At 52.4% G+C, this 137530-nt stretch overlaps 7 protein-coding genes across 23 annotated transcripts in view; 4 read left to right on the top strand and 3 right to left on the bottom strand.

Moving 5' to 3' along the window:
• The window catches only part of PRR19 (proline rich 19), a 5115-nt gene extending 64 nt beyond the window's left edge, over positions 1–5051 (bottom strand). Inside the window, exons 1-6 of one of the 11 annotated variants that reach the window (XM_066271970.1) lie at positions 4433–4563; positions 3242–3502; positions 2077–2307; positions 742–1143; positions 519–642; positions 1–435 (exon numbers count right to left, since the gene is read on the bottom strand). The exon at positions 1–435 is cut by the window's left edge and continues 64 nt beyond it. In XM_066271970.1, coding sequence (XP_066128067.1) covers positions 1–435; positions 519–642; positions 742–1137 — 955 coding nt within the window. In that variant the 5' untranslated portion in view covers positions 1138–1143; positions 2077–2307; positions 3242–3502; positions 4433–4563. The other 10 variants (XM_066271967.1, XM_066271966.1, XM_066271962.1 and 7 more) reach the window with 10 other exon arrangements.
• Positions 4714–7377, top strand: PAFAH1B3 (platelet activating factor acetylhydrolase 1b catalytic subunit 3). Its single transcript, XM_066271971.1, has 6 exons — positions 4714–4760; positions 4934–5027; positions 5216–5305; positions 6250–6366; positions 6445–6567; positions 7046–7377. Exons 2-6 carry the CDS (start codon positions 4950–4952, stop codon positions 7331–7333), a joined length of 696 nt encoding a protein of 231 aa, XP_066128068.1. The 5' UTR covers positions 4714–4760; positions 4934–4949; the 3' UTR covers positions 7334–7377.
• A 774-nt stretch (positions 7378–8151) lies between these two features.
• Positions 8152–35037, bottom strand: CIC (capicua transcriptional repressor). 5 transcript variants are annotated; one of them, XM_066271956.1, is made up of 21 exons: positions 34915–35037; positions 29739–32540; positions 17664–17813; positions 17349–17583; positions 17140–17269; positions 16862–17044; positions 16620–16785; positions 14952–15151; positions 14631–14856; positions 14106–14209; positions 12654–13878; positions 12384–12571; positions 11759–11880; positions 11477–11643; positions 11073–11375; positions 10652–10977; positions 10134–10399; positions 9880–10034; positions 9673–9804; positions 9244–9375; positions 8152–9141 (listed from the first exon to the last, which is right to left on the bottom strand). In XM_066271956.1, exons 2-21 carry the CDS (start codon positions 32527–32529, stop codon positions 8774–8776), a joined length of 7569 nt encoding a protein of 2522 aa, XP_066128053.1. In that variant the 5' UTR covers positions 32530–32540; positions 34915–35037; the 3' UTR covers positions 8152–8773. The 5 variants fall into 5 exon arrangements, with proteins under 5 accessions (XP_066128053.1, XP_066128056.1, XP_066128054.1 ...); XM_066271959.1 differs by having other exon boundaries at positions 9880–10031; XM_066271957.1 differs by having other exon boundaries at positions 10652–10974.
• An 18054-nt stretch (positions 35038–53091) lies between these two features.
• ERF (ETS2 repressor factor) lies at positions 53092–60687 on the top strand. Of its 2 annotated transcripts, none has more exons than XM_066271954.1 (4): positions 53092–53255; positions 57769–58003; positions 58385–58500; positions 58606–60687. In XM_066271954.1, the coding sequence occupies exons 1-4, from the start codon at positions 53234–53236 to the stop codon at positions 59889–59891; spliced, it is 1659 nt and encodes a 552-aa protein (XP_066128051.1). In that variant the 5' UTR covers positions 53092–53233; the 3' UTR covers positions 59892–60687. The 2 variants fall into 2 exon arrangements, with proteins under 2 accessions (XP_066128051.1, XP_066128052.1); XM_066271955.1 differs by lacking the exon at positions 53092–53255 and adding an exon at positions 54502–54730.
• A 4184-nt stretch (positions 60688–64871) lies between these two features.
• GSK3A (glycogen synthase kinase 3 alpha) lies at positions 64872–75340 on the top strand. Its single transcript, XM_066271953.1, has 11 exons — positions 64872–65653; positions 67297–67484; positions 69506–69589; positions 69748–69858; positions 71422–71552; positions 71644–71750; positions 72495–72592; positions 72669–72764; positions 73179–73365; positions 74023–74115; positions 74662–75340. The coding sequence occupies exons 1-11, from the start codon at positions 65353–65355 to the stop codon at positions 74733–74735; spliced, it is 1470 nt and encodes a 489-aa protein (XP_066128050.1). The 5' UTR covers positions 64872–65352; the 3' UTR covers positions 74736–75340.
• Positions 75341–78093: 2753 nt separating this feature from the next.
• On the bottom strand, positions 78094–84128 carry ZNF526 (zinc finger protein 526). 2 transcript variants are annotated; one of them, XM_066271952.1, is made up of 3 exons: positions 84036–84106; positions 83023–83182; positions 78094–80697 (listed from the first exon to the last, which is right to left on the bottom strand). In XM_066271952.1, the coding sequence occupies exon 3, from the start codon at positions 80678–80680 to the stop codon at positions 78677–78679; it is 2004 nt and encodes a 667-aa protein (XP_066128049.1). In that variant the 5' UTR covers positions 80681–80697; positions 83023–83182; positions 84036–84106; the 3' UTR covers positions 78094–78676. The 2 variants fall into 2 exon arrangements, with proteins under 2 accessions (XP_066128049.1, XP_066128048.1); XM_066271951.1 differs by lacking the exon at positions 83023–83182 and having other exon boundaries at positions 84036–84128.
• Positions 84129–85747: 1619 nt separating this feature from the next.
• On the top strand, positions 85748–111484 carry DEDD2 (death effector domain containing 2). Its single transcript, XM_066271950.1, has 5 exons — positions 85748–85886; positions 86476–86841; positions 88562–88684; positions 94349–94489; positions 107885–111484. Exons 2-5 carry the CDS (start codon positions 86514–86516, stop codon positions 108274–108276), a joined length of 984 nt encoding a protein of 327 aa, XP_066128047.1. The 5' UTR covers positions 85748–85886; positions 86476–86513; the 3' UTR covers positions 108277–111484.
• The last annotated feature ends 26046 nt before the right edge of the window (positions 111485–137530 follow it).

Raw genomic sequence — 137530 nt, 5'->3', positions numbered from 1 at the left:
GAAAAGACCAGGACTCTGGGCTGCTCTGGGCCACAGTCCAGGAGAGGCTGTGCTGTGGGACAGAGGGGCTGGGACTCCAGTCCAGGGCAGAGGTTTGGGGCAACAAGTGGGATGGTGGCTGAGGCAGGGGCTGTGGTGGGCCAACCCCACAGGACTGGGAGGGTGGTGGTGTGGCTACCAGCCAGATGCTTTTCAGCAGGTCAAATGCTGTTGGGGGACCCCAGGCCACTGCAGACGGGGAAGGCAACGAGGGCAATGTAAGTGGCCAAGGACCTTTTGGTGCCAAGCTCTCTCTGTGTGCAGTGGGAGTGTTGGAGGTGTCAGGCATGGCAAAGGCGAATTCCTTTGTTCCCCATATCCTCCTCTGCCTTCCTTCTTCTGGAGCCTGCTCAGGTATATTGATCCTTCGTCTCTCAGGGTCCCCAGGCTTGATCCCTGGCACCGAGGAAAAAAGCATAGAGGACAACTGAGCTAAAACAGACGAGAAGGGGAGCATAGTGGGCAGGAAGTGGGCTCACCTGATAAGGGTGGCTGGCAGTCCCGGAGCACCAGGGTAAGGTCAGGTACACAGCCATGGCAGGCCTGTAAGGTACCCACAATGGCATCCCTGGCCTCTTGCACTAGATTCCTCCTGGGGAAGGCCTGTGGCAGAATCAGGTGGCACTGCAGCTCCCCCAGCAGCTGCCCCAAGCCTGGGAGCTCTGGGGGACTAGATTGGCCTGCACCCAAGTCTCTAGGTACCTGATTCTCCTTGCCTCTTGTTTGTGGGGCTGGTTTATGAGCCCTGCCTGGGCTTGGGGCAGTCTTGGTGGGTAGTGTGGGGGTGCCTGGCTCCAGGGACCCATTGCTAAGCAGCCGTGCCACATCCAGAGATTTCACCTCATGGTTAAAGAGACCCCAGTGCTCTCGGCTTAGCCGACCCTGGGTTATGACCATGAACTTGGGGGCAGTAGAAGCTGCAGGATGCTGGAGGCCCATGGGTGAATTTCGACTGGCCACAGAAGAATCCTGATGGGCTAATTGCTGGCGGCTGCCCAACAAGGCCTTGTTACGCTCCCGCCTGGTCTTCCGACGGCGGACCCGACCAGGTTTCTCAGCTTTCTGGAAAGATTGGGGGGCTGGCCCCCGGGGGTCCATACTGTCCTGGAAAATAAAGATAGGATGATCAACAGCATGTAGATAAGTTAGGGAACTAAAGGTGAGTAGTGATGATGTGAGTAGTGAGAAGAGATGGTTTGGGGTGAGCTGGGAGGCAAAATGAGAGAGAAAGAATGCGAAGAGAAGGCCTGGGCACTTACTTTGGCAGCACATATACTAAAACTGGAAATGGCTCAGTCTAGCAAAGAGTCACAGGGATAGAGTGGAATCCAGAGTCATGGTGAATGGGAAGGTTTGTCAAGGAACACAGAAAGGGTTACAGGGAACAGGGACATGAAAAAATAGCTAAAAGATGGGGGACAGGTAAAGGATCATGAGACTGGAGGGGTCTGGAAAAAAAAAAGGGATTTTGGACATAAAATAAATACTGAGGTAGAGAAGGTACTGGAGATGTCAGAGAAGGTACTGGAGATGTCAGAGAAGGAAAGGCAGGAGAGACATCAGAAAAGAAGTTGTGCCTGACCAGGTGGTGGCACAGTGGAATAGAGCGTCGGCCTGGAATATTGAGGACCCAGGTTGGAAACCCAAGGTCTCCGGCTTGAGTGCAGGCTCACCAGCTTGTGCACAGGGTTGCTGGCTTGAGCAAGGGGTCACTGGCTCAACTGGAGCCCACCCCCTTCACGGCACATATGAGAAAGCAATCAATGAACTAAAGTGCTGCAACTATGAGTTGATGCTTCCCATCTCTCTCCCTTCCTGTCTCTCTCTCTAAAAATAAAAAATAAAAAAAAAAATGGAGAGAGAGAGAAGTTGTATAGAGAAAAACTGGAGGATACCGAGAAGGCGACAAGTAACTGGGATTGGGGTCTGGTCATGGGGGTTAGGAGAGTTGGGTTGGAAAGAATGCGAGGGTGGGGCAGTTGAGGAAGGAAAGCGGAATATGGTTGGCGGGGTATGGCGGGGGTAGGAACACCTCACCTTCTGCTCCAACGAACCAGGCCGCCTGCCTACTTCACCTGGCTGTGAGGCACAATGGCTTCTTTTGGTGACCTCGGCGCACTACGTCCTTGGCACTCTTCCGGGCTTTGGGCCTCCTGCGCATGTGCGTGTCCCTCCCGTGCCCTTTGACTTCTTACGTCTTAGAGGCACGAGGCTCAGAGGCACGTGCCAGGGGCCATGAATGCCAGTTATAGCCCCAGCCCTCTCAGCCTGTGGAAACGTCCCATTTGTCCTTAGGCACCTCCCAGCCACGAATTGGCTGTGAGGTCCCCTAGCCCCGCCCTCTTCCTGATTCTGATTGGTTAAGACGTCTCCAAGTGGATTGGCTATCTGGAGCACTCCGACACCAGCTAGCCCCCAGTGATCACGGATTTCATCCCTAGAGAATCGTTATAATATTAGCATTAAGAGCTAGGCTCTGGAGCTAGCTAGGTTCAAATTACCTGACTGGCACATTTGAGCTGTGTGAACTTGGAGAATTTTGTAACTGTTCAGAACCTGTTTTCTAATCTGTAAAATGGGGTTTGTAATAAATAGTACTTTCTTCATACAGTTGCTATGAGATGAGCCAACATCTAACTTAAAATAATGCTTGGTGAATGAATGCCTCGAAGCTTTGTTTCTCACTAAGCTTTGCTTCAGGAATTGCCTCTCTGCCTCTCCTATTTATTTATCTACATTTGTTCCCTCAAAATTTAAAATGAAATATCAATGAGCTGTATTACCTGTGTAGTGTTGCTTGGCTAGCTTCCATGACCTTTCAAATCCTAACTCAGAAATTATTCCTTCTAGGACACCCTTCAACATCAGAGTCCTCTGCCTCCTCCCCAGAGTTCCTCAGTTCCTCCCTTAATCACAACCTGATCCTTCCCTCAACTCTGTGTGTAGATCTGTCTCTCCCAACACACTGAGACAAGGCCAGGTTCTGATCCATTAATTTAATATACATTCAGCAAGTACTTATGAGCAGTCACAGTACTTGGTACTATGAGTCAGACCCTGTTCCAGGCAAGTGGATTGAGGCAAAACATAAACAATAGATTCATCTATTAGTATCAACCAGCCTAGAAGAAGTAAATAGATAAGAAGGTTCCATCTAGGAATATGGCCAGGACGTTTAGAGGGTGTGGAACTCCACACACACCTGGTGCCTGAGATCTGAGATGAAGTTGAGGTGGAGGAAGGATCGACATTAGGTGGCCTTGGCTGTGGAGGTAAGTTTCAGAGCCCAGACATACCCAGCTGAAGTTATTGGTTGGCAGTGGGTTTAGCGAGGGAAGCAGAGGCCACAGATCTGCAAGATGAGCTGCTGTGGGAGGTCTGCCAGACTGGACCTGGGCCTTGCAGCATCTCTAATTTCTTTTCTCTTTTGGCATTTTCTTCTATCCTTGCAGAGCCCATGATGCTATAATGCAAAGGCATGCAGTTTAGATTTTATGCTACAAAACTGCTGGCTTTTTTTTTTTTAAAAAAAAAGATTTTATCTATTGAGTTTACAGAAAGAGGAGAGGGATGGGGAGTGAGAGTGTCAACTCATAGTAGCTTCACTTTAGTTGTTGATTACTTTGTCCTATGTGACTTGACCTGGTTTCGAACCCAGGGACCTCAGAGTTACAGATGGACCAGACAAAACTGGTGTTTTTGAGCAGGGAAGGACCAATAGCGGATAGGCTCATTAAAGTCTGGCGCTGCCTTAGGCTGTCTCCTTACAACTGAGCCTTTAATTTTCATAGTTGGCCATTTATTTTTCGCTCTCCCACACAAGTAGAAAATGGGTTCCTCCTGCCTGACCAGGCGGTGGCGCAGTGAATAGAGCATGGGAGTGGGACGCGGAGGACCCAGGTTGGAGACCCCGAGGTCGCCAGCTTGAGCTCGGGCTCATCTAGTTTGAGCAAGGCTCACCAGCTTGAGCCCAAGGTCGCTGGCTCGAGCAAGGGATCACTGGGTCTGCTGTAAACACCCCCCTCCCACCCCGTCAAAGCACATATGAGAAATCAATCAACGAACAACTAAGGAGCTGCAACAAAGAACTGATGTTTCTCATCTCTCTCCCTTCCTGTCTATCTGTCCCTCTCTCTCATTCTGTCTCTGTCACACACAAAAAAGAAAAAATAAGAAAATGGGTTCTAGCCGGGTGCGTAGGAGCCACCCCTTCCAGGGATCCAAGAATGGACTCGTCCACTCACTCCCCTTCCCCCCACCATGTGAATGGGACACACATACAAGGAGGGGGAGATGGGGGGGGGGAGAAGAAGGGAAGGGGGGAGGGAGGGAAGGGGAGGGAGAGGAGAGAGAGACGGTGAGAGAAAGGAGAAAGAGACAGAGATTTCCTCACATTTCTCGCCCTACAGCAAATGGTTTCTTCCCCGAAGTCAGGGCGCTAGATTTTCCCTCGCTCACTCCCGGCCTTTCAGGTACTTCTCCCCTCCCTGTGACGCCGGTGGGGTGGTTTCTCCTTCCTCCCCCACGTGGTTTCTCCTTCCTCCCCCCACAGATGCTGGATGGTCTCGCCTATCCCCCATTCCTAGATGCTCGGGTACCGTAGCTGGGTCGCCGAGGCCAGAGAGTGGAGAGCGCTCGAGCGGGAAACGCCGGACAAGCTCACTGCGTGGCCGCCGTGGGGGAAGCAAGGGATCCCGATCCACCTCCCCTCCTAAGTGAAGGTTTCTGCCCCTGCAGAGGAGGCGGCGCCCGGGATCGGCCTTCGTCCACCACTGGAGTGCGGCCTTCCGGACCCGTCCATTGTTACCGGGAGGGGTAGGGGTGGGGGTAGGGGTGGGCGTGGTGGAGCCACCTCCTTGTTAGCCAGGGCCGACCTTGTTTGCTTATCCTGCAGAAGCTACGACGCCTAGATGAGTGGAGAGGAGAACCCAGCCAGCAAGCCCACACCGGTGCAGGACGTTCAGGGCGACGGACGCTGGATGTCCCTGGTGAGCGAGCCCGTCTGCGATCATCAGGACTCGGGGGTGGGGGCCGGAACTCAGGAGTTCAGCTGGTTCGCTCGGCTCTCACTACCTGATGGGAAACAGGGCAGATGGGTTGGTACTCCCTAAGGAACCAAGGGCTGAGCGGGCCCAAGAGCCAGCATACCATAACTCCCCCTTGTTTGTCCCTGAAGCACCATCGGTTCGTGGCTGACAGCAAAGATAAAGAACCCGAAGTCGTATTCATTGGGGACTCCTTGGTCCAGCTAATGCACCAGTGCGAGGTGAGGCCCATCTCCTTCCTCCTGCCCCACGCAGGCCTGCCCTCACTGACACGCCGGGACCAGACTGCGGGCCCCAGGTGGGATATGGGCAGAGGCGGATTAAGGTCGGTTAAGGCCCCTTAAAAAAAAAAGAGGGGAAATAAAAATACATGTTAACCATATTTTAAATAAATAAAAAACATTATGTACTATTAATGTTAAAACTGCACATATGAAACCAAACTTGGTGTTATTAGAAAAAAGTGTAAAGTTGAGGTCTTGCAGGGCCTTTCAGAAGTCGGGACCCAGGGCGCGCACCCAGTATGCCCGCCGTTAAATTCGTCTCTGGATATGGGCTACTTGAAATAGCTTCAGGTAGCACCCAGCACCCAGAATTTCAGTGTAAATTTTCCAGTAGAGCCAGAGCTCTACATCCATCAGGCATAAGGTACAACATTCTACTGAGAAGGAAGTGTATGTTCTAGCTTTGTCAGGCTGGAGTTGTATATAGTGAGATTTAAAATGAGGCTTTCCTGCAAGATTGCCTAAGGTGGTCTTTGTTTAATGGGTTTCCACAAAGCTATAATCTTTTCCACAAAGTGAAGGTTAACTGTAATAATAGCTCTTCACAAAGGGGGCTGGTGTATAATATCTTTCTGCTAAGCAATGTTAAACCTTAATGGCTTTTCTCAGTGTGAGGTTTAACTATTGTTTCAATGCATGGCTCAAGCAAAATGATTTCTAGAAAATATGTCTTGCTTCTATGGGGTTCTGAGTATATAATAGGTTTACATAAAGTGAAGTTTGACCATATTGGGGTTTGCTCAAGCAGAGATTTAACCAGACTGCTCCATGAAGAGAGGCTCTTCCATAATGACATTTAGTTAACATTTGGACCCAGAGTAATGTGATACACGCTAACAATGCCCACCCCTCCCCCTGCCCACACCACTTCTTGCCCACAGATCTGGCGGGAGCTCTTCTCTCCTCTCCATGCACTTAATTTTGGCATTGGTGGTGATGGCACGCAGCACGTGCTATGGCGGCTAGAGAATGGGGAGCTTGAACACATCCGACCCAAGGTGAGTAGGGCTCGGGTGGGCAGCTAAAGCCCCTTTAGCCTGTCCCCTCACCACTGCTCTGTGCCTCTTTTTCCACAGATTGTGGTGGTCTGGGTGGGTACGAACAACCATGGGCACACAGCAGAACAAGTGGCTGGCGGCATCAAGGCCATCGTGCAGCTGGTGAAGCAGCGGCAACCCCAGGCCCGGGTGGTGGTGCTGGTGAGTGGGGAAGGAAGGGCATGGTTCTGGGTAGCTTGACACAGAGCAGTGGCTTTCGGGCAAAATTTCACATTGAAAGTTGCTACGTCTGTCAGAGCAGCTGTAAATAAGGACATGTTCAGGACCAATTAGGCCCTTCTGCCCAGGGGACCCCAGAGATTCTGGGGTGTTAAAACTCAAAATACTTAAATAGCCAAGTTATCGGGCACTCCTGGGGTGAATCTAGGCTACATTACTTATAGCTGGGACATTTCCTCCTCTGAAAGAGGGATTCAGCTCTTGCCATTTTGTAAACACTTTTGTAGAGGCTGTTGTTGCTGAATGGGGTCTCAGACAAGGCAACAGAAACTACCTTTCCAATCCCCCCACTTCCCATCCCTTGTGTATTCCACATCTGGGAACTTCATGGTGGGGGCTGGAGAATAGTTTGATCCAGATGTTGATAGGACATTTCACAACTCTCGGTGCCCTTCCTCAGGGCCTGCTTCCAAGGGGCCAGCACCCTAACCCACTTCGTGAGAAAAACCAACGGGTGAATGAGCTGGTACGGGTGGCGTTGGCTGGCCATCCACGGGCCCACTTCCTGGATGCTGACCCTGGCTTTGTGCATTCCGATGGTACCATAAGCCACCATGACATGTATGATTACCTACACCTGAGCCGGCTGGGCTACACACCTGTCTGCCGGACCCTGCATTCCCTGCTTCTACGCCTGCTGGCCCAAGATCAGGGTCAAAGTGTCCTTCTGCCAGAGCCCACACTCTAAGCACACTTTCTTGCAACATTAAATTCTTGTTTTTCAGTCTCTCATCCCATTTTGTTTTATGTCCAACCCAGCTAATACCTCAACCTAAGCTCTTATTTCTGTGACCCTGCAACTCTGCCCAAGGAAGGTATCACGTTATCCATCAAGGTGGTCAGGTTCTTGTAGAGTAAGGCAGAGTTTTATCACAGTAGTACTCCAGGCATGTACTACCAATCAGTTATACTAGGTGAAGCCAGTTTGCCAACACTAGACTCAGTCAAGAAAGAATTCTGGGAACATAAAAGCAGTCCTTTAATCTTTGCACATGCTGTTCTCCTGGCTGGTGCTCTGAACACTTCCTGATATTCCAATCCCCAAGCAGTCATCCCTGCACACAGGGCACAGGTATCTCTGGGAACTATCCACCCACTGCAAGGGGTGTATAACCAAGGAGAGGCTCTTGGTCTGCCAGCAGTTCTGGCTCAGGCCACATGGGGGCAGCAAGGGCCACTGTAAGGACAGCACAGTACTTGGGAGGGGGATGAGACTCAGGTCCAACTTGAACTTTGAGGATCAACTGCTCTTGGAGCACAGGTACACCTTCCCCAAGCCTATGCACATTGGATAGCTAAGAGGCAGAGTAGGTGTCACAACTCCCTAAGCACCAGACCTAGAGATAATCACAATGGATCAGGGTCATGGGGTCCCCTCGAATCGAACGCTGGGAGGTGGTCCTAGCTCACCTTACCTAGTGAAAAAGTATATAGCTCCATGGCCATATGGGGACATGACTGGTAAACCAACACCCCTTCTCCCTTTCAAGTGCGCAGCTACACAGGTGTGTTAAACAGCTTTAATCGCGGTCATTGTGGCTTCTCAGCACAGTAAGAAATATTGCACATGATCAACATGTTTTGTTCTGGGGATGGGGACAAGGGTAAGGGGAAATCACCTTCTTAGAAAGTACAACCCAAGTTGGGAGGGCAGGGGGGTGGGGAGAGAACCATCCCCATGCCTGTGGCAAAGTGCAGGAGTCCCCATCCCCAAACTAACCTGAGTCCAGCCCCTCTGGGGAAAAAAGGGGTACATGAACTCCCCCTACTCCACAGGCACCTCCCTGTGGCCCAAAGCCCTCACTCCTCTGTTTGCAGCCCTCACATGAGCCATTTTGCATAAAGTACAAGTGAAAAGATCTGAAGGTAACACACTCCAGGTTATGATGTACAGGGCTCAGTGGAGGGAGATCCCTGCTTCCCCTCAGCCACCCGCCACAATCATCGGGAGGAAGCTGGGGGGCCAGGGATACACAGAGGAGCAGGTCTCATTCCGCCCCAAACTGGAAAGGACAAAATGGGTGTATTGGGGAGGAGGTAACCATTCTTCCCCCTCATTCCTGCCACCTACATATTGTCCATGTCCTGAGGGGGATACGGTGTATCCCTAAGGTCTTCCAGGGGCCCCTCACCTGCCTGTGGCAGCTGTGGAGGAACCAGGGGGTGGGGAGGAAGGCTGGGGGGGGCCATCCCAGGCAGGTTGTCCAGGCCCCGGCTCTGGGGGTGGAGGCAGTGGTGGGGCAGCCTGGGCCATACCCGAGTCCGAGCCAGGTGAGGTGGGGTCAGGGCCCCCAGCAGGGCTGGGAGTGGGAACAGATGCAGCAGTGGTGCCAGTGGGGTGTGGTCCGGGGAGGGGGGCCTCGGTGCCAGGGGGCTGCTCCGTGGGAGTGGCTGCCTGCATGATCTTCTGGCGCACCTCACGGATTTTCAACTGCAGACAGACCTTGGAGGGGAAGATGTCTGCGTAGCGGGCCTGGAAGGCTGCAGTAGCCTGGGCTGGGGACAGAAGGATGGTGGGTGCGGAGGGAAGGAGGGAAGGATGAGACAAGCAGGTAGGTTTCCTCCAAGTGCCCCCAAAGACTCCCAAGACATGCTCACCTGATGGGAAGAAGCCATGATCCTGGAAAAGCTGCATGACCAGGGCCCGGCGCTGGTCCAGGGTGCGCCGCAGTGACGAATATGGCACTTTCTCATATTCCAGCTCCCCGAGCACATCCTCGGCTTCTGTACCTGGGAGCAAGGCAGGGAGCGTGACCAAGGCTGCTACAGAAATCTGGCCACCTTACCCCCACACCACTCTCCTGAGTGTCCACCCAGCCCTCACTGAATTCTACTTCACACAGCATTCATAGAAAGAATCTGCCCAAGGTCACATGACAGTTTAGGGGCCTAGAACCCACCCTTGACCTTCTGTCCTTTCTATGACACCCACCCCACCTCTCCCATCTCTAACTGTTCCTGAGACCCCACTCACCCCTCTTGCAGGCCCTGGGTCCCCTACAGCTCCACCCGCCAAGGCGCCAGCACCTGTGCGGTCAAAGGTGAAGATGTCCCCCTCGCACTTGGCACTCTTCGGGGTATTGGGCTCTGAGCTACAACTGGAGCGTCTCCTCATCTTGCGCTTGGGCGAGGTGGGGTCCTCAGGGGCCGAGTCCAGGTCTGGTCAAAAGGAGCAAGCTCAGGGGAGGCACCCCAGTCTGTCTCCCACCTACCTCAGGGGTCTCCCTTGCCTACCAGTGGAGTTCTTCCTTTTCTTGCGGTAGGAGCCCAGGATGGCCCGGGGCGAGGTGGCCAGAGACTGCAAGGTGGGAGAAGGCAGTACCTCCTCAGGCCGAAACTCTGGCAGCTCAGCAAAGCGTTCTTCGAAGTCTACCTCTGAAAGGACCCTGCTGGAGAGCAGGCAGGGTCACCTTCCCTGTCCCACCTGCAGCCACCCACTCTCCCACCAACCCCACCGGCTCCACCACAGCACCCCAGCCCATGCTCACTTGTCCACAGAATCAAAGGTCTTCTTCAGGGGCGGGGGCCGCACTTTCACCTTCTTGCCAGAACCAGCCGTCTCCTTGCGCTCAGGCGTGTCCCCAGCTGCCCTGCTACTACTGCCTTCGCTGCTGCCACTGCTGCTACCAGGGGCCGGAGCTGGGGCTGGGGCTGGGGCTGGGGCCGGGCTGGGAGGGGTAGGAGCTTCCCCACGACTTTCCAGGCCCAGCCCAGGAACACGCCAGTCCGAAGATGAGCTGGGGAATTTGTTGGCCTGGGGTGGGGATGGCAGGGAGATGAAGGACAGTGGGTTCAGACTTGCTGGGGCAAAACCCAGAAAAACAAAGAAACATGCTGATTACCCAAGACAGAGTCTTGGAGAAGGCTATCATACAGTTAAGCAGGAGGAACAAAGGCATGGCTCAGACACACAGCTAGGGAAGAGGAGCACGACAAGAAGGCAGACAATGGGCCATGGGACAGAGTACAGTAGCAACAGGAACCCCCAGGTCTGCTGGGCACTCACCACAGTCTCAGGGACCTTGGTGCTGGTCCGCTCCTCAGCAGGTGGGGGTGGTGGAGGGCTACTCCGGGCAGTTGGAGCCCAGGTCTCTGAGGAAGGTGGAGGGGCTGGTGTTGTGGGCTGCCCCTCAAGCTCGGACTCAGGGGCAGCAGGCTCACGAGCTGAGCCAGGCTCCAAGGGCTGACGGGGTGAAGGACCAGGCCGTCCAGGGACACCTGCCTCAAAGGAGCCCACAGGAATGCTGGCAATGGCTGCTTTCACTTTCTGGGGAGTCTTCGGGGTGGGCCTCTGGACTTTGGGGGCCACTAAGCTATATGTCAAGGAGCCTGCTGGTGGGGAGAAGAGCGTAAGCTGAGCTGGGCCTGAATGGAGCCCTTCCCTGGGTCCCCCAACCCACCCAACCCTAGGTTGGCCCAATACCCACCTGTGGCACTAGGGAAAGGGCTGGTAGGGGCTGGGGTGGTGGTGGCAGTGGGGGTGGGAGGGGCTGTTGGGCCCTTGGGCAGGATCGTAGCAGTAGGGGGTGTGGTGCTGGTGGCCACAGTGTAGACTAGGCCTGCGGGGGCCTGGGATGGCTGAGCCAGTGGTGCTGACGACGTGGGTACAGGGCTGCCAGGGTAAAATGCTGTGATGACAGGAGCACCGGGAGCTGCACAAGTGGGAGGCAGCTGGGGGCTGGGCACTGGTGACACACCCACCTGGCCAGGAGCCAGCAGTGGGGCCTGGCCTATAAAGGAAAACAGAAAAGGAGAGGCAGGGGCCTGAGTTAGGGCCTGGACGGCCTCAGCTCCACCCTGGATTCCCCGCATTAGTCAGGTGGCTCCTCACCTGAAAGCAGGGGTTGCACAAAGGCAGGACCACTGGGCCCAAGTGAGGTGAAGCCTAGGGCTACTGAACTCGTGGGCCCATACGAGGTGACTGTTCCAGCCTGGCTGGATGCCGAACTGGTGCCCAGAGGCAGTGCGTGCCCTCCCGCTGACTGCACATAGGTGATTCTGCCATGGGAGAGGAAAGGGGAAGTAAGTGAAAAAGGGAAAAGAGTAAAGCGAACTGGTCCCATCCAGCCCCTCCCCTGAGCTGGGCTCCAGGCGAGAACTCAACTGCCATTACCTGGTGGAGGAGGGCAGCAGGACCTTCTGAGGCTGTGACGTGGGACCAGGGATCGTGACTGGGCTGAGGGGCGGCACCAGGCCGCTGGGTGTGCTCACAGGCACCGGAGTCAGCTGGATGATCTGTGGGCAAGAGCACCCACAGGCTGCAGTGAGCGGAGGACCCAGAGTGGAGCAGGAGAGAACCAAGACCTAGGAGGGTGGGTCTCAGCCAAGACAGAGAACACAAAACTTGGAATTGGAACAAAGGAAAAAAAGACAGTGAAAGGTGTGTGTGTGTGTGTGGGGGGGGGGGGGTTAAAATAATAAATGAAAAAGGTAAAAACCAATAAAAAATTTTAAAAGTAACAAATTTTAAAAAATATTTATCAATATCCCATTAAATTTAGTTTCTAAATCAAAAGACATATATTCCAAAGGGAAAGAAAAAAATAGGACACACAAAAAGGACCAAGTTGCAGACACTGAAGCCACAGAGATATTGAGATGGCACAACAGTCCCAGAGAGAGCGGAGTTGGAAAAGAAAGACCCAAAGAAAAGCAGACAAAAAACCCAGGACATGGAGACCAACACCCAGCAGGAGAGAAATGAAGGACATGCAGGGCCGCAGCTAGGATGTCCTTACCTTGCTGGGTGGCTGGGCACCATTCTGCACAGGTACTGAGAAGGGTGGGCTCACCAGAGGCAGTGGCTGGCCAGCCCCTCCACCCCGCACTGACATGCTAGGGTTGGCCAAGGGCACTAGAACTTTCCCAGGTAACAACTGGGCTGAACCACCCGGGGAAGGGGTCTGCACAGGAGAAACTGACTGGGCTGCAAGAGGCAAGAGAAGAGATTAAAAGGAGTTGAACAGGCCTGTGGCCCCTCTACTTGTGTTGTCTAGCCCGGGCCTCACCTTTGGGGGGTGGGGCAGAGGGTACAGACTGCAGGATGGGGATGCCAGGAGTGGGTGCAGTGGCAGCCAGGACTTTGCCGTTGGTGGAGGTGCCCGGCGGAAGGGTGAAACGGATGCTGGTGGTGGGTGCAGGGCCGCTGGGAGCCGCTGCCTTGGTCCCAGGGGTTGGTGCTGGGGCGTGCGCCACCTGAAGCTGCTGGGGCAGCGTGGGCAGGATATACTGCACCTGGGTGATGCCCCCAGCCTTGCTCAGGGCACCTGGCTGCAGAATACCCAGGGGCACTGGCCCATTGGGGCCATTCCCAGCACCTGCTCCTGAACCTGTGGTGGCCCCACTGCCAGGGGCCCCCTGGGCAATAAACTGGACAGCAGGGGGCGCAGGGGCCCCATAGCCTGGGGTACCTACCAGGAGGTTGGTGACAGTGGCAGGTGCCTTCCCCACAGCACCCAGTAGGGGCCCAGCCACCAGATGTGGGGCTGGTGAGGTGGCTGCTGCTGACTTCTTGTCTGAATACACTAAACTGACACCCAACTGAGAACCCCCAGGTGCCCGGGACCCAGTGACCATTTCAGTTCTGGCACCTGCTGTGTCATTTGGAGATGCTTCCACCCGGCTGGAGGTGGGGAAGGGCTTGGAGGCGATGGGCACAGGAGTGCTGCTGACAGGCCGCACCACATTGGTGACCATGGTGGCAGCTGGGCGGGACAAGGGGGCTGTTGGAGCCCCATAGGCCAGGGATGGGGCTGGCGCTGAGGGCATGCGGGCTCCACTACCCTCCCGTTCCTCCTTGTTTGGAGGCAAAACCAGTGCCTGCAGGACACTTCCTCCCCCTCCAGGAGGTGCTGCAATAACTGAGGGGCCAGGTGGCTCCAAGCCCCCCACACTTTCAGGCCTCTTGCGCCGGAAGGTGGTAGGATCCGTTGGGAGGAAGCGGGTGGCCTTGGTAGGTGTCGCTGGACCCCCAGTCCCAGGGGGTGGGGGCCGCAGTGGGCCTGCTGTGCTGCCCTGACCTGACTCCTGGGCCTTGAAGGTCCCTGAGCCCAAAGAAGAGGTGACTGCTGAGGCTGAGGAGAATGCAGGCGAGGAGGAGGATGGAGTGGGCCCGTAGCCTTTGCTGAAGGCTGCAGGTGGATCTGGGGGTCCTGGGGGCTCAGGGTCCAGCGACGGACGGCAATGGGCAAAAGAGGACCGGATCACAGGCGAGAACACCTTCCGGCCATAGCTCTGGGTGAAAAAAGAGACACAACCGTGTCAAGGAGCCTGGATACGCATACTCTGGTTCGTCTGTCCTGCTGGGCAGCCAGGCCACCTGAAGTCCTCAATTAATTCAGGCTGTGACACAATTCCTTATGGGGCAAATAGCTTCCCTTTCCAGGCCCTGGGTCAACATATACAGAAGATATCCCCACTCCTGGAGTGGGACCAGGGAACACCGGGTCCTAAGCCCTTACCTTGCTGCTTTCTGGGTCTTCCCCAGAGCTATCTCCACTCTCGCTGTCAGTTACCCGCTCCTTGCATTTGAGGTCAATGTCAGTGGTGCTGAAGCCATCGTCAGCTGAGAAGCAGAGGGAAGTGTTGGCAAAAGGATCAAGTACAGGACCAGAAAGACAGTCTGGAACCTGGACTCTGGCTCCAGCTGTGGCCTAAGCCAGCAGTGAGTACTGTCCAAGAAGACCACTCCTCAGCCTGAAGTGTGCCCACCTACCAAGCATGCAGGTAATAGCACCTAACACTGTGCCCAATGGCCTAGTCATGCCTGGGTCTTCCTGGTTGCCTGTCTTACCAGGGGTTTCCCAGGGTAGGACTGAGCTTGCTCAGTGGGACCTGAACTGAATTTGAACATGCCTGTGACCATAAACAAATGTGGAAAGAAAGGGAAAAGGGGGCCTGAGGACCTGGATCCAATCTCTGGCCCACCATCCAAACTTGAGCCTGCTGACCCCTGGACAGGATTCTGGGTCCCTGCAACTGCTCACCAATGACATCATCATCCCCTTCTTCCTCACAGATGACCATGCGTTCCTCATCACTGGTCATGTCCTCACTGGCCGCACGCTGGGAACGGGAGGCTCGGGTAGGCAGCAGCGGAGGCCTCCCACTGGCCGCGAGGGCACCTCCCTCTCCGGGGGCTGCAAAGGGGCCTGGAGCCCCATATTGTGTGGAAGGTTTTGGGCCAGAGTAAGACGCAGGGCCAGACACCATCTGCAGTGCAGGTGCAGGGAGAGTTCAGCCAGGTCTATCCCCTTGCACGGCCCTCCCTGCCCATCTCCCCCACTCCCATCGCCTGCACCCCAGACCTGAGTCAGTTCTTGTAGTGCCTGACTGTCTACTTCACCATCCAGGCTGTGGACCCCACTGTGGGAGAATGCTCGGGGTCGGGCTGAACCAGGTCCCCCAACTGTGTGCAAACATTCTGCCCCACAGGAGCTGCTCCCTGGAGCCTTGGAGTCCGAGCTCAAGAGTGTCTGGGCTGTGACAGACAGAAGCTCAGAGGACACTGTAGAGTGGAAGAGGAGGAAGTGCTGCAGCATCAGGAGGCCTCTTACACCTGAACTGGCCTAGCCACCCACAGTATTTCTGGATATTAGGGGAAAAAAAGGCCAGAATTCCTGGGCTACCGAGCAGAAGAGATGCCACCCACCAGCCCAGCATTTCCCTCCCATTGGTTTCTGCCCTCTGGGGCTGCAAGGAGCCAGCCCATTGTTCCCCAGGAGGCAGCCCTTCTGAGAGCAAGAAGCCTGGAGACAGGTTCCTGGCGTTGGCTAGCCTATTCCCACACTGCATCCCTGCCCTCAGAGTTGTGGGCCCAGACCCATAGGATTGCTCTAGAAAAGCACTTCAGCACAGGGCCAGGCACACCTGACACCTGTTGTGAGTTGAAACATCAATAAGGTGTGTCCAACCGCCCTGGCCGGTTGGCTCAGTGGTAGAGTGTCGGCCTGGCGTGCAGGAATCCCAGGTTTGATTCCCGGCCAGTGCACACAGGAGAAGCGCCCATCTGCTTCTTCACCCCTCCCCTCTCTTTCCTCTCTGTCTCTCTCTTCCCCTCCCGCAGCCAAGGCTCCACTGGAGCAAAGTTGGCCCGGGAGCTGAGGATGGCTCCATGGCCTCTGCGTCAGGTGCTAAAATGGCGCTGGTTGCGACAGAGCATCACCCCTGGTGGGCATGCCGGGTGGAACCCGATCGGGCGGGAGTCCGTCTGACTGCCTCCCTGTTTCCAGCTTCAGAAAAATACAAAAAAAAAAAAAAAAGGTGCATCCAACCATGGTCTTGGAAGCCAACCAAGCTAGGCTTTAATTTCTGGTTCTGCCAGTTATTGTTTTCTGTGACTTCAACAAGTGTTGCTGCCTCTCTGAGCCTCAATTTACTCATCTCTTAAATGGGGTATGATTTTTTTTTTTTTAACAGAGAGAGGGATAGACAGGGACAGACAGACAGGAACGGAGAAATGAGAAGCATCAATCATTAGTTTTTCGTTGCACATTGCGACACCTTAGTTGTTCACTGATTGCTTTCTCTTATGTGCCTTGACCACGGACCTTCAACAGACCGAGTGACCCCTTGCTGGAGCCAGCGACCTTGGGTCCAAGCTGGTGAGCTTTTGCTCAAACCAGATGAGCCCGTGCTCAAGCTGGCGACCTCGGGGTCTCGAACCTGGGTTCTCAGCATCCCAGTCCAATGCTCTATCCACTGTGCCACCACCTGGTCAGGCAAATGGGGTGTGATTTTGACTCCTAGAGATTATGGTGCCTAATATGTAGTAGATGCTCAGAGTAAATTGTATCTCTCTGGACCTTCCTAGATTGTTCTTATGAGACAAGTGCCAGTTCCTCTGTAGGTAAACGTCCTCTAATAAAACTGAGAAGACAGAGAGGAGTTTCTGGGGCAGGGAGTGAGCAAGCAAGGGTACCAGAGGTTCTCAGGAAGAGAAGTAGCAAGGCAGGACAGCCAAGGAGCTGACTAACCTCCAGGGGCAGCGGCAGTGCCTGTCTCTGACATGCTCCGCTCCCGTGTCTCCTTGTGCCCTCCTGCCAGCCCCAGGCTCGTGGGCTTGGCCTCGGAACTGGACTTCTTCCGGTCTTTGTTGCACCACTTCCAGTCTGGGTGGGCCTTAAAGTGGGCTTCTTTCACCTGGCAGGAGAGGTCAGGACCCTTCACTCACCCAACCACAAGAAGCCAGGGAAAAGCCAAGAGGAGGAGGCATTACCTGGAAGGCCAGGTCATGGTACTTCTGCTTCTCCTTGGGCCCCAGGGCATACCACCACTCGCCCAGGATCTTGCTGACAGTCCTGTTGTCCTGGTTGGGGTGACGCTGATGGACCAGGGCCCGGTGCCGCTTGCTGAAGATCATGAAGGCATTCATAGGCCGCCGGATGTGGTCCTTCTCCCGCTGCAGCAGACACAAGCCCAAGTGGAATAGTTAGAACAAAGGAGACAGGCTTGGACGGCCACAGGATAAGGTGAAGACAGGTGGGGATGGGGCACCTTGTTGGGGCTGCGTCCATCCTTCTCCGAAGATGAGTCTCGCTCCTTGGGGAGGGCACTGAGGGATTGGGTCCGGCGTTTTCCAGGTGGCAGAGGCAACTGGATCTCAGGAGACATGATGGAAAGGAAGCTGTGGTGGGAGCAGCAAGAACAATGAGGGCAGATCCCTAGCCATCCCATGTCCCAGTCCCAAGCTTCAAGGCACTCACGCATCATCATGGTCACTCTCTGTCTCGCTGTCCAGCCGGGGTTCTCCTGGAGGGCCAGGGGCCTCCTCCTCAGTGGTGGGAAGGGGACCCTTTCCAGGTTCTACCACCCCCAAAGTATGAGGGGGTCCAGGCACTGGGCTCTCGGGGCACGTGGCTCCAGGGAGCCGCCCAGGATCAGCATTCCCTGTCCCGCCTGGAGGCTGCTCATGGGCAACAGCTGCCGACTCAGCAGGTTCTGGAGACAGAGAGGCAGATCAGAGGGCTCTTGGGCCACCTCACTGTCCCCATGCCTTCCCATAGCACCCCACCCCTCACCTTTGCTCTGGTTGGAGGCCACTGGGTGGCTGGCAGGTTGCTGGGCCTCACTTGGCTGCACGGAGGGGTCTGGTTGGCTGGGGGCCAGGAAGGGGACTAAGGAGTGCCAGGGGAACACGGCAACAGAGCGAGGTTCCACGTTCGTCCACACTGTGGGAAGGAGCCAGCTGAGCTGTGCAGCAGGAGAGCCTGGCCCTGACCCTAAATCCAAGCCTTGTCCCACCCTGGACAACAAGGTAGCTCCACCTCTCCTTTACATCCTCTTCTCCTGGCCCTGAACCTCTTGACATCATGTATGCAACATCACCCAGAAACCACTCCTGCCTGAAAGGTTTCTAGGTTTATAAAAACGAATACAAAAGCAGGGAAGAGAAAGAGTCCTTATGCCTCACTCACTCCCTAATCTACACCAGCATACCAGCCCTGCCATCAGGGACCAGGCCAGAGAAATGACTGGCTCCTGTCACAAACCAGGCCATGTTCACCTGCCACCCTACACTCAAGGGCCCAAAGCCTCAGAAGGCCTGGAAACCCTCCCCTAGCACCCCTCTTACCATCTGACATAGCTTCACACTCCCTTTCTTTCCTGAAGCAGATGGCCCTGTCTCCCCTCCCCTCCTCCATTACCCACAGGGTGTGTGGGGTCTTGAGTCTGTCTCTCTGCCTCCCTCTTCTTACTACAGGCCTCCAAAGAACCACACCTGCCCTTCCTTGGCTGGGCACAGGTGGCTACATCTCTCCTTACACCCAAAGAGAATCTACTGCCTGTAAATAGGCCTCCCAGCTTCCCTCCCTCTAAAACCCCAAGCTCATTTTTAGGGCATGGCCCAGCCCCCAAGCCCAGAAAGAGAGGAGGGTGTGGTAAACTCCACGGAAGAAAAGGCACAGACAATAGAGCAGATGAGAAAACTGTTACAAGTCTCTACTCAAGGAAGGCAGGAGTGCCAGGTGTTTCCTTGAGGATATACACAGGAAGACACTTCCCTTACCAGCGGCTGGTCCCAGAGGTACCACCGTCAGCCCCAGGAGCTGGGTGACTGGCCAGACTCCTGGGGCAGGCGGAGACTAGGAGTGGGTTTCCCTCTCCCTGTCGGCTCTCTGGGGGAAGTGGAACCAGCAGCGGAGGCCCCTACTAGGGGAAGACGATGTAGAAAGGAGGGGAACGCCCTAACCCTGGTCTCCATCATTCCAGGTTTCCTCCAGACCCAGACCACTCTGACCCCCATGACATCAGAAACCTGGTCCAAGGAAGCCCCTGCCTCGACACCTGTCTCTATGAAGGGCTGACAAAAGAAAAAATAGACATCAAGGAAACCAGAGAAAAACAAGGAAGCCAGCACTGGAAACAACTCAAGACACTATGAGGACCCTATCCCCTAACCCTAAGGACACAAAAACCTTCTTGGCCCTCCAGTCCCATAACAGCCCAAGGGACCTGAACCATTTCTCTCTTCACAAAGATCTTTCTCACCAGGGCCTCTGCATCTGCTGGGTGGAGAAGAAGGGGCCCAGCAGACAATAGGGGAACAGTCCTTTGGTCCTGCCTCTCCTGAACTCCTCCCAAGTGCACTACTCTCCAGGGTCTTTGGGTCTCTCCCTCTCCACAAAGCTCACCATAAACACTTCCACCCTGAACTGTTTTGAATAAACAGTGCCTCACACAATTCCCAAAACCCGTCCTACACGACTCAATCACAACCCCTTGCCTCTGTCTAGTCCACACCTAGGGCCAGGTCTCAGGTTGCTCCGATTCTAATCCATCCATGCTCCCAAACCAGTTAGTTACTCTGCACCCCTCACGAACCTGTCTTACCCCATCACCTATCCTAAACCATCACGGTTGCCCAGCGACTCCCCACTTCCATAACTCGGCTACAGTCCCACCTGCAGTCATTACCTCTTGACCTGCTTAAGCACTACAACCAAGGTCTGTAACTTTCCCGTCACTCCTGTAGTCTTGCCTCCACCACTCTCCTGCTATATCCCCATCATCGCTGCTCCGCACTTACACCCCGACACCCTGACCCCTACAATCCCAGGGCCCAGCACTACTGACCAAACATTCCGAGGCCACGAGAGGCCGCGCCGGACGCGGGCACCAGTGGCCTGTGGGCTGAGTACATGGTCCGGCGAGGGGGGGGCCCAGCCGGGGCTCGCGCCTCCACAGCGGCCGCCGCCGCTCCGCCCGCCGCCTCCTCGGCCGCCGCCGCCGCTCGGGCCCGGGGGCAGAGGAAGGCCGCCGCCGCATGCCCCCCCCCACGGCCGGCCGACCCCCTCCGGCCGCCCCACGCGGGGGTCTATGCCGGGCGCGCCTGTGCAGAACGCCGCCTGCCTCCCGCCGCCCGGGGGGCGAGGGAGGTCAGAACGCTCCGACCCCGCCCCGCCCCCCGGCGCGCGCGGGGGCCGTCACGGGCCGCGCGGCTCGGGGGCCATCGGCACCGCCCCCTCCCTCCTCCCGCACCGAACCCGGCGGGCGGGGCGCGGGTGCGCGTGCGCGGCCCCCTCCCTTCCCTGCTCCCTGCCTCGCTCGCTCCCTCCCTCCCTCCTTCGCAGCCCTGGCGGGTAACGGCTCTGGCCCCGCGCGCCCCAGTTGCCGGCGCCGCCGCCCCGCCTTTCTGGAGCCCCGGCCCACGGCTCAGCACTGGCTCGACCTCCGGCCTCGAGCGGACAAACGGACCAGCGTGCGTGCGCCCGTGCGCTCGCAGCGAGCCCCGCGCCGAACCACCACCACCTCCCTACCCCGCCACTACTACGCGATCCCCTCCCCCGCCGTGCCTCCCCCCGCCCTTTCCCCGCTTCCCCCGCGGCCTTCCGCGCAAGCCCGGCCCCCCGTGCGTGAGCCCATTGGCTGCCGCCGCCGCGCGCGGGTCAGGCCCCGCCGCGCCCGCCCCCATTGGCCGCCCTGGGGGAACGTCAGTCATATGCAAATTAGGTGAGGGCGGGGCGGGCCCCGGTTGGCCCCAAGCAACCCGGGGGCGGAACCGAGGGAGGCAAGACGAGCGCACTGCAGTAAAGGCACCGAGCCAGGGGGGCGGTTCTGGGCGTCGCGCTGCGGAGGCCCCGGGATTGTGTGTGGTAGTGTGTGTATGTCCAGTCCGCGCTCGGAACACGCTTACGCGCGCTCGGCCCACCTTCGCGCGCGTGGCTCAGCAGGTCAGACGAACTGCGCGTAGGGTTGGGGGAACCACCCAGAGCCATAATCGACTCTCACACCAGCACACACATACACACACACACACCCCTCATAGACAGACTTTCCTGCCACACCCATTATTTCTTACACACTCCACGGTCACATGGTAATCTCGGCCTTAGACTCACTGTCACACGAAGTCACAAATCTCGAATACCTGCTCACATATATGCACTACTTCACCGCAGTCCATCAGTCCTCACCCATCATCACAGACACTAATCCTCACCCATCTTCACATGACCAATTTCATACGTTTTGTCATACATGTTTCACCAATGCATATGAGCATCACACAGTCACTATGAATCATCATACAAACACACAACAAATAGGCAGAATGATCTTGCATGCCTCATCACAACCACTGCTTGTCCATCACACATACCCCACATCCTTCCCACACAACCACACATGCTGTTCTATCTTCACACACTCACATGGCCTTTGAGGTGCTCTCATCTCTAACACAGGCTAACTCTCGCAGACACCATCACAGTGACCCCACATAATATATAAACTTACTTTGTTGAGCACTCAGTACCTTGCCCTATGGCCATTCACAGACATTCAGCTACCCTGCCTGACAGCAGCCACCAGGGACCCTCTACTTCACAGAACACCACTGTGTGCTGGCCAGACCACTCCAGGCTGGCAGCCAACCCTTCCAAGAAAAGGACCAGGAGGAAGAAAGGAAACTAACACTGAGGCTGCTATGTGCTGGGAGCTTATATGTATTATCTTGCTCAGTGAATCCTCATATCCACTAGAGAGGTACACTTTATTATGCCCATTGTTCAAATGAGTAAATTAGGCTCAGAAATTGAATGAGTTGTGCCAGATCATGCAGCCAAACTTAACAGCCCAGTGCACCAACTCAAGTGCTCTTCTCACTACTGAAAATTTAACCTTAGGGTGGACACAAGCACAGACTCCCAAACAGAGGTTCAGGAATATGGTTAGACTATGATACAAAGAGACTGATTAACTATAGAAAGGTCAGAGGCTACACACAGAGACACAGGCAAGAGTCTGGGGCCTTGGATCACCGAAAGGGGATACTGGGGCCACACCCAGTATATGTAGAGGCCTGGGGTCACACCTGAGCTGGTAAAAGTTGCACAGGCTCAGATCCACCAAGACTAGGCTTCTTCACAGGTAAGATGAGAGACAGCAGACAAACCCGTTACTCAGCCTGCCCCATCCACTGACAGAGCTGAAGGCATGGAGAGGGGGCAAAAACCAGGTAATCAGAGCCCAGAGGGAAAGGGAATGTCTATAGCCCTCTGACCTCCAGAGACTGCAGGGCCAGACACTTGGCTGTAATCCTGGAGGGGCCACCAGAGGGACTATTAAGTGACTGCCCCCTCCTTTGTATGCAGCCCCAGACTCAGACCCTCCATTACCTCACTGCCCCAGGGACTGCAATGTGAGGCAGAAACCAAGGCTGAAATCAATGTGGCCACTATCTCCCCACCACTGCCCCCTCCTCTCCCTACCGGTGAGTCACCTATTGGCAAGTTAACCCCTTCCCCACAGCAGTGGAGCCCAGGGACAGAGCTCAAAGGAACCTTGCCCCCAGCTCCCCTACTTTTTGTTGGGTGAGAAAAAGGGCTAGGCCTGGCACAGCAGGGAAAGCAGGCCCCACACATCTGGAAGAGCTGCACATCTGGTAGAAGACAGTGCCCACATAGGAGGGATGGGAAGAGGCCCCTTACAGGATATATGGTACAGCCAAGTGGAGGACCAGCTTGGCAAGGGAGGGGCCGGAATTCAGGCAGGAAGGGCCCCCCTGTCCTGGGCACTGGGCCAGCCCTATACTTAGCTTCCATTGTTCAGAGTGGAAGAACCCTGGGTGGGGGTGATTAGGAGTGGAGAAGAGGGAGCAGGTTCTATACCCGCACAGCTCCATCTCTCCAGCCATCCTCAACCCTAACTGGGGCCTCCCTAGTTGGAAAACGCTGAGGAAGTTCCCCAAACCAGGGCCCCAGCCCCATCTGAGAGGGAGTGGAATGCCATCCTTCACTTAAGGGAGGTATTAGGGCAGAACTATGGTGCAGCCACCTCCTTTACCACCCTGTAACCAACTCCACAAAAGGTTTGGCCCTCAACAGCCCCAAAGCACCACCCCACCCCACCCCAGCCTGGGGACAGAAAGAGGAAAGAAAGATACCAATTGCCACCCATGGCGACACAGGCTGAGGCCTGCCTAGATGCCTGGGGCATAAAGCCAGGGATGCTGACAGACTGAAGGACAGAAGACATGCTCTGAACTCACGGGCCCTATTTATTGAGCCTGAGAGGCACCCCGCCCGGCTGCCCGCGGCTCCTCATCCTACGCGGGTCCCCGCCTCGGCTCACCAACCCGGTGTCCCTAGATCCCCTCACTCGCTCCCCACATACATACACACCCACCGACCCACCCACCCACTCTGGGAGGCATCGGACCGCCAGGGTTGCCTGGGGAACGAGCCCAGGATTGGGCTGGCCAAGCTCAGGAGGGATGGGGTCCTAAAAATAGCGTTGGGGTGAGTCAGTGTGAGTGGGGCTGGGTTAGGCAGGGGGACCAAGAGGGAAAGAGAGGCAGGAGAGAGGTGTGGGGGAGGGTCTCCAAGGATTGGAAGATGGGCGGGATAACTGAGGGCTGAATGTGGGTTTGGGGGTGGGAAGGGACGGGGGTGGGGGGGGGGGGACGGGGGTAGTATGCAGGCGCCGGGACTGGGAGGGCCGATTGGCGCGGGATGAGGGAGGCACCACCGCCCCGCGGTGGAGGGGGCGACGCCCTGCGTTCTCCTCCCCTCCCCGCGCTCACGAGATTTTCCACTCGCCGCCTGGCCCTGAGCCAGCCCCCGGCGGGCCCCACAAAGCTGCTTTGTGCTGGGAGGGCGGGCGGGCGCCCAGCCGGCCTAACACCCACGCGGGCCGCGGCGAGGTACGGGCCAGCTGGCACCCGAGCTGTCTGGGGGGGGGCACCCACAACAGTCCAGGGGCGCGGCCCCTCAGGGGTTAAGGGAGAACCGGTCTCCGCCAATCGGTGTCGGCAGGCGCGAAGGCGGCCAATAGAAAGGACGAAAGCCCTACAGGAGCCTTCCCACTGGGGCGCGGGAACCTGTGCCCCTTGGAATCGGCGGGGGCTCAACGCGGGCCTTAAGGGGTGCACATCTGGATTTACAGGGCACCGGGTGCAACATTTCCCGGCAGCTTCGCAAGAAACAGGCCCAGAGGGGGGTAGGACCTTGCAGTCAGAAGGTGGCACACTTGGAATTTGAACCCAGATCTGCCTGGCTTCATAATCTGCTTTTCCGCCGAAATAGGGAGACGGGGGTTCGCTGGCCCAAGCTCCCGTGGGGAGCGGGAATCGGGGACCCGGTGCGGGCGACGGGCTAGTGTCCAGCCTCCTGCGGTGCAGTCGCTGCCGCCGGTGGTAATGGGAGCCAGACACTGTCGCCGCCGCTAATGCACCTCCCTCCCGGCCACTAATGGAGCCATTAATGCTCGGGCGCCGAGGACTCCGGGCCGTCTCCGCCCTCCGCTGCGCATGCGCGCGCTGACCGCCCCACGCACGGTACCGCCGCCCGCCACCGCCAGGAGGCAGTCAGACCCCTCACAGCTCAGGGTCCCGAGGTACACCAAATCGCCAAGAATCATTACTGCTACCTCACAAACGCCTCTCCCTATCAGTCATTCTCTTCTTCCCTGCCTACGCCTCCTTCCTCTCCAAAGCAGTCTCCCGCGATCTTTGACATCTAAGTGCAATCTTTTCCCTCCGCTGCTCTGAACTCTTTCTTGGCTCTTCAGGGGCTGCCATTCACCCTGGCCTGGCTAGACCTGCCCTCCGTGGCACCCTTCCGCTAACCCTAGGCTCTAAAGTCAACTTCAGCCTCAACTAGTCACTCAGGGTTCATGCACTTTAACCCTCCTGGCCTTTGCTCCCATGGCCGCCTGGGCTTGAATGGCCCTTCCCTTTCACTACTCTGAAATCCACTCATTTCCTCCCACTTCAGCTCAAATGTCCCCTCCAGTGAGAAGTCTTCCTGAATCTCCTTCATCAATCATCTCGCATTGCGCCAGGGTTGTCTATCCTCTGACTTCCCCCTGACTCCACCTCCCTCTGTCATCCTTGCCTGTACTTACAGCCACATCTACCTCCTCCACCCGCTTACCCCAAGGACTGCTCAGCCTGAACCTGGTGGAAGGATGAGGAACTTCTGGTGGTCGAGAAGGGGTTTACTATTTGAGACAAAATAAAAATTCTGTTGCGCTGAATCTAGATCTGGATTTGGGGAGTCAGGAGACCCTCAGCTTCTCTTTGGGCATTTCCCCCACCTGCCTAAGCATAGTTTGTGGGCACAGCTTGGTCTCTGAGATCCTACCTGTTGGGGTGGACTATATGTGGGGCTCAGTTAAATGGAGCTGGCACCAAATGTGTCTACCAAAAGGTGGTGGTGGAGAGGGCATATAGGGTGATCTGGATCATGTCCTCTAGCAGGTGGGTGGGCACAGGAGTTGCTTTCCTACTGCTCTCCCACAGCCGGATTTCCTAACTTGGCCTGCACAACCCCCACCTTCCTGTCTTGGGAACAGGTGCTTGGATGTAGATAGGTCTGCAGATGGCTCTTGACACCTCTCAGCAGGGATCAGGGGCAGTTGTAAGCAATTAATTTGTCCCAGGCCTGGGTAACCTCCCAACACCCCCCGCCCCAAGAAGAAAGTTGGGGATCTGGTGCTTAGCAACTGTCCACTGACTTCAAGGAACAAAGCACCTGATGTGTACTGGGGAGAGGTGGGGGGCTAGAACGGAGGCAGAAAATCTGTCTAAAATGGGAGGAGAGGGGCCAGGGGAAAGGCTAAGGCTACTGCAGAGACACAGGATCCCAAGACGGGGCCAAATCATAAAGGGTGGCATGAAAGTTTGGACAAGAACTGATATCTACAGAGAAACAAACCAAGAAAGGTACAGAAAGCCAGACTTAGACACATACAGAGAGAAAAGTCCAGAGAGAGACTCACACAGACCCAGAAATGGAAACCTAGTAGAGACAAACATAGGAATTCAAGGGAGAGACAGGCAGACAGGCCCAGAAGGGGTACTGCCTACCAATATAGGGAAGCCAGGCTGAACCTGGGAGCTGGGAGGCTGTGCCAATAACTAGGCTGAGACATCTGGCCTCCTGGGCCAAGGCTGTAGGCCCTGGGGTCGCTTCCTCTCCTGGGGAGCAGGAAGGAAAAGTCACAGGGAGGTGGCAATGGCAGCTGGAAGTCCTGGCTAGGCACAGAATGTGGAGAATGCCTCCCGCCTGTCCCGGCATGTCCCCCAGCGGAAGCAAATGCCTGGCAAGGGGCAGGAGCAGGCAGGCTGGCCAGGCCACCCCCTCACACCTGCTGCACGGAGTGAGGGTCAGGTTCTGGCATGGGCAGGCAGAAAGGGCCAGGGCTATGCCTTCACTATGCCACCGGGTATCGTCTGCCCTATCTGGGCCTCCAACAGAGAAGGCCTCAAGGTACCACCTCTCAAGGGTGTAGAGAGGCCTCTGGTAAAACAAGAGCCTGCTGGCCTGACCAGGTGGTGGCACAGTGGATAGTGTCAGACTGGGATGCAGAGGACCCAAGTTCAAGACCCCAAGGTCGCCAGATTGAGCGCAAGTTCATCTGGTTTGAGCAAAAGCTCACCAGCTTAGACCCAAGCTCGCTGGCTCGAGCAAGGGGTTACTCGGTCTGCTGAAGGCCCATGGTCAAGGCACATATGAGAAAGCAATCAGTGAACAACTAAGGTCTCGCAATGAAAAACCGATTGATGCTTCTCATCTCTCTCCGTTCCTGTCTGTCTGTCCCTGTCTATCCCTCTCTCTGACTCTCTCTCTGTCCCTGAAAAAAACCAAACAAACAAGAGCCTACTGGCTGGGAATGTGAGGGCAACCTGGATATCTCAGCATGGGTGTTGTCAGAGAGGTGTGGCTCAGAACCGCCAGGACAAGCACTGGACAAGTTCTGACGACCAGATGGCCTCCAGCAAGGGGCCTTTCCCTTCACTGAACCCTGAACCTCAGATTTTCCCAACAATGGGGCTGGTTAATTCGTACTTCACAGGATTGGGTGAATTTGATGAGATGGCTCCACACCTGAGGCTGGTCACATGGTAAATGCTCAATAGAGTAGTTATGATAGCTTTGCCTGGGTAGCTCCATTGGTTGGAGCATCAATCCCCACACACCTCGGATGCAGGTTCAATTCCCAATCAGGGCATGTGCAGGAGTCGAGCAATGAATGGATGGATGAGTAGGGCCACAAGTTGATGTTCCTCTCTCTAGAATCTAGATAATCAATTTTTTTTAGTTTTATGATTTTTTTCTTTTTTTTAGCGAAAGACAGACAGGAAGGGAGAGAGATGAGAAGTATTAACTTGTAGTTGTGGCATTTTAGTTGTTCACTGATTACTTCTCCCATCAAAGTACTAACCAGGCCCAACCATGCTTAGCTTATGAGATAAGATCAAGTGCATTCAGGGTGGTATGGCCGTAGACTTGATTATTTTTTCATCATTATTACTGAGAGCACTTAAGAGCCTGGGTTGTAGAGACAGACAACCAGGGTTTAAATCCTGCCTCTTATCATGGGTGGGTGACTTTGGGCAAGTTTTGGGCTGCAGTTTCCTTCTGTCTAACGAAAATAATAAGCATCCTGACCTCCTGGAAGGTTATGAGGATTCAGTGAGTAAATAGTCAGCACTTACCAAGCTGTGAGCCAGGCATATGCGTGAATACTAGTGCTCAATAAGTTATTATTACTGAAACTTCTGGTAATAAGAGTCCTGTGATCTGGAGATCAGGAAACTTGGTTCAAGGCCCAGACATGCTCCTCCCTAGCAGGGTGAACTCAGTCAGGACTTTTGTTCTGTCAGGGCTTTAGTTTTCCTCATATGGAAAATGGTGGCAGGAACCCCTGCTGGGCCTGACCTGCTAGGCCTCGGGTCACCTACATTAGTGCCATCCCTTCTCACAAGGTAGCAGTGAGAGCTATGTGAGATGATGCTATAAGGGTAATGTCTGGGCTGTAAGCATGTGGGAGGTCAGGGGGTTTACAGTCCTGCTTCAGTTTCTTCATCTGCCCGGACAGAAATCCCTGCTATGCCCACTTCTGTGGAATTTTGCTCATATCAACTACAATAACAAATGTAAAAACTGTTGGAAGTGGGGCAAAGAACACAGCTCACAACCTCAGTATACGGGCATGGGGGGTAAGCAGAGCCGCTGCCCCTCTGCCTGGCTCTGGGCTGGAGCTCGATGAGGGCAGAACCTGAGCTCCTTCCTCTGTCTCCCGGCCTCATGGTCAGATCAGCTCAAAACCTTTCATGGCCCTCTAGTGCCCTCCAAATCAATTTCACAAGTCTCAAAAGGACCCTTTATTATCTAACCCTTGCTCACCAATACTGTCACACATCTGAACACTCACTCACCATGTACATGGAGTCTCTGCAGATTCAACTTCCTTCAAATACTTGCTTCTACTACAAGGCCTTTGCAGAAACTCTTCCCTTTGCCTCTTCCAGTAGGTTCTCCTGCTGGCCTTGGCAGGCTCACTTCTCCAGACCCTTCAGATCTCACTTTAGAAGCCCTTTGCCCCTTCTCCAAGAAGTCCTCCTTGACTTCTCACCATATCCTGGGTTTCCCCCATCCCTGCCCTGACCACTCTGGACAGTCACTGTCTGGGCACAGTCTGTCTACACCAGGGATAGTGAGCTCTCTGAGGGCAGGACTGTATCCTCAGCACCAGCCAGCACAGAGCCAGGCACAAAGGGGGTCCTCAATCAACAGAAGATTCATAAGTAAATAAGAAAAAGATGCTATGGAAGAAGCTAGTGATGGGTCTGTCCCCTCCCCAAGAGTTGGTGTTGCTCTGACAAGCCTCAACTTGGCCTTGGCCCTTGTCTCTTCAGCACCATCTCAGAAACGCTCCTCTCCCCACCCCTGGCCTTAGCCTTCCAGCCACACTGGCTTTCCTCAGCTGTGTTCCTTCTGGCCTCAGAGCCTGCCTTCCCAATGGCCTCCTAGGAAGCTCTTCTAAAGAATGGTTACTGGTTCCAACTCATCCCTCAGCTCTTGGCATACACACCCTGTCCCGAGGGCAGCCAAACTAGCTTCACACCTGGATTCAAACCAGGGCACAATGCCCAGCACACCACCAGCTCCCCTCCGGGCACTGACAGCACCAGTGATGTTTACTGAGCACCATGGTGAAGATGAGGGCTCCAGTCTTGATCTTGCTAACTCCCAGCAGAAGGACCTACTGGAGCCTCAGTCTTCCCATCTGTAACCAGCACTGAGGCCCAATGATCATGAGCCAGCTACCTGGATTTGAAGGCTGGCTCCAGGATTTACTAGCCACGTGACCCTAGACAAGTTACTAACCTGACCTTAGTTTCCTCTACAGGAGCATAATCATAGCACCCACCTGTTAGGGTGGTTGTGAAGACTAAAGGAGCTAATATTTCAGAAGGACTTAGAGCAGGGCCCATATGTTGTTGAGTGCTACATCACGGGGTGGGTGTGAGGGTTTGGTGTGATAACCTATGCACAGTGCTTATCATGGTGACACCCCTGTCAGCTCTCCAGACATGGGAGCTGTTATCATGATTATCTGTTACCTAAACAGCTCCATTCAGGAGTGGTTCCATGACTGATGGTTCCCTCAAGAGTACATTCATAATACAAGGCCTCTGGAAACACTGCATTGAGCTTCCCAGGTCTAGTACTTTCCCTGACAAGTGAATTCCCACTGGAACATCTGTGCAGAGAGGCCAGCCTCCCCCTGAATCAAAGACGGGAGTTTAAAAGTGGCCCAGTTCAAAACAAGCCCTTACCCAACCCATCCACTGTACCTCTTACCTGTCCCAGGCCGGCCCATGATGACTTCCTTCTTGGGGGCAGGATGACTGGTGTAGCTGCTGGGCACCAGGACGGGCAACAGGGCAGCGGGTGAGGGATGGAAGGCCACCGGCTGGAAGGGCGAGGAAGCCAGCCCAAAGGTGGGCATCGGCTGGGCCACAGCAGTTGGCGCAGCTGGAGGCACAGTTATGGGTACAGGGGCTGGCAGAGGTGGGGGCAGGCCAGGCTTCCCACTGGCCACTCCGGGGGGCACTGGGGTTTCTCGGCAGCCTCGCCCAGGTCCTGCAGCCCGAGCCTCCCCAACAGTGCCCACCTCCCCAGGGAATTTAGAAGGTAGTGGCACATCAGGATTGCGGACGATAACAGGTGAGTCCCGCTGCACAGCAGGTACCCTGCGCACAGAGGGTCCAGGATCTGAGGTCAGGCCAGCAGGCGGGGGCAATAGCAGCAATGGTGAGGGCTGGCGGGAGCGGGAAAAGGGCACAGCAGGTGACACCGCCCGGAAGCCTGCTGATGTGGATGATGTAGGTGTGTGAGACACTGAGTCCACACTAGAGTCCAGGCTGTCACTCTTAGGAAAGTCTGGAGCAGCTCCTCCACCCCCTGCACCAGGGGCTCCCAATGCCCCTGAGTGGGACAGCAGCTCTGCCTTCCGCCGCCCAGGGCTGATGGGCACGGTGAAGGTCAGGTTGGTCTGGAAGGTGGGTAGGATGCCCGAAGAATGGCGCTCTCGGGGGGCAGGCGGTGGTGGGTGGGGGCCCAGTTCTGGTGGTGTCAGCACACCTGCCTTAGGGGTGCTGGCACTCAAGTGGCGACTGCGAACAGCAGAGCGTTGGATGACCGGTGACGCATTGATGGGGCTGAAGTTTGCGGGACGGAAGCCAAAGAGGGGTGAGGGTGAGGGCGAGGGTGCTGGCGAGAAGGGCGACTGTGTAGAGACTGGGGAGAAGGAGGGTGTGCCAGAGCGGGAGCTGCCCAAGGAAACCAGCATCACTGCCGCCTCACACTCATCAAACTCAAAGCGTGACAAGTCAGCAGGGGCTACCAGGCGTGGGCGAGAGTCTCCACGGGCAGCCACACTGCTGGCCTCACTGTCCCTCGAGGTCTCATCACCCCAGTCAAACTCGGTACTGCCCTCACGAGCTGCCACACCGGCAGGCCGCCCAGCCCCACCTGGGCCACTGTCAGCCAGTCCTTCCATCTCCTTGGTTCGCATAGACAAGTGGCGGGAACAGTAGCCCCGCCGCTGAGACTCCTTCATGCAGCCGTCTCGCGAGCACAGCCGCCGCCATTGCTTGCCATTGAATTTTTTACGGATTCCATTAGGCGTGCAGACCACGTCACCCTTCTTGTACTTCTGCTGGGCGGCGGTTAGTGGTGTACGGGCACGGGCAGCTGGAGTGGCCCCCTTCTCTAAAGAGGCCACACTGCTACTGCGGCTGCCGCCCTGGCTTCCCTCCTGGCAGGGTGAGGGCTGCTCACCAGGGCGGCCTGGGCCTGCAAAAGCTGGGGACTTGGGCGGTGGTGACAAGAGTTGGGGTGGGGGCAGTGGGAGCAGGGCGGGGGTGCTCATGGCTGGCAGGTGCTTCTCCTCGCCCTCCTCACAAGCCCCCAGGTTGCCACCAAAGCTGATCTTGGAGACCTCAGCATCCTCAGGCTGCTTGGGGTCCAGGGAAGCAGGGCAGGGTGGCAGGGTGGCACCTGGCTTGGCTTGCTCCTCCTCGGGGCCTGTGGGGGGCTTCCTCGACAGGGCCTCAGGTTCCCAAGGGGGCCTAAGCAGGCGCAAGCTAGAGCGGGCCACCCATACAGCCTCCTCTGGCTCACGATGTGAAGGCTGCAGTGACTGTGAGAGGGCAGCTGCTGGCCCCAGCTGGGAGCCAAGGCCAGGGCTGAGGCGGACCTTGTAGGCAGCTGGCTTGGTAGCCACCTCCACCACCACGCCTTCACGGTAGATAGCCACACCAGGCTCCACACAGGTACAGACAGCCGTGCCCACCACCAGCGCACCTGGTGGTGGCGTGGCGTCCAAAACCACATCCACACCGCCGCCGGGTACCCCCTCATAGAAAGTCAGGGCCCGGTCCCCAGGAAACTGCACACCTAAGTCCTGGCTTCGGCGCACCTGGCGCACCACAGCTGGCAAGAAGAGTCCATCTCCACGCCGAGCAAGTACTCGCTGGGACCGTAGCTGCCGCAGGTCATAGCTGCCACTAGTGCCACCCGGGGGCCAGGGACATGGCCCACAACCTTCGGCAGGCTCATCCTCCATGTCAGCTGAATGTTCACTGGCTGTGTCGGTGGAGGAGGAGCGGGCGGAGGTGGGTGGCCGTGGAGGAACACCCGGGGCACTGGCTTCCTCAGGGGTCCCTGCCTGCTCTTCAGGGGCCCCAGATGCCCCGCCATAGCCACTGCCAACCCCGTGCTCCTCCACGTACTTCTTCTTGGGTGCTCGTGACTTAAATGTAGCTGTTTTTCGGCTGAGTGGGGGCTCCCAACGGCCTGCCTCATCCTCTGCCTTGGGGTCCTCAGCTGGGCCTGGGGTTGATTCATCAGGGCGAAGTTCCAGGGGGGGCCCTTCAGTCCCTGAGGCCTGCAGGGCCTCCTCCTCTTCCTCACCCTCCTCAGCCTCTTCTGGGCCCTGCTGCTGCTGTACCTCATCATCCTCTTCCTCTAGCTTGTCACCCTCCCCAGCCCCTCGCCGCCTTAGGGCCTTGGCCCTGGTGGCTGGTGGGGACTTGCCTCCGCTGCCAGGACCTGGGAGGCCAGTGCATGCCTTCTTCATTGGCTTCATCTTTTGTCCACCTGCAGGGTGGAGGGGCAGAAAGGGGTCATTAGGAGCAACTCAAGAATCCCTAAGACCCGGCATCCCCCAAGAGTTCCTACTTGCTGAGGCCCGCACCTCAATTACATGATACCCAAGGCCTCCTTCCTGGCTGTCCCCAACTCATAATGGGCCCCTGGCCAGCACCCAGACAAAAATTGCACCCCTGTTCCCTGAGCTATTCACTCTGGCTCCTCAGGGACACTCACATACATCTACTCCCTTGGTGCAGAGGACAAAGCAGGTACATGCACACACTCTGCCCCAAGGGGACCCAAGAGGCAGTAATGAGTCACACCTATGGAGCACTTACTTTCTGCCATGCCTTGGCTAAACTTGCCTTTATTAAAAACCTATTTCATTCTCACACCAGTCCCCAGATGCAAAGGCTTTTTTAACAGCCCTATTTCACACTTGAGGAAATTGAGGCACAGAGAAACCAAGCACCTTGTCCAAACTCTAGCCATGAAACACGGAGCTAGGGTCTGAACCCAGGCAATCTGGCTCCAAAGTCTGTCCTGCTAACCATCTCAGTGTGCCATCTGTCACATGATCCAGAAGGCACACTTCCTTGCACTGTCACCATCCAGAGAGCATACACACTGACACACACACATTCACAGGCAGAGTCACAGAAAGGGAGGTGACTGGGCTGTGATGTGAGCCTTTCTCCACCTCCCCCTACCCCACTCTCTGAGCAGTCTGGCATGGCCAGACATTGTGGGAAGGAGTGGGCAGCTGAGAGTCCTGAGGAATGGCTGCCCACTCTGCTTGGCACCCCAGACCTGCCAAGTAGAGCCATTTCCCCAGATCAGATCGTGGCAGGGAGCAGGCAGGGGCACATCTGGGGCAAGAGCTCATACCCAGCACTGCCACCAGGCTGCTCATGAGCACACACACATGCACAAACACACACACAGGCACTCACGTCATCACAGTGGGACACAGAGCTACACCCCAGGGTTTTGCTGTCCCACTGGATGTGAGCTGCCCCTCCCCCCACAGCACCCAGCGTGATCCCCACAAAGCCAGCCCTCCTCTTCTGGCCTGCCTGCATCCCCACTCAGGCTGGGCTGGCTAGGCTAGCTCTGGCAAGGTGGCTGAGCCAGCTGGGCCCCCGTTGCCCCCAAATGTGCCCCATGACTCTAGGTGGGGGTAAGTGGGAAAAGGTCAAAGAAAGCAGGACAAGCCCAGCAGGCCAATTTCACCCACTTCCTGAACAGTCATTACTGCCCGCCCCTTTCAAGCTGCCCTGAGAAAAGAAAAGGGAAAAAACTTGCTCTGAAGTGACTAAGAAAACCTGAGAGCCTGAAGGGGGCCTCTGGGGAGGAGGGGGGGATTTGAAGGAGCCCAGGACCATAAACCAAACATAATCAGAGGCACGTTTGACTCAAGTCTTCAGGGACCCCTAACTTCACGCTCTCCTACCTGAGGCCTGATGCTCCTGTGGACCCTGTTGTCCCAGGCTGCCTATCCTTGGGCCAATCCTGCAGTCCTCAGAGGCTGGCCAGGATTCCTCATACTGAGAAAGGCACCAAAGTGACCAAGAGCTGGGCACCCCCCCCCCCCGCTAGGCCACCAACCTGGGGACTGAAATCCAGCCCCAGTCCTGCCCAAACACAAACCTCTGTGATACCCTACTAAGGCGTTGCCTGGCACCCCTGGACCCTACAGCCTGGCCCAGTCTCTCCGCCCCAGAAGCCAAGCCTCTTTCTTTTCCCTGGGGCCTACTCTCTTCCTGTCCACCCCTTTCTGGATAACTCCCACCCAAGGCACTGTGGCCCCTCACCCCCCTCAGAATGTAAACAGTAACTCCTGAAGCCCAGGCCAGCCCAGGCCTTGGCTCTTCAGAGTCTCATGCCCTCTGTTCCCATCAGCCCTTCTGGCAGCAGCTTCTCTGCCACTCTCCCTACCATCCTGTCACTACCTCTATCTCTACCTCTCCCCTCAAAGTCCCTAGGCTCCCTTCTTAGTCACCCCCCCTTGCCATCCTCTTCTATCTCTAGCATCTCTTCCTCCCAGTTACTCTGTCAGCCATCTCCGGACCTGCCACCTTCTCTTCCCATCACCTTTCCTTGTAACCCCTCCAACTCCGTTCCCTCCCTCTCTCTGTCACCCTGATCTAGTCCTGTCACCCCTCCGTTCCTGTTACCCATTCTCTGCCCACCACCCTCTCCCCGTCACCCCTTTTTGGTCCCGCCTCCTACCCACCACTTTCTCCACTCTGTCCCACCTTCCCACACCCCACCCACCCTTTTTCCCCTGTACCCCTTCCCCGTCCCTGCCACCTGTCCCCTCTCGGCCCCCAGCACCCCAAATCACCCTGTCCGTGTCAGCCCTGGCCCCGCCCCTCACCTCGGGCTCAGCGGGGTTTCGGGGCGGGGGGCCGTGGCCCCAGTTCTGTCCGGTCCGGTCCCTCCCCGCCCCCCCTTCGGCTCTCCCTCTCGATTCTCCCTTTTTTTTTTACTCCAACACACAAAATGGTGAATGGACCTCCAACAGCTGGAGCAGCCAGCCAATCACCGGCCACAACCCCGCTGACCGGCGCCGTTCTAGACCAATAGATACTTGCAGCCTGGCCAGCTCCGCCTCTCGAAGACGAATGACGCTGCCCACGACCAATCGCGCCCACACGACAGCGCTAGAGGGCGGGGCCAAAACCCAATACCGGCCTCCCCTGGAACCGACACCAACCTGAGCCTACGACTGCTTGATATGCCTAGGGTACTGCCCCACAAAACGTGATGGACACCAGCACTAACCAACAAAAGGACGTCTTAGTGCCAATTGACGAATACAGTACCCAGTCGTCTTACACTGTAAGCCGGAACCCAGCCTCTGTGAGGAACAGTAGCCAATGAAATGCAAGAAGGAGGGGCTAAGGAACGGCCTCTCAAATAAGCAAGCTTAGAAGGTGTGGCCTGATTATTTGTTGACCGACTAGTCGCAATTCCTGTTGGGAATAGTAGTTTTCTTACGCCTTCGGCCCATAGTCAATAGTACAAGGCAGACTACAATTCCCATGTGACAGAGTGCCTGAAGCCCCAAAGAACCGGGGGGAAGAGGAAAAGTCGGAAAGGGCAGTTTGTCGTGAGTCTCACGGGACACCAGGAGTATTTTAGACCCAAGGCCCCGACTCACCCGGATTCCTGGCTCTGGCGTCGCCCGTGGCTTCTCTCAGCGGGGGCAGCAGAGGCACGAGGGGGAGGTGCGAGGAACAGCCAACCGTCACCCGCAAGCCCCGTGGCCAATCAGCAGTAGCCGGGGCGGTGCAATGACCTCACCGAGTTCTACTCTCTTGCCCCTCCCCCACCTGGTAGTTGCTGTTGGTAGTCGCGAGTAGGGAAGTTTGGAATCGGGGGACGGGAGGAGAAAGAGTGATGTCACCTTTGCACGGCTTGATTGGCCGTCGGGTGGCCGACTATGACCAATCAACAGCGTCAGAAAGTCTGGCGCGGCCCCGCGGAAAGCCCTGTTGCCACCGGTAGGGGAGAGGACGTGTGTGTATATGGGGGGGGGGGGGTGAGTGCTGCAGTGTAGTCTACGCACAAGGCCTGGAGTTTGTGGGCCCAGGGGACAAGCTCCGTCCTCCAAGACTTTAACATTTAAGGGCGGTGCAGTTTTCTGACAGCCCTCCTAGTCTTGGGGGTCATGAGAAGGGGAAATGCAGCACTTCCTGGGGCTTCACGCTGCATTCGTGGAGAGCTACACTTTGTAGGTGTTCACATCTTGCAGGAGCGAGGTTTTTTTAAGGGGAGAGTTCACACGGGCGCAGGAGAGGGGTATGCCGTGCCAGCAGATTTCTGCTGCCCAGATATGGAGTTTGGTGCACCCATACTCTCTATACATTGGATTTGCACTGGTAATGGAGATCAATAAATACTGGCCATGGAGGAGGCTTCACCTGCCTGCGTTGGGTTCCCAGTGTGAATATGGGATTCACACCAGGTGTGAAAAAAATGGACCCAGCCTATTGTAGATCCATACTGTCTGTAATATTCGCACTACCCATGAGAGAGTGTGTTGTGCGCATTGGGTAGTATTGTGTCTGAGGAAAATGACACTCATCAGAGAGTTCCCACTGCTCAGATGCTTTGGGAGAGTGGTTCATGCTTTCACAAGAGGAGTTCACAGCCCCAGAAATTTCCGCAGGCACGGTGATAGGCACTGCCTGTGTTAACTTTGTCAAGTGTATGAAAGATTATACTAGATGTGGGGAAGCGCATACTGAGCAGAGAGTGTACATTGCCTATGCCAGGGGTCGGGAACCAATGGCTCGCGAGCCAGATGTGGCTTTTCTGATGGCTGCATCTGGCTCACAGACAAATCTTTAATAAAAAAAATAATAACATTAAAAATATAAAACAGGCCTGACCTGTGGTGGCGCAGTGGGTAAAGCGTCAACCTGGAAACGCTGAGGTTGCTGGTTCAAAGCCCTGGGCTTGCCTGGTCAAGGCACATATGGGAGTTGATGCTTCCAGCTCCTCCCCCTTCTCTCTGTCTCTCTATCCTCTCTAAAAATAAATAAATAAATAATTAATTAAAAAAAAAAAATATATATATATATATAAAACAGGCCCTGGCCGGTTGGCTCAGGTTCTTCTGCACTTCGGCCTGGCGTGCAGAAGTCCCAGGTTCGATTCCCAGCCAGGGCACACAGGAGAGGCGCCCATCTGCCTCTCCACCCCTCCCCTTCTCCTTCCTCTCTATCTCTCTCTTCCCCTCCCGCAGCTGAGGCTCCATTGGAGCAAAGATGGCCCTGGCGCTGGGGATGGCTCCTTGGCCTCTGCCCCAGGCGCTAGAGTGGCTCTGGTCGCAACAGAGAGACGCCCCGGAGGGGCAAAGCATTGCCCCCTGGTGGGCATGCCAGGTGGATCCCGGTCGGGCACATGCGGGAGTCTGTCCCCATTTCCAGCTTCAGAAAAATACAAAAAAAAATTAAAAATATATATATATATATGTATATATAAAACATTCTCATGTATTACAATCCATTTCCTACCACTCATATTCATGGTTGCAGGTGGCTGGAACCAATCACAGCTGTCCTCTGGAACAACGCCAAATTTTTATTGGATAATGTGTAATGTACATGGGTCCTTGTACGGCTCTCACGGAATTAATTAATTAATTAATTTATTACAGAGACAGTGAGTCAGAGAGAGAGATAGACAGGGACAGACAAACAGGAACGGAGAGAGATGAGAAGCATCAATCATTAGTTTTTCATTGTGTGTTGCAACACCTTAGTTGTTCATTGATTGCTTTCTCATATGTGCCTTGACCGCGGGCCTTCAGCAGACCAAGTAACCCCTTGCTGGAGCCAGCGACCTTGGGTTCAAGCTGGTGGGCTTTTTCCTCAAACCAGATGAGCCCGCGCTCAAGCTGGCGACCTCGGGGTCTCGAACTCAGGTCCTCTGCATCCCGGTCCGACGCTCTATCCACTGTGCCACCGCCTGGTCAGGCATTTTAAAATATGTGGCGTTCATGGCTCTCCCAGTCAAAAAGGTTCCCGATCCCTGGCTTATGCCATAGGAATCTTACATTGTGTTGAGGAGAGATTTCCATTGATTAGGATAGTGTTTCATGTTACCCAGTCAGTTCTCATCAGATGTGAGAGAGAGTTAGACTGTCAGTGGGGTGGTCTGTATTTTCCAGAAGGAACACAGCCCACCCAGGGAGTACTGGGCTGTACTGAAAGGAGTCTCTGATGTCTGTTCTAGATTGACTGTGGCTGTTGTGTATTTATAATGTCCTCAGAGGGATCCCCACTGCTTATGCAAGTTACACTATGCATGAAGGAGACCCATCTATGCAAGTTTACACTGTTCAAGGCCTATTTCCTTGTAATTTAGGAAAGGTGTGCACAGGGAGCTACCTTACCTCTAGGAAATTTACATAAAATGTAGTTAAACTTTGGCCTTAACTTTGCCTTGTGTAGCTCAGCTGGTTAGAGCATCATCCCCATACACCAGGGGTCTCAAACTCATGGGCCGCCGGCCGCATCGGCTCGCAGACTAATCCACAAAGTTCAAAATATTTTGGATAAAATTAAGTAAGCCTAGGGGCCTACTTGTATTTTTCATTTCTCTAGCATCCTAGCTAGATATTAGCTTAGTTAACAGCAGTTGTGATGCGAACTACAATTTCTGGTCGTTTTGTGACACTGAGTAAACTGCATGTACGATTGTGCTTGTTGTACTGATTTTTTTTTTGTTTTCAACTGCAGTGAGAAAAGTGTTGCGTAACAGTTGCCTTTTGTAGACCTAGTGCGGCCCGCCTAACGGCTGTGATCTTGCTCTGCGGCCCACATGCTGAGTTGAGTTTGAGACCCCTGCCATACGCCAAGGTGGCGGGTTCTATACTGTCAGGGCACAAACAAGATTCAACCAATGAATGCATAAGTAAGTGGAACACAAATCAATGTTTCTCTCTCTAATCAAAAAATAAAAACAATTTTTAATGTAGTTAATTTAGTTGCACAGTTCTCCTAAATTATAGTTGTTTGGGATGGGGTGTGGTGTTGCAGGAATCAGGATAACACAGGCTTACCCCTGGCTGCTGAGCTCAAATACAGTGGGCTTCTTCCCAGCTGTATAGCCTTGGGCCAGTCACTTAATCCTTCTGTGTCTGGATTTATACATCTGTAAGGGAATAATTTAAAAAGAAACAAACCCTATGGCATAGGCTTGTTAAGATGTAATGAACCCTGGCCAGATAGCTCTGTAGGTTAGAGAATCATCCCTAAGCACAAAGGTTGTCAATTCAATTCCCCGTCAGGGCACATACAGGAACAGATCAATGTTCCCGTCTCCCTTCCTCTCTCACTAAAATCAGTAAGTAAAATAAAAAAAAAAAAAGATGTAGTAAGCATTTAGGACAGTGTCTCCAGCAGAATAAATGCTCAAAAATGTTAGCAATCAGCATGACCAGGCGGTGGCACAGTGGATAAAGCGTCGGACTGGGATGCAGAGGACCCAGGATCGAGGCCCCAAGGTCACTGGCTTGAGCATGGGCTTGTCTGGTTTGAGCAAAGCTCACCAGCTTGGACCCAAGGTCGCTGGCTTGAGCAAGGGGTTACTCGGTCTGCTGAAGGCCCATGGTCAAGGCACATATGAGAAAGCAATCAATGAACAGCTAAGGTGTCACAGTGAAAAACTGATGATCGATGCTTCTCATCTCTCTCCGTTCTCCGTTCCTGTCTGTCCCTCTCTCTGACCCTCTGTCTCTGTAAAAAAAAAAAAAAAAAAAAAAAAAAAAAAAAAAGTTAGCGATCATTGTGATTATTGTGATTCACAAGGAATTTACTTCTGCCTAAGGAGTTTATGCTGCCACAATCTTACTCTTAACCATGTCCTAGTTTGTTTGTGCTGTAGTAGTGGTGGTAGTGGTGTTTTTTGGGAGGATTCCAGGGTTCAGCATATCTGTGGGCATTTATCAATCCATCAGGAAGCATTATGGTCTAGTACTTGATGTCCCAACTATAAGGATTTTTAGTTATGTAACCTTCGGCCTGTAACATCTCTCAGTCTCACTCTGCTAATCTGAAAAATGGGCAACATTAGAGTACTTTCCTCATAAAGCCAGAGTCTTGCATTTAGTAAGTGCTCAATAAATGTGAAGGGTGATTTGTATGGGCCCTGGGAAATACCTACAATTCAGCAATTTACCATGTCTGCCTGACCAGGCAGTGGCACAGTGGATAGAGCATCAACCTGGGATGCAGAGGACTGAGGTTCGAAACCCCAAGCTCGCTTGCTTGAGCACAGTTTACCAGCTTGAGCGCAGGGTTGCCGGATTGAGTGTGGCTTAAACAAGGGGTCACTGGCTCAGCTGGAGCCCACCCTGAAACCCTTATCCCTGGTCAAGACACATATGAGAAAGCAATCAATGAACAACTAAAGTGCCGCAACTACCAGTTGATGCTTCTCATCTCTCTCCCTTCCTGTCTGTCTGTCTCTGTCTGTCCCCCTCTCTCTCTGTCTCTCTTTCTGTCTCTCTTTCTGTCTCTCTCTCTCTCTCTCTCTCTCACACACACACAGAAATTTACCAATTCTTGGCCTTTATTCAGGGCCTCATTGTCCACAACAGGTTACACCACCCTTCAGGGAATCATCTGTCCTAGTATGTGTGTATTAAAGGGGAATTGGGTAACTTTTTATGAGAGCATTAAAATTTATTGTGGGGGGATAATATACTCTTATGAAGGTTACAAAGGCCCAGAGTGTTTAAGTGGAAGGTGGGGTTTCTTGGGAAAGGGACTTAATAAAATGTACATACAGACATTAGGGCCTGGTGACACAGTGGATAGAGCATCAAGTTAGGATGCTGAGGTTCCAGGTTGGAAACCCTGAGGTTTCCAGCTTGAGCGCAGGGTCGCTGGTTTGAATGTGGGGTCATTGATATGATCCCATGGGCCCTGGCCAGTTGGCTCAGTGGATAGAGTGTTGGCCTGGCATTTGGACATCCTGGGTTCAATCCCTGGTCAGGGCACACATGAGAAGCGACCATCTGCTTCTCTTCCCTTTCCTCTTCCCATTCTCTCCCTCCAGTGGCTCTGTTGGATCAAGCATTGGCCCCAGGTGCTGAGGATAGCTTGGTTGAGCCTGACCAGGAGGTGGCGCAGTGGATAGAGTGTCGGAATGGGATGTGGAGGACCCAGGTTCAAAACCCTGAGGCCACCTGAGCGTGGGCTCATCCGACTTGAGTGTGGGCTCACCAGCTTGCGTGCAGGATTGCTGGCTTGAGTGTGGGATCATGGACATGACCTCATGGTCTCTGGCTTGAGCCCAGAGGTCACTGGCTTGAAGCCCCAGGTCGCTGGCTTGAACCCAAGGTTGCTAGCCTAAGCAAGGGGTCACTCGCTCTGCTGTAGTCCCCCCAATCAAGGCCCATATGAGAAAGCAATCAATGAACAACTAAAGATACTAAGGAGCCACAACAAAGAATTGATGTTTCTCATCTCTCTCCCTTCTTACCTCTCTGTCCCTCTCTGACACTTTCTCTGTCTCTCTCTGTCTCTGTCACAAACAAACAAACAAACAAACATTGATTTGAGCATTGGCCCCAGATGGGGTTGCCAGGTTGTTCCTGGTCAAGGTACATGTCTATCTTCCCTCCCGTCACTTAAAAAAAAGAAAAGGGTGGCCTGACCTGTGGTGGTGCAGTGGATAAAATGTCAACCTGAAACACTGAGGTCTCCAGTTCAAAACCCTGAACTTGCCCAGTTAAGGCACATATAGGAGTTGATGCTTCCTGCTCCTCCCCTCTCTCTTTCTTCTGTCTAATGAATAAATAAAATCTTTAAAAAAAAAAAGAAAAGAAAAGGAATGATTTCATGGTTGTTGACTTGAGCCCTAAGGTCGCTGGTTTGAGCCCAAGATTGCTGGCTTTAGCAAAGGGTTACTGGCTTGGTTTGAGCCCCTCAGTCAAGGCATATATGAGAAGCAATCAATGAACAACTGAAGTGATACAACTATGAGTTGATGTTTCTCCTTTCTCTCCCTTCCTATCTCTCTCTTTCTAAAACAAAGGAGACATTAGGGTTTATTGCACTGATTGGTGAGTCTGCACTGCTCACAGAGTGGTCCACCCAAGCAGGGGGCATAATGTCCATGTGTTATACTGCTGAGGCCACATTGACTGTGCGGCTTTCGTTTTTACAGGAAGAGTCACACTGCTGATGGAAGTGATCTTGTTTATATGGCTGTGGAGGGGCATACCCAGGTTATGGCAGTTGACTTTGCTGACAGAGGAATTCACACAGTAATGAAGCTATGCTGTGCGATAGAGCACACTAACAAGTGAATATGTCATTTGTACAAGGGCACACATTGTTTATTGCTGTCTCCCCACCTATCTGAGGCTCACACTGTTTATGAGGGTCACACTGCTTATATGGCGTTCACACCATTTATATGGCTGTCCTGTTACATGGGGTTCACACAGTTGATGAAGGTTACACTGTTTGCATAAGGCTCATATCATTTATGGGGTTCACCCTATCTGTATGAGCTTTCTGAGGGTCACTCTCTCTCTTTTTTTAAATTATTTTAGCGAGAAAAATAGAGACAGGAAAGGAGAGAGATGAGAAGTGTCAACTCATAGTTGCAGCACTTTAGGTGTTCATTGATTGCTTTCTCATGTGCCTTGACTGGGACTGGGGGCTCCAGTTGAGCCACTGACCCCTTGTTGAAGCCAGTGACCTTGGGCTCAAGCCAGTGACCATGAAGTCATGTCTATGATCCCATGCTCAAGCTAGTGAGCCCACTCTCAAGCCAGATGAGCTGGTGCTCAAGCAGGTGACCTTGGGGTTTCAAACCCGGGTCCTCAATGGCCCAGGTGCATGCTTTATCCACTGTGCCACTGCCTGGCCTGACAAGGGTCACATTGTTTTTGAACACTGGCTATATGGGGTTTATTTTACACTGTCCATATGAGAATCACCCTGTACATGTGGGTTTATATCAGTTATGGACACTGTTATTTGTATGGGTTCCAGTTGTGGGGTCGTAACAACTGTGTGTCTGCTCAGTTCACGCTGGCAAATACATATCACCAGGCTGTTCTATGGTAGACCAGGTCTAAGCACCAATCATAACGCAGCAAAGAAAACAGACCAAGCCCCTATCTTTGTGAAGCTGACATTCAGTAGGACAAGCATACACTTTAAGGGTTTTTCCTGTTCATGTGATTCACATCAGGGTTCAGACTTTTTAGGGAGTTATGCTGGCATCAGCTGTTCACAAGGGTGTTTCCATGTGTTTGGGGCTACATTTATTGGTATCACATTGGGTATAGGGAATTCACTGTCCAAAGGTGAGCTTATTCCCTCATAGATTGACAGGCACTGTGCCAGGTTTGGGGGATACTGCAGGTAACAAAACAGGCAACAGGCTCTGGCAGGCTGGCTCAGTGGTAGAGCATCGGCCCAGCATATGGATGTCCCAAATTTGATTCCCAGTCAGGGCACACAGGAAAAGCACCCATCTACTTCTCCACCCTTTTCCCTCCCTTAACCCTCCCGCCTCATTTCTTTCTCTCTCTCTCTCTCTCTCTCTCTCTCTCTCTCTCTCCCCCCTCTCCCCCCTCCTCTACTGCAGCCACAGCTCAATTGGAGCAAGTTAGCCCCAGGCATTGAGGAGGTTCTATGGCCTCCGCCTCAGGCGCTAAGAAGAGCTTGATTGCTGAGCAACAGAGCAACACCCTAGATGGGCAGAGCACTGCCCCCTAGTGGGCTTGCTGGGTAGACCCCAGTAGGGGCACATGTGGGAGTCTGTCTCTGCATCCCCTCCTCTAACTGAATAATATAATAAAAAAACAGGCAACAAAAATCTTTGCCTTCCTAAAGCTGATTCTAAAGAAGAAGGATTCAGACAAGCAAATACATTGTGGAAATATGTTTCAGATGAGGATAAGGACTATGGAGAAAAATGGTCCATAAAAGGGACTTGGGGCCTGACCAGGCAGTGGCGCAGTGGATACAGCATCGGACTGGGATGCGGAGCACCCAGGTTCGAGACCCTAAGGTCACCAGCTCGAGCATGGGCTCATCTGGTTTGAGCAAAGCTCACCAGCTTGGACCCAAGGTCGCTGGCTTGAGCAAGGGGTTACTCGGTCTGCTGAAGGTCCGCGGTCAAGGCAATATGAGAAAGCAATCAATGAACAACTAAAGTGCCATAACGAAAAACTGATGATTGATGCTTCTCGTCTCTCTTCGTGCCTGTCTGTCTGTCCCTATCTATCCCTCTCTCTGTCTCTGTAAAAAAAAATAATAATAATAAATAAAAAATAAAATAAAGGGACTTGGGATCACCTGACTGGTGATGGTGCAGTGGATAGAGTGTCGACCTGGGATGCTGAGGTTTGAAACCCCAAGGTCGCCAGCTTGAGAGCAGGCTCATCCAGCTTGAGTGCAGGCTTACCAGCTTGAGCATGGGGTTGCCAGCTTGAGTGTGGGGTCATCAACATGATCCCATGGTTGCTGGCTTGAACCCAAAAGTTGCTGACCAGGTCGCTGGCTTGAGCAAGGGGTCACTGGCTTGGTTGGAGCCTCCCCACACCCAGTCAATGAAAAGCAATCAATGAATAATGAGTTAAAGTGACCTAACAACAAGTTGATGCTTTTCATCTCTCTCCCTTCCTGTCTTTCTCTCTCAAAAGAAAAAAAAAGGGACTTGGGATCTAAGAAGGTCAGGCTAGATCTTTTTGGGAGGGTGTTTGTTTTTAGAGAGACAGAGAGAGGAAGGGAGACAGAAAGAGAAGCATTCATTTGTTCTAATTAGTTGTGCATTTATTAATTTTTTTTGTAACAGGGAGAGAGAGAGAGACAGAGAGAGGGACAGACAGATAAGAAGGGAGAGAGATGAGAAGTATCAACTCTTCATTGCGGCACTTTAGTTGTTCATTGATTGCTTTCTCATATTGCTTTCTCTTGTACCTTGACCAGGGGGCTACAGCAGACTGAGTGACCCCTTGCTCAAGCCAGCGACCTTGGATTCAAGTTGGTGAGCCTTGCTCAAACCAGATGAGCTAGCACTCAAGCTGGCAACCTTGGGGTTTCAAACCTGGGTCCTCTGCGTATCAGTCTGACTCTCTATCCATTGCACCACCGCCTGGTCAGGCTACTTGTGCATTCTTTAGTTGCTCTCTGTATGTGCCCTGACCAGGGATCGAACCTGAAACCTTGGTGTTTCTGAACTACACTATAATAGATTGAGCTAACCCACAAGGACAAGAAGGTGGTTTTTGAGTAAAAATCTGAAGAGGATGAGGGATAGAGCTATGAAGACTTCCGCATGAAAAGTCTTCCAAAGGTGGTGGAACAACATAGGCAAAATCCCTGAGGCAGACATATGTTGGCAAGTTCAAGAAATAGCCAAGAGACTGGAGATGAAGGAAAAGGTGAGAAGTGAGGTCAGGGAGGAAGGGCAGAGGGTCAGTTGAAGCCCTGGGCGCAGAAGAAAATATTGGGCCCCTTACATTAGAAAAAAGTGTAAAGTTAGGGTTTTGTGGGGCCCTTCAGAAGTCAAGGCCCAGGGTGTGTGCCCAGTGCGCCCACTGTTAAATCCGCCTCTGAGGAAGGGCCTTGCTGACCAGTGCAAGGAGTTGACTTTTACTCCCAAAGGGGCTGCTGGATAGTTTAGGGCAGCAAAGGGACATCATCTGATTTACTAGAACCCCTCTGGCTATGGGTAGTGCACAAACTGTAGGATCCAGTGACAGCTACTGAGAAGATCAGAGACAAGGAATGTGAAGGTAGAAAGTAGCCAATTCTGAAATAGCTGAAGGCAGAGCTGATGAGACATCCCTTCAGACTGGATGTTGGATGAGAGAAAGAGATCAAGGATAACTTGAAGGTATTCAGCCTGAGCAACTATCATAATGAAGTTGCAATTTCCTGAGATGAGGAAGAGTAGAGGGAGGTGGGAACAGTTTGGGGAAGCTTAGGAAGACCATCGTGACTTGGCAAACTTGAGAAATCCAAATGGAGATGCTGGTGAAATACTTCAGTGTGTGAGACTGGAGTTCAGGGGAGAGTCCTGAGTGGAGGTAGAAATTTGGGTCTTACCAACATAGAGATAGTACATGAGGAGGGAAGAGGACCTCCTGAACCCTGGGACCCTTCAGCATTTGAGTCAGGGAGATTTGAAAGGGTGAGACAATCATTGGGTTACATTTTCTCTTTCAGGTGGTCATACCCTGTTTAGGTGGCTACAGTCTCTCAATACAGGATGGATCATACTATTTTTATATATTTCTTTTTTTTTTTTTTTTAACAGGGACAGAGAGAGAGTCAGAGAGAGGGATAGACAAGGGCAGACAAACAGGAATGGAGAGAGATGAGAAGCATCAATCATCAGTTTTTCCGTTGCGACACCTTAGTTGTTCACTGATTGCTTTCTCATATGTGCTTTGACCATGGGGCTACAGCAGACCGAGTAACCCTTTGCTCAAGCCAGCGACCTTGGGTCCAAGTTGTTGAGCTTTTTGCTCAAGCCAGATGAGCCCACGCTCAAGCTGGCGACCTCGGGGTCTCGAACCTGGGTCCTCGGCATCCCAGTCCGACGCTCTATCCACTGCACCCACTTAAAAATAAGTTCTCTTATTTTTAAGAGAACTAAAATGTTCACAGAGTAGTAATACTTTATTATTGTTCACAGAGATGGTGGGTAGGCTATGATTATGATTTTTTTTATAAATTTATTTTTTATTTATTCATTTTAGAGAGGAGAGGGAGAGACAGAGAGAGAGAGAGAGAGAGAAGGGGGGAGGAGCTGGAAATATCAACTCCCATATGTGCCTTGACCAGGCAAGCCCAGGGTTTCGAACCGGCGACCTCAGCATTTCCAGGTCGACACTTTATCCACTGCGCCACCACAGGTCAGGCTGATTATGATTTTTATTGTCCCCATAGTTTCCAAGAGTGAAGTCTGTGAAAGGTTGTGATTTCTTTTTTCTTTGTTTTAAAATTTTTTTAATTTTATTATTTTTTTATTTTTTTTAAATGTTTTCCAGTAATTTTCTTTTTTTTTTTTAATTTTTTATTTATTCATTTTAGAGAGGAAAGGGAGAGACAGAGAGAGATAGGAGAGACAGAGAGAGAGAAGGGGGGAGGAGCTGGAAGCATCAACTCCCATATGTGCCTTAACCAGGCAAGCCCAGGGCCTCGAACCTGCGACCTCAGCATTTCCAGGTCGATGCTCTATCCACTGCACCACCACAGGTCAGGCTAATTTTATTTTTTAAGACTTAATTCATTTTAGAGAGAAGAGAGAGAGAAAGAGAGAAGGGGGGAAGAAGCGGGAAGCATCAACTCTCATATGTGCTTTGATCAGGCAAGCCCAGGGTTTTGAAGCAGCGACCTCAGCATTCCAGGTCAACGCTTTATCCCCTGTGCCACCACAGGTCAGTCTTTTTAATTTTTTTGTATTGATAGAGATGAAGGGTGAGGGAGAAAGACAGGGACATTGAGCTGCTCCTTTACATGCCCTGACCAGGGATGGAACCAGCAACCTCTGTGTTTCGGGACAATGCTCTAACCAACCAAGCTATCTAACCAGGGCTTGCTTTTTCTTTCTTTCTTTCTTTCTTTCTTTCTTTCTTTCTTTCTTTCTTTCTTTCTTTCTTTCTCTTTCTTTCTTTCTCTTTCTTTCTTTCTTTCTTCTTTCTCTCTCTTTCTTTCTTTCATTCTTTTTCTTTCTTTCTTTTTCTCTCTTTCTCCTTTCTTTCTCTTTCTTTTCTTTTTTTCTTTCTTTTTTTAAGAGAAAGACAGCAAGAGAAGAACATTGAGCTGTTCCTGTATGTGCCCTAACTAAGGATTGAACCGGCAACTTTTGCATTTTGGGATGACACTCCAACCAACAGAGCTATCCGGCTAGGGCTTAATTTTTTATTGATTTATTGACTTTTTGTTGTTGTTTTGACAGAGACAGAGAAAGAGTCAGAGAGAGGAAGGGAAAGAGATGAGAAGCATTAATTCTTTGTTGTGGCCTCTTAGTTGTTCATTGATTGCTTTCTCATATGTGCCTTGACCAGGGGACTACAGCAGAGTGAGTGACCCCTTGCTCAAGCCAGCAACCTTGGGCTCAGGTCAGCGACCTTTGGGCTCAAGCTAGCGACCATGGGGTCATGTTTGTGATCCCACGCTCAAGCCAGCAACCCTGCACCAAAGCTGGTGAGCCCATGCTCAAGCCAGATGAGCCCGCGCTCAAGCCTGTGACCTCAGGATTTCGAACCTGGGTCTTCTGTGTCCCAGTCCAACACTCTATCCACTGTGCCAGCACCTGGTCAGGCTATTTTTTTTTATAAAGTAGACATTTTTATTTATTTTTTTACACAGAGACAGAGAGAGAGTCAGAGAGAGAGGGATAGATAGGGACAGACAGACAGGAATGGAGAGAGATGAGAAGCATCAATCATCAGTTTTTCGTTGCGATACCTTAGTTGTTGATTGCTTTCTCATATGTGCCTTGACTGTGGGCCTTCAGCAGACCCCTTGCTCGAGCCAGCGACCTTGGGTCCAAGATGGTGAGCTTTGCTCAAACCAGTTGAGCCCGCGCTCAAGCTGGCAACCTTGGGGTCTCGAACCTGGGTCTTCCGCATCCCAGTCCGATGCTTTATCCACTGTGCCACTGCCTGATCAGGCTGGTCAGGCTATTGATTGACTTTTTTTTTTTTAATTCATTTTTTTAGAGGGGGGAGAGAGAGAGAGAGAGAAGGGGGGGGAGGAGCAGGAAGCTTCAACTCCCATATGTGCCTTGACCAGGCAAGCCCAGGGTTTTGAACTAGCAACCTCAGCATTCCAGGTTGATGCTTTATCCACTGTGCCACCACAGGTCAGGCTGATTGACTTTTTTAGAGAGACAGAGAGAGGAAGGAAGAGAGAAGGAAGAAGGGAAGCATTCATTTGTTGTTCCACTCAATCGTTCATTCATTGGTTGCTTCCCATGTGTGCCCTGACCGGGAATCAAACCTACAACCTTGTTGTTTAGGGACAACACTCTAACGAACTGACCTAAGTGGCCAGGGTCATGGTTTTTTGGGGGACAGGTTCTTTCCATGCCTTAGCTTGATAACAATAGGATAAATGTTATCTGTGTCAGGACAACAAACCGGAACAAGGACTGCTAGGTCCATGGTAGGATGGGGATGTCCTCACTGTTAAGACAGAGTTAGGCCCTGGCCGGTTGGCTCAGCGGTAGAGCATCGGCCTAGCGTGCGGAGGACCCAGGTTCGATTCCCGGCCAGGGCACATAGGAGAAGCGCCCATTTGCTTCTCCACCCCTCCGCCACGCCTTCCTCTCTGTCACTCTCTTCCCCTCCCGCAGCCAAGGCTCCATTGGAGCATAGATGGCCCGGGCGCTGGGGATGGCTCTGTGGCCTCTGCCTCAGGCGCTAGAGTGGCTCTGGTCGCAACATGGCGACGCCCAGGATGGGCAGAGCATCGCCCCCTGGTGGGCAGAGCGTCGCCCCATGGTGGGCGTGCCGGGTGAATCCCGGTCAGGCACATGCGGGAGTCTGACTGTCTCTCCCTGTTTCCAGCTTCAGAAAAATGCAAAAAAAAAGAAAAAAAGAAAAAAAAAAGACAGAGTTGTTTTCTTCATAGAGCATTACACTTTACATCACAGGGTAGTTGTGGGTCTCTTGAGAAGGCTGGGTTTTTCACTGATCCTAGGGGGATTTGTGGAGGCTTTCCACAGTGAACTGGGTGGGGAGAGGTTCCCCTTGTCCATTGGAGTTGACATGGCCTTGGTTGAATGGTGTCTCATCAAGGAATGAGCAATGATGACTAGTTTTAATAATGAGTTCACAATATCTGGTTGCTTCACATAGTAATTGTGAGCCTCATCTTCCCTGGGGGTGACTATTTTTTAATTTTTTTTTTTTTTTACAGGGACAGAGAGAGAGCCAGAGAGAGGGACAGACAGGAACAGAGAGAGATGAGAAGCATCAATCATCAGTTTTTCATTGCAATATCTTAGTTGTTCATTGATTGCTTTCTCACATGTGCCTTGACCGTGGGCCTTCAGCAGACCAAGTAACCCCTTTTTCAAGCCAGTGACCTTGTTCCAAGCTGGTGAGCTTTTTTTGCCCAAACCAGATGAGCCTGCGCTCAAGCTGGCCACCTCGGGGTCTCGAACCTGGGTCTTCCGCATCCCAGTCTGACGCTCTATCCACTGTGCCACCGCCCGGTCAGGCCCCTGGGGGTGACTATTGATGTTCACTAGGCAACTGAACAATCCAAGAGGATCCACACTTCTACGGTGAAGTCACATGGATCCCTAAGGGTTTGTAATATCTGAGGTCATGCTGCCTAGTGGACCTTCTTACCAGGTACTTCCATCTTCTGTGGGTGGTTCAGACACTCCCATAAGACATGGCCGCCATCCGTGATTGTGTTTCATAGAAGCAATGGAATTGCAACTGGATCAGGGTGGGATTATGCCATTAACAGGCAATTTAATACTGCCAATGCTGTGTGTTTATTGTCTACAGTTAGTCTGTAGAGTTAGGTGTGCTAACTTATCCATGGAGTATATAGTTCACACTGCTAATAATTAGTTCCTTTTTTTTTTTTTACAGAGACATATAGAGAGTCAGAGAGAGGGACAGACAGGAACAGAGAGAGATGAGAAGCATCAATCATCAGTTTTTCATTGTGACACCTTAGTTGTTCATTGATTGCTTTCTCATATGTGCCATGACTGCGGGGCTACAGCAGACCAAGTAACCCCTTGCTCGAGCCAGCGACCTTGGGTCCAAGCTGGTGAGCTTTGCTCAAACCAGTTGAGCCCACGCTCAAGCTGGTGATCTTGGGGTCTCGAACCTGGGTCTTCCGCATCCCAGTCCGATGCTCTATCCACTGTGCCACCGCCTGGTCAGGTTAATTAGTTCCAGTATTTATTGTGTACTTGATTCACGTCCCAGATTTCTCACAACCTGGTCATGTAGGCTCTGTTAATATACCCATTTTATAGATGAGGAAGCTAAAGCTCAAAGAAGTACACTGGCTCTCTGTCAGACTGGAGGTAAGGCTGCAACCCAGGTTTCTGACTTGCTGGCAGGAGGGCAGGAGTCACTAAAGCTATTATCTTTGAAACTTGCTTGACCTGTGGTGGCGCAGTGGATAAAGTGTTGACCTGGAACACTGAGGTCGCAGCTTCAAAACCCTGGGCTTTCCTGGTCAAGGCACATATGGGAGTTGATGCTTCTTGCTCCTCCCCTCCCTTCTTGCTCTCCTCTCTAAAATGAATAAAGTCTTATTATTTTTGAAACTCAGCATTATCTTTATCCAAGGGTGGGGGTAGAAAAATGTGGTAGTAAAGCCTAGTGGTTAAGGATCATGGTTTCCAATTGTATAGTTCTGGATTTGAATCCCAGCTCCAAAACTTCCTGACTGTAGGACTTTATTTGACTGACTTCTCTGAGCCTCACTTTATTAATCTGTAAATGGGTATTACAGTAGTCATTCCCCTTTTGGGCTTTTGAAAAGATACCTGGGACAGTGTTTGGCCCAGCACTTGGCACATCATGAACACTAGGAATTTGGGAGCTGTTATAATAACAGTGATGATGATGATGATGATGATGATGATTGCTGGACCACACTGCTCCCAGAGAGTTACAATGTCCTTGGGGGAGCTGCACTGTTCCTAGGCAAAGGTTACATAATTAATTCCCCAAGGGGCTGAGCTTCCCTGGAGGCCTTGGCCTCCCCAAGGAAGAGGCCTGAGACTTCTGAGGCACCCGTGTAAGACTGTTGTTAACAAAACTAGGAACCCAGCAACAGAGGCCTGGAATTGAAGCCCTAAGAACCCAGAACTGACCCTGCAAGCCTTCCCTCCCTGGAGCCTGTCTCTCCCTGCCCATCTTCTGGGTTTCTGCCTCTCTGAGCACCTCCCCCCCCCCCCCCAATATTCCCTTTCTCTAGTACCTTAGAGTCTTTTTGAGTCTTTTTTGAGAGTCTGCCTAGGTTCAGCTTGTGAGTATTGCTTCTATTTGCCCTCTACCCTGTTGCGGCTCTGGCTGGCCATTTGATCAGCGCTGATTTCCTGTTTCCCAAAGCCTCTGGCTACATCCATCCCTCCAGGCTGCCGAGAACAGAGACTTAACACTGTCCTACGCGCTGGCCTTCATTCTTAAGCCCTGCCTTCCTCTCTCCTGGCGACCCCCCAATGCCCCTTGGGAGCACATTTGTTCCGACTTTGCTCGCCCCCTAGCATCCTGGACTCACCCCCGGAACCCCCTGCCCTGATGGTGGAGGTGGGGGTACCTCCGGTGTCTGGCGTCCAGGACAGCTGCAGTTTGGAGATGGAGTGGGGAGCGCCCTAATGCATTCTCTTTGGTCACTTCCTCCCCAGCTGGGATTGGGACTATCTGGAAGGCCAAGACCCCATCCCCGGAGGAGCGGAGGGCACTGCCGCCTCCCCATTTCCGATGCTGGGAAATGCTTTCCATCCATTCCACCCCACCCCTGGACAGCTGCCCCCATTCAGGTTTAGGGTTGGGGGGCAGGGTAAAGCTAGGCTGGGAAATGTGGTCTTGAGCATCCTCCTAGGTCTTAAGAGTTGCCCCTACCCAGCTGAGAAGATTCTGCCTTCCCCTCAAAGGTCTATGCCTCCCCGCGACAAAAGTCGCTGACCAACCTCCCTCCTCCGAAGGTACCCGTCTCCCCTCCTAAAAGCCCCCAAAAGAAAAATCTGGATTCCGCAATGAGCAGGAAAGGAGGAGGGGCGGCAGGTCGTGAGTGCCGAGAACTTAAAGTTATCTGCAGACTTGTAGTCTCCAAGAAGGGTCATGACCCCCAAGACCCTATCCCACCGCCACCCCCTCCATCTTTCCTCCCCTGTCGCGCGGCCCCTTTAAGCTCGGAGCCGGCCGGTCCTCAGTGGCTGCAAACCGACAGGAGTGTGTGTGTGAGTGCGCCGGGAGGGGGCGGGAACAGTGTCTCCATGGCGACGCGGCGGTGACGTCGCCAGCCGGGGGGCGTGGGCGTCCCGGCCCCGGAGTGCGATATTAACCCGGGAGGCGGCGGCGGGGAGGGGAGAGGCTCTGAGAGGCGAGGCCGGGTGAAACGGAGAGGGCGACCCGACCGGCGCGGGACGGGACGGGGCGGCTCGGGCGCCGGGAGCTGCGGCCCGAAGTCGGGGCGTCTTGCCCCGGGCCCCCCAGCATGAAGACCCCGGCGGACACAGGTGGGGGCAGGGGCTGCACGTGTGGGGGAGACTTGTTGCCCCGGGAAACCAGGTGGAGAAACTTTGGGCGGTGCTGAAGGGTTCTGGGGGAGCCCGAGTGATCCCCAGTTCCGGGGGACCCCCAAGCACGCGAGACCTGTTGCATCTCACGGCGCAAGCGGGGGGTGCTGCATGGAACCCCCAATTCTGGCTCTTGGTGGAATGGTTTGGGTGCTGCCAGTCCTGGTCCTCTCCCTGCGTGAACCCCAAAATCTGGACTCTCCCGCACCCCTGGGATTACGGGGATGGCGGGGTCCAGCCCCGCGGCTCTGTCACGTTGCACCCTGGGGGCCGGGACTTGTGCGGGGCAAAGGGGGGGGTTGCTGACTACGGCGCCCGCTACCCCCGGTTCCGTGCTGCGCGGTCCGGCCCGTGACCTTCACCGCGGTACGTGCCCTGCACCGGCTTAGAGGGGGACAAGGAATGGCCTTTAGGAGGAGAACGTGAGTGGGGATCTCGGACTCAGGGTTCGGGCTATGCTGCCCTTCCCCCGCCCGTCTGCGCCGGCTCCTCGCTCCCCCGCCCGCGCGGAGTCGCAAAGTTCCAAAGCGCAGCCCGAACGTTCGAAAAAGGAACTTTTTGTTTCCGACCTTAGAACGCGCGGCTTTAAGGTGGCTCCTGGGAGACCTGTGTACCCTCTTCCCGCCCGCCCGGAGCTTGGGGGTTGAACAGGGTAGGGAAGGTGGGGTGGACACAGAGGCTCTCCTTCGCCCCCCCCCCCCAGCTCTTCTCTTTGAACCGGCCGTCTCTTCCCTCCGCCCCCCCTTCCCCGCCAACTTGCTCCTCCTTAAGGGGCCAAGGTTCCCCTCCCCCGCTCGGTCGGCGGGCGGGGGGCAGCGGGATTAGCCTCCCTCCCACTCGGACTTTTCTCCCCCCTCCTCCCCTCCCCCGCCGCCCCCGGGCTGGAGCGGGCTGGACTTTGCGCCTGGGCGCACTGGGGGGGAGGGGTCCCAGCCGCCCCCTGCCCGTCTACCCCATCGGAATCCGGCCCCGGGCGGGGACGGGGGAGGGGGAAGGGGGCCGGGCGCCGCTGTTCAAACTTGTTTCCTTCCCCAGGCGGCGGCTGCGGCTCAGCTCCTGTGTGCGGGTGTGTGCCCCGACCGGCCCACCCACCCCGCCCCCGCGCTTGGCGGGTGGGGGCGGCTCTTAAAGGGCTCCGAGCCGGACTCCGGCGCTTAGGGATTGCGTTTAGGGACCAGGATCGAGGAAGGGGGCTGGGGCAGGGGCGCGGAGTACGGTAGGGTCAGTCACGTGCGACCCACATACTCTCCAGCTCCCACGGGCTCCAGGGCCGTTTGGCTTTGGGGGCAGCAGGAGACTCCATTTGCCCAAGGAGTGGGCCCAGGCGCCCAGGCAACCCCGCCTCGTCTTGGGGCCAAGTGGCGTTTAGGTTCTCCGGCTAAGGAAAGGGGTGATCGTCTCTTGGTCGTCCGTCGGTGCGTTGGTCCTCTGCCTCCTGGTCAGCGGGGTGTGTGCCCCTCCATCCGATTCTGCATCCCAGCCCCTCTCTCCTCTGCCGTGGCTGTTTCCCACTTCCTGTTTTCTTCCCGGCTCTGGCGCCACAGAGGGCTGCCTGGAGTGGGGGAGGTGGTGGGGCCCCCCCAGGAGGCCAGCGTGCTTTTCCTCTATCACCACCCCTCCCTTCCGACCCCCCTAGTCCCTTAAAAAAGTTTTGGTAGTCATGTGAACTTGGGGGTGTCCAGGGGAGGGGCTCGGCTCCCCCAGGTTTCCAGTTTGTCAGGGAGAATCTGTACCTCGCCTCTGTGGGACCCAGGTGTGCCCTCTGGGACCCCGTCATACCAGCCCTTCCTGTCTGTCTGCTGCCACTTCTCCACCCTGGCTCACAATGTCCTGAACCCCTCTCAGTGTCAGCTGTGCTTTTTCTGCCACCACTGCCCCTCCAGGCTCCAGAGGTCCTGCACTCCTAAGCTTTCTTGGTGCAGGCTTGGTGGTTCCCTGATTTAAGCACGTGGACTCAGACACAGCACACACTCACACGCTCCCCTTGCCCGTGCCTGGCTCCTGGCTTCAAGGCCTGGGGAACAGAGCCCCATTGAAACACCCTGACGTCACCCCCCCTTTTTCCTTCTCCCCCCAAAGCTGGGAACAGGCCCTCATGTATGCCATGTCCGATGAGGAAAGCCAGCATAGGAGTGGACCTGGCAGTGGGGTGGGTCCCTGCCAGGAGTGGGAACCAGGGTCCTGGCCCTAAGTGGGGTTGTCCAGGAAGGGGGCTTCACAGGGGGGATTGGGACAGCTCCTGGCATGCAGCTTGAGGCTTTTCCAGAGCCCCCCACCTCCCTTCCGAGTTCCCTTTGTGTTGCATGTAGTCTCTCTCACTCCTTCTCTTCTGCAAAGTTTATTTTTAGCCGCCTGCTCCCCCGCTCCCAGGACTGTCGCTGCACACACGTTGCCTGGTTACCGGGACAAGGAGGCTGGGGTGGGTGGGTTGGGAAGGGTGGCTTTAATTTAGGGGGCAGGGTAGAAGTCAGCATACCCCTCCAACCCCAGAGTGATGTCTCAGGGGCTTCACCCTCCTCGTCCTGGGTCTGAGAGCCAGATTGGGGTTTAGGTGGGAGGAACATGGAGCTTGGTGTCCTGGCAGGGCCAGAAGCTGTTTGGAGGGGGGGTCAGAGGGTTCATGGAGCTGGTGGTCCGGTCATTTGGGTTTCTAAGGGCGTATGAGGCCTGGGTTCTTTCTCTAGCAGGGTGAGGAAAATAGGGTGAACATTTGGATTCCTGAGAGGATGGGGCTGTGGATGCTGGGGTCCATAGAAGGCGTTGTCAGGGGCTGTCATTTCTGAATGGAGCAGTGGCTGCTAGTGTCTGCTGTAGGTCCTATGCCTGGAGCCCCGAGGGGCTGGTTTGAGGCTGGGATTTCTTTCTTTTTTATTTAAATTTATTTTATTATTTTTTTATTGATTGAATTTTAGAGAGAGAGGAAGAAAGAAAAACAGAAACATCAATCTTTTCCTCTGTGTGCCCTGAAAGGGGATCAAACCCTTAACCCCTGCTTATTGGGATGACACTCTAACCAACCAAGCTACCTGACCAGGGCGAGGCTGGGTTTTTTGAATGGGGCAGGGATTCAGTGGAGAATGCTGGCTAGGGGTGGGAGAGCTGAGTCCCTGTTGGGGAGGAATCAGTTCTGGATTTAGAGGGGGTGGTCCCCTGTGGGAGTAGGAACTGTTAGTCCCGCATCTCCAAGAGGAAGAATCCCCTGCTGGATTCCATACTGGGGTGGAGTCTCAGCTTTGCCCCAACCAAGGGGCAACCCAGCCTTGGTTGGGGCAAAGCTGCTGGAGCTGGAGCCAGGGCTATCCTGAAGAGAGGCTGACCTGCCTATCCGACTGGGACTGGGGACCCTGCCCATTTTTAGCTGGCTACCTTGGCCTCTTCCTCCAGCGGCACCAGGGCCCCTGTCCTGCCTCCCCCGCTTCTTCCCTTCTTCCCCTTCCCTCCTCCCACCCCTCCATTACCGGCTGCCTAGTGCTGAATTATTGATGGTCCCTGATTACCCAGGGGTTTGGGAAATGACAACAACCGCAGCCCCCCCATCTCCTCCCCCTACCCCCCGGCTGCCCAGCCCCTCCAGGGACCAGCCAGCCCACCACCAACCTCTATCCAAGGTTAATGCTGAGGGCGGGTAGGCAGGTGGGCAGGGAAGAAGCTGAGGATGAGAAGACAGAAGGGGGAACCGGCTTCTGAACAGCCGTGCCTGTTCAGTCTTGAGGCCTGGGCTGGGGCCTTCCAGCCAAGTTGGGCCTGTGTGCCTGGGTCTGGAAGGACAGTGCAGCACAGAGGGTCCAGGCTTGGGGGGCCTCTCAGACAGTCTGGGTTTCACTCTCCAGGGAAGACAGAAGCTTCTGTGTGTGTAAGCGCTGACCTCATCGTCAACCAGCCACCCCACCCCTTCTGGTCCTTTTAAGAAAAAAATATTCTCTTGGGTCCTGGGGTGGGAGTAAGGGCTCTGGTAGGTCTTGGGAGAGAGACAGTGTATGTTCCTAGGAAGGAATGGAAGTGTGAGCAGGAGTGTGTGTGTGTGGGGGGGTCAGTATGACTGACCCTGAATGGGAATAGGGAGGTTAGGGGAGGGTTGTACCAACCCATCAGGCCACGTGTGCCCCTTCCTGCCCCTCCCCCACTGGCAGCCCTGCCTGCCGGCCTGGCTTGGTGCCTGGCCCCCTGGCACTGGCCCCCGGACCCGCCGCCGATGGTTTCCTGTTTCTCCCGGTGTCGCTGGAGCAGGCTCCAGCTCCCCCCCGCGCACACACAACTAGCCCCCTCACACACAGATACACACTGTCTCCCTTGACTACCCAGGTCTTGGCTTGGCTTAGGGGAGACAGATTTCCCTACATAGCAGGGAAATCTGGGATCCAGCAGGCTGGGTAGCAGTTGGATCTTGGGAGGGGACCCAGAGTCCTGGACTTGGTGCCCTAACCCAGGGCCACTCCCTGCCTCCTATCCGCAGGCTTTGCCTTCCCGGATTGGGCCTACAAACCGGAGTCGTCCCCCGGCTCAAGGCAGATCCAGCTGTGGCACTTTATCCTGGAGCTGCTGCGGAAGGAGGAGTACCAGGGTGTCATCGCCTGGCAGGGGGACTACGGAGAATTTGTCATCAAGGACCCCGATGAGGTGGCCCGGCTCTGGGGAGTCCGCAAGTGCAAACCCCAGATGAACTACGACAAGCTGAGCCGGGCCCTGCGGTGAGGAGGGTGCAACCCCGAGGCAGATGTGGACAGCTTCCCACTGTCTGGGGTGGGCCCCCCCCCCCCCCCCCGGTCCCATGGGAATAAGCTTTGGGTTTGACTGCTCGCTCTCCCAAATTGTAGCAAAGTTGTAATCCTTTTCTGAACCTATTTGCCACACAAAGGTGTTGTAAGTGAATACAGTAGTGGGTGTGACCTCTACCTGGCTCCAGACCTGAGGGGAGAGCTGGTCCCTACCTTTGGGGTACTTGATTTCTTTTTTGTGGCTCAGGTTTCTCAGTCTCTCTTCATGAGTAGTACTTAAGGCATGTCATGGTATGGGGGTCCAGACTTGGGTCCCCTGTGACTGACCATTCAGTGGTGTCTCTACACCCACAGCTATTATTACAACAAACGCATCCTGCATAAGACCAAGGGGAAACGATTCACCTACAAGTTCAACTTCAACAAACTGGTGCTGGTTAATTACCCTTTCATTGATGTGGGGCTGGCTGGTGAGTACCAGGGCTGGCAGGCATGGCCTCCAAGGGAGAAGAGGGTCTGTCTATATCCAGGCTGGGCCAGTGGCCTTGACACCATGTCATCCCTCTCCCTGCCAGGGGGTGCAGTGCCCCAGAGTGCCCCTCCAGTGCCATCAGGCGGCAGTCACTTCCGGTTCCCTCCCTCAACACCCTCCGAGGTGCTGTCCCCCACTGAGGACCCCCGCTCACCACCAGCCTGCTCTTCATCCTCATCCTCGCTCTTCTCGGCTGTGGTGGCCCGACGCCTGGGCCGAGGCTCAGTCAGCGACTGTAGCGATGGCACTTCAGAGCTGGAGGAGCCACTGGGAGAGGACCCCAGGGTGCGACCGCCAGGCCCGCCAGAGCTGGGTGCCTTCCGAGGGCCCCCGCTGGCCCGCCTGCCCCATGACCCTGGCGTCTTTCGTGTCTATCCCCGGCCCCGGGGTGGTCCTGAGCCCCTCAGTCCCTTTCCTGTGTCACCTCTGACTGGGCCTGGCTCCCTGCTACCCCCTCAGCTCTCACCGGCTCTGCCCATGACGCCCACCCACCTGGCCTACACACCATCGCCCACGCTAAGCCCTATGTACCCCAGTGGTGGTGGGGGGCCCAGCGGCTCGGGAGGAGGTTCCCACTTCTCCTTTAGCCCCGAGGACATGAAACGGTACCTGCAGGCCCATACCCAAAGTGTCTACAACTACCACCTCAGCCCCCGCGCCTTCCTGCACTACCCTGGGCTGGTGGTGCCCCAGCCCCAGCGCCCTGACAAATGCCCACTGCCACCTGTGGCACCTGAGACCCCACCGGTCCCTTCTTCGGCCTCGTCCTCGTCCTCCTCTTCTTCCCCATTCAAGTTTAAGCTCCAGCCACCCCCTCTGGGACGCCGGCAGCGGGCAGCTGGTGAGAAGGCTCCAGCAGGGACTGACAAGAGCAGTGTCCTCACCAGTGGTGGCAGCACTGGCGGGCTGGCTGAGGGGGCCGGAGCACTGGCCCCACCACCGCCACCGCCACAGATCAAGGTGGAGCCTATCTCAGAAGGCGAGTCGGAGGAGGTGGAGGTGACTGACATCAGTGATGAGGATGAGGAAGATGGGGAGGTGTTTAAAACACCTCGTGTCCCCCCTGCGCCCCCCAAGCCTGAGCCTGGTGAGACGCCTGGGGCTGCACAGTGCATGCCCCTCAAGCTGCGCTTTAAACGGCGTTGGAGTGAAGACTGTCGTCTGGAGGGGGGTGGGGGCCCTACTGGGGGCCTCGAGGATGAGGGTGAGGACAAGAAGGTGCGTGGGGAGGGTCCTGGGGAGGCTGGGGGACCCCTCATCCCGAGGCGGGTGAGCTCTGACCTTCAGCATGCCACAGCCCAGCTCTCTCTGGAGCACCGAGATTCCTGAGGGCTGTGGGCAGGGGACCCCGTTCCCTCAACCCCAACGCTTCTTTTGCTGCCTTAACTCCCCTGTGCCCTGGAGGTGAGGGCAGCTCTAGTCTCTTCCCTGCCTCCTCCCCTTTCCTCTCTCCATGTTTTGTATAAAGTTTAATTTTTTTTTTTAATTGTGAGGGTGGGTGGGTGCCCAGGGCTGGGGGCTGTTACGTCTCTGTGGGTTTCTAAGTTCCAGGCAAAGTGGTGGTGGGGGGAGGGAGGAGAAGTAAAGGGGCCGCCTCTATTCTGGGGGATTTATATTTGAGCTGAGGCTTTGGCCTCGACACCCAGGAACTTTTTTATTGCAATCACTTAGGAAGTAAAGCCTTGTCTTCCTCCCTGTTCTGTGCCTCTTGTACCTCTCCCTGTCCACCTCTGGCCATCCTCAGCCCCAATCCAGCCTTCCCTGCCCCTCCAGGGGCTATGAGTGCCTGGGTTTCTCACCCCACAGGGTTACATCAGGGGAGGGAGGGACATTTTATGATGAACCAAAAATCCGTGGGGGGGGAGGCAGAGGAGGGTGAGGGATGCCACCCATAGGCCACAAATCTCTACAAGTGCCTGCTATCCCTCTTCCACTCTCCACCCCAGCACTGGTCTAACCCCTTCACCCAGCTGCTCCTAGGACCAGCCTATAGGCAGGCGGGTTGTGGGGGGAGGGTGTATCCTAAAACCAAACTGGAAGTCCCCTCTGCCTCCCAGCTGGGCCCCCTTGGGGTGGGGGGGGTCTGTGGTCAAGCCTTATTCTGTATTGGGGATAAAGGGTGGTGGCGGGGAGGGGGGAGTTGGGGGCTGCTGGAGAATGTATTCAAAACAATAAAACTTTCGGCCTTTGGATGGAGTGATTTGTCTCATGGCAGGGCCATAGTCTGTTAGTTTCTGAGAGAGATAAGGGCTGGGACTGGCTCCCTGGTGGATGTGTGGCCAGAGTGCTGAACCCCATCTGAATGGATCAAATCCAGGTCTGAGAAATGATCTAAGCTTAGGGGGCACATGACCCCAGGGCCTGATGTTTAAGGTCTTAGGCATACTCTGACCGTCATCTGATTGCTCCCCTATCCCGTGGGGATCACTTGTTCTTGGAATCATTTAGACTTCACCTATTGCCTGAATTCCTACCTATGTTCCCAGGCTCTGATGAAGGCCTGACCTCCTTTTGCACTATCCTCTAGCATCCTCCCACACATGACTTAGGGCACTTTTGAGTTAGTCTGGGGTTCTTTGGGGACAGGTGTGCAGTCTCTTGAAATGTAGACCTTGTAAGGCACCTTCGTGATCTTCCCATGGAACCATGGGAACACCCTTCGCTAACAAGTTAGGATGCGACTGGCTTAATCAGTCTATTGATTGACCTGTGTCAAGGTATCTGGTTAGGAGCAGCAATGCTTTATCTCCAACATCCAGCAAGGTAGGGACAGGCGACAGTTAATGACTTGCCCAAGGCCCTAAGCCCAAGCCAAGGCTTTAAATAACCTGTCTATGAAGCTTACATTTTTCACCTCTTTGAGTTTTCCTTCTAAAGCCGGGATGGTTGGAGCTACACCAGGGTCTCAAAATCAGGATCTGAGAGGTGGGTTTATCAAGCAAGAAGCCCAGGTTGGAGAGCTCCAAATCAGGGATGAAATAATTAGGAGAAATCTCCACTGGAAATGTATTTCCAGGCAGCCCAGTTCCCTTCAGTGCAGGTGAGGTGCCTGAGGTGCAGAAGGAGGAAGGAGTTTCCCCAAGTCCACAAATCTAATGAGTATGGAGGGCTTAGACTAGAGGCTGTTGGAATGGTTCTGCTGAAACCCCACTCTGTGCAACTATGAAGGAGAAGGGACTGGCAACTCCTTCCCACTCTCCATCATTTCATGCCAACCCAGGGTGGGTAGTCTCAGATGATGTCCCTTGGCAGTGAAGAGAGTCTGATCTAGGGCTGAGGTATTGGCAGGAAACGGAGGCTCCAGTGGCAGCCTGCGGGCAACTGCTCCCTCTCCTGGGTGATGTAAGTCACTCCCTGGAGTGGGGGTCACTGGGCTATTTCTGGAAGTTGGGATGAGGCACATCTGGCAACAGAGATGCAGCTGAGTTGATGATGCTGGCGTGATGAAAAATGGAGGATGTCATCACTAGGGAGAGGGGATCATGACTGGTCTCAGTTCCTGATTCCAGTACCTGATTCAAAGTACCTCAAACGGCCCCGGCTGGATAGCTCGCTTGGCTGGAGCATTGTCCTGCAATGCAGAGGTGGCTGGTTCGGTCCTTGGCCCAGGCACATATAGAAACAGATTGATGCTTCTGTCTCCCCCTTACCCCCCTTCCTCTCTGGATTCAATAAAAATAAAATAAAAAAATAAAGAAAAAAAAAAGTACCTCAAACCAGGTCTAACATGGATTCAAAAGCCCTCTCCAAGCAGACTAGGCTTAGACTTGCCCCCAATTCAGGCTGACTGGGATATCACAAGTGGCATCTGATCTTGAAAACTCCAGTAGATCCTCTAATCTTTAATGACCCACCTAAACCTGTTCACAGTTTAAGAGCATACCCTTGCACCCTTCCACATCCTCCAGGATCTCTGATTCTAAGTAGAAAACCCTTTATAGATTCAGGACACTTCATCAATTAATTCATCCCATCAGAGGTTTCCTTCATACCGATAATCCCCAGCATCCCCACAGACCCCTCAACTACTCCTACCTAATGCTTCTCACCCTTATTCCTTCAGGTCCCTCAGCGATTCCCTCAGTCAGCAGTGGTTTCTCACAGTCTCTTACAGACCTTTTCTTTTTTCTTTTTTTAGTGCGAGAGAGGGGGTGGGGGGAGAGACTGACAGGCTGGAAGGGAGAGAGATCAGAAACATCAATTCTTCATTGTGGCATCTTAGTTCATTGCTTGCTTTCTCATATGTGCCTTGTGTGTGTGTGTGTGTGTGGGGGGGGGCTTCAGCAGAGCTAGCGACCCCGTGCTCAAGCCAGCGATCTTTGGATTCAAGCCAGTAGTAGTACTTCATACCTGGGTCCTCAGCATCCCAGTCTGATGCTCTATCCACTGCGCCACCGCCTGGTCAGACTCCTACAGACTTTAAAAACGCCCAAACTCCCCTGTGACTTCTGAACTGGTACCTAGTGAGACATCTTCCCCTTTCCACGGACTCCCCTGAGTACCTCCAGACACCCTCCTCCCTCCCCCCTTCCCCAGACACTTAAAACCTGCCCTAGCACCATGCAAACGTTCTCCCTCCCTACAAACACCTTGGTAAGATTCCCTTCGACTCCTGGCGGTTGCCTAAGCGCGCAGCCCACTGCACCTGTCCCACAGGTTCCGTTAAGTAACCGCCACTATACCGCTCCTCTCCGCTACCCTTCTGGGCCTTCTTGGTCCAGTGTACGATTGATTTCTCAAGTTTTGGGGCTTGACTGATTTTTGCTTTTCGACTCAGAGCTGCCGTCAGAGGGCAGCAGGCACCGTTTGGCTGAGAAACTACAAGTCCCAGAAACACCTGCTCCGGGCTGTGTGTGATGCTGCCGCATTCACCGAGAAGGGAGCGGAAGTGTGTCCGCGCTTTGCCTTTTGGCTAATGTAGTACGAAAAGGCGCTAGCGATAGTGTCTGTCTCCCCAGGGGTCTGCGTCCATTGGGAATTGCAGTCAGGAACAGACTGAGTGGAGGAGACTCTTCAGACTTCAGCAAGGGCAGGTTAGTTAGTACGAACACAGGATTGGATTAAAGTGACGTCTAGAGATAGCATTTCCCATCATTCCGCGAGGCAGGAGGGGCTTGAGTGATTTCATTTTAGTTCCAGGTTTTTCCGGGACACACACATGAACTCTGTTTCCCAGCTCCCTTTGGTGCTACGTTTTTCCGGGTATTAATCGATAAATGGGAGACATAATGCGTGCACAAAATTCAGGCTACTCCTAACAGTCGGCTTCCTTGTATGGGCCCTCCAAGAACCTGTAGTTTAGGAAGCAGGAGGACGCAAAAAGCTGAATGGGGGTCTAAGGCAAATTGTATTTTCTTTTTTAACACTCCTGGTAAGCCAATGCTAGAAAACCCACAATGCTAGAAAACACTAGACTGTATGCAAAGTTGTTTCTGGGAAACAGCTGAATACTTTGTTTTCAAATCGCTTCCTTCCCGATTTGTGGAAACTTGTAACTTGGTCTCCATTTTCCAGCAGACCCTAATAAACTTTCTTAGGACTTAAGGAAGGGGAAGGATAGTTGGAAACACTCTTCCGTCTCCATAAAAAACTGCTTTCGCCTGACCTGTGGTGGCGCAGTGGATAAAACGTCGACCTGGAAATGCTGAGGTCGCCGGTTCAAAACCCTGGGCTTGCCTGGTCAAGGCACATATGGGAGTTGATGCTTCCAGCTCCTCCCCCCTTTTCTCTCTCTCTGTCTCTCTCTCTCCCTCTCTCTGTCCTCTCTAAAAATGAATAAATTAAAAAAAAAAAATTAAAAAAAAAACTGCTTTCACCTTTCGCTCACGCTTGCCCGAAAGTACCCACTGAACTCGAATTTCCGGCAAGCGTAGGCAGTCTTGTCTCAGTGTTAGGATCCAGTATGGCCTATCCCACAGCTTCGGGCTCATAGTAGGTCCCTCCCCTTAGCCAATAGGGAGGCTTCCTTGAACTCCATTTCCCAGAAGACACGAGGGCTCGCTGTAGCAACAGCTCCGAAGCCTTGGTGTTGACTACATATCCCGACAGGAACCGAGGCTTAGCGTACGATGGAAGAGGAGCGCTATAGCTACTCTATTTCCTGATCTAGCCTGTTTTCGGAACTGCAGTATGCGTTTAGGATTTAGGGATCACATGGGACTCCATTTCCCGACGTACTTTGTAAGTCTCTTTACACCTGCAATGCGGTGAGGGCGTGGCGATGACTCCATTTCCCGGCTTGCCTCACGGTCCGGTATGTGCGGGATCCTCCTGCGCAGACTCAATTTCCCAGAGCACACCTGGCGCCGGTGGGAATCCCGGTCAACTCAGTGAACGACTAGACTCCGTTTCCCGGCGTGCATCAAGTCATTGAGAGAGGCTGAGACTACATTTTTGAGGCACACTGAGGGGCCCACCGTTGCCCCAGTGCAGTGAGTGTGCGACTCTGATTCAGCTTCCCCAAGTAATTCAAGGTCCTCCGTGGACACAGTCGACTGACTTATTGTCAATAATTCTACTTCCCTACGTGTAGCGCGGCCCATCATACTCGCAGTCTACTCTGAAGGCTGTGCGAACTCCATTTCCCGACGTACTACACGGCTCTCTGCGGGCCGAGGGCGGTGACGGTAGCGCCGAGGATAGACGGACTACATCTCCCGGTGTGCCCCGCGGCGGGTGCTGGGCCGGAGCCGGAGCCCGAGCGGCGCGGCCTGAAAAAGGCCGGAGGCCGGGGGAGGCGGCGGCAGCCCGGGCAGCCCGAGCCCCGTGGCGTGTGCCTGCGCTCGGCGCCATGAGCGGCGGCGCGCCTTCGGGGGGCGGCCCGCCTTCGGGCGGCGGCCCCGGGGGCTCGGGCCGGGCGCGGACCAGCTCGTTCGCGGAGCCAGGTGGCGGCGGCGGAGGCGGCGGCGGCGGTCCCGGGGGCTCGGCCTCCGGCCCGGGCGGCAGCAGCGGCGGGAAAACGTCAGTCGGAGCCATGGGTGGGGGCGTGGGGGCCTCGAGCTCCGGAGGTGGCCCTAGCGGCAGCGGCGGAGTAGGCAGCGGCGGCCCCAGCGCGGGCACCAGCTTCCCGCCGCCTGGAGTGAAGCTGGGCCGTGAGTATTAGCGACGTCCGCGGTGGATGGAGGTCAGGGTTCCTGAAGCCCCTCTAGCGTCCATCAGGTTCTGTCATATGCTCAGATAAGAGCTCGAGGTCAGTGCCTCTAAAAACTGGAATCTGAGTTCTCTCAGAGAAAAATTGGGGGGGGGGGGTTTACCGCTACTTCGAGTTTAGGATTAGAGTTAGTAACCCTGAAAGAAACAGGGGTTACAGGTTCCGTCTTCAAATACGGAGGTCTTAGGTCCTTGAGGCTTAAAGATGGGCATCGGATGTTGTCATCCAAGATCAGGAGTCATCATTTCTTATAAGTGGGGCTCAAGGGTTATTGTTCCCAAAGAGAACAAGAATAAAATCACCACCACTACCCTAAAGGGGGGATCTGAATTTGCTTCCCTTTAGAAGATGGAGATATGGAGTGCATAGCACTTAACAAGTATTTGGGGTTACCGTGACTCCAAAGAACAGGGCCACGGCTTTCCAAATCTGGTACCCAGGTCATATCTTCCCTTTAAAACAAGGCCTGGTATCATTACCTCTTCATACTATGTAGAATTGTACTTCCAGTGGTGGAAATTAATGGTTGCTAATTCTTAGAAATAAAGACATTGGGAGTCAGCATTCAGACCAAGTCGTAGTCACAGTTCTTCAAAAAACATGGCTCAGTGGGTCTCCTTTCACAAAAATGCGATGGGATGGGGAGTGTCACAGTTCCCTATAGATACCTGTTTTTTATTCTGTGGTGTGGTATTATTGGCTCTGGAAAAGTAACTAAACAGACTCAAAACTTCCAAAAGAAGGTGTTAACTGGTCCCTCAAAATGGATTTGACTCATCAGTAATCCCTTTTCTTTGGGGAACCTTTAATCAGTTTCCTGAAGAAAAGTGATCACTGTCCCCAAAGAATGCCACCACAATTTGCTGTTATTTAGGGACTGGAGCTGGGAAGTCCAGTTTTCCTACGAAGGACTGAGACTGGGCTAGCCCTCTGATCCTAGAGAGCAGGTTCACCAGTTTGACAATTTAGTGCTTCTCTCTTAGGGACCACCCACATACAGGAAGGGGTCTGGGGCTCTGGACCACACAGATGAGGTCGAGGTCAGGTCAGTGCCTTCTCTAACTTCAAAGTATTTGAATAAGGGCTAACTCTCCAAGGTGAGTCAAGTCATTAGCACTGATGCTGGGAGGAGTCATTTATTTCTATCACCAAAAACCAGTGGTGAAGTTACCAGCTTCACCAGGGAGGACATAGAGGTCACTCTCCCCTGAGGTGTAAGGAAGGTTAGTGCTTTCCTAAAGTAGAAATACCACAAGGTTAGTGCTCTCTGAAGTAGAAGAGGTGAGGTCAGGCTTTCCCCAGTCAGGAGAGCCAGAGCGCAGTGAACTTGGGTGGATTCAATAGCTGGGAGTGTCAGTGTCTCCCCAGACTAAGAGAACCCAGTAGTTTGCTGCTTACTAGAAGTAGAGAGTCGAGATCAGAAAGAGGTTCAGGTGCCAGTGTCTTCCTAAATGGGAGAAGGAGAAAGGAAAAAGAAGCCCCAGAGAGCTTCCTGTGGAGATTTCCCTTCCCACTACAGTCCTAGGATGGGGTGGTGACCAGGGGGAGAAGGTCAGTAGATTTTGTGTCTCCTTTGTTCCCTAGGTGACAGTGGGAAGGTGACCACAGTGGTGGCCACTCTAGGCCAAGGCCCAGAGCGCTCCCAGGAGGTGGCTTATACAGACATCAAAGTGATTGGCAATGGCTCGTTTGGAGTTGTGTACCAGGCACGGCTGGCAGAGACCAGGGAGCTGGTAGCCATCAAGAAGGTTCTCCAGGATAAGAGGTTCAAGGTAGCTTGGGGGTGGGGAATAGGGTAGCTTGGGGAGAATGGGGACAAGAAGGTTTAACTAGGCATGACTGGTGAGAGTCCCAGCAAGAGCACTGGCCTTGGGCTCCCACAGGGGATCGGAGCCTTGGCCAGAGGAGAAGGGGGAAAGAAGGGAGTTGTATGGGACATGGGAATGTAGGTTCCAGGAAAGCCCAGAGCTGTCAGTTGATTGGGGTTTTGCTGTTTGTAAGTGCTTTTGCAGGTAGGTTCTTGCTTAATTTATATAAAGATTATGTTTACCTTGGTTGGTCCGAGCGTCGACCTCAGGTGCTGAGGATAGCTCAGCCCCAGACGGGGGTTGCCATGTGGATTCCAGTCGGGATACGTGCGGGGAGCCTGTCTTACTATCTCCTCTCCTCTCACTTAAAAAAAAAAAATGATTGTGTGGAGGTGTAGGTGCTGTTATTCCCATTTTGAGTAAGCAGAAATAAAAAACTGAGACTCAGATAAGAGAATCTCCAGAGGTCAAGACTAGGTTCTAATTCCCTAGCTTTCCATCTTAATCACTAAGTTAAGCTTCTGCTCAGAGGAGAAAGGAAGCTGGTGAGGCTGATAAGTGTAAAAGTCTCACTCTACCCCAGTCCTTGGTAAGTGCAGGGTGGAATCCAGCCTGCCCAGTGCTCACCAAGCCACATGCCTTGCTGTGGGGCTCTATCCTGCTGAAGTAGGGGTGTCCATGTAAGCTGGTGGATGCCCAGGGAACGAGAAGGAGATGGAGGAGTGGAAGTCAAGGGATAATTGTTTTTTTTGTTTTGTTTTGTTTTGTTTTTGATAATTGGTATTTGAAGGGTGGCATTTTGGAGGCTAGGCTAGTCTGGACATAGAAGAAAAGAGTATAGACTGAGAGGGAAACAGGCTTAGGGTGTAGACAGTGAGTACTCTCGGGCAGGAAGAGCTTTAGGATGTCAGTCAGAATTTGATTAGTGTTGGTGCCAGAAGTGGGAAGGACCAGAGGGTGGGGAGTTTTGAGGCCCCAGAGGGGAACAGAGAATAGGGAAGAATGCTGAGACTGGGCCTTCTGGTAAGAGGCTGAGGCTGGGTCCTCTTTGGGAACATGAGAATTGGAAACCTGGAGTGTGGGATTCAGGATCCAAACCAGGGTTCAAGCGCCCAGATGCGTCCAGGGGAAGCACTAGGGAGGAGTGGGGACTGGGGTGAACTGGATGGCTACCTACTTGTCTGTTGTTCCATGTACCATGCAGGGGGGTGGGCCTCATGCGGCCATATCATCTAAGTTTTTTTTTTTTTTTTTGCATTTTTTTTCTGAAGCTGGAAACAGGGAGAGATAGTCAGACAGACTCCCGCATGCGCCCGACCGGGATCCACCCCGGCACGCCCACCAGGGGGCGACGCTCTGCCCACCAGGGGGTGATGCTCTGCCCATCCTGGGCGTCGCCATGTTGCGACCAGAGCCACTCTAGCGCCTGGGGCAGAGGCCACAGAGCCATCCCCAGCGCCTGGGCCATCTTTGCTCCGATGGAGCCTTGGCTGCGGGAGGGGAAGAGAGAGACAGAGAGGAAGGCGCGGCGGAGGGGTGGAGAAGCAAATAGGCGCTTCTCCTATGTGCCCTGGCCAGGAATCGAACCCGGGTCCTCCGCACGCTAGGCCGACGCTCTACCGCTGAGCCAACCGGCCAGGGCTCTCATATCATCTAAGTTTTTAAGAGAAGCCGCAAAACCGGATTTATATGTGAAGTCATTTGATTTTCAAATGTCCGCAATAAACTGAACATTTTAAAAAGTGGACTGAAGCCAGCACATCTATGGTTTGGGTTTGACCCGTAGATCTCCAGCTTGTGGGTGAGGCGTAGGTTGGGGGTGAAGAATTAGGGGCAGCCCCAGGGGGCCTGTGAGCTGGGACACATGGGGTAACTGCCTGGCTCTCTTGGCAGGAATGGCGGAGCAGGGCTGTGTTGAGGGGTGCTAGGGAGGGGAGGTAAAGAGAGTTGGTGGTTTTCTGAAGCTCTCTCCCTTTGCCTATAAGAACCGAGAGCTACAGATTATGCGGAAGCTGGACCACTGCAATATCGTGAGGCTGAGATACTTTTTCTACTCCAGTGGGGAGAAGGTGAGACCTTGGGGGTAGGGGGAATCCTTCCCTTTCACTCTACCTATTTTCCTACCTGCCTTTTTCATGACTGCCAGTCTTTCCCTACTTTTCTTCAAACCTTCCCTCCCCATTTGTTTTTTTCACAGTGCCTCACACCTCTCCTTTGCTCTCCACAGAAAGACGAGCTTTACCTAAATTTGGTGCTGGAATATGTGCCCGAGACGGTGTACCGGGTGGCCCGCCATTTCACCAAGGCCAAGTTGACCATCCCTATCATCTATGTCAAGGTGGGCACAGGCAGGCAGGCTGCTGGGGCCCAGGCCCAAGAAGTTAGGGGCTCCGGACCCTCCTGCCTTCGGTGGGTTCCCTTGTTCTCCAAGTTTATGTTGGTCTTTAGCGACCTTGTGTTCTTTGTCCTTGTCCCCATACCCTCAGAGATGGAGCTCACCAAATGCAGGGCAGCCCAGTCTGAGGCCTGATTGAATCAGGGAGGGAGGCTGACCAGGGCTGGGGAGGCTGCAAGGTACCTGCTTGGGGCTATACTGGGAGCCCAGTGAAACTGGTGGTGTTGGAGAAAGCAGCTCAGAATCAGATGGTGGTGACGAAGAATGCAGAGCAGGACATACTGAGGTCTGGCAGCCGAGTGGGGAGGAGGTGAGGTTGGAGGAAGGTTAGTGTCCACAAAGCCAGGAGACAAGGCACCTTCATCCATTTTCTTTGCAGTTCATTCCCCAGTGCCTGGTGCTGAGCCCTGTGTGTTCTTATCCATCAGCAATTGTTTGAATGAATGAATGAAAGAATGAGTGAATAAGAATGAATGAATGAGTGAGTGGGCCTAGGGATGATGCGGAGAACAGAGGCTGGGGCAACCTGCTGCATTGGGAGGAGGTGGGTGGGGGCCCAGTTGCTCCTCCTTGCGAGCCACGGGGCTCTGTCAGTGGTTGGTGCTATGGGACCTCACCTCTGGGGAGGGGAGTTCTCTGGCTGCTTGTCTGTCAGGCCCAGCAATGAGCATTTTTCAAGGCCCAGTTGACTAAGACCCAGGCCTTGCCCTTGAAGCCTCTCAGTTTAGCAGGGTAGACAAGTGTCATCACAGAGATCTATAAAACTACTAGCAACTGCCTTCCTAGAAGGAGCACAGGGAATTCTGGAAACACAGAAGGCCCCCAGCCCTGCCTGCTTTGGGGCGAGAAGGATCAAGGAAGGCTTCTGGGAGGAGACCAGGCACAGGGTGAGGAAGTGGTATCTCTGGCCAAGGGCAGCAGGAACAGAGGAGGAGGGGGCCCAGGAAGTAGTCTTGAGCATTTATTACCTGCCAGGCCCGGTGAGGCAGTGATGAATACAATGATCACTGCTGTCTTGGCACTTAGGTTTTAGTCAGTGGGAGAGTACAGGAAAGCCCATCTGGAGAGGGGCAGCTTGTGGGTGGTTTGACTGGTAGGTAAAGTGGGCTGAGCCCTTCCTGCAGCCAGTGGATTTGGGGGACCTGAGTGCCTGGCTCCCCAGCCTCTAAAACAAGGCCTTCCTGATGTCACTGTCTTATTCATCAGGCTTCTGCTGAGATACAGGATTGAAGCGGTAGTTCCCACAGTGTTGACCAGCACTAGCACTGGGAGTTGTTGCAAAAGCTGTATCCTGAGTTTATTGAATCAAACTGGGAGTGGGGCCCAGCAGTCCTTATTTTAACAAGGCCTCCAAATGACTGGTGCACACTAAAGTATGAGAACCAAGGGGCAGCGGAAGGGTTTCATGGTGGAGAGAGGGCCTGGAAGGGCTCCTTGGGCCAAAAGGGTGGAGCAGTGGTATGCTGTGGGGAGAGTTGGTCTCAAATTCTGTCCCGTCTGTCCCAGGTGTACATGTACCAGCTCTTCCGGAGCTTGGCCTACATCCACTCCCAGGGTGTGTGTCACCGTGACATCAAGCCCCAGAACCTGCTGGTGGACCCTGACACCGCTGTCCTCAAGCTCTGTGATTTTGGCAGGTGGGCCTGACTTGGGGTGTGTTGGGTGGCCAAAATGATGAGGGACTCTGGCCCGTGCCTTGTGTTTACTGCTGCCTACCTCTCCCTACAGTGCAAAGCAGCTGGTCCGGGGGGAGCCCAACGTTTCCTACATCTGTTCTCGCTACTATCGGGCCCCAGAGCTGATCTTTGGAGCTACTGATTACACTTCATCCATCGGTCAGACTTACGGGAGGCTGGGAGCGGAGATGGCAGTCATGGCCATTTTTTGTGTTCTGTATGCGTCTGCCAGGCTTGGCAATAAAGCTTAATAACTTCTTATATGCAGTCCTCACAAATTTAGGAGGGCAATGCTGTAATATGTTCCTTTATAGATGAGCAGTCTCAGGCTTAGAACGGTGAGGCCACCTGCCTGCAGTTGTACTGCCGGGACTGGGCAGGGTTGGGCTTTGAAAGCTGACCTGACTCTAGAGTCCATAGTGGCTCTAGAGCCTCTCTTCTCATCCAGGGGGAAGGGTTGATGATGACCTTGGGGAAATCTGAGGTGAGGTTATGAGGGTGTGACCTGCTCACAGGGCCTCTGTGTCCCTCTCTGTTGGTGGAGATGAAAGGGCCACCTTCCAGGCACGAAGAGTTGACATGAAGGGTTTGGAGGAGATGTTCATCAGCAGTGTGAGGAAACTGCCTGCTTCTTAGGTAGGAACTTGTGTTGTAGAGGTCAAGGTACAGACCAGGAAGGGGCAAGAGTACCAGGCTGCAGCTGTTCACCTAGATTGGAGAGTGGAAGGCCTGGAGCTTCAAAGTCAGGCTCCAGTGTTCCTAAACTGTGTGACCTTGAGCAAGGCGCTTACTCTCTGAGCTGAGAAAATGGGGCTCTTGGCCCCTCTCAGGATGCTCATATGGGACAGAAGTGTTTGTGAGGGGATGGGCGTGGAGCCCTAACCCTCCCTCACTCCCCTTTAGATGTGTGGTCAGCTGGTTGTGTACTGGCTGAGCTCCTTCTGGGCCAGCCCATCTTCCCTGGGGACAGTGGAGTAGACCAGCTGGTGGAGATCATCAAGGTGAGGGCAAGGCCAGGTGGGCAGGGGTGGGGCTAAGTGATAGGGGTCCTGGCTCAGACCCCTTATTTTCCTACAGGTGCTCGGAACACCAACCCGGGAACAGATCCGAGAGATGAACCCCAACTACACCGAGTTCAAGTTCCCCCAGATTAAAGCTCACCCCTGGACAAAGGTGGGGCAGGGCTAGGGGCTCAGGCAGCAAAGCTAAGGTCCCCATTGGATGCCAGCTGGTCTGGGGACCTGGCTACAGAGTCATGGCTTGGGAGCGGGTCAATGTCTTTTATCAGATTTCAATTTATGGAATTTCTAGTAATCTAAAAGTTGAGGCCCCATAGCAGATCTAAGAGTCCCAGTTTTATAGTGGGAAACAGACTTATGACAGAGCCTATAGTCATGAGACCTGGTCGGCTGCTCACCTGATACAAACTGAACTTCCCTCAGTGGTCATGCCTCAGTTTCCTTATTTGGAAAGTGGGTTTGTGGGAGGCGGGCAGTCACATTTGCTGTGGGCGCTGTGGCAGTGAGGTACAGGAACATGTCAGTGCCCAGAGCCTCTCACCCTTGTGACTTCTGCGCCTCTTTCCAGGTGTTCAAATCTCGAACGCCACCTGAGGCCATCGCGCTCTGCTCTAGCCTGCTGGAGTACACCCCATCCTCGAGGCTCTCCCCGCTGGAGGCCTGCGCCCACAGCTTCTTTGATGAACTGCGATGTCTTGGAATCCAGCTTCCCAACAACCGCCCGCTTCCCCCCCTCTTCAATTTCAGTCCTGGTGGTGAGGGCACAGCCTGGGTTGGGGGAAGCTGGAGGGGCAGCCAGTGATTGTGGAGAAGAGCTTGGTGTTGAACACAGGAGTAGAGAGCTAAGGGTGGGCCACGAGGAAGGCCTGGGGCACAGGAGAGACGCCACAATTCAGTGAGACCCAAACCTGATTCACTGGCACCCTGTGATCTGTACTAGGTTCTTTGCAGTTTTTCCTTTATTCGGCAGCAACATGTGTCCATGTTTTGGCCTTGCCAAAAGCTGGATTTCCATTCAACACCCTTTTTTTTCCCTTCTTTTCCAAGTGAGAGGAGGGGAGATACAGACTCCCGCATGTGCCCCGAATGCTATCTACCTGGCCATGCTCACAGCCAAGCTCTTTTTAGTACCTGAGGCTCAGGCTCCATGGAGCCATCCTCAGTGCCTGGGCCAATGCACTCGAATCAGCTGAGCCATGGCTGTGGGAGGGGAAGAGGTAGGGGTGGAGAACCAGGTGGGCGCTTCTCCTGTGTGCCCTGACGGGGCATCGACCCTGGGACATCATTACACCTGGCCAATGCTCTACTGCTCAGGCAACTGGCCAGGGCCTCAGTACCCTTTTCTAACCCCATCTGGGTCTACAGATGCCATGCCCTACCCTCTGACAAGGCGTGTCCATTCCTGTCTCTAGAACTCTCCATCCAACCATCTCTCAATGCCATTCTTATCCCTCCTCACTTGAGGTCCCCGGCGGGCACTGCCACCCTCACCCCATCCTCACAAGGTAAGTCAGGGTAGAGCAGCACTTTTCAGCTGGGGGGCAGGGGGCTATTTTCACAGGCCCTGAGTGTCCTCCAGGTACTTCAAAATTGCTGGCCGTTGGATGGTATGGAAAGCATGTTTTATAACACGCAAGTGGCCACTTGTATTGGGCATGGTCACCTAGGTTTGTGTTGAAATGCTAACTGTAAAACCAAAAGACATGTGTTAGCCTGCACAAACAGTTGAATTTGTTGCCCACATTTACAATTTAGGGTCATTTCATTTGGGAGAAAATCAGATGGGACAGCAGTAGGCATGCCTTTCCTCAGGGCTGAGTTCCAGCTATCCCCTTTAAGGTGGGACCTGGCTCTCTGGTGAGTCACTCAGTGACCCACTCAGGGACCAACCTGGCCCTCTGGCATTTGAGTTTGCAGCCCTGGACCTAACGTGACAGCTTTCAATTTCTAATGTAGCATCTCACAAGACTTCCTGCTTGTGGGGATTGGTGGTGGTGGTGGTGGGGTTTAAAAAGGCAAAGAAAGGCTAATTGCTCCTTCTTCCTCCTCAGCTTTAAGTGAGGCTCAGACCAGCTCGGAATGGCAGTCTACTGATGGCACAGTTCCCCTCACTAACTCATCCTGAGGGCCCTGCCAGCTACCTTTCCATCTGGGAGCCCCAGGTGGGGCTGGAAAGGGGGGGGGCATAGCTCCTACCCTGGCTGGGCCCCTAGACTAGAGGTCAGAGGTAAATGAATTCCTGTCCCCTCCTCCTGTCCCTCCCTCACCAGCCTCACCCCTATGGTGGGCATTTTAAGAGGATTTCAACTGGTTGTGGGGAGGGAAGAAAAGGAAGGATGGATGGGGTTGGGGGCAAGAGAACCTCCTATTCCTTGGCCCCCTTCCCTTTCCCAGGCCTCCACCTCCAACCCACCCTCCCCTCTTGTGTCCCTTGTAAATAGAACCAGACCAGCCCATCTCCTTCTTCTTTTCCTGGCCCCCGGGTGTAAATAGATTGTTATAATTTTTTTCTTAAAGAAAACGTCGATTCACACCGTCCAACCTGGCTCCCCCTCTCCTACAGCTGTGTCCCCCTCCTGTTCTCTGCCCTGAGATTTCCTCCCTCCTCTCCCCACCCTGGAGAGCCGGGTTAGGGGTAGGGTGGGGGTAGGGTCCTGATGTCTTAGTTTCCACAGTAAGGTTTGCCTGTGTACAGACCTCCGTTCAGTAAATTATTGGCATGAAAACCTGCTTCTGTCTGGCTATTTCCACAGAGGTGAGGGAGGTGCCTGGTGGGTTGTCTTGGGATAGGAGCGGGCTGTATCTCAGGCAGGGGGACAGGGTCGAGTGAACCTAGGCTGGTTCATCTGAGGCCTGAGTCAGGGTTCTGGCCCAGGTGCCCAACCTTCCTGTGTGAGGATGAACTGGTCTGGTTTTTTATCTTTTTTTTTTTAATTTTTTTTTTTATTTATTCATTTTTTTTATTCTTTATTTATTTATTCATTTTAGAGAGGAGAGAGAGAGAGACAGAGAGAGACAGAGAGGAGAGAGAGATAGGGGGGAGGAGCTGGAAGCATCAACTCCCATATGTGCCTTGACCAGGCAAGCCCAGGGTTTCGAACCGGCGACCTCAGCATTTCCAGGTCGACGCTTTATCCACTGCGCCACCACAGGTCAGGCTGAACTGGTCTGGTTTATGCGCAGCAGAGGCCTGGAGGAGCTTGCCCCCTGGACCCAGCACTAATCATCTGCTTCCACCCAGGGAGGGAGAGAAGTCATGGCCGCAGAGCATAACAGCAGAGTTAAGGCTTGAACAAAGAGCTGTCTCAGCCTTTGCTTCCTGCTTCTTCAGGGTCTGGTGTATACAAAACTTAGCTGTGTAGACTCTTGGTGGGCATGCATGGAGACAGAGGTCCTGTTCTCAAAGCCTAGCAGATCCCCAAGCCTTTGTTTCCAGGCCTTAAACAGGGCACCTACCTGGCCCTACCTCCTAGTGATGCTGGGAAGTGACACCCTTGGTAAGGTTGGTGCAGAGACCCCTGACTTTTACACTCACTTAGAAAACATGCTGCTTGCCTGATTAGGAGCTGGCGTACTGGATAGAGCATTAGGCTGGGACGTGGAGGACCCAGGTTTGAAACCCTGAGGTTGCCAGCTTGAGCGCGGGCTCATCTGGTTTGAGCAAGGCTCACCAGCTTGAATGTGGGGTTGCTGGCTTGAGTGTGGGATCATAGACATGACTCCATGGTCACTGACTTGAGCCCAAAGTTCACTGGCTTGAAGCCCCAAGTCGCTGGCTTGAGCAAGGGGTCACTCGCTCTGCTGTAGGCCCCCAGTCAAGGCACATATGAGAAAGCGATCAATGAACAACTAAGGAGCCACAATGAAGAAGACTTGATGCTTATCATCTCTCTCCCTTCCTGTATGTCCCTCTATCTCTGTCCCCCCCTTAATAAAAAAAGAAAACATGCTGGGGCCAGATGGTGAGGCCATGGGGAAAGGGAAATGGCACCTCTTCCTCTACTTGGTGCCAGCAATAGGTGAGGAGAGTGGCCCCACGGGAGGGAGAGGGTCTGGGGAGGAGCAACTGACATGTGCTCCACTGGTCAAGAAAGACGGAGAGGAGCCCTGGCCAGATAGCTGAGTCGGTTAAGAGTGTGGTCCTGGAGCAGAGGTTGCCAGTTTGATCCCTGGTCAGGGCACATACAGAAACAGATTGATATTCCTGATCTATCTCTCTCCTTTCCTCTCGCACTAAAATCAGTACAAAGACATAAAAAGGCCAGAGAGGAGCTTTGCCCATGTGGCATCTGGACTTTTGTCTGCTCAGGCCAGCCCCTGGGGCACCTGTATACTGTCCAAAGCAAACCCTGGCCCTCCCTGCTCAACACCAAGTGGGTTATCACCTTTTTCATATGATGAATATATAAAGCAAGTGGACCAGATGAGGGGAGAAGAGCTGATCTGGGCTCAGAGCACACATTTCAGGCTCCTGGGAACCCCTTCCTCACTGTTTTTCACATCTGGTCAGCCATGAGGTCACCAAGGGTGACGCTCATCCACCTCCCACTCCCCTCTGCCCACCATGACCTCGGGGAGCCCTAACCCCCATTGGGACCCACCCCTTCTCGGGCTGCCCTAACTTAGCCTGGTTTCAAGGCCTTCCCAGGTCTAGGCCTCCCAGACAACTCACTCTGCCCTGTTTACCTCACCTGCTGGAGCACCTTTATCTGCAGAGGCCTGGGAGGAGCCTGCCCAGCAAACCTGATCTGCTGTATATATCATTTGTGTTGAGAGGTAGTTTGTCACCTCAGGGAACCTTTGGAAAGGTTGCAGATTCTTTCCTTTTACCAAGACCTTTGATCAAGACCCCAACTGTTCTGTGACACTGACTCACCTTCCCTCTGGTTAAAATGAATCCTCTGAGCCCCCAGCCCTTGCAAGGGTTTCAGGTCACATTCAATAGCATTGATTACAGACATGGGCTGAAGGGATGGCCTGGGTGCAAATTTCAGTGACACCTCGACCTTGGGCAAGTCTCTGCCCATTTTCTCATCTGTGCAACACAGATAATCCCAAGATCACCTCACAGGCCTGTTGGGATCATAATACATGTACAGTGGTCACTGGTGCCTGCCACGGCTAGAGAGTCAAACGTTCACTGTTACTGTGTTGTGAATGACTGGACGGTCTCCAACCATACTAAGAACTCATCCTCTGTGCTTCCTGCCTGGAATGTTCTTGTCTGCTAGCAGATTCCTACCTCCTCTTGGAAGTCTCTTAACTCCTGATCTCCCACCACTGAGCTTTGTTCCCTGGTCTGCAACCTACTGTCCATGCACACATGTCCCCATTACAACCCTGAGGAACCGGAGCAGAGATGTCTGCCCCAAGGGGCAGATCAGACGCCTGGCCTGCCCCTTGGCTCAAACATCACTCAACACTCAGAAAGAGGCCTTTGGACACCCAAGCTGAAAGAATCAACAAGACACATTTGGAGAGCATGGCCATCTGTACTTGAGCATGTTCCACCTACCACACTGCAGGCCTCCTGGACAGAGCCTGTGACTCATTCCCAGGTCTCCAGCGTCACATCTGCAGCTGAGCACCTGGTCACCAACAGGTTTCCTTCCACATTGTTAAAACTGAGTTTAAGGAAGCCCAGAGAAGTGTCTTCACCAGGCAGAGCTGAAACCTGGGTGCTTAGATCCAGGGAAGGATAGAGCCAGGAGACAGCAGTAGACCTGGAGACCTATGGGGCACACACCCGAGAACACAGCAGGGCTCAGGAAAGGTTACCTGATGTGGCCGGGCAGCAGGGTGATGCAAAGAACCTTGGCAAACCCTGCTTTGTGGGGTGACCTGGGACAGATCGTATCATGTCTCAGAGCTTCAGTTTCCTTCCCACAGAGAAAGGTAACGAGAAAACTGACAAGGCTGTTCTGAGGACTCAGTGGGTAAGAGGCCACAGTGGATCCTGGCACCCAGTAGGTGCCAGAATGGCTTGCCAGGGGGTGGTCCCCCTTTTCCCTAGAGGTGCTCACACTTGCTGTTGCAATCAAACTTTTGCTGTTGCTCTCAGCTATGTCACATGAAGGCCGTGTCCAACTGCAACAGCCCACTCATTTCGCTGGCCCCCAGTGCTGCCTGGCACAGCTGCAGTGTGTCCTCAAGTGCCAATGGCTGGGATGTTTCAATGATGGCGATGGTCTCCCCAAGCTCAGTGCACATGATAGTTTGCTGAGGATGGGAGGGCGGGGGCGGGGCTGGCGGTGGTGATCTGGGCTGCAGTGTTATCGTCCGTGCTCGGGCATGAACCCGCTGATGCAGGCGCAGGCCTGCCATGGCGCGGAACCAGCGGCCACATGTCCCGCAGTAGTAGGGGCTCTTGTAGAGACTGGTGATGGGAAGGCGGGGTGCGCGAGCAAAAGCCACAGGCCGCAGGTGCAGTCTTCGGTGCTGCTGCAGGTTGGAGCTCTGTGTGAAGCGCTTGCCACAGTCCAGGCATTGATAGGGGCGCACACCTGTGTGGGTCAGTTGGTGGCGGCTGAGATTGGCCAGAGAAGCAAAAGTCTTGCCACAGGAGTGGCACTGGAAGGGCCTCTCACCTGTATGTGTCCGTAGGTGGTTGTGAACATGGACCAGCTTCTTGAAGCCCTTGCCGCAGACCCCGCAGCAGTGTCGCCGCTCAGGGGGCCCGTGGACTGTGCGCCGGTGCCGGGAAAGGCGGGAGGCTGAGGCAAAGGACTTGGAACACTGTGGGCAGGGTAGCTGGGCAGGTAGGGTAGGGGGTGTTGGTGGGGGTCTGGGCTCAGCTGGAGGCCGAGAGGCTGCTGCAGTGGTGGGGGGCACCCCGCTCTTGCCTGCATGGGTGCGCCTGTGGTAGAGAAACTTGGTCATGTTGCTAAATGTCTTGCCACAGCGGCAGCGGTGCAATGGGTTGGCAGTGTGAGCTCGCCGATGAGCCACCAATGTGAGTTCTGTGCTGAAGCCACGGCCGCAGTCCACACAGAGGTAGCGGGCTTCCCCACGGTGCAGCCGTAGGTGCTGCTCCAGTGAGGCTGCTTTCTTGAAGACCTTGAAGCATATGGTGCACTCATGTGTGCCACCAACATGAGCCCTCCCATGAGCCAGCAGCCGGTTTGCTGAGCTGAAGCTGCGCTGGCATTGGCTGCAGCAGAAGGGGTGGGTTGTTGATGCTGGGCCACGGGATGCCCGCCGGGGGCGCTGGCGTGCCCCTGCTGAAGTCCAGTGTTGAGGGCAGTCTCCACAGCTCTGGGCCTGGTTGGCTGTGGACTTCTCACCTATAGCATCATCACCAATCTCTGCTGCTAAAGCTTCCTCTTCCTCCTCTGTTTCATCATCATCTTCATCTTCTTCGTCTTCCTCTAGCCCATTGCATTCCTCTTTCTCTAGGGAGTCGAAGTGGGCGCCTTGATGCTCCAAGAACTCCTCAGGGGTGGCACAGAGTGTACAGCACTCTGGACACTCGTAAGGTTCCATCTTGACTCCAGCTGGAGCAGAGGGTGGAGGTGGTGGTGCTGGAGGCGGTGGGGGTGGCGGCACTGGTGGTCCGGCTGCTGCAGTAGAAAGGTGCTGGGCCTTCCGATGTGCCACCCACAGCTCAGGTGAGGGGAACAGCTCCTGGCAGTCCCCACACTGGTACTGTATCTGGCTTGCAGACTCCCGGAGGTGGGCATCCTGGTGAGCCAGGAGCTCATCATGAGAGAGGATGAGCTGGTTGCACTCACCACACTGGAAGGGTCCATCGTCAGCACCTGGCATCAGCTCTGGCTCCAGACCAGCATCCTGGATGGTCAGTGCCCCCTCGGTGACAGTGGGCACGTGCTGCTCCTGGTGCGAGATGACTTCCTCTAGTGTGTTGTAGAGGCTGCCACACTCAGAGCACATGAACTGATGGTGCTGGAAAAAGAGGGATGAGGCAAGGGCCTCCCCAGGTTTCATTTCAGTCACCTCTGTTGATATCTCTGTCATCTCTCCAAACACTGGTATCGACATTTCTACTGCCCCTGGTGACATCTGTGTTGGCATCTCGGTCATCTCAGTGACCTCAGCCACCATCTCTGCCATTGTAGGGGAGGCTGTGCCTGGAGAAAGATGAGAGCTGGTGAGACACCAGGAATCAAAGGAGAGGAGGATGTCTCAGCAGTTCCCTTGCCCATCCTGTCACTCACTAGCCTCTGTCAGCCACCAAGCCTAGATCCAGTGTTTACGTTTCAGTCTTCAATGAGCCCACGACTCTGAAGCTAAAACATGTCTCATGGTGGCCAGCTATCTGCAGGAAAAAGACAGCCCTCCTCACCCTGAGGGCCAGTTGTATCCTTTCTGTGAACACGTCTTTTCCAGCCTCAGTCTTTGCCTGTGCAGTTCCCTCTGTGCAACACCTTTCCTCCTTCTACATGGAGACACAGAGATGTAGCAAGACAAAGAGATTAAGAGCCTAGGGCCTTGCCTGACCAGTACATGGCACAGTGGATAGAGTGTTGGCCTGGGATGCAGAGGACCCAGGTTCTAAACCCCGAGGTCACCAGCTTGAGCTCAGGGTCTCTGACTTGAGCTGGGATCATAGACATGGCCCCATGGTCACTGACTGAAGCCCAAAGGTCACTGGCTTGAGGAAGCAGTTACTTGCTCTGCTGTACCCGCCCTCTCACCCCAGTCAAGGCACATAGGAGAAAGCAATCAATGAACAACTAAGGTGCCACAATGTAGACTTGATGCTTCTCACCTTTCTCCCTTTCTGTCTGTCTCTATCTGTCCCTCTCTGTCGCCAAAAAAAAAAAAAAAAAAAAAGCCTATGGCTGGGAACAAGACTGTTCTTGGCTTGAATCTGAGCTTCGTCACTCACTTCCTCTCTTTGAGACTGTTTTCTCACTTGGGAAATGGGGTTAAAAGTAGTACTGACTACAAAGTTCCTGGTACTTGATAAAGGCTAGACAGAACCACTTATAGTTATCCAGAGATGTTTTTAGACCCTAGGTCTTGATGCTGCTATTCCTTCTGCCAAGAAAGTTCTCTTTGTCTAGCAAACTCCTTAGGATTTCCTTTGTGAAGCCTTTTCTGACAACTTGTCTACAGCCTGAGGCTGATGGCTAATCCCCTCCTCTTTGGGGTTCCTATGTTACACAGTGTCACCTCTATCACAGAAATTATGAACCTGGGATAATTTTTTTTTTTTTTTTTTCTGATGCTGGAAACGGGAAGAGACAGTCAGACAGACTCCCGCATGCGCCCCACCGGGATCCACCCGGCACGCCCTCCAGGGGCGACGCTCTGCCCACAAGGGGGCGATGCTCTGCCCCTCCGGGGCGTCGCTCTGCTGCGACCAGAGCCACTCTAGCGCCTGGGGCAGAGGCCAAGGAGCCATCCCCAGCGCCGGGGCCATCTTTGCTCCAATGGAGCCTTGGCTGCGGGCAGGGAAGAGAGAGACAGAGAGGAAGGGGGGGGGTTGAAGAAGCAAATGAGCGCTTCTCCTGTGTGCCCTGGCCAGGAATCGAACCCGGGTCCCCCGCACGCCAGGCCGACGCTCTACCGCTGAGCCAACCGGCCAGGGCTGGGATAAATTTTTTATGCTCCTCACTGGCTTGTAGGCAGAACAACTCTGATTCATTAGAGTGATTGTTGTCACCAACAAAACCACTGCAAGGGAAAGGATTTTTTTTTTCTTTTTATAAAGATTTTTATTGATTTAAGAGAGGAGAGAAAGAGGGAGAGAAGTTGTTGTTTCTCATATGTGTCTTGACCAGGCAAGCCCAGGACTTCAAACCAGCGAACTCAGCATTCCAGGCTGACGCTTTATCCACTGCACCACCACAGGTCAGGCAAGGGGCAGAGATTTTAACTACTGAACTTTCTCTATGTGCCCCATTTTCCCTTCTAGATGTGTGAGCTAGATCCAACCCAGGTCCTTTCACACAGCAGGGGCCCTGGGGCCTGACCCCAATGACCCCCCCCTCCACAACCCTGCAAGCATAGTAGCTAATTTTCCAAATTCAATTTTCACCTTCTCCATCTCTTCTTTAACTCGTTTGTTAGTGCCAGAAGGCAGGTGGAATTCAGTTTACAACCTGGCACATAAAAGTTGTTCATATTAAGCTCCCAGAGGGCAGGGATTTTAGTGTGCTCATAACTGATAAACAGTATTTGCAGTGCCAAGAACAACACTTAGCACACAACAGGCACTGAGTAGGTATTTAGTGAATGAATAATGCTCCCTCCAAGAAGTGAGACCCTGCCCTGGCTAGATAGCTTGGTTGGTTAGAGCACTGTCCTGACGCACAAAGGTTGCCAGTTTGATCCCCAGTCAGGGCACATACAGAAGCATATCGATGTTCCTGTCTCTCTCCTCTCTCCCTTCCTCTCTCTCTTTAAAATCAATACAATAAACATTAAAAAATAAAAAGAAGCCTGACCTGTGGTGGCGCAGTGGATAAAGTGTCGACCTGGGAACACTGAGATCGCCGGTTCAAAACCCTGGGCTTGCCTGGCCAAGGCACATATGAGAGTTGATGCTTTATGCTCCTCTCCCTTCTCTCTCTCTCTCTCTCTCTGTTATCTCTCTCTCTAAAAAAACTGAATAAAGTTAAAAATAAAATTAAAAAAATAAAAAGAAGAGTTTAATTGTCTCTGTGCACATTCCACCTCTCCCACCAGATCGACTCTCCTATTAAGCTGTGAACTCCCACAATAACAGCCCAGCACAGAGCTCTGCTTTCAGTTGGTGCCCAATAAATGCTCCTTGAGTAAATAATTCATTAAAAGCCTAGGCACTAAACTTTCCTTAACTCTCACTAATTTTAAGGTGCCAGAGCGGTGCACACAATAGCCATTCAATAAAGGATCGTCCTCTGTAGTCAACCACTTTAAATCTTCCTTGCTTACAGCCCCACTCCAAACAGAATCTAGGACCAGGCCCAGTACCTGGTGTAAAGCTTACATAAAGTAGGCACCCAGTAAATGTCCCTTTAGAAGGTAGCCGAGAGACTAACATTCAGACTTTCCTCGTTTACATTCCCCCTTCCCAGTCTTGGATCATTAACTCTTGGCAGAAGGATTGGGGGCTTTCTATGCAGTATATCTACCAAGTCCTTCCAGGAAAGAACCCACCAACGACCTGGGAATTCAACTTTCCCGCTGCATATCCACACAACCCTTTTCTCTGACCAGACATTATCAACCCCGCAACTTAAGAGCTCCCTGCAAGGGGTGGAGGAACGGCGGGCTCAAGCGTAGGTTCCTGCACATCGCGGGGGCTCAATCAATGCTCCAGGGCACACACGATAGAGCGTTTTCCTGCCACCCCGCGCCGCTCCCGCCATAGCGCAGGCCCCAAAGCTCTTCGACCCCCGGTGTCCCTTCGTCCTCCCTCCAATCTCGCCGTTCGTCCAGCGCTCTCTTTCCCCGCTCACCCCCCGGAGCCCCTCACCAGTCTCTTTCGCTTCCCTGCAGCCCCCGCGGCTCTTGACACAGACGCTCTGCTCCTGGAGTGCGGCACCCCTCACTATCCACACCTCCCATTGGGCGGTGCCCTTACCCGTGACGGCCAATCAGACCTGGCAGCGTAATGTACGCGGCCTTGAGCCTGCGTGTTGAAGCTCAGGCGGGGCTCCGCGAGTTTCTCCACGCACACAACTGAGTCCTGTGGGCTGGGCTCCGGGCTCCAAGAAACGCGTGCGCAGTTCTCTCGGCTGACTTTCTGCCAAGTCTGAAAGTGGAGAGAAGTGAGCACCACTGGAAAGCGAGAGCCCACGGGGTGAACTAAGCAGCGGGAGACCTAGATAGAGGTGTCATTTTTCATTTTATAGCTGAAGAGTCTAAGCATCTCTGGAGAGTACAGCTTTCGAGCAAGACTTCTTGGAGTACTACCCCTCACTGGGCCTCACGTTTACTCCTGTGTGAAATGGGCTTGAGTCATATCCAAGGTTGTTGAGGGGACTGGATGAAATCACATAAAATGTGAAAACAAAATTTTTATTTTTATGTGAAAATACATAAAAATGCTCAACACAGGGCCTGATAACACCGAGGGTGCTCACTATAACTCAACTATAACCCATTTAACACGCATGTACAGGTACTCCTTCTCAGTTGACTTTCCCTTCCCTCCCACTCTTTGGTTCATTTAATGATATTCACTCATTGGGCACCAACGTGCTTTTGACCCAGAACTGGATTTCAATAGGTTACAGCTGCCATTAGAGAGAGGAAGGGTCATTGCTGCAACACAAGCAGAACCAGCGTTGGCCAGTGCCAGGCAGGACCTAGGTCTCCTGCCTCCCAAGGAGAGATAATTCCTGGGGTGGGAACTGGTACAGAAGGGGATCTATCTCAATGCAGGTGCGGGCACTGACCTTGAGTCACCTAAGGGGGTGGGACAGGGTGGCCTCCACGCCCAAGGCTCCGCCTTTGGGGAGGAGGCTTATTCACGCAGCCTGAACTCCAACTTTTCTGATAAGAGAGCTGCTCTATCCAGAGAGAAACTCATAGGTTAGAGATGGGTTATTGGGAGGTCCTGTGACCTTGGAGGAAAGAGACTAGAGGGGTTATAGGGGGAGTGGGATTCATGGTCGGGATAGAGGGGCCTATTGCAATCAGGAAGGAAGTATTGGTTCCTAACATGAGATGCGGGAGTCCTTGTCCTGATCAGGGGAAGGAACTTACAGATGGGAGTTGAGGGTTCTGTGGATGAGAAGAGATTCTAGTTGAGATCATGAAATAGCTGGGTTTCAGGTTCCTGGTTGCCATTAGGAGTAAGAGGCAATCTAAAAGAGGAGGGTTCAAGTCCTCATTATAGGGGCCTGGGCTCTAATCAGAGTCAGGAAGGTCCGTCCTGTTTGCAGTCTTTTGCCATGCGCAGTTGGGAGCAGTGGTAATGTGGGCGTTTAGGTCGTGAGTAGGCGGGGCTGTAGTGCGTGAGAGGAATAGTTCCAAAAGGTCCTGAAGTGGGGAAACAATGACCCGGTGGTATAAATTACAGACCGGCGAAAGCAACCCAGCAACCCTGTGCCAATTCCAAACCCGACATGGATCCACTATCGTTCTGCGCAGGCGCAGCACGGGCCGGCTCCGGCGCCACGGTTGGAGGCGGGCCCTGAAGAGCGGGGCTTGAAAGCCTCATTCTGCGCTTGCGCCTAAGGGGCGTGGCGGTCGCACCTGCGTGAGTTGGGGGAAGGAGGAGGGGCGAGGTGACGCAGGCGTAATAATAGAGAAGGTGCCAGAAAGATCCAAAACAAGTGGCTGCGGCCGTCGCCCAGGAGTCGTCAGACGCCGGATTCTGGTGAGGATCCAGAGAGGCCTAAGGGCGAGTAAGGGTGTCGGGTAGACGAAGGCACCTGGGTGCTGGGGAGAGGGCGGTGCCGTCCATACAGGGCGTGGGGGTCGGGTTCGGACAGCAACGCTTGTGTTGAGGGAAGGGCTGATTTGGTCGGTCCCACTTGTAGCGGCCAAAGGGTCGTTTTCGATGATAGCACTCGGGTGGAGCCGTGGGGCTAATCGGGCAGTACCGATGGACGGAGCCCAGGGGCACGTTCGAACGGTACTTTCCAGAGTCAAAGGGCAGTCAGGCTTGTTCGGACCGAATCACTTGGTCGGTTCCGGAGACTGGTTCGGAACATACCACCTGGGGAGGGGCGTTCGGGCTCTGTGGGCCCGACCGATCGGAGGTTGAGTGAAGTCTGGCGTCTCGACCTGTTACTAGAGGACCTCGGATGTTACCATTCCCTTCCGAAGGGAGGGGGAGGCTGAGAGATCTGGGGTGTGAGGGTGGCCGTGCCCCTCTTCCGGGGGCCGGGGGACATACTGGTGGGATTGGCGTTTGGGCCCCCAAGTCTCTGACCACAGCCCCCTCCCCGCTGAGTGGGTTCTAGGCCCTGGTTCGAGCTTGTTCCGCCCCCCTCCCCCGGGTATGGCGCTGTCTGGGTCGACCCCTGCCCCGAGCTGGGAGGAGGATGAGTGCCTGGACTACTACGGGATGCTGTCGCTTCATCGTATGTTCGAGGTGGTGGGCGGGCAGCTGACCGAGTGCGAACTGGATCTGCTGGCCTTCCTGCTGGACGAGGCCCCCGGCGCCCCCGGCGGCCTATCCCACGCCCGTAGTGGCCTGGAGCTGCTGCTAGAGCTGGAGCGCCGCGGGCAGTGCGACGAGAGCAACCTGCGGCTCCTTGGGCAACTCCTGCGAGTGCTGGCCCGGCACGACTTGCTGCCGCACCTGGCACGCAAGAGGCGCAGGCCAGGTATGGTGGAATGGGAGACCGATAGACTTCCAGTGGGGAGAGGGCCTTACTCTGCATCTGGACCCCCATCGTACCCTGATATGGACAGTTCCATATCAGACAGCTCATATCCTATTCCACTGTCCCCTCCTCCCAGAGTATCAATGAGAAACACAAGAGGGAGGAGGTATGGCTTTGGGAGGGGCAAGCTTGTGGAATTTGGCCACATCAATAATGATGTTTGTCACCACTGTTTATGGAGGGCTTGTTTCATGCCAGAACACAGAGTAAGCCTTTTATATGAACTATCACCTTATATCCTCCTGGTAATACTATGAAGAAGTCCTGTTACCGTCCCACAGTCCAGGGAAAACAACAGGTTTAGAGATGTTAAGTAGCTTGCTCATATATAAGAACTGAATCCTGTGTGCCGGGCGCAGGAGATACAAGGTGATAGGACAGTATGCTTATTACGTGAGGTTTACGTTTATTGGGGGAATCAGGTATTAAAACAGATAAACGACTTACTTTTTTTTTAACATATGGTTATAGAAACACTAAAACAAAGTAATGATATAGAGAAAGTAGGGAGTTTTTCTAAGTGAAGGGAGGTCTCTTACATTGGATAACCAGTCAAGACCTTTCTGAGAAAGTGACATTTGAACTGAGGCGCACTGCTGCCACCATATATAGAAAATTCCAGGGAGAGGGCCTGACCTGTGGTGGTGCAGTGGATAAAGGGTTGACCTGAAACGCTGAGGTCATCTGCTCGAAATCCTGGGCTTGCCAGGTCAAGGCACATTTAGGAAGCAACTACTACAAGTTGATGCTTCCAGCTTCTCTCTCCCCCTCTCCCCTTCTCCCCCTCTCCCTACCTCCTTCCTTCCCTCCTTCCCTTCCTACCACCTTCCCTCCCACCATCCTCTTTCTCTAAAAATCAGTAAATAAAATCTAAAAAATTCCAGGGGAAAGAAAGGCAAGTTTTGAAGCTCTGAGACAGGAATGAGTTTGGCATCATCAGAAGCCAGTGTGGCAGGAGCAGGGGGGGGGACCAAAGAAAGGGTAGAGAGGTAGGTGAGAAGCCGCATCACAGGGGCTTGCAGAGAACACAGAAAGTGAGAGCTAGAATTCATACTCAGCTAGTTTGTATCCAGAGTTGATGCCCTTTATCCTTGTGAGGGAAGGACAGCAGTCCCGTGAAGGCCAGGAGCCCCGTGCATGGATAGGCCTTGAACTGTTAAGGCCTTGGTGGGATTACTTGGCAGGGTGCAGGGCCTGGTTTGGAGAGGTGGGTTTTGAGGCTCCCCTGCCCAGAAAAAGCCAATGGGGTTTAGATAACCTGGAGAAGAACAGCACTAGGGAAGAACCAAGCACTTTTGGTATGCATGGTGGTCAGGCTCAGAAAGAGAAGATTGGGGAACCTGAACAGAGGCCTGCTTACTCCTTGGGCCTTAGGGAGAGCTGGGGCAGTAGATGGTGGGCAGCATTGCAGCAATCCTGACCATGACTCAGTCTGTAGAGTAACACCGACTGAGTCTTCCTCTATGTTGGGAGGCATCAAGCAACCATTGGACAGGAGGTATTGGGAATGGAATGGGTATTTGGACTCTGATCTCTGGGGAAATCAGATACCCTGTGTGGGTGTGGGGGGGTTGTTCATCTCAGGGGGTCTGAATTGGAGGCTGGGCCTGGGAAAGGTCAGAGGCTATGAATACTTCTTTCCATTTTTCTCTCCCCACAGTGTCTCCAGAACGCTATAACTATGGCACCTCCAGTTCTTCTACAAAGAGAACGGAGGGTAGCTGTCATCACAGTCGGCAGTCGAGCAGCTCTTCAGATGCTCAGCAGGGCCAGTGGGAGACAGGTGAGCCCAGCTGGATGGGCATGAAGGTGGTTTTTCTTTCTTTCTTCTGCACCCTGGTGAACCTCTCCCATCCTGGCCCGTCAAGGAAGGGGCCCAAGGAGTTATTCTGTCTCATTTATGCTTTGTGGGTTTACTATTTCTACAAAAGTACAAGTCCAGAAGCAATGTATAGAGTTGTTTCTCATGGTTTTGTATTTTATCTAAATGGCATCCCATTTATGGGTTCATCATTCTTTATGTGGTTGTCTTTGCTGGACATATTTCTGAGGTTTATTCATGTTTAATAACTCTAATTGGAATCTTTTAATTATTGTGCCAATTAATTTACTGTCTCCCCCCCCCCCCTCCTTTTTTTAGGATTTTACTTATTGATTTGAAAGAGAGAGAGAGAAAGGTGGGGGGAGGTGGAGCAGGAAGCATTAATTCGTAGTTGCTTCTCATATGTGCCTTTGGTCAAGTCGGGTTTCATACTGGTGATGTCAGCATTACAGGTCAATACTTCATCCACTGTACCACCACAGGTCAGGTCCCCTCCACTTAATTTTTTTTTTTTTCCCATTCAAATGCCTTTATTTATTTATTTATTTATTTATTTTGTATTTTTCTGAAGCTGGAAATGGGAGGCAGTCAGACAGACTTCCGCATGCGCCTGACCAGGATCCACCCGGCATGCCCACCAGGGGGCGATGCTTTGCCCATCCGGGGCGTCGCTCAGTTGCGACCAGAGCCACTCTAGCGCCTGGGGCAGAGGCCAAGGAGCCATCCCCAGCGCCCGGGCCATCTTTTGCTCCAGTGGAGCCTTGGCTGCGGGAGGGGAAGAGAGAGACAGAGAGGAAGGAGAGAGGGAGGGGTGGAGAAGCAGATGGGTGCCTCTCCTATGTGCCCTGGCCGGGAATCGAACCCGGGACTTCTGCACGCCAGGCCGACGCTCTACCACCGAGCCAACCGGCCAGGGCCTCTCATTTTTTAATTATTCAAACAATTTTAAATGTATAGAGAAATTAAAAGATTAGTATAGTCAATATGTTCATATCTTTCTAAATTCAGTAACTTTACGTTCATTTTTTTACTTTTACTTTACATGTTTGTATACCTAAGTATTATTTTGTTGTTTTTGTTTTTGTTGAATTCTTTGAAAGTAAATTCTAGGACTTGATCCCTAAATCAGCTGGCCTCTCCTAAGAATAAGGAGATTCTCATCCTCAACTTCATGACAATTACCATACCTAATACGGTACACACTAATTCTCTGATAATCTTAATGGGCCATTTTCTTTTCTTTTACAAGGGCAGGGAGAGAGGGACAGACAGGCAGGAAGAGAGAGAGATGAGAAGCATCAGCTTTTAGTTCTGGCAGCTTAGTTGCTCATTGATTGCTTTCTCATATTTGACTTGACTGGGGGGGGGGGCTTCAGCTGAACCAGCGACCCCATCTCAAGCCAACAACTTTGGACTCAAGCCAGTGACCTTTGCGCTCAAGCCAGCATCCATGGGGTCATGTCTATGATCCCACGCTCAAGCCAACAACCCCGTGCTCGAGCTGGTGATCTTGGGGTTTCAAATCTGGATCCTCAGCATTCCAGACCGACACTCTCCACTGTGCCACCACCTGATCAGGCCTATTGGGCCATTTTCATATTTATAAAGACTCATAGTTGAGTTATGATTTTCTTTTTTAAAGCGACGGGCAGACAGGAAGAGAGAGACATGAGAAGTATCAGCTCATAGTTGCAGCACCTTAGTTCTCTGATTGCTTCTCATACATGCCTTGATGGAGAGCGGCTTCAGCTGAGCCAGTTATTCCTTGCACAAGCCAGTGACCTCGGGGTTTTGAAACAAGTTTCGAACCTTGGTCCTCAGTGTCCCAGGTCACCACCATCCACTGCGCCGCCACCTGGCTTAAATTTTAAGATGTCTCCTTAACCCCATACTATAAAAATGAAATTCCTCCCCAACCCATACATTTTTCTTTTTTTCCACAACATTGACTTCCTGAGTCTTACCGGACCAGTTATTTTGTGGAATGATCCAATTATTTCTGGAGGTATCTGATAATTTCCTAATGGTGTCATTTAACTTGTCCCTTTGTCCCTTAATATCTCCTGTGAAGTGGGAATTGGGTCTGGAGGCTTGATTCAATTTAGGTTCCACTGTTTGGCAGGACTGTTTCTTGGTTGATGCCATGTGCTTTGCATTGGAGTACATTAGGAGAAAGAAGGTCTGATTTTCCTGTTGTGAGGGGGCAGGTTTGATCTCTTAAAGTGATATCTGCTGTATTGATCCTTTGCAAAGGGACATTTTTCCCCTTTATGGTTAGGAAATGATCTACGGAATGACACTTCAACACATCCTGTTCTCCAGCAGCATCTCCAGTGGGCTTAGCATCCATTGGTGAGTCCTGCCCGAACCATTATTATGCTGATGTTCAGAAAATGGTGATTTTCTAGTTCTTTCATTTTTCTACATCTATTAGCCGGCATTTTTTCAAGAGGAGTTTTCTTTTTTTTCCAATACAGTCTCTGCCCTCTTCCCTTTTTTTGGTAGAAAGTATCACTGTGGATTTGTGTTCTTTATTTACTGTATTAAAATTAATTAGTCTTTCTTCCTGATGTTCAAATTGGCTAACTCCTGGGTTGTTGTTTTATATTTTCCATTGATTTTCCAGTAATAGAGCTGAAGGGGGGAAAGGAAGAAAGAAAGAGAGAAACATCAACTCACTGTTTCACTTAATTGTTTCTTTCTTTTTTTAGTTGTGTACTCATTCCTCATTTCTCATACATGCCCTGACCAGCTGTTGAACCTATGACCTCTGGTGCTCTGGGTGGATGTTTTATCCACTGAGCCACCTGGCCATGGCCTCCTGTGTCTTTTTTTTAAAGAGAGACAGGAAGGAAGAGATAAGAAGCATTGATTCGTATTTGCATCACTTTGGTTGTTCACTGATAGCTTTCTCATGTGTGCCTTGACCGGGGTACTGCAGCTGAGCCAGTGACCCTGCACTCAAGCTAGTGAGCCTGCACTCAAGCCAGATGAACCCACTTTCAAGCTGGCAATCTCAGGGTTTCAAACTGACAGAGCAACGTCTCAGGTTGGCATTCTATCCACTGTGCCACCACTTGGTCAGGCTCCTTTTGTTTTTTTGACTAATCTCTGTCACGGACTGGGTGCTTCCTGCTTTGTGGCACTGCAAGATGTGACACTCACCTGTACTTTTCCTTCCCTATTCCTGTTATCACTGTTTTCAGAAGTCTGGTTCCTTTATAGGTAGTTATATTTAGAGACCAAGATTTGTCTGTCCTGTGGTGGTGCAGTGGCTAAAGCGTTTACCTGGAATGTTGCGGTTGCTGGTTCAAAGTCCTGGGCTTGCCTCATCAAGGCACATATGACAAGCAGTGAATGAACAACTAAAGTGAAGCAGCTATGAATTGATAGTTCTTGCTCCCCTGCTCCTGTCCTCTCTCTATAAAACAATAAGTAAAGTCTTAAAAAAAATAAAATAAAAGACCAAATTTGACCAGTGATGGCACAATAGATAAGATTGTCAACCTGGGATGCTAAGATCCCAGGTTTGAAACCCCAAGGTTGCTCCCCAAGGTTGCTGACCTGAGCGTGGGCTCATCTGGCTTAAGCGGCTTGAGTGTGGGATTATCGACATGATCCCATGGTCTCTGGCTTGAGCCCAGAGGTCGCTGGCTTGAGCAAGGGGTCACTGGCTAAGCTTGAGCACCCCCTTCCCATCGAGGCATACATGAGAAGCAATCAGTGAACAACTAAAGTGTCACAACTAAGAGTTGATGCTTCTCCTCTCTCTGTCTGTCTCTTTCTTTCACTTAAAAAAAAAAAAAAAAAAGGAAGAGAGACAGATTTGGGTGCTGAGTGTGTATTGTACATCGTTTCTAGGCTCTTTCAGCGAACAGTTAGAAACTTTTTTAAAGTTCATATTAGTGCCTGACCAGGCTGTGGCACAGTGGATGGAGTGTCAGACTGGGATTCAGAGGACCCAGGTTTGAAACCCCGAGGTTACGGGCTTGAACGCAGGCTCACCAGCTTGAGCCCTCTGTTGTAGCCCCCCTGTCAAGGTACATACGAGAAAGCAATCAGTGAACAACTAAGGTGACAGAGGAGCTGCAATGAAGAATTGATGCTTCTCAAGAAGTCTCATCCCTTCCTGTCTGTACTTACTTGTCCTCTCTTTCAGTTTCTCTCTCTCTCTTTGTCACAAAAAAACACATTAGTTTATATTAGTATTTTAATTGAAAATTAACATATAAGGATTTTTTCTTTTATACTGAAAATGTTGGTTCTTAATAATAATGAGATATGGATTTATTTGCTTTCCTTTACAACAATAAAACATTAGCTTCAAAATTATAGTGTTGATGCCACTGCTGACTCTATGTAACGAAGGAAACCACATATTTGTGGTTCTGGTCCTTGAGAGTAAGGCCAATTGAGAGTTTGTATTCAGAATGATCATCCAGGTACCTTGAAATAATTCTTTTCTGCACCCATTATGTTACCAATTATATATAGTTAGTTTCATTTTCTTTCCATTTTACTTTTTTGTTTTTTAGTGAGAGGTCAAGAGAGAAGGACAGACAGGCAGATAGACTGGAAGGGAGAGAGATGAGAAGCTTAACAACTCATAGTTGCAACACTTTAGTAGTTCATTGATTGCTTTCTCATATGTTCCTTGACCAGGGGCTCCTGCCCAGCCAGTTAACCCCTTGCTCAAGCCAGCAACCTTTGGGCTTAAGTTGGTAACCCTGTGCTCAAGCTGGTGAACCCACGCTCAAGCCAGATGAGTCCGCACTCAAGCTGGCAACCTCGGGGATTTGAACCTGGGTCCTCAGCATCTCAGGTCGATGCTCTGTCCACTTAGCCACCACCTAATCAGGCTTTACTTAATGATTTTAAGCGGGAGGGAGAGAGAGTGAGAGGGGAAACAGATTTGTTCTAGGCACATGAAGACTAGGCTCTAACCAACTGAACTACCCAGCCAGGGTAGTTCATTTGTTTCTGTTTGTATTTAATTTTATGATTTCTTTTATTTTCTAAAAATTTTTTGACTGTCAAAACTAAAGATGTAAAAGAGATGTTCTTAAAAGTATCACTTCCACTGTGTTCCTCCCTCCAGTAAATAGGTAATCAGTTTCATTTATTTTTAATTTTTCTTACAGTGTTTCACCTTCAAAGATGGCAAATATGTATATATTCTAGTTTCTCTTCCTATCTGAAATATAACAAGCTGTAGACACCTCTTTTGCAACTTGGTTTACTTCACCAAACAATCTATCCTGGAAATTACTCTGTATTCTTATTGTCTCATATTTACATTGTTTCCAAATATGTGCAATCAGAACCTATAAACAATGCCTGTAGCTGTCCCATTGTTGGTCTCCTGGTGTGAGAGCGCAGGAGTAACTGAATGGTCACACCTGGGAGTGGGATTGCTGGCTGGGGGTGCATGCTTGTTGATCCTTAAATCTAGATGACTCCATGTTGTACTCATTCCCCATTTTACAGACAGGGCCTCCAAGGCAGAGGTGCTCACCCAGGCTCTCATGGAACAGAGAACGGCCTGCAGCTCTTCCCTGGGCCCTGGGCACCTGCCTTGGTTCTCTGCCTATCATCTGGTCCTCAACTGTTTCATTCTTTCATCAGGCGCCCCACCAACCAAGCGTCAGCGACGGAGTCGGGGCCGGCCCAGTGGTGGTGCCAGACGGCGGCGGAGACGGGGCCCAGCCATCCCCCGGCAGCCGCAGGAGCAGACCAGACCCACCTCAGAAGGCAAAGTGACCTGTGGTAGGTGTCTTTGGGCCTTGGGGAATGCATGTACAGTACCCATGGCAGACTGCTGAGCCAGAGGACAAGAGGAATGAGTACTTGTCTGGGGTGTGGCACACCTAGTGACACGTAGGATGTTGGCAATAGTTATTTTTTATTTACTTATTTTACTGATTTTAGCAAGAGAGGAAGAAGAGAGAGAGACAGGAACATCAACCTGTTCCTGTATGTACCCTGACCAGGGATTGAACTGGCAACCTCTGCATTTCAGGACAATGCTCTAACCAACTGAGCTGTCTGGCCCGGGCCTTTTTTTTTTTTTTTTTTTTTGATTGATTTAGAGAGAGGAGAGTTAGAGAGGGAGAGAAGTGGGGAAGAGGGGAACGAGAAGTTGGAAGCATCAACTTATAGTAGTTGTCTTGACTGGACAAGCCTGGGATTTTGAACAAGCGGTCTCATTATTGCAGGTTGATGCTTTATCTGCTGCGCCACCACAGGTCAGGCTGGGCAGCATTTCTTGTCCCTCTTTAGCACAGTGGAATCATTTTTTCTCTATTCACCTTGCTTATCTTCATTCTGTCTGTAGTTGAAGGATCACATCCTGTGCCACCTCCCCTAAGAAGCCTTCCCTGACAACTCGCTGCTTCCCATTTCGTTTGTTTATTCAGCAAATATTTGCAAGATGTATTTATTCAACAATCATTTCTTCTGCAGGGGTAAAAACAGGACTCTAGGATAAGCTGCCCAATTTACCTTCTGGCCTTAACAATTAAATAGTCTGTCTGATCTTGGGCAGGTGACTGAACCTCTCTGTGTCTCAATCTCCATATCTGTAACAACAAAACTAATAATGGTACCTTCCAGCCAGGATTGTTGAAAGAGAAAATGAGTTAACACACACAGTACACTTGGAACAGCACCTGGCCTGGGCTCTTGCTATGTACCAGTTTTCCCTTTTCTTTTTTTCTTTTTTTTTCATTTTTTCCGAAGCTGGAAACGGGGAGGCAGTCAGACAGACTCCCGCATGCGCCCAACCGGGATCCACCCGGCATGCCCACCAGGGGGCGATGCTCTGCCCCTCTGGGGCGTCGCTCTGTTGCATCCAGAGCCAGTCCAGTGCCTGAGGCAGAGGCCACAGAGCCATCCCCAGCGCCCGGGCCATCTTTGCTCCAATGGAGCCTCGCTGCGGGAGGGGAAGAGAGAGAGAGGAAGGAGAGGGGGAGAGGTGAAGAAGCAAATGGGCGCCTCTCCTGTGTGCCCTGGCTGGGAATCGAACCCGGGACTTCTGCACGCCAGGCCGACGCTCTACCGCTGAGCCAACCGGCCAGGGCCAGTTTTCCCTTTTCATTGTCACTGTGCTTGTGTGTTTGGGGCTGGAATAGCCGTGAGGTCTTTTCCCTTATGGAGATGACCTTTTTCTAGTAGATTGACAGAGCAGTGAAACTGAGCTCATTGTAGACAGTAAGCCTCACCAAGACAGGGTGGGGGTGGGGAGCCTGACTAGGCGGTGGCGCAGTGGATAGAGCATCGGACTGGGATGCCGAGGACCCAGGTTCGAGACCCCGAGGTCGCCAGCTTGAGCACGGGCTCATCTGGTTTGAACAAAGCTCACCAGCTTGGACCCAAGGTCGCTGGCTTGAGCAAGGGGTTACTCGGTCTTCTGAAGGCCCGCGGTCAAGGCACATATCAGAGAGCAATCAATGAACAACTAAGGTGTCACAATGTGCAACGAAAAACTATGATTGATGCTTCTCATCTCTCCGTTCCTGTCTGTCTGTCCCTGTCTATCCCTCTCTATCCCTCTCTCTGACTCTCTCTCTGTCTCTGTAAAAAAAACAAAAACAAAAAAAGACAGGGTGGGGAGCAGGTGGATGAGAGGGTGGAGTAGCCCATCAGGCCTCCAAGTGGGTGCGAGTTTGGCTTTTTTTACATATAGCAAGTCCTATCAAGGGATTTGAGCAGAGGGGTGAGGTGATCTGATACCTTTGTTTTCAAAGGAGCTCTGACCCCATCTGGAAAAGCAGTTAATAAATGAGTTAGGATTTGTAAGTACTTAGAACAACTCCAGGCACACGGTACATGCCCTGTCAGGGTGCATGTTAAATAAATTAAAGTGGGAGCAGGGAAATGAATGACAAGGCTGCCCAGTCCAGCAAGAAGGAGAGATCTGATCTGTGGTGGTCATATTGGATAGGGCAAGAAGGAGTAGACTAAGGAAATACAGATGTAAAGCTGACTGGACCTGTCAAAGATTGGGTTGGGTGGGTTGAGGGGACTCTGCTGTGGATGAGACTAGATACCTGAATACTGGCGGGTCAGGAGGAACAGACCAACTGAGCCAGCCTGTGTCCTCAGACAGCTTGAGGGGTAATTACCAGAGTCATCAGGCTGACTAGGTTGACCAGGGACTCAGCCTCTCTAGGGAGCAGGCCAGGCTGAGGCTGCAGAGGAGTTTTGCCAGTGGAGGCATCAGGTCTCTTCCTCGAGGGCAGGGAGGTTGTTCATGGGGTGTGGCTGGCTGTTGATGGGGGATGGTAAGCAGGTCTGACTGCTGACTCACCAGGCAGGGTGGGGCTGGAGTGAGGCTCTCCCCAGTGGGGCCCTGGTTTTTCCCTCTGAAAGCAGAGACGGCTTACTTAATGAGGCCCAGTCCCAGGGGTGGAAGGAGGCTCCCTAGACCTGAATGAAGAAAGAACCTGCTGCTCTTGCCTCCTCTTCACTTGTGACAGTTGTGGGGGTTGACCTTCCACTGAAGGGTAGAACCAGACTAAACTGAGGGCTGTAGAGTGTGAGGAAGGAGATGTGGGGGTAGGTGGGGGGGGGGGGGTGTCCTGGGCTTGCACACAGGACCTCTGGCTTTCCACATCCCTCTTAGGGCCATCCACTGGGTACTGTGCTGAGCCTGCTACCCACCTGGCCTTGAATTCTCAAGATAGTATTGAGGTATTAGGGGGTGGCCTTCATTGTGCAGAGAAGAGGCAGGGTGGGGCTGGGCTCAAAAGGTCTGTTTCTTTGGTGATTCCATATGCATTTCTAGAGTGCTTACACTAGGTGTAGCAGAGATGGAAGGCGCTTGCCCTCACAGAGCTTGAGTTCTGGTGGGAGGAGAAAGCCAAGAGACAGAGATGTCGGATGTGTGCTGAGAAGAGAAAGCAGGGCAAAAGGGTAAGGGTGATGGAAAGTGCAGTTTTAGATGTATTTTCTAAATAGGATGGTGTAGACAGGCCTGTCAGAAGATTGTGTGGATGGCTGGGGTAGAATATTCCAGGGAGAGGGGACAGCAGGATCCCAGGCCCAAGAGGGAGTGTGTCAGTAGTGGTGAAGAGGTGGCAGGGAAGATGGCAAGATTGGAGTGGAGGGAAGGAGGTGGGGTTGCTAGAAGGTGAGGGCAGGAGAGATGACCAGGGTCCATTCTACAGAGCCTGAGTCATGGGCTTGGGCTTTGCTTTCATTCATTCATTCCTCATTACTTACTTATTTTGCGAGAAAGAGAGAGAGAGAGATAGACACAAGAAGGGAGAGAGATGAGAAGCATCAACTTGTAGTTGTGGCACTTTAGTTGTTCATTGATTGCTTCTCATACATGCCTTGACCTGGGGGCTCCACCTGAGTCAGTGACCCCTTGCTCAAGCCAGCAACCAACTTTGGGCTCAAGCCAGCGACCTTGGGCTCAAGACAGTGACCTTTGGGCTCAAGCCAGTGACCATGGGATCATGTCGATGGTACCATGCTCAAGCCAGCAACCTTGGGATCATGTTGATGATAATACACTCAAGCTGGCAACCTCATGCTCTAGCTCAGTGGTAGTCAACCTGGTCCCTACCACCGACTAGTGGGCGTTCCAGCTTTCATGGTGGGCGGTAGCTGAGCAACCAAAGTATAAATAAAAAGATAGATTTAGCGTGCGGAGGACCCGGGTTCGATTCCCGGCCAGGGCACATAGGAGAAGCGCCCATTTGCTTCTCCACCCCTCTGCCGCGCTTTCCTCTCTGTCTCTCTCTTCCCCTCCCGCAGCCAAGGCTCCATTGGAGCAAAGATGGCCCAGGCGCTGGGCATGGCTCTGTGGCCTCTGCCTCAGGCGCTAGAGTGGCTCTGGTCGCAATATGGCGACGCCCAGGATGGGCAGAGCATCGCCCCCCTGGTGGGCAGAGCGTCGCCCCCTGGTGGGCAGAGCGTCGCCCCTGGTGGGCGTGCCGGGTGGATCCCGGTCGGGCGCATGCGGGAGTCTGTCTGACTGTCTCTCCCTGTTTCCAGCTTCAGAAAAAAGAAAAGAAAAGAAAAGAAAAAAAAAAAAAAAAAAAAAAAAGATAGATTTAACTATAGTAAGTGGTTTTATAAAGATTTATTCTGCCAAACTTAGCGAAAATCCGACATAAAGTACTTGGTAAGTAATTATTATATGCTTTAACTTGCTATAACTCTGCTTTATAAATTTTATAAAGTAAAGTCACTTCCCTACTTATAAATCACCATTACTGTGGAACTGGTTGGGTGGTTAGGAAATTTTACTACTAACAGAGATACAAAAGTGGGCGGTAGGTATAAAAAGGTTGACTACCCCTGGTCTAGTTGGATGAGCCCACGCTCATCCTGGTGACCTTGGGGCTTTAAACCTGGGACCTCAGCATCTCAGGTCGATGCTTGATCCATTGTGCCACCACCAATCAGGAGCTTTGTGTTATTTTTTTTTTTAAGTGATAGGCTGAGCTTAAAATTGGAATGATGGGCTGAGCTTTGCTTTTCCCTCAATGCTTTCTATCACCTAGCTTTAGCAGTTGTCAGCTTGTGGCTGGTGTCATTTATTTCATCAGCCATATTGTTTGGAAGTCAGTTCCAGGTGTCTAGTTATTTCATCTGTAGGTCTTCCCTCCCTCCCTCCCTCCCTCCCTCCCTCCCTCCCTCCCTCCCTCCCTCGTTTCCTCTCCTCTCTTCTCCTCTCCTCTCCTCTCCTCTCCTCTCCTCTCCTCTCCTCTCCTCTCCTCTCCTCTCCTCTCCTCTCCTCTCCTCTCCTCTCCTCTCCTCTCCTCTCCTCTCCTCTCCTCTCCTCTCCTCTCCTCTCCTCTCCTCTCCTCTCCTCTCCTCTCCTCTCCTCTCCTCTCCTCTCCTCTCCTCTCCTCTCCTCTCCTCTCCTCTCCTCTCCTCTCCTCTCCTCCCCTCCCCTCCCCTCCCCTCCCCTCCCCTCCCCTCCCCTCCCCTCCCCTCCCCTCCCCTCCCCTCCCCTCCCCTCCCCTCCCCTCCCCTCCCCTCCCCTCCCCTCCCCTCCCCTCCCCTCCCCTCCCCTTCCTTCCTCTTCCTGCCTTCCTGCCTTCCTTCCTTTTTTTTATGGCAGAGACAGAGTCAGAGAGAGGGACAGATAGGGACAGACAGACAGGAAGGGAGAGAGATGAGAAACATCAGTTCTTCGTTGCAGCTCCTTAGTTGTTCATTGATTGATTTCTCATATGTGCCTTGACCGGGAGCTACAGGAGACTGAGTGACCCCTTGCTCGAGCCAGCTACCTTGGGCTCAAGCTGGCGAGCCTTGCTCAAACCAGATGAGCCTGCGCTCAAGCTGGCAACCTCGAGGTCTTGAACCTGGGTCCTCCACATCCCAGTTCAACGCTCTATCCACTGCGCCACTGCCTGGTCAGGCTCATCTGTAGATTTTTCATTATGTACTTTTCTTTTACAGAGAGAGAGTCAGAGAGAGGGATAGATAGGGACAGACAGACAGGAACGGAAAGAGATGAGAAGCATCAATCATCAGTTTTTTGTTGTGACACCTTAGTTCATTCATTGATTTCTCATATGTGCCTTGACTGTGGGGCTATAGCAGACTGAATAACCCCTTGCTCAAGCCAGTGACCTTGGGTCCAAGCTGGCGAGCTCGGGGTCTCGAACCTGGGTCCTCTGCATCCCAGTCCGATGCTCTGTCCACTGCATTACTGCCTGGTCAGGCTCATTATGTACTTTTAAAGGTTAAGAATTATTGGCCCTGGCCAGTTGGCTCAGTGATAGAGCATTGACCCGGCATGTGGAAGTCCCAGGTTCGATTCCTGGCCAGGGCACACAGGAGAAGCGCCCATCAGCTTCTCCACCCTTTTCCCTCTCCTTTCTCTCTATCTCTCTTCCTGCAGCAAGGCTCCATGGGAGGAAAGTTGGCACGGGCGCTGAGGATGGCTCCATGGCCTCTGCCTCAGGCACTAGAATGGCTCTGGTTGCAGCGGAGCAACACCCCAGATGGGCAGAGCATCGCCTCCTGGTGGGCATGCTGGGTGGATCTCAGTTGGGCGCATGCAGGAGTCTGTCTGCCGCCCTCTGCTTCTCACTTTGGAAAAATACAAAAAAATAGAAAAGAACAGTTAAGAATTCTTTTAAAACTTAGTATTGGCCCTGGCTGGGTGACTCAGTGGATCAAATGTCATACCGGTGCACCGAGTTCACGGGTTTGATCCCTGGTCAGGGCACATACAGATATAGTCAGTGAGTGCACAATTATACGAAACTACTAAGTGGAACAAAGAGTTGATGCTTCTCGCTCTGTCTCCTTTTTTACCCTTCTCTCTTCCCTTCTCTTTTTTTCTATTTCTCAAATAAATGGAAAATTTTTTTTAAATTAACAGTAATGTCTTTTTATTTATTTATTTTTGTTTTTTTGTTTTTCTGTATTTTTCTTTCTGAAGTTGGAAACGGGGAGGCAGTCAGACTCCCGCATGCGCTCGACCGGGATCCACCCGGCATGCCCACCAGGGGGCGTCGCTCTGTTGCAACCAGAGCCATTCTAGCGCCTGAGGCAGAGGCCATAGAGCCATCTTCAGCGCCCGGGCCAACTTTGCTCCAATGGAGCCTTGGCTGTGGGAGAGGAAGAGAAAGATAGAGAGGAAGGAGAGGGGGAGGGGTGGAGAAGCAGATGGGCGCTTCTCCTGTGTGCCCTGGCCGGGAATTGAACCCAGGACTCCTGCACCCCAGGCCAATGCTCTACCACTTAGCCAACCGGCCAGGGCAGTAATGTCTTTTTAAATTTATTTATTTGTTGTTTATTGATTTCAAAGAGAAAGGGAAAGAGAGAAAGACAGAAATATCATTTTTTCTGTATGTGTCTTGACCCAGGGATTAAACCGACAACCTTTTGATATCGGGACAATGCTCTAACCAGCCAAGCTATCTGGACAGAGCTAACAACTTTTTTTTTTGTGACAGAGACAGAGAGAGGGACAGATAGGGACAGACAGATAGGAATGGAGAGAGATGAGAAGTATCAATTCTTTGTTGTGGCATCTTAGTTCATTGATTGCTTTCTCATGTGTGCCTTGACCCGGGGACTACCGCAGACCGAGTAACCCCTTGCTCAAGCCAGCAACCTTGGGCTCAAGCTGGTGAGCCTTGCTCAAACCAGATGAGCCTGCTCTCAAGCTGGTGATCTTGGGGCCTCAAACCTTGGTCCTCCCCGTGTCCGAGTCCAACGCTCTATTCACTGCGCCACTGTCTGGTTAGGCAACAATAATGTCTTAATAGTAAATATATATGTAATTAGTGCCATATTTCCACTTGTCTCACAAGTGTTGGTTCTCCTAACTCTCTCCTAATCTATAGGATTCCTCTGCCATCTCTTTTCTCTTCCTTGCCTTTCCCAAAGACTGGATTTTGCCAGTTTCATTCTGTGGTAGGGTTGATTGTGTTCTCCTATTGTCTGTATTTCCTAAAAATTGGTGAATGGGGCTGAAAAGGCTTGATCAAATGCTGGTTTGACATTTCAGTTTTTCACACTCACTTCCTGGGTGGGCTTGTGTTCTTACGACTTTGTCTAACACTAGTGGCAGCTTCTCATTGCCTTGATCCATTAGTTCAGTAGAGGTTGAAGAACTTGACATTTGATACTTTGACTCTGGCTGTGCCTTGAGGAAAATACTGGAGAAAGAAAAAGGTCTTACTGTTGTCCAGAGGAGAGTGGTCCTCGCCCTGTGTGGCAGTGGGGACAGAGTCTTTCTGTTGGAGGACACTGGCTGCGTCTCTGCCCTGTACCATGGGAGCACAGGTCCTCTTTGTCCCTAGTCTTCCTAGTAGGATCTCCCAGAGTGCAGACCTGAGTGAGATTCTCTGTGGCCCTAGGCCACATCTAGCACAGGGACTGGCATGCAAGGCTGCTTACCTGATCTGAGGCGTGTCCCTCATATCTCCCTGGTACCACACGGGGAAGTCCCTTCCAGTTTCCTTTGTGTTCCATTCTGCCCCAGAAGAAAGACTGGTGTTGTGTGGGTTTGGGGGACCAGAGGGTTTTGAGGCCCACTTGAATTCAGGAAACAGGACTAGCTCTCCTCTGGAGAAAGACATAATCCCCCTGACCTGAGGGTAGGGAGCATTTCCCTCCCGCTGCCAAAGTGAAAAGGGACTGCTGACAAATGCTTAGTGTTCCTGGCCACAGGAAGCAACTCAACCAGCTGTCAACCCAGGCTACAGACATGCTGGGTGCTCTTCCTGCTGCATCCCTCACTGTCATACCTGGGTCAGCCCATCTACTTCTCTCCATGTCTACTTCCATCCGGGGCCAGCCACCTTCAGCCTTCCCTGACTGGTGCCCTTGCCCTTTTCCTGACACCCTGCTGCACTCGGAGGATGTGATGAGTGCCAGGCCCTGGCCTCAGTTTTTTACCTGCATCCGCCATGTAATCCTCACAGTGAGCCTGTGAGAGGAGGTGCTGGGGTGAGGGTGTCTAATGGAGGAGGCCATTGAAATGTGGAGAGGTGTGGTCACCTCAAGAGGTCCCAGACTCCCTGCCGGGGTGTCACCCCCTCCAGTTGTCCCCTTGTGCCCATCTCCACCGAGATCTAGCCTCTGAATTTTCATGTGCCTTCCTCTTTTCTGGGAATGCTGCTCTTATCTCCTTCTGTTTTTCTGTCTTGACCTGCTTGTGTCCTCATTCACATTTCACTTCCAATATCGTTTGCTGGAGAGATCCTCTCTGATCATTTCAATCTAAATTATACTTTGTGCCTGATCTGTGGTGGCACAGTGGATAAAGCGTCGACCTGGAATGCTGAGGTCTCCAGTTTGAAACCCTGGGGTTGCCTGGTCAAGGCACATACGGGAAGCAACTACTACAACTTGATGCTTCCTGCTCTTCATGCCCCCCTTTCTCTCTCCTCTCTCTAAAATCAATAAATAAAATCTTTAAATTACACCTTGTTCTCTGTAATTTTCTTTCCTCACCCTCAGGATATCTTTTAATTATAGATTTCTGTGTATGGTTGTTAGAGGCAGAGAACAGGATAAGGGTATTAATAGCTTGGCCTCTGCAGCCAGGCATCTCAGTTGGAATTCCAGCTCTGCCATTTTCTTTGTGGCTTGGGTAGGTGACTCATCCCCTGTGCCTCAGTTTCCACATCTGCAAAAAGGGGATAATTGCACTGCTGTAAAAGGTTGCAGGGATAATTAGAGGGTCAATAAGTATGAAGTGTATGCCAGTCTTCAGTAAGTACTTTCGAGGTATCACCTATTGTTATTAAATTATTTTGGTAAGGAATCAAGGGGAGATTGTACATATGCTGTGGTCCAGGGCCAGTGTTGGAAGGGCAGTTCACATAATGCACGGCCTCTGTGTGCTGTCCTCTTGTGTTCTAGACCAAGGGTGGACCGTGGTCTCATGAAGGGTTTCCTCCTGTGTGAATGGAGGTAATGAAGGTGCCCGAGAACTCCTGGCCTGAGATAGAGAAAAGACCTTGAGTAGGGCCAGGCCCATGGGAAGTGCTCCCTAAATAGGGGTTACATATGTCTTCCGGTTCCACCTGTGGCGGGGTGCTCATGTCACCCCCATGTTGCTGGCCCTCAGTAAATAGTTGTTGAATGAAAGAATGAATGAGACACACAGAACTGTACTCTGGTTCCATCTTCCTTCTAAACCCCCCCACATGTTATGGGGTGGATTCTGGATGCATAGACAGTTTATGCCACTGGTCTACTAGTAATCTGCTGAGGGGAAAGGTGGTCTGGGAGGGGATTCACCTGGGCAGACATGGTAGTGGGGCTGTTTGGCCAGAGGAAGCTGGCAGGACATGTTTGTGAGTGAGTAAGGCTTGTGCTAGGAGCATTTCCTTATGACTAGAGGGCAGAGTATGGAAGGATGTAGCCAGGATTGAAGGAGATGAGGGAGGAGTTTGGCTCAGGGGCCTCGGCAAGAAAGGGCAAGGTCTGGGTAGGGGCTGTGGAGCTGGAGACAAGTGTCAAAAGCACGGTTCATGTTTCTGAGTGTGTTCTGGGTTGTAGGCCCTGGTTCAAGCATTTCACAGGTTGCCTCATTTCATCCTCATTACCCTACTCTGTAGCAGGGATCTCTTGTGTCTTTGGTTTTCAGATGGGGAAACTGAGACTCAGGTGAGGTCACATGCCCAGAGCCCCATAGCTGGAGAGTGGCAGAGCTGGCACTTGCTGCAAGGGCTGTCGGACTTTGCGCCCTGGCTCTGCGTCTCTGCCACAGCCCTGTGTGCCTTGGACAGGTGCTGCCCCTTCCAGCCTTCTGTTCCCCCACCCGCACAGATTGAGGGTATGGTCAGATACTCATAGGAGTCAAGGATGTGAGGCCTGAGGTCTTCCCTGGTCCTTTGGATGGATGTAGGGAGCTGGGCTGAGTGCCGTGGGAGGTCCTGGGGGTTGAGGCCAGGCAGCTTTCTCTGGGCCTCAAGCAGAGAGGGGGAGGTGCCCCTGGAACAGGAGGAGGAAGGGTTTGGGGTTTGGAGTGGGAAGAGGAGGTCGGTGGTGCTGAGAAGGCATCTGGGAGAGCAGGGACTTGCCTTCTACTTTCTGCTCTGCTGCTCACATGGTCTGTGAAAGGTGAAGGAAGTCCAGGATGTGACACCTCCTCTCCCAGAGCTTCAGTTTCCTCATTTGTCAAAGGGGTTGAATGTGGTCTCTGCCCCACAGGGCTTATCCTCCAGAATCCCCTGAGGGAAAGTGGTTGGCTCCTCCGAGTTGTTGTAGTAAGAAGCAATCAGCCTGACCTGTGGTGGCGCAGTGGATAAAGCATCGACCTGGAAATGCTGAGGTCGCCGGTTCGAAACCCTGGGCTTGCCTGGTCAAGGCACATATGGGAGTTGATGCTTCCAGCTCCTCCCCCCCTTCTCTCTCTCTCTCTCTCTCTCTGTCTCTCCCTCTCTGCTCTAAAAGTGAATAAATAAATAAATAAATAAAATTAAAAAAAATTAAAAAAAAAAAGAAGCAATCAGTGAAATAAAGTGCCGCAACTATGAGTTGATGCTTCTCGCTCTCCTTTCATGTCTGTCTGCCCGGCTGTCCCTCTCTCTCTCTCTCTTTCTCACTAAAAAAAATTTTTTTTCTTTTAGTTATTTTAATTTTATTTATTTAAAGATTTTATTGTCATTTTAGAGAAAAGAAGGAGAGAGAGAGAGAAGGGGGGAGCAGTGGGAGCATCAATTCCCATATGTGCCTTGACCAGGCAAGCCCAGGGTTTCAAACCAGCAACCTCAGTGTTCCAGGTCAATGCTTTATCCCCTGTGCCACCACAGGTCAGGCAGTTATTTTTATTTTATTTTTTTTTACAGAGACAGAGTGAGTCAGAGAGAGGGATAGACAGGGACAGACAGACAGGAACGCAGAGAGATGAGAAGCATCAATCATCAGTTTTTCGTTGCGCATTGTGACACCTTAGTTGTTCATTGATTGCTTTCTCATATGTGCCTTGACCGTCGGCCATCAGCAGACCGAGTAACCCTTTGCTCGAGCCAGTGACCTTGGGTCCAAGCTGGTGAGCTTTTGCTCAAACCAGATGAGCCCGCGCTCAAGCTGGCGACCTCGGAGTCTCGAACCTGAGTCCTCAGCATCCCAGTCCGACGCTCTATCCACTGTGCCACCGCCTGGTCAGGAAGTTATTAATTTTTAGAGAGAGGGAGGAAGGGAGAGAGATGCACAGAGAGAGACAGACATCCATTTGTTGCTCCACCTATCATACCATCGTTGGTTGATTCTTGTATGTGTCCTGACTGCGGATCCAACCTGAAACCTCAGTATGTTGGGATGACACTGAAACCAATTGAGTGCCCAGCAAGGGCCCATTTATTGGTTTTAGAGAGAGAGGAAGGGAGAGAAAAAGAGTGACAAGCATTTATTTGCTATACATACGCATTTATTGTTTCATTCTTTTTTTATTTTAATTTTTTTATTTGATTTTGGAAAGAGAAGAAGGGAGGGCGTGGACATTGATTTGTTGTTACTACTATGTGTTCATTGGGTGATTTTTTAATTTCTTTTTTTTGTGAGAGAGAGACAGAAGATGGACAGACAGGAAGGGAGAGAGATGAGAAGCATCAATTTTTCATTGCGGCACCTTAGTTTTGTTTTTTTTTTAATTTTTTTGGGGGGGTATTTTTCTATTTTTTATTTATTGATTTTTATTTATTGATTTTTAGAGAGGGGGGGAGAGAGAGAGAGAGAGAGAGAGAGAAAGGGGAAGAGCAGAAAGCATCAACTCCCATATGTGCCTTGACCAGGCAAGCCCAAGGTTTCGAACCGGCAACCTCAGTGTTCCAGGTCAATGCTTTATCCCACTGTGCCACCGCAGGTCAGGCGTGGCACCTTAGTTGTTCATTGATTGCTTTCTCATATGTGCCTTGACCGGGGGGCTACAGCAGAACAAGTGACCCCTTGCTCAAGCCAGTGACCCCACGCTCAAGCTGGTAAGCCTGCGCTCAAGCTGGCAACCTCGGGGTTTTGAACCTGGGTCCTCCATGTATCAGGCTAACACTCTATCCACTGCGCTGCCACCTGGTCAGACTCATTGGGTGATTGTTTTATGTGCCCTGACTTGGGAATCAAACCTGCAACCTTGGCTATTGGGATGACACTGTAACCATCTTAGCTACCTGGCCAGGACCTGGTTGATTCTTGTATGTGCCCTGACTGGGGATTGAACCTGCAGCCTTTGGTATCTGGATGATGCTCTAACCAACTGAACTACCTTGCCAGGGCAGTAGTAGTAGTAGTTTTAAATGGGATGGTTGGTGTGGGCCTCATTGGAAAGGTGACATCTGAGCAAAGACCTAAAGGAAGTGAGGGGGCAAGTGCTTTGGAGACTGGGGACTGAGCATCCCCCACGGATGGAGAGGCAGGGCTGAGCCGAACCTGCCTCATGGTGGGTGGGGAGCAGCAAGGAGGTAGTGGGGCTCGAGTGGGGCACATGAGAGAAAGAGGAGGGCGCCAGGTCAGGCGGTGACAGAAGCCAGACCACAGGAGGGAAGCTATGGGAGGGTGTCATCTGTACTGGATGTGGTTACCAGAGGGGGAAGGATGTGGGGCAGGTGCTGTGCAGCCCACAGGGTAATGGGAGGAGACTGCAGAGGAGGCTCAAGAGAGGGAGGAAGGTGCCAGTCCCCCTGTGCAGTGTGTCAGGTATCAGCCCGTCACTGATCAGTCCCCCTTTCTCCACAGACATCCGGCTCAGGGTACGAGCAGAGTACTGCGAACATGGTCCAGCCTTGGAGCAGGGTGTGGCATCCCGGCGGCCCCAGGCACTGGCGCGGCAGCTGGACGTGTTTGGGCAGGCCACTGCAGTGCTGCGCTCTCGAGACCTGGGCTCCGTGGTGTGTGACATCAAGTTCTCGGAGCTTTCCTATCTGGACGCCTTCTGGGGGGACTACCTAAGCGGTGCCCTGCTGCAGGCCCTGCGAGGCGTGTTCCTGACTGAGGCCCTGCGTGAGGCTGTGGGCCGGGAGGCTGTCCGCCTGCTGGTTAGTGTGGACGAGGCTGACTACGAGGCTGGCCGACGTCGGCTGCTGCTAATGGAGGAGGACAGGGGACGGCGCCCACCGGAGGCCTCCTGATCCTAGATCTGGCAGGACTGACCTCGCTTTCCAGCCTTTGGCCGCCTTCTCCCCAGGAGGATGAAGACGATATTTGCCCCTAGGGGACTGTCACTGCAGCAGCTCTTGAGGACTGAGACAGGCAGACAGATGGCCAGGTCCTCTGACAGCCTGGCATCTTGAGAGCTCCTCTGACAAGATACGGGCTCTGAGGCCTAAACCACTTCCAGCTGAATTTCCTTTCCAAGCTCCCCCATCCCCACCCTCAGGTATGTCCCTTCAGCTCCAGGAGGCCAGGGGCTCAGGCATGCAGATCCCAAAGGGAAGGAGACATAGCCACATACTCACCAAAGGCCCCTTGCACATTGTGTCCCCAACTCTGGGCTGTGTGCACACAGTGCCCCCATGGAAATCTCCCCTGGGCTCCTGCCCTGGCTTGCTTCACACGATTCTTTGGCCTAAGGGCTTCTCTCTCAGGATCTCTGATGTTACTGCCCCCTCTGGACTTCAGGCACTGGAACTGGGTGCACACTGGGCCTGCTCACCTTGCCCACATATCTCTACAGCCAGACAAGGTTCTGCCCACCTTCCACACACAGACCTGGCCCTCCACCTTCTGATTCCCAGAGCTGGATGCAGACTCGCACAGGATTACACACAGTGTCATTTGTGTGTTACCAGCTGTATCAAACCAAGTGTGCTATGGCCAAGTGTGCTAAGGCCAGGACCAACTGCCTTCTCAGCAAGGGAAAGGCAAAGGCTTGGGTCTTTTATAAATGGCGCCAATAAAACTGCCCTGGAAGGGGCTTAGGTGGGCATCAATGCTTCCTGGAACTCATTTTTAATGGGCTGGAGGAAGGAACTGCTGAAAGCCTGGGCCTAATTCCAATCCTGGAGTTCCTGGCCTAGTATCAGGCAGGAGGGTGAGCAGGCTATACTAGTTGTTACCACAGGCTTGCCCTCTGGGCCTCCGGTTCCTCATCTGTCAAAGAAAATGCTGCCTTGGAGTCACAGATGCTCCCAGCCCCATTTGCACATGCTTGACTCCTTGGGAATGTGGTGTTTCTAACTTGTTCTGTGATGTGGGCCAGCTCTCTGCAAGGCGGACAGAGCTCAGAGGTTTGGAAACCAAACAGCAGCAGCCAGGCTTCTCTGCCTAGAACCCCTCCAGTTGATTCTTCACCTGTCACACCTGTATAGTCAAAATTGGGATCTCTGTTCTTCCTCTTTCTGAGGTAGTTGTGGTCTCCTGCTCTTGCTTCATCTTTTGTTTATGGGCTTGGGAACTCAAGTTTTTTACACGATACCCAGGGTTTTCCTTTCTTTTGGGGAAGGGAGCTGGGGCTAGAATGGACAGGGATTCCAACTGCTGGCCCTTCCTTGGGCAGGGGGTGGGCCTGCACACACCTAGGAACCTGTCCTGGACTCGACTTGTGCTGATGAACGGGGTAAAGTGGCAAGTTGAAGAGTTGAGTGCTGTCCAGGAGTCAAGCACTGATCCAGACTGTCCATGTACCTTCTCTGGGAGGGAGCTAAAGTCTACTGTTAGCTCCCTGTGTGAAGTAGGGATTTTGACAGGAAATTGACTCAGAGAGGGAGAGTGACTTGCCTGAGGGATAAAGAAGCAGCTCTGCCCTAGTGGGCCAAGTTAGGTTGGGGAGGGAGGAGCATCTGCACTTTCTGCTTTCCTTGACCTGGGACACTCCTTGGCTTGGCAGGAGTAGGCTTTCTTTACTGGATCTTCGAGATTTGGGACTCGACTTGGGCTTTACTGTGCTAAGGACTGACTTTTCAGGCCACGGTTCCTGACGTTTCACCCCTAGTTACTGATGGGCCCCCACCAGCCCCCTTGCTGGACAAGATTCAGGCCTGTCCTTTGCTTCAGGGCTCAGTTACTGCTACAAATCTGGCTGCCTGCCTCAGCCCCGCCCTAATTAGGCCCTTCCCACAAGGCCCACCCCCTTCAGGTTCCCTTTTCAACATCTCAGTGCTGCTTCAGGCTAGCATGTGCATTGCGGGGAGGTAAGGGATCCTAACTTCAAGGCCCTCTGAGCAAGGGAGCGAGGGAGCCGGAGCAGAGGTGCAGTTCTTGCCATGTGGCGGGAACCTGTAGGCATTTTGCGCCTCCAGAGCCACCCTGAGTGCATATGTTATGGAGCCCTCCTGGGCTTGTTAGAGCCCTCACTTGGTGCGGGGGTGACCTGACAGACTCCTGAGGCCCAGAAATGGGTCAGACCCAGGCCTTAAAGGACAACTCAGGAAGATCAAAGAACTATAGAAGTCAAGAAAGATTTGTGGGGCTGGGCTTGAACAGGCTGCGGCCAAGGAAATAGGAGACTAGGAGCTCAGAGGAAGGCAAGCCATGGTTTCACAAAGGCAGGGAGCCTGCAGCTGGCTCCTGAAGGATGAGTAGGAGATCAATAGGATGACAGGGGATATTCCAGGCTGAGAACCTCGCTTAAACCTTAGGGAACACTCCTGAAGGAGATACAGAGATGGACAGTTTAAGTGGTAATGTAGAGTCAGCCACCCCCTCATTGTGTTCACGGTCTTTGCTGCCACATGCTGGCAGACTGACGTGGGCCTTGACAATTATTGATACAACGTAAGTGGAAAGGTGAAGCGGGCCCAGTGGGCCTGGGGCATGGAAGCACACGTTCCCCAAGGCCTCCAAGGGCCAGGCCTTGGGTTGGCTTCTGCTGGGGGCCCTGAGAGGACTCCAGCCTGAGTGCTGGCTTCTGTCCTGGTGGGTGAGCCAGACTGGGACACCGAGGGGCAGCTCAGAGCGGTCAGTGACTGAACAGGCAGCAGAGGCTGGAGGAGCCCCAAGGATACTGGGTGGAGGGAGCCAGGAAAGCTTCATGGATTGGAAAGCTCCCTGTTCACTCTTAAAAATTAACGCCACAACCAGCACCACCAGGATACATTTTAATTGTGACTATAACATAAAACATAAGTGTACAGTTAAGTTGTAAAATACCTGTGCCTCCCGTTCAAGACTACATGGCCAGTACCCCAGCAGCTCCCCCACCCCAACTCCTTTCTGTCCTGTGGTTCCTCCTGATCACAGCTCCACTCTCCCTGCATAGGAACACTACCCTGACTTTGACAGTAATAATTTCTTGCTTTTCTTTAACTTTCTAGTTTTACATCACCCAGTGATATAGGTAATTTTACCTCTCTTTGCACTTGACATAAATGGCATCATAAAATATGTTTTGTTTCTGGTTTTGCTCGATGTATGTGTGAGTTTCTTCCATATGTTTATTTGTAGTTGACCTATTTTTTTTTTAATTTTTTAAAATTTATTCAATTTAGAGAGGAGAGAGAAAGGGAGAGAGAGACAGAAGAGAGAGAGACAGAGAGGGAGAGAGAGAGGAGAGAGAAGGTGGGGAGGAGCTGGAAGCATCAACTCCCATATGTGCCTTGACCAGGCAAGCCCAGGGTTTCGAACCGGCGACCTCAGCATTTCTTTCCAGGTTGACGCTTTACCCACTGCACCACCACAGGTCAGGCTGTAGTTGACCTATTTTTATAAACATCCCACAACTAGTCCATGCATTACACTGTTGATGGACATTTAGGTTGTTTCCAGTTTGGGGCTGTTAGGAATAATGCTGCTGTGAACATTCTACATGTTTCTTTTTTTGTGACAGACAGAGAAAGGGACAGATAGGGACAGAAAGGCAGGAAGGGAGAGAGAGAAGCAGCATCAGTTCTTTGTTGCGGCACCTTAGTTGTTCGTTGATTGCTTTCTCATATGTGCCTTGACCGGGGGGCTCCAGCAGAGCGAGTGACCCCTTGTCAAGCCAGCGACCTTGGGCTCAAGCCAGTGACTGTGACACTCAACCTGGATGAGCCTGTGCTCAAACTGGTGACCTTGGGGTTTCAAACCTGGGTCCTCCGCGTCCCAGTTTGATGCTCTACCCACTGCGCCACCGCCTGGTCAGGCTCTACGTGTTTCTTGATGAACAGATGCTTACATTTCTGTTGGCATTTAGCTAGAAGTGGAATTTGTGGACATGGGTAAAGTATGTTCAGGTTTGGTAGATACTGCCTATGTTAGTTTTCCTAGAGCTGCTGTAACAGCCACAAATTTCATGGCTTAACACAACAGAAATGTATTCTCATGCTCCTGGAGGCCAGCAGTCTAAAGTCAGTATCACTGGGACAAAGTTAAGTTGTCAGCAGGCCCATACTCCATTTGGAGGCTCTAGGGAAGAATTTGTTCCTTGCTTCTTCCTAATCCTGGAGGCTGCCAGCAGTCCTAGGTTTGTGGCCACATCACTCCAACCTCTTGCCTCTGTGTCACAGTTCCTCCTCTTCTGTCTGTGTCAAATCTCCCTTTACCTCCCTCTTATAAGGATTATGAGAGGCACACTGGAATAATTTAGGATAATCTCATATAAAAATCCTTATTTTAATCACATCTGCAAAGTATTTTTGCCACATATAATAACTCACAGATTCCAGGGATTAAGCCATGGACATCTTTGGGGGGACATTTTTTAGTCTACCATACTCATAAATCTTTTTTAAAAATAAATGTTTATTAACTTTAGAGGGAGAAGAAGGAAGGGGGAGAGAGAGAGAGAGAGGATCAGAAGGAAAAGAGAGAGAGAGGCAGGAACAGCAATCTCTGTGTGTACCCTGACTAGGAATCAAACTGGCAACCCCTGCGCTTTGGGACAATGCTCTAACCAACTGAGCTATCTGGCCAGGACATAAACTGTTTATACCAATTTACTCTCCCATCAGTGCTGAATGAGAGTTCTCTTTATTCACATCCTTGCCCGTACAGTATTGTCACACTTTAATTTTGCCAATCTGACAGATGTGTGGTGATATGTCGTGGTTGGTTTTTTTTTTATTCTGAGGATTAATTTCTCTTTGGATGAGGAGTAGGTGGTCTTTAGGTGGATAGAATGAGCAAAGGTATTCTAGAGAGGTGGAATAGCATATATAAAGGTTGCAGGAGACATTTAAATTGAATAAGAGGGGTTTTATTTATTTTTGCGTGTGCAAGAGAGGAAGAGAGAGAAGCATCAACTCATAGTTGTATCATTTTAGTTCATTGATTGCTTCTCATACGTGCCTTAATTGGGGGACTCCAGATGAGCCAGTGACCTTGGGCTCAAGCCAGTGACCATGGGATCATGTTGCTTAAGCTGGCGCCCCTGTGCTCAAGCTGGTGAACCTACTCTCAAGCCGGCAACCTCAGGGTTGAACCTGCTATCTCAGCATCCAAGTTGACATGCTATCTACTGTGCTACCACTGGTCAGGCAATAAGAGGTGTGTTTTAAGCACTAGGTTATTAAAAGTAAAGAAAATGCAGATGTAAGTGGAATAAAACCAACAGTAAATAAGATGGGAAGGAAAGGGAACAAAACCAGGAGGGGTCTGGCCGACTGGCAGAAAACAGAGGAACCAAGCGGGTGGAGCTCTCTCTGAGTTGAGGCTACAGGTGTGCTGGCAGCGAGGGCCTGCCAGGCCTGGAGGGCAGGTGCTGGGATCAGAGTGGAGGATACTGGATTTCAAACACAGAAGACAGTGCTGGGTTGTAGTTAAAACCAGGGCTTTTTAATTTGGAACTGAAAGACTTCGGTGTTAGAATCCTGACTCTGGCCCTGGCAGGTTAGCTCAGTTGGTTAGAGCAGTGGTTCCCAATCCCCGGGCCGCAGACTGGTACCAGTCCGTGGACCATTTGGTACCGATCCGCAGAGAAAGAATAAATAACTTAAATTATTTCTGTTTCATTTATATTTAAGTCTGAATGATGTTTTATTTTTAAAAAATGACTAGATTCCCTCTTACATTTGTCTGAGACTCACTCTTGGCGCTTGTCTTGGTCACGTGATACATTAATCTGTCCCACCCTAAATTCCGGTCTGTGAAAATATTTTCTGACATTAAACCGATCCGTGGGCCCCTGGCCGGTTGGCTCAGCGGTAGAGCGTCGGCCTAGCGTGCGGAGGACCCGGGTTCGATCCCCGGCCAGGGCACACAGGAGAAGCGCCCATTTGCTTCTCCACCCCTCTGCCGCGCCTTCCTCTCTGTCTCTCTCTTCCCCTCCCGCAGCCAAGGCTCCATTGGAGCAAAGATGGCCCGGGCGCTGGGGATGGCTCTGTGGCCTCTGCCTCAGGCGCTAGAGTGGCTCTGGTCGCAACATGGCGACGCCCAGGATGGGCAGAGCAGCCCCCCCTGGTGGGCAGAGTGTCGCCCCATGGTGGGCGTGCCGGGTGGATCCCGGTCGGGCGCATGCGGGAGTCTGTCTGACTGTCTCTCCCTGTTTCCAGCTTCAGAAAAAAAAAACAAAAAAAAAACAAAAAAACAAACAAACAAAAAAAACCGATCCGTGGCCCAAAAAAGGTTGGGGACCACTGGGTTAGAGCATCATCCTGAAACAAGGGTTTGATCCCTGGTCAAGGCACAAACAGGAAGCAACCAATAAATACACAACTAAGTGAAACAACAAATGCTTCCCTTCCCCCTCCCCTCTCTCTCTCTTTCTCTCTGTTTCTCTAAAAACCAATCAATCAATAAAAAATTAAGCCCTGGCTGGATAGCTCAAGGCGCGGAGGGTGCCAGTTCAATCCTGGGTCAGCGCACAGCTCAATGTTCCTGTCTTTTTCTGTCTCTCTCTTAAAAGAAAAGAAAAAAGAATCCTGAATCCTGGCTCTGCCACTTTGCTAAATGTCACCTGAACTTTTCTCCTTCTCTTACCCTCAAGTCATAAGTCATGCAACAATCATTTACCAAGGCATATATCTATTCTAGCTGCAAGGGAGGATCCCAGTCCCGCCCTTGATGAGCTCTGTCTTAGGACAGGATGTGAGCATTGGGGACATCTCAAAGTGACATGCAAGGGCTGTGGGAACTCAGCTGAGGCAGACCCTGACTTCATCTGGCTTCACAGAACCTGGCTTCCGTGAGCCTTGTGTCCTCAGGTCCTACTGCCCTCTGTCCCATTTCCTCACTGACATCTGTGGACTCCCTGGTTGCTTCCCTTCATTCCTGAATACTCTAGCACCTCCTCACAGACTTCCCACCTGAGCCCCTGCCATCCTGCTATGGTACTTAATCTCCCATTGATGGTCCATCCTCCCACTGATCCAGCCTCTCAATCTCTTTCCACCTCATCTCTGCTAACTTTCGTTTCACTCCATGCATCCACGGCCACGACTGCACCTTGGATTAGTCATGACCTGGAAGTGCAGCATGCATAGCAAACATTCACTGAGCACTTATATCAAGTGCCAGGCCCTGTGCCAAGTGGGTTACATGTGTTTACCCCTCACAAAACCTGTAAGGTGGGTATTAATATCCTCATTTTAAAGGTGACGATACACACTCAGGAAGGTGAAGTCATTTACTGGGTGAAACATTTAACAAAGTGGCAGAGCCAGGATTCTAACACTCAAGTCTTTCGGTTCCAAATTAAAAAGCCCTGGTTTTAACCACAACCCAGCACTGTCTTCTGTGTTTGAAATCCAGTATCTCCACTCTGATCCCAGCACCTGCCCTCCAGGCCTGGCAGGTCCTCGCTGCCAGCACACCTGTAGCCTCAACTCAGAGAGAGCTCCACCCGCTTGGTTCCTCTGTTTTCTGCCAGTTGGCCAGATTCCTCCAGGCTTTTTCCCCTTCCCTCCCCAGCCAGAACCTCTTACTGGACCATCTGATCTGTCTTGCTAGCTCTCTAATAGCCAGGGTCTCAGCAGGAAACAGAGGGCACTACAGTTGGCATTTTGAAGATAATTGAACGAAGGAGCTATTCGCAGAGGTGTGGGCAGGGTTGAATGAACCAACAGGGACTCATGCCACCCTTAGGTCTGCATGGGTAAGGAAAGGAAAAGATGGTATCACTGGAGCTTGGTGAGAGCCGTGGGACGTACCTGGGTGGCACCAGAGTTGTGGAGGGTACAGCTGCTGCCAGACCATGGTGCTGACACAAGACTGGCAGAAGGAGAAGAAATATCCTGAATGATGCTTACTTCTCCCACTCTCTAATAATGTCCCACTGCTGCCTCCCATGGAGGGCCTACTGAAGTCAGAGGGTAAGGCAGCCTGGATGATGCTGTTTGTGTGGGCAGAGTAGGGTGGAGGGTGGACCTGGAAGGGCCAATGGAAGATGACAAGCACTTCCTTGATTCCCTTCCGCCCTGGCCTTCTGCCTCATCTGTCACCACAGCCCTAACCTTGGTCCTGTGGAAACCACGCCACTTCTCGGTCAGCCTCCTCTCTCAGTCACTACTTCCCTGTGCGTATCTCCGAACTCCACCCTTTCAGTCCCAACAAATGAAATTAAGGCTGATCAATTTAGCTTAATTAACTTTCTTCAACTTCCTATTCAAACCTACACCGAGATTTACATCACTTCTCCAGGCTCTGTTTTAGTCCAACCTCCCTACTCATGTGTCACCCATCCCATCAGGACTCCCAGAATATTACTCCATTATCCTTCCTTTTTTTTTTTTAATCCATCCCATTTCTGTTTCAACAGTCCTCTGTCTCTTTCTTCCTTCTTATCCAAATTTCTACCACCATAAAAACTAACAAAAACCTCTACCTCCCTTTACTCTGTGTCTGCCCTTTGTTCCCCTACTCATCTCATCCAAAATTCTTGAAATAAATATGAGTTAGGGTTCTTTGGCTGCAAGCAACAGAGTCTGCCTCTTGCTAATTAATTTAAGAAAGCAATAAATTTATTAGAAGAAAATGAGGATGGCACCCACAATGGAAAGAGAGACTGAAGAACCAGGAAAGGACTGGAACCAGGGCAGTGGCAGGAATGGAGGCAGCAGGAAGGAATGGCAGTTTCCTCAGGGTCCTGGCTGCCACACGAATCAGCTCTAACCAGGTTCCAGCCTCCTGTCACGTAAGCTCATGATTCAAATTCCAGGGAGAGTTTCTGATTGGTGCAGCTTGAGTCATGTGGCTTCCCCTTGGCCTGTGGACAGCTGGGCACCCTGATGGACAGTCTCATGGAATCGTATCCGCTAGGCCATGGGTGGTTACTCAGAGAAAAATCAGGGAGATGTCATAGACAATGGGAAAATGGATGCTGGGCCGGCAGAAGCAACGGATGTCTGCAGAACAATCCTGCTCACCAGCCCCAGCCTTCATCTCCCAATGGAGTCTCAACTCACTGAAACCACTGGAACCCAGCTTGTTAATGACCTTTTCCAAATCTAAGGACATTTTCAGTCTATCTGCAGTTTTTAACTCCATTAACCAAAACCAGTATCTCTCAAAATTTTTCCTCCCTTGGCTTCTGCATAACAAAAACCCTAAAACTTAGCATCTCAGAACAACAAACATTTATTATCTCATAGTTTCTGCAGTTCAGGAATCCATGCACCCTCTCAGCTGAGGGGTGTGGTCTCCTTTTAAGACTCCAGGTGTGTGTGTGTGTGTGTGTGTATGTGTGTGTGTGTGTGTGTACACGGACATAGTTTCTCCCTAGGGTGAATAATTTGAGAGAGAGAAAGAGAGAGGAAAGAAAGGAAAAAAGAGAGACATGCTCATAAGTCTTTTTATAATTTAAACTCAGACATGACATCCCATTACTTCTGCCATATCCTATTCATTAGCAGGGAGTCACTAGGTCCAATCCGCAGTCATGGGGAGGGGATCACATAAGGGCGTGAAGTCCCAGGAGGCAGGGTCTTTGGGGGCTCTTTGAGGCTGCCTACCACACCTACCATGATGTAGCATGCAAGGATCTCCTTCCTCCCCGACAGCTCCTTCTCTGGTCCATTTAGGTACTTCTCTTCCTCTGCCCACCTTTGAAATACGGTTCTTCCCCTGGGCCCCTTCTTTGGCCCATAGCTCTTCTCATTCTACATATCCTTCCTGAGGGATGTAATCCACTCTCATGATTCTAGCTATCACCTGTATGCTCACGATGCCCAGATTTTAGCTCAGATCTGTCTCCATGATACTGCTCATGAACAAATTGTAATATTGACTATAGAGCCATGTAGACTGCTGGGTGCAGGCCCTGGGCCCTGGGCACCTCAAATTTGAGGTTTCAAAAAGACTTCATTAAATAAGTTCTGTGCTTCCTCCTCTTTTCTCTCATTTCAATGAATGGCACCTCCATCCACCTAGGCATCTGGGCAAGAAATGTGGCCACCGTCTCTCACCCTTATAATTGAACATAAAGCCTGCTGACTCAACTTACCTCAAGGTTTTCAATCTTGTCACCTCCTCTGTTCTCCTGAGACCAATGTCACAACACCAGCCTTTAGCACCTCTTCCTGACTTTTCCTGCCTCTATTCCTTTTTTCTTTTCCTTTTTTAAGTGAGAGGAGAGGAAATAATGAGACAGACTCCTGCATGCACCCCAACTGGGATCCACCCAGCAGCCCCTGTCTGGGGCTGATGCTCGGACCAACTGAGTTATCCTCAGTGCCTGGGGCCGACACTCAAACCAATGGAGCCACTGGCTGCGGGAGGGGGAGAGGGAGATAAAGGAGAGAGGGAGGGGAAGAGAAGCAGATGGTTGCTTCTTCTGTGTGCCCTGACTGGGAATTGAACCCGGGACATCCACATGCTGGGTTGACGTTCTATCCACTGAGCCAACCGGCTAGGGCTCCTGCCTCTATTCTTTTTTTTTTATTTTTTTTTATTTTATTTTATTTATTCATTTTAGAAAGGAGAGAGAGAGGGAGAGAGAGAGAGAGGAGAGAGACAGAGAGAGAAGGGGGGGAGGAGCAGGAAGCATCAACTCCCATATGTGCCTTGACCAGGCAAGCCCAGGGTTTCGAACCGGCGACCTCAGCATTTCCAGGTCGATGCTTTATCCACTGCGCCACCACAGGTCAGGCTCTTTTTTTTTTTTTAGGGATGTTTATTTATTTATTTATTTTTCAGGGACAGAGAGAGAGTCAGAGAGAGGGATAGATAGAGACAGACAGGAACGAAGAGAGATGAGAAGCATCAATCATCAGTTTTTTGTTGCGACACCTTAGCTGTTCACTGATTGCTTTCTCATATGTGCCTTGACCACGGGCCTTCAGCAGACTGAGTAACCCCTTGCTCAAGCCAGTGACCTTGGGTCCAAGCTGGTGAGCTTTTTGCTCAAGCTGGCAACCTTGGGGGTCTTGAACCTGGGTCCTCCACATCCCAACCTGACATTCTATCCACCGCGCCACCTCTTGGTCAGGCTCCTGCCTCTATTCTTGCCCCTTCAAATCTATTTTTCAAAAACGCAAAGCTGGCCCTGGCCAGTTGGCTCAGCGGCAGAGCGTCGGCCTGGTGTGCGGGGGACCCGGGTTCGATTCCCGGCCAGGGCACACAAGAGAAGAGCCCATTTGCTTCTCCACCCCCCCCTTCCTCTCTGTCTCTCTCTTCCCCTCCCACAGCCAAGGCTCCATTGGAGCAAAGATGGCCCGGGCACTGGGGATGGCTCCTTGGCCTTTGCCCCTGACGTTGGAGTGGCTCTGGTCGCGGCAGAGTGACGCCCCGGAGGGGCAGAGCATCGCCCCTGGTGGGCATGCCGGGTGGATCCCGGTCAGGCGCATGCGGGAGTCTGTCTGACTGTCTCTCCCCGTTTCCAGCTTCAGAAAAATACAAAAAAAACCCCCAAAAAACAAAAAAAAACCCGCAAAGCTGCCTTTATACAACTCCCATGGTCTCTGAGATCAAAAGACACTCAATGACTGGGCCCCATCTAGCCTCTCCAGCAGCATCTCTCCTTCATAGCTTATACTGTAGCAACTCTGTTGCCTGCTTTACACAGTTTGCTCTTTGTCACATTCATGCTTTTGTTCGTGATGTCCTCTCTGAGTTTAATGCCCCTCCAACTTTGGAAGAACTACTTCCCTTTACAACTCAGGAAAATTTCCCCAGGCTGGATTTGTGTTGTTTTGATTAATTGATGTGTTTGTCACTCCCACTGGACCATGAGTTCCTGAAGGGAGTAATTCTACCGTCTGCCCCTTTGCATGCCTAGCACCCCCCATGGAAGTCATACTTATACAGGTATTCCAGCTGTGTATATTGATGCGTAAATGCATAAACTGTATATTTATGATAGCCTGAGATACATGAGCTGGGTTTTGAAGTTGAATAGAAGTTAGCAAGGGTGAGAAAAGTGGAAAGGACATTCCAGTTATAGGAAACAGCATATGCCAAGGCTAGCAGGTAAGAAGTGGCAGATTCAGCCCTGGCCAGTTGGCTCAGTGGTAGAGCGTCAGCCTGGCGTGCAGGAGTCCTGGGTTCGATTCCCGGCCAGGGCACACAGGAGAAGCGCCCATCTATTGTACTTCTCCACCCCTCCCCCCTCCTTCCTCTCTGTCTCTCTCTTCCCCTCCCGCAGCCAAGGCTCCATTGGAACAAAGTTGGCCCGGGCACTGAGGATGGCTCTGTGGCCTCTGCCTCAGGCGCTAGACTGGCTCTGGTTGCAACAGATCAATGCCCCAGATGGCAGAGTGACACCCCAGATGGGCAGAACATCGCCCCCTGGTGGGCGTGCCGGGTGGATCCCGGTCGGGCGCATGCGGGAGTCTGTCTGACTGCCTCCCCATTTCCAACTTCAGAAAAAAAAAAAAGTGGCAGATTCAAGGACGTGGTGGTGGAATGGTGTGTGGCTGGAGTATAGGGTGGACTGTGGGTAGTGACTGGAGTGGGAGGGGAGCAGATATTGTGCAGGGCCCGACAAGCTGGCTGAGGAGTTTGCAATACAGAGCCCTGAGAGTTTGAAGCCAGGAAGTGACTTGATTAGAGCCGTGTTGTAGAAAAGAACATCTCAGTGCCCAATGTGGAGGACGGACTGCAGGCTGGGAGGCTGGGAGGCAGGTGCAGCAGGTAAGTAGGAGGCGTGGAGGCTTGAACTAGGATACTACTAGCAGGGAAGAGGAGAAGATTTAAGAAATATTGGGTTAAATTCTATGAAATTACTGTTTTGTAAGAAAAGGCCAGTTGATGATTGGCGATTTTTATATGGTTCATCTTAATAGTAAGGAGGTAAATGAACTGGGCAGGATTTGAGCTTGATTTGGATGTGAATGTGAGGAAGAGGTTGGCAAGGCTGGGGGCTGTTTTTCTGACTTAAATGTCAGATTGGATGGAGGTGTCACTATGAAGAGAGGGATCCCAGGTCCGGGGTAGGGCATGGTGGGGAAGGTGGCCTGTTCAGGTTGGATGCATTGGTTTTGAATTACCTTTGGGACCTTCAAGAGATGGCTAGATACCTTGGTCTGAAATCTAGGAGAGAGGGATAAGTTGGAGACAAATTTGGGGGTTACTGACATATTGAGTTGTGAGAAGAGACAGTGTACCCTGGGAGAGCTCTGAGACTGAGGAGGAGAACCAAGGAAGTGAGCTTTCTAAAATCTAAAGAGGAATTTTTTTTTTTTTTGAGATCTAATTGGCTTTATTAAGTGATTCATGAGCTGGGCAGCATCTCATCTAGCAACAAATTCCCCAAAGAGGATTTCTGAGAGATAGTTGTGGCCATGCGCTGTAGAGAAGGAAAGTCAGATAGAACTGAAAAGCCCGTTGGGTTTAGCACGGAGAAGGACATCTGGGAGTGGCTTAGACTGAGCTTGGAGGGACAGAGATTAGGCTTGGCCTTGGGACTGTCCTTTCATTCTAAGTAATGCATCACTCTAGCCACCAGGGGGCAGTAGCCACACAGAATCCAGGTAGGAGAGATTCGCTGGGGCCAGAGAGAGTTTGTGGGTAGATGTGTAGTGACTGGGGCCTCAGACCTTTGTAAAGGCCTTTTCCTAGTGAGGGGAGATGTCTCCACGTGAAGGGAGCAGGGAAGAAGTTCTGGAGAAGTTAGGAAGGAAGCCCTTTCTGTAAAGGGACAGGGCAGATGAGAAATTTCCTGTCTTATAGTTTCCCTTTCTGGGCCTTTGTGGGTACAGGTACGGCTTATTCAGCATGGTATTCCCAGTAGTCATGGGGTTTGCATTTTGGACCTTGATTTTCTCTGCTTTCATTTCTTGATAGCTCTACTTCACATTCTGTGTGTCAGACAAATGGAACTTTTTTCAGTTCTCCCCTCCTTCCTTGTGAAAGTCCTTCCATGGAAATGACTCACCTCTGCTCCCAGCCTTCAGGTCTTATCTCTGGTATCATGCTTCCCAGAAGCCTTCCTCACCATCCCCACTACCTCCTCTTCGCTCCTACAGAGCCCTCTGCTTTCCCTATGTCAAGTCTGACTGTTCTGCCTTGTAATTGCTTGTTTATTTATTTTTGGTTAGCCTTATTACAGTATGACAAATACAATAAGAGTCACCAACTTTAAGCATAGAGTTGTTTTCTCTGTCACACACACAGTCATGTAATCATTATCAAAATTATGATGCAAAACATTTCCATGCCCCCCCCATTCCTTTCTTGGCTCTTCGCTGCAGTTTCTTCCCATGCTCACGCCATTTCAACCACTGCTTTGCTTTTCTGCCACTAAAGTTTTACTCAGTCTAGAAGTCCATATAAATGGAATCCTACAGTAAGTAGTCTTAAAGTTTTTAAAAAACTGATTTTACAGTTCGAAACCCTGGGCTTGCCTGGTCAAGGCACATATGGGAGTTGATGCTTCCAGCTTCTGTCTCTCCTCTCTCTCTCCCTCTGTCTCTCCCTCTCCTCTCTAAAATGAATAAATAAAAAAAAATTAAAAAACAAACAAACAAAACAAAACTGATTTTAGAGAGAGAGGGAGGGAGAGAGAGAGAAACATTGATTTGTTGATCCACTTATTTATGCATCATTGGTTGATTCTTGCATGTATCCTGACGGGTCATGAAACCGGCAACCTTGGCACATCGGGACAATGCTGTAAGCAACTGAGCTGCTTGGCCCGGAGCCGTATGTTGTCTTCTGTGTCCCGTTTCTTTCACTGTGCTTTGGGGTTCATCTGCGTCACTATGTATATCAGCAACTGCATATTTATTTTCTGTTCTCCCCCAGATAATGCTGCCTATGATAGCAGAGTTGTGTCTTGGTCACCTTTGTGTCTTCAGCTTGCAGCATAGTCCTAGTAGCCCTCAGTGAATAGATCTTCCTGGTTGGAAGAGCCAACCAGGGAAAGCTTCTGACCCTGCAATGTGCATAAGGCAGGACACATCTGCAGGATGTCCATGGCCTTCAGCTAGCCTTCCAGCTGCTCCTCCATTTGCCTGGCTGTCTCCACCCAGCAGGCCCTAGCTCCTCTGACCCTCTCTAAGCTTCTTCCGTCCACCTGGTCCTGAGTCCCCACTCCTGCTCACCCCTGCTCCTTCTGGTCTTTGGAAGTCTCTGTCAACTTGAGCCCTGGCCTTGCCCCCTTGCCCTCCCCTCTTAAGTCTGCCAGTCTCTCAGCTCCTTTTACTACCTCTTCCAGGACCTTCCCCTCTACACCTGGGCCTGCTCTGTGGATCTCCTGTGCCCCAGGGGCCCATCTCTTGGAGGATGCTAGAAGCAGCTGGCTGCCCCATCCTGGTGAACTACATTATGATTTTCCTTCCCTTCTCTCTTCCACTTCCTGTCATTCTCCTCCAACTCCCACTCAAACACCTTCCTGTGGGAGGCCCTTGGAAGAATCTCTAAATTTTGTACAGACCAGAAACACCTCTGTCTTTCTTATTTCTTTCCCTTACCTCCCCCTTTCATTTCCCAGTTCCTTTCTCCCCTCCCCTGTCCCTGTCTCTCTTCTTCTTTTTTGACAACAAAATTTATTGATCAGCTATCATATATACTGATCTTCTTGTAATTATGGAGATAGTCACAGCGTCTTCCACCCTTTCTCTTCTTCTTCTTTTTTTTTTTTTTAACAGAGACAGAGAGTCAGAGAGAGGGATAGACAGACAGATAGATAGGGGTAGACAGACAGGAACGAAGAGAGATGAGAAGTATCAAACATCAGTTTTTTGTTGAGACACCTTAGTTGTTCATTGATTGCTTTCTCATATGTGCCTTGACCATGGGCCTTCAGCGGACGGAGTAACCCCTTGCTTGAGCCAGCGACCTTGGGTCCAAGCTGGTGAGCTTTTGCTCAAACCAGATGAGCCCGCGCTCAAGCTGGCAACCTCAGGGTCTTGAACCTGGGTCCTTCCACATCCCAGTCCAACGCTCTATCCACTGCGCCACCGCCTGGTCAGGCCCTTCTCTCTTCTTGATACCCTTAATCCCACACTCTCTCTGCACTCCACCATTCTCTAATCAGTCCCCACTCACCCTCCTCCTTCTCAGCCGCCCCTCCTTTCTCTGCCATCCATTCTCTTCCTGCCCCTGTGCTCCCTCCTTTCCTACCCTCTCCCCATCTGCTTCTGTCCCCAGGGCTTCCTTCCTTTCTTCCTTACCCAGAGGTCCTATTCTAGTTCCAGTTATCTTCTTTACCCTTTTTCCTGTTCCACTTCCCTCCTTCTTTGCCCTTTCTTCCTTTCCCTCTGTGTGGCTCTATTTCCCATCTCACCCCTCTTATCCTCAGGGTTGTAAGAGAGACCCGAGGCTTGTGACCCACCCAGACAAAAAGATGTACACACACACAGATAGGTGGCCAGAGACGCACAAATAGACACATTGCATTAGTGAGCGTGTGCATTTGTTTAGAGATACATTCTGATGCACACACCCAATGAAGAGTATTCATAGCTTACAACATACTGCACTTAGTATTCGGCAGGTGCTGTTACTTTACATGTTTCTGAAATGTGAACAGGCAGGATGAGGAGGGACTGGGAGCTGAGCACACAAGTTCGTCTGCACAGGAAGAGGTGTGAGTATGCCTGGAGATGTCCATCACCTAGACCGCAGGTGCACCTAGAATCCAGTGCTTATGGAATGAGGGCTCTCAGGAGCAGAGAGAGCATGAATATTTTCCCTGTGTTGAGCTCAGTGTGCTGCATACATCTTTGCATGTGGCTGGCATGTATACACAGGCTGCATTCAGCCTCGTGGGGTCGTGATTCAGGGCTAGGTGGAGCCCCCAGAGCATTTAGGACAACCTGCACCCACAGTTGTTTGAGTCACCTACTGGATCTGCCTCTGGTAAGTAGGTGAAGGATGTCAGCTTCTGCTTAATGTGGATATTCTGGATAATTAAGAGATCTTTATCCACATAGGCAGCAGACCACTGCCCCTCAACATACTGTCCAGTGAGCATCTGATATGGACTTCACATGTATCACATTAGTGTTTCTGGATCCTTAATGTTGGTACTCCTGTGTTTAATGTATATTCATGGTACATATAATTATCATTCTTAGAAGGGTTGGGCCCCCACCACATGCTGGTCCTTTTAAGTGCTGGGGGTGAGGCAGAGAACTGCACATCCCTGGCCCCGCCCTGGCCCGAGTGTCCCTTCTAGTAGGCATCCGGCCCTCTGCAGCTACTCTGTCTATAGTACATAGACAACAGGCGCTCAGGAGTCCATCAGGATATTCATCACAGGGTCCACTGTCCCTTCTTGCTCCTTCCAGGGTGGGTGACCCTGTGTTGTCATTCCAGGCATCCTTTTTGAGTTCCCTCCTTGCTAGTGGGATCATTGCCTTTGTATGCAAAGTCTTTACTTGCATTACATGCACTCTGTGGATCTCTAGAATCTGCTCCTGAATGTCTATCATGTTCCCACCAGAGAGGTCATCAGGTCCGTGTGCCTACTTTATAGGCACAGCCATAGGGCACTCCTGCATTTATTTGTGTTGTGCAGGTCCTGGGAAGCTGCTCAATGTGTGGTCCATGCCCTGCAGGTGCTATGTGCCTAGTTTGCGTGCAAGTGGTGAAGGCAGTTCCTTATTAGTGTGTTGTGCACACGCAGTGTGGGCCCTCGAGGGGGGGCTGCTCTGTACAGAGGTTATTAAGTGGTTCCGTGTCTCTTACACACATGCTGCATAGGTACCTACTTTGTGTGCACACAGGGTAGTGTACCTGTTTCCTGCATTTGTGCTATGCACACAGTGTTGGTCCCAAGAGGCTGTTTCGTACAGGGGGTAGTAGTTCCATGTCTGTTGTGCCCTCCGCACAGGTCCCATGTACTTACTTTGTGCGCCCGCGGGGTAGGTGTTTCCGGGATTTATTTCTGTTACGCACTTGCAGTGAAAGTCTCAGGAGCCTCTGTACACGTGGGCAGTGGTGATTCTCGTGTTTTTCTCACGCATACGTCGTGAGGGTCCCGTGTGCCCACTCAGTCCGCGCGGGGCAGCGGTGCGGGTAACAAAGCCACGGGCGGCTGCGGCTGCTGATACGAGACCACGCGGCGCGCGGCCGCGTCCTCCCTCTTCCCTCCTCCTCTAAACCCCCTTGCGGTCTGGGTACCATCGCAGCCTCATCCTTCTCCAAGTACAGCCGCGCCCCTGCCGGCAGGGGGCGGGAGGAACGTGCCCTCCCGAGACCCAGCGCAGACTTTCCTCCGGCCCGGGTCCCTTCCCCCGCAGCTCACCTTCCCTGCCTCTCCCTCCCCAGACTTACTAAGCCTAACACAGGGGAGGTAGTCAGTGACCCGGTATTGCCGCCTCCCTCCCCGCTGTTCTTGTCTCCCCCACCTGCCCTCTCCCCCTTGGTGCTTCCCTAGCCCCACTTGTCACTCTCCCTGTCTCTGCTCTCACCGCAGCCTGCCCATTTCTGCCTTCCTTAGGCTCTGTCTTTTGGTCCCTCCTGCCCCCTTTTCCCAAGTCTCATCCTCCACTTCCGACTCTCCCTTTATCTCTTGTTGTCTCTGTCTTGTATCTTCTATGTATCTCAGTCTACCAAAAAGCCTCTTCCAGTGTCTGTCTCCTTCTCGCCCTAACTCTGTCTCCTTAGGTTTCTCCTTCCTTGTCTTTTGTAGTCTATCTCTCTCTCTCTGTATCTCTGTGTTTCTCTGCATCACTTTGATTCTGTCCGTCTTTGCTTTCTGTTTCTCACTGTCTCTGTATTTATTTTTCTCTTTTTCTGTCGTGGTCTCTGTGTCTCTCTTTGCACATTTCTTTCTTTCTGTCTGTTTCTTAGATTCTCTCCCAGAATCCCTATGTCTGTTTCACTGTTTCGGTCTACATTTCACTAATCATCTGTCTCCTTGTTTATCTCTGTCTCTTTCTCTGTGTGCCTTTTTCTCTGCCTCAGTCTCTGTATGTTTTGGTCTCTGTCGGTGTCTTTCTGGCTTTGCCTCTCTCAGTGGCTGTTTCTTCATATCTCTCTGATTCAGAATGTCTCTCTTATCTCTATCTATCTGTGAGTGTCTCTGTCTCTCTCTAACTCTATCTTGCCTCTTTATTCTTCTCTGTCTAAAGAGAAGAAGATATTCCTATCTCTGATTCCAGAGATATTCCTATCTCTGATCCCAGAGATATTCCTATCTGATTCTTGCATGTCTATCTCTCTTATCTCTGTCTCTATCTTTGTCTCTGTCTCTCTCTGACTATCTGTATCTCCTGCTTGTATGTCTTCTTCTCTGTGACTGTCTTTCTTTTTTCCAGCTCTTCATCTCTCTCTCTCTCCATGGACTCTTCTCCTTATCGCTTTGTCTCTGGGTGTCTCTGTGGTTCTTAGTGCCTCTCTTTGCTTTTCTGTCCCCATCTTCTGCTCTCTATCTGTCTCCCTTACCCCCAACCCCGCCGAGCATGTGTTTATATGTTTCTGTGTGTCTCTGGCATCTCTCTGTCTCTGTCTCCCTGCTTCCATGTCCCCTGTACTTCTGCCCTTTCCCCTGTCCTTTCCTTGTCTCTGTGTTTCTGGTGTTTCTTTGACTCTTTGGTCTTAGGGCCTCTCCCTGCTTTTGAGTCCTCCTTTGCCCCCCCCTTTTCTCTGAGCCCCTGTCTCTATATGTGTCTCTGTGTCTGTGTATCTCTGTATGTCTCTGCCTTTGGGCATCTCTTTTTCTCTTTCCTTGTTTCTGTGTCCTCTGTGCTCGCTGCCCTCTCTTCTCCCCCTTTTCTCCCTGTCTCTGTCTCTGGATGTCTCTTGGTGTCTCTGAGGGTCTCTGGCTCTCAGGGTCTCTCCCTGCCTTTGAGCCCCCCTGGACTCCTGGTCCCTTCCTTTACCCTGCTGTCTCTTTCTGTGTCTCTCTGTATCTCTGTGTGTCTCTCAGCTCCTCCTTGTATGGGTATCCTCCACTAATCCCTGCCCCTCTCCTTTCTCTGTCACTATGTCTATTTCAATGTATCTCTGAGTATCTCGGTATCTCTCTGTCTCTGTGTATCTCTGTGGGTCTCGGACCTCTCCCTGCCTCCGTGTCCCCGGCGCTCCCCGCCCTCTCCCTCTCCCTCTCTCCCCCCTCGCTCTCTCTCTCGCGCTCTCTCTCTCTGAGCATCCTTGGGCCCGGGGTTGCCATGGGGACAAGGTGGGAGCCGGGGATGGCGCGCGCCTGGGCTCGCGCCGGCAGCTCAGGCGAAGAGCAGCGGCCAGAGCAGCGCCAGCAGCAGGCAGCGAGCGGGCGCGGGAGCGGGAGCGGGAGCGGGGGTAGCGTTGGCGGCGGCGGCTCCTCCTCGGCCATCCCCTCGGAGCCGTGCAGCTGACGCGCATGGCGAAGACAGCGGCGCCTACCGATGGGAGCAGCGGTAAGGCAAGGCGGCGCGGCGCAGCCAGGCGGGCGGGCGGCGGGCAGCCTCCTCCTCTCCCCAGCTCGCCTGCGCGCCCGCTCGCCCGCCCTCCCTTCCTCCCTCTCCCCTCGCAGCCCCTGCCCGCCCGCCCGCGCCGCGCTCGCCCTTCCATTTAAAAATCTTTAAAACTTTGCATATTAATATCTACGCTTTGCATAATCTGACCCGCGCTTTATTGATTGCAAGAAGCTTAATGCAGCCGGCTCGGCCTATTGCAGAGAGCTCTCCGAGCGGGAGCCTGGCGGGCGCCGCTCGCTCCGCACCGCGCTCCGGCTGCCCGCCGCCGCTGCGGCCCCAGCCCTCTCGCTTCCCTCCCGACGCCCGGCGTCGGGGCTTTGCCCCTGGCTGGGTATTTTTATTATTTTGGGGCGAGGGGGGTTGGCTTGCTGTCGGTGGCAGTGAGGGAACTAAAGGAGAGATATGCGTGGTGGTGGTGGGGGGGTGGGATGGGAAGAAATAAGAACGGAGAGGAGAAAGGCGCGAGAAAAAGGGGACAAGGGGCAAGAAGGATGGGAAAAGACGAGGCTTGGAGCGGAGGCTGTAGAAAGAGGAGAGAGCAGTCGACTGAGGACGGAGCTGAAAGGACGGAGGAGCGAGCGGAGACAGAAGAGAAAGGAGCGAGGAAGGCGAGAGGAGCGTAGACTAGAGAAAGAGCCGACAGCCGGGAGCTGGCGACGACCAGAAAGGAGGTGGGCGTTCATCGCTGCCGCCCCCAGGCCAAAGAATAAAAAAAAAAAAATTAAAAAGGCAAGAAAAAAATAACAATACTAATAAAAAGACGAAAATAAAGCACATCGAAGCCTGAACCACCATATACAAAAAGAGCGAGCACGGAGAAGAGAGGCGAGGTGGCCTCGGCTAAGGCTGGCTTCGACGCTTCGGAGGGGAGCTCCGGGCTGGGCAGGATCCCGATTTTGGACCTTGCATTTAGGGAAGGGGCGACTGTGGTGAAAATGAGGCGAGAGGGGGTCAAGGCCGATGGTGGTGCCGCCTGGTGTTTTTTTTCCCCCCCTTTACTGGGGGGTGTGGGGGTCGGTTTAGTGTGATGATGGTAAGCATAATGATTGGTGATACTGTCTGAAGCTGCAAAGCAAGCAGGATGAGTGGGCGGGGGCGGGGGGGGTGTAAGAGGGTATAGGGAACTAGGAAGGGCTGAGGGGGTGGGAACGAGGGACCAGAGAAAGGAACCCGGTGTCTCGGACTGCGGAAGTGTGGAAGACGGGAAGAAGGAGCAGCCAGGATGGGGCGCAAAGAGGTGGTGGGGTCTCGGGCAGGAGGAGAGGTGGGCAGTGAAGCTTCCGGGTCCGAAGTGATGTTGGGGAGCCAGGGCGCGCCCCTCAGCTCTCCGAGTAAAGTGTGTAACTTGGGGAACCCGTCGGCCGCCTCCTCTTGCCTTTTTACTCCCTTCTCTTCTTCTCCTGTCCTTTTTTGGCTCCTTTTACTCCATCTCTTTTGCCGGTTCCTCTTTCTCCCTGTTGTCCAGTTTTTCTGTCTCTTCCTGCTCTCAGTTTTAGCACCCCCTACCCCCAGTTTTTCTTTCTTTTCTTTCTGTCTTCCTTTTCAACACCTCTCCCTTTTTTCCCTTTTTTCTCCCCACCCTTTCTCCTTTCTTTTATTCTTCCTCTTTGCCACTTATTTTCTCTGTCTCTTCATCCTGTCTCTTCCCTCAGTTCCATTTATTCATCAGTTTAGTAGCATTGGCCTTAAACAGTGTGTCAGGCAGAGGAGCTCCATACAAAGACGAGAATCCCTCAAGTTCCCATAACCCTAATCCCTACTCCACACCACACTGTATTTATACACTCTTTTCCCTGCTGAGGGCTTGGTCTTCCTTGGGGGTTTTAGCACCACCCCCTATTTCCTCTGGCCTCCTAGGGAATTCCAGCTAAATGCTCATTGGGTCCATGGGAGGGGGAGGGGAAGACCTTAAGTGAGAGCTCACGGCTATGGACTCAGTCCCACAGAGAAAGAAGGGTGTGGACAGAGAAGAAAATGACATGGATGGCTAATGGGAAGGAAAAGGGGAAGAAATTAGGGTTTGGGTCCACTTGAGAGGGTCCTCAGAGCTTTTGAGCCCCGGGTGGAGACACTAAGAGAAAGCTTCTGGCTTGCTGACCACTCCTTACTTTCTCCCACCATCCTGGGCCCTGTGAAGTAGGGGAGTAGGTCCTGGATTTAGAGAAAGGCACAATGAGCCACTTAACTTGGGAACTTAGTCTCTTGCCATACTGTCAGGTAAATTTGTCCCCCTCCCTCAGGGTACAGGGAAGAATGTAGCATCAATGCACAGTGGGGGTTGGTGTGCAGAATCCAACCATGGAGGCAGTGTGTGTGTACGCGCAAGGCTTGTGTACATTACGAGCAGTGATCAGGAGGGACTGACTGTGTGCAGGGCTTGGGTGCCTTCCCATAGTGAGGAGCCAAAGGTATAGAGTCATGACATGTGTGCTCAGTGGGGGGCCTGGTACTGGGGTCTCCATTGTAGGTGATAAGTATGCAGGAGAGAGTTGATGTATGTATTTATACTGGTCCTTCCCTTGTCTTGATGTTCATGGACCCCTCACTGCATGTACACTTTGAAGGCACTCTCCGGCTCTGTGTGACAGACACCCGCGCGTGTGCAGGTCTGGGTGTCACATCTGGCATCAATGGTTGGTGTGTGAATTTGGATGTGCAGCATGCTTAGGGTAGAGGCTCTGCATGCATGCATGAGGTCTGAAGGTGCTGTGTACACACAAGGGTACACATTAAATTAAGTCACGTATGTAAAAGTACTATTTCTGTATAGAGCTATTATGTGTTGTTGTTGTTCTTGTTAGGTGACTCTGTATCCTGGGTCAGAGGGAGGGTGGGTTTGTGTAGCAGGGCCTGGGTGCAGTGATGAGAAATGTGCACAGAGGTCACAGGTGTGTGGTAGGCTCGATAGCCTACTTGCACAGCAATTTGGAAGCTGGGTTCAAGAAAACAAAACAAGAAAAGATTTCCCCCTCTCTGAAGTCAACCAGCCCTGGGAAACCTTCCGTGGCTCTTCCATAGTAACATAGCATTCCATGTCAGGGCCATAGGAAGGATCTGCAGTTGTTAGTAACACAATTCTGCATCTACTTCCTGATTTCTGGATAATGCTGGACAGAAGCCCATTCGTGCCCATTGGAGAAGCTGAGATCCCCATTTCCCTTAGGCTGCTGTTCAACCCTCTGGCTCGTTGCAATACCAGCTTTGGGGGCCTTGGTTGCCCTCACTTCCCTTTGCCAGTCTTTGCAGGGGAAATGGAGAGTGTCTGTGGAAGGGGTCGTGGAAGGGAAAGCACTCGGCCCCAGTATGTGTGTGTGTATGTGTGTATGAGAGAGAGAGAGAGAGAGAGAGAGAGAGAGAGGCAGAGATTAGCCGATATACAGTATGCTGGCCAGATTTTTTTCCAGTGGGTCCATCAGTGGCCACCTCACGCCACCTCCATTCTGGTTCATACACACTCACTCCTTGCATGCAGAGACCATAGGCCAGAACCCCCTCTGCACCAATGTGACAGCCAAGCTAAGGGCCCCAGCCTCAGTACCCCATGAGATAGAGCTTGTTAGAGTCCTGGTGCATTATCCTAGTGCATGAGGGATGACCCACGAAGTGGAGACAAATGGCCACACCAGGGGCTGCCTAGACCTCAATGGGGCAACAGAGCAGTTTCCCTGTCTGGCATGTGCTGGTTAATTTCCAGGGTCTTTTTTCAGGATTGAAATAATTGAGATATAGAGTGTGGAGAATTGTTGGAGGAGAGCATGGGTGTGGGGTATTTTCAGATCGGGGTCTGTTTTTTTCTTCTAAATATATTATCAATCGTCATTTTTTCCTTTAGTATATAATACCTCCTAACCTAATAATAATAATGAGGTTGACAACACCTCTTACATCTGCCTAGCTCTTACAGCAGCCCTTGTGGTGCCCCTGCACAGATGAAGGTCTGAGGTCCACATGATTCTTCCAGTCCGTGAGCCACCAAATATTGCTAGAGTTAAGGTCTTTGGACTCCTGGTACTGAGCCTGGTCTGTCTCTCTTCCCTTAGCTGTCCCAACACTATTTCCTGTCTCTGGTTCTGTCCCTTCCCCCAACTTGCCCCCTGCCCCCTGAGATGTCTATCCACGGACCTGTTTTCCAGGACTTGTCAGGTGAATGGACGCCTTACATGGCTCAGTGAGGGCTGCGAGGACCTAGGTCTCGCTTTGTGTCCTGAAGGGAAAGCCACAATGAGTCAGGTCATGGGCTCACCTTGTTGCTGACTGTTTGGGGCTGGGCCTGTCCAAAGACAGGGCTGTGGATGAGCTTACATTGTCCCCAATGTTTGCAGGGAAGCCTGGTGCCGCACAGTCCTTTCCCAGATACAGGTGGTGGGCTTGAGAGGCAGGTACGCCTTCCTTCACCCATAGCCCCACCCTAACGGCTTCTCAGAGCCGGCAGCTTGCCCAGCTCCAACCCGCTCACAAGGAGGCTGGAGGTGGTGGCCCCACATCCTAGGTCCCGCATGCAGTAGGTATTTACTGAGTGGTGTGAGTCACTGAGCTCATGAAGTACAGTTAGTTCCCTGAGGTAATCAGTCAATAGCGGCATGAGCACTCCTTACCTGAAAAGAATTGTTAGGCACCAACGGCAGATTCGGATGACCCTGGGTGCCTGAAGCACAAAGGGAGGTTCAGCGTCATTGGGAATCTGGAGATGAAGACCGGCGTGGGTTTAAACTGGGAAGGGGGTCTTTGAGGATGCTCAGGCCGTGAGGAAGGGACAGAGGGGGCAGGGCAGAAAGATGGCTGAGGGCAGCCAGGAGGATGCAGTTTGGGTTGGGGGCGTGGCCTGAGCAGAGACAAGCACAGTGTAGGATCTGAGAAGTTCGGACTTGATCTGGCGGGCCCTCGGGAGCTATCTCGCATGTGATTGCTCACACACATGTGCATCTTGTGACAATGTACCTTGGACAACATAGACTAGTATGTGAGCATGAGTGTACACATGTGGAAGCACACGCAGAGATTTTTACCCTGGCAGAAAACAACAAGGGGGTACTTCCACTCTCATCCCCAGGATCCTATACTGTTCAGGGCTGTGGCCTACACATACAAGTATGAGAGCAGGGACCCTCCCCCACTGGGGTGCGGACTCATGTGGCATTCACAGACTTAATCCGCTGCAGCGAGGCCAGGGAGGCAGCATCTGTCACTTTTACAAACACAGGCACCAGAGTCGGAGAGACACACTCCACTGGCTCACAACCGCTTGAGAAGCATATGCCTGTACCACACAGCCCCCCATGCCCAAGACAGAAACAGCCTTTCCTGGCCCTCCACACCAAGCCCAGACCTACAGACTGAGTCTCTCTCTGCATTAAAGCACACAGATAAGTGCACATGCAACACACACAGGTGAAACAGCCCAACATCCTAACTCCCCATATATACAAGCACACTCTCAGATACTCTTTGACTTTTAAGCATAGCTGCTAAATCCTAACCCCTTATTCACACACACACACACACACACACACACTCCTTTTGACTTAATGCACAGCTGAAGCCAGTCCACCATAAGAGGACTCACACACATACTCAAACACACAGCCTCACAATCCACCAGAACCGTCGTGGCCAGCGGTCATTGAAAAATGACCGCCTGAGTAGTGTGCCAAAGGGGGTTGCCCTGAAGCATGGGCTGCAGGTCACATAACAGAGGCTATCGGACTCCCTTGAGGAGAGGGTCAGGCAAACCCTGAAAGGGCTTCATTGGTCTGGACGGTTCTGCCAGGTAAGGGAGATTCAACAAATGCAGGCCAGAGGCGGGAGCCAGCTAATGGCCGAGGCCGCTGATGGCCGAGATGGCTGGTCAGCAAGAAGGGGAGGCTCGACAATTGATGTGACCTGGGGCTGGACAAATGATGGTGCATTTGGCTGGAGCTGGCTGGGGGGGGACACAGAGCAGAGACTAGGCGGCCATTCTCGCCTCAGTGGGGAAAGGGCCAGAGCGGCTGTGGTGCAGAAGGGTGGGTTTCCCAGCCTGGCTCCGCCATCACGTCCTGCCTGGCATGCATGTCTGGGAGTCTTTGTATGTGTGAGTGTGTGTGTGCATTTATGTGTTTGTGTGTGCATACACATTTATCTGCCATTGTTAATGTGCACTTATCTCCATAGAACTTTGTGCCTTTGGGAGTCCTGGTGTACACCTGTGTGCGCCTTTGTGTGTATGTGTGTGTGTGTGTGTGTACATGCTTACCCATAAAGTACACAAGACCTTTCTCATTGGACCCTGTGCACCTTTGTGTCCAAGTGTGTGTGTGTATGTTGAGTGTGTAGGAGACCTTCCTTATTGTAAGATGCTGTGCGTTCTTGTGTGCTTGTGTTTTTTCTTGCATTGAGTGCAGGTTGGGGTGAGGGAAAAGGGATGGGTCTGGCTTTGGACTCCCAGATCTCCATGTATGTGCTAGCCCACGAGGGTGTCTTTGTGAATCTGCTTGAGCCTGTCTGGATATCAGCGGGCATGAGCTGGTGTGCTCGCCTGCTCCAGAGTTTGAATATCTGTGTGTCCACAACAGTATCTCTCTCTGAACCTGGCCGCGATGGAGCGGGCCAGATCAGATGAGGGGGCCATCTCCCTGCATCTCATCCTCCCTCTGGAGGGGTCACACAACCCATGCTGGGCCTGACTGTGACCCAGCAGCATGGCAGAGTGCAGACTACCCATCCTCCTCCTTCTCCCCCCCATGACCTTTGAGCACAGCAGCCCCAAATACATATTTATTAGAGGGGCTGTGGGGACCAGCCCCTCCCCCACCACTCCCCTCAGGGCCCAGCCTGCCTGGCTGCGGAGAAATTAACCTTGTGACACAGGAGCTTGCTGACACCCCAGCCCCCTCTGCATCCACACGGCATATATAAGTATGAGCATGGATGGGTATGTGAGAGAGAATGCGGACTCACCAGACTGGGGAGGCAGCAGCGACCAGAAGAAGAGAGACACACACAGGTGTACACGTGTCCATATCATCCATCTCTCTCTCTCTCTCTCTCTCACACACACACACACACACACACACTCCAAACTACAGAGGCTACATAAGTCTTGAGCATATAAGCATATTTTGAAATAGATAAACATGCAGACACATGCAGTGGTTCTGAAATAGACACACACACAGATTTTTAAACAAATGATAGTTACGTGCACCATGGGGCCTCAGACCCAAGTACACACACACCCTTGGTCGGAGATTCTCTTAGGAAACATGTAGGTCCTAAAACCTGCAGATCCACACAGACATTTGTGCGTGCATCTTCAGAGATGCTGAAACGGATACACCAGGTTTGGAAGCAAGGATGGACACAGACTCACACAGAGGTGTGAAAGTTCAGACGTCCATGCATGCATGTAGGTACTGAGACTCACAGGGCAAGACAAATACCGAAACCCCAGGATGTTCCTCATGTGGAGATTTTTTTCAACAAAAATGGTATAAACACAGATACTGAAATATGGCAGCACCTAGCCCATGTGCCCATGCACGCACACAGGCCCTGTGCAGAGGTCCCACGGGGAAGCCACACACGGTGACCAGAAGGGCTGCATCCTGAGTTATAGCACTCAGCATCCCCCACTTAGAGAAAAATGAAAATGGGTAGATGCTCAACTTTGAAAATGTTTACAGAATGAATTTACTCATTACACAAAAACTGAGCTCTACGTGAGTCAGGCCCCATCTTAGAAGCTGGCAAACAGTGATTTACAGACAGACCTGGGCCTTGCCTCCCAAGAGATCTGGGCCATTAGGATGGGTGCTAATCAGACCTCAGTGTGCAATTAGTTCTAAATTGTGATAACACCTGGGAAAGAAATGAATGGGGGGCTGTGGGAAGGGATCACGGGAGAACCCAGTTTAGACTGATGAGTCAGGTGTAACACTTCTGAGGAAGTGACATTTAAGCTGAGCATTAGACACAACACACAGCTTCTATTTTTTAAAATTTATTTAGAATAAACTTAACGGGGTGACATTGATCAATTAGAGTACATAGGTTTCAGGTAAACATTTCTATAACATTTGAACTGTTGATTGTCTTGTGTGCCCATCACCCAAAGTCAAATCATTTTCCATCACTGTCTATTTGTTCCTCTTTACTTCCTCCCCCCCCCCCAACCCCTGTTCCCTGGTAACCACTTCACTTTTGTCTGTGTCTATGCATCTCAGTTTTACATCCCAACTATGTAACATGTTGCTTCTAAATGTACACATTCACCCTTCCTGACACTCACCGAGGTCATACAGGCATAAGTAATGCAGGACACAGACCCCTACCCCCACCCGGCTGTGCCTCAAGCTATTCTGGAAAACTCTTCTGGTGGGAAGTGGTATCCTTCCGCTGGGGCCAGAGGTCGGGGCTCTGACAGAGGTGCATATAGCACTCTGGGTTGCACTGAGCAGGGAGGTTGAGCTGCCTGGGAGAGTCCAGGGGTCTTTATTGAGAAGGTAACATGATAAGAGTAGGTAGGGTTCAGAGGAGAAGGGGAGGCAGAGGGCTTTTCAAACAGAAGCACTGCCTGTGCATAGGCACAGAGGTGTAACTTCTACTCCTTTCCTCCTGTCTCTGGAAACTCAGGCCACTCTGACCTTCTTGCTGTTTCTCAAACATACCAACCTTGTTCCTGCCTCAGGGCCTTTGCATCTGCTGTTTCCTTTGCCAGGAAAACTCTTACCCTCATACTTCATTTGGGTTGCTTCTCAAAACCTACCTTCTC

This window comes from Saccopteryx bilineata, chromosome 3 (assembly GCF_036850765.1).
Source record: "Saccopteryx bilineata isolate mSacBil1 chromosome 3, mSacBil1_pri_phased_curated, whole genome shotgun sequence".
Classification (NCBI taxonomy): domain Eukaryota; kingdom Metazoa; phylum Chordata; class Mammalia; order Chiroptera; family Emballonuridae; genus Saccopteryx; species Saccopteryx bilineata.
This window is presented reverse-complemented; position numbering and strand designations above follow the sequence as displayed.

Excerpts from the sequence above, each read along its gene's own strand:
- PAFAH1B3 (XM_066271971.1), top strand. The coding sequence starts at position 4,950 with ATGAGTGGAGAGGAGAACCCAGCCAGCAAGCCCACACCGGTGCAGGAC. Across the intron at positions 5,306-6,249 it reads AGCTAATGCACCAGTGCGAG|ATCTGGCGGGAGCTCTTCTC; the intron begins GTGAGGCCCATC and ends TCTTGCCCACAG. Across the intron at positions 6,568-7,045 it reads AGGCCCGGGTGGTGGTGCTG|GGCCTGCTTCCAAGGGGCCA; the intron begins GTGAGTGGGGAA and ends GCCCTTCCTCAG.
- CIC (XM_066271956.1), bottom strand. The coding sequence starts at position 32,529 with ATGAAGCCAATGAAGAAGGCATGCACTGGCCTCCCAGGTCCTGGCAGC. Across the intron at positions 17,584-17,663 it reads GGCCTCCAACCAGAGCAAAG|AACCTGCTGAGTCGGCAGCT; the intron begins GTGAGGGGTGGG and ends CTCTGTCTCCAG. Across the intron at positions 13,879-14,105 it reads AAGACCCAGAAAGCAGCAAG|AGCTATGGCCGGAAGGTGTT; the intron begins GTAAGGGCTTAG and ends TTTTTCACCCAG.
- ERF (XM_066271954.1), top strand. The coding sequence starts at position 53,234 with ATGAAGACCCCGGCGGACACAG. Across the intron at positions 58,004-58,384 it reads AAGCTGAGCCGGGCCCTGCG|CTATTATTACAACAAACGCA; the intron begins GTGAGGAGGGTG and ends CTACACCCACAG. Across the intron at positions 58,501-58,605 it reads CATTGATGTGGGGCTGGCTG|GGGGTGCAGTGCCCCAGAGT; the intron begins GTGAGTACCAGG and ends TCTCCCTGCCAG.
- GSK3A (XM_066271953.1), top strand. The coding sequence starts at position 65,353 with ATGAGCGGCGGCGCGCCTTCGGGGGGCGGCCCGCCTTCGGGCGGCGGC. Across the intron at positions 69,859-71,421 it reads TCCCTATCATCTATGTCAAG|GTGTACATGTACCAGCTCTT; the intron begins GTGGGCACAGGC and ends CGTCTGTCCCAG. Across the intron at positions 71,751-72,494 it reads TGATTACACTTCATCCATCG|ATGTGTGGTCAGCTGGTTGT; the intron begins GTCAGACTTACG and ends ACTCCCCTTTAG.
- ZNF526 (XM_066271951.1), bottom strand. The coding sequence starts at position 80,680 with ATGGCAGAGATGGTGGCTGAGGTCACTGAGATGACCGAGATGCCAACA.
- DEDD2 (XM_066271950.1), top strand. The coding sequence starts at position 86,514 with ATGGCGCTGTCTGGGTCGACCCCTGCCCCGAGCTGGGAGGAGGATGAG. Across the intron at positions 86,842-88,561 it reads ACGCAAGAGGCGCAGGCCAG|TGTCTCCAGAACGCTATAAC; the intron begins GTATGGTGGAAT and ends CTCTCCCCACAG. Across the intron at positions 94,490-107,884 it reads AGAAGGCAAAGTGACCTGTG|ACATCCGGCTCAGGGTACGA; the intron begins GTAGGTGTCTTT and ends CTTTCTCCACAG.